Source organism: Psittacula echo (assembly GCF_963264785.1).
Source record: "Psittacula echo genome assembly, chromosome: 9".
Lineage (NCBI taxonomy): Eukaryota > Metazoa > Chordata > Aves > Psittaciformes > Psittacidae > Psittacula > Psittacula echo.
The window spans coordinates 20,342,777-20,454,448 of record NC_137745.1 but is presented as its reverse complement, the minus strand read 5'-3'; the positions used below and the strand labels follow the sequence as shown (position 1 = coordinate 20,454,448).

Sequence of the window (111,672 nt, the reverse complement as noted above, 5' to 3'; positions counted from 1 at the left end):
AGCAGGACCCTGCCCATGGCTGCACCACCGGGCACCCCGCGCCTGGCAGTGAGCCCACTGAGAGGCCCCATAGCACCTGAGCTCCCGTTCAACAGCCCTGTCCCCAGCCCTGCCACCGTGCTGGTGGTGGCCTTGGGGATGATGTTCTGCTCCCTGTGCCTGGCTGGGGAGGCTGCTCTGCCAGGCTGCTTGGCAGGAGACCCTGAATATTAATGGATGCATCCTTAGCCACAGCTTCAAGCATGTGTTAGAAGCTTCCGTGCAGAAAATCTTCAGCCCTCCCCAGATCCTCCCCTCTGAAAGGGCAGGGATGTGCTACCTGAATGCTGTACAGCTGCCTGCACCACATGAAATTCTCAGGGTTTCCAGATGCTCCAGGCAAAAAACCCAAACACTGTGGGCAAGAGCCCACAAACTCAAAGCCAGCAACAAAGAGAAACAAACACAAGCACTGATCAGAGTGGGCTTGACCCTCCTAAGAGACCCATGGTGGGGAACAGGTTTTAGGGGAGCACAGGAATATCCTGGACCTCAGCCTATGTGTCTGTGAAGTGGCAAGTTACTGAAACTGCTCATGTGGAAGGAAACGGACCAAAGCACAACAGGAGCTGCTCCAGGCTCCCGGGTGAGGGCTCACAGAGGGACCTCCTGCAGCATTCACCAGCAGAGCATCAGTGGGAAAGGAAGTGAGTCAGGGCTGAGGCATGCTAATGGAGAAGCAAAACCAGCACCTTAAAAGCCACAATCTGACTTTGGGCTGCAGGGATGGCCACAAGCAGCGGAAACAGGAAGTGTGGCAGGGAACAACAGCCAGGTTCTGCTCTCCTCTGTCCCTGCTCCCTGCCCAAAGCCCGCACAGATGGAGTGAGACACTGGGTTGGGGCCCAGCACCAAACCTCCAACCTCTGGGAGCAAATCTGGGCCTCATCCAGCGGAGCCTCGTGTGCTGCCACCAGTAGGGCGGGCAGTGAGCCCTGGGCTGGCCACCAGGACTTCCCTGGTCCTCAGCCACTGCCTTGAGCCTGGTGCCGCAGGGGGAGGCGCTTGAGGCACCAAGTGCTGTGTCCCCACTCCCCCACTGGACCCATGAGCTGCTGGCAGCTGATGCAGCACTCGGGGCCTCAACAGGGCTGTCAGCATCCTGGCTACACGGGGGCACCTGGATGGACCTGCTCCTGCCCCATCCCCAGTCTTGTCAAACAAGGGAGTCACCTCAGCAAGGGAGACCCCAGAGTGAAGCCTTCTGGCTTGGGTGGTGCAGCCGGGAGGAGATCTCCATGCTCCTGGCGGGCCTTGCCTGTCCCTGGACTCAAGACTTTTCGGATGCTGCTGTCCCAGAGGGGAAAGAGCAGCCTCCCACCAGCGGAGCCTCACAGCAGCTGCCCCAGGCACATGCTCAAGGGGAAGTCTTAAAACCAGAAAGCAGCAGATGCTCTGCCGGGTGCCACAGTGAAACCAGTGTGGGCCTGAGCCAGGCCAGTGATGCAAGCTGGAGTGTCAGGGGTCCTGCAGCACCGAGCCTGGGCTGCTGGCACTGGCAAGCCCTGCGCCAGCACTGCAGGAATCCAGAGGCAGAGGAAGCAAATTGAGCGTGATCAAATAAAGGCCCTTTGTAACACAGATAGCAGCAATCTATCTGCTCTGCTGCCATTATCACTCCTGCTCACTGCTATGTCTGTGTGTAAAACAAGTTTAGGTTAGCCTAGCAAGAGCTATTATCTCAAGCTACAAACTGTGCTTTGCCAGTGTTTCTGTATCAGACGTGGAGACTGGGCAAGTCCATCTTCGCCTCTCCTCTTCATACACGTGGTGCTTATCAGCCAGCACAGCAGAGAGGAAAAGCAGATGCTCCCTGTGTATCAGCACTTTGCAGCAGCTGGCTCCAGGCTTCACAAGAGGCTGTGCCAGCATCAAGTCCTGTCACAAGCCATCATCCCCAGAGCAACTGTCTCAGCCCCGGGCTCAAGCCTCTGCTCATAGCCTTTCCAGGCAACATCCTGTGGGGCTGAGCTTTCCTCATGGAGCCCCACAGAAGGACCTTAGTCTTTTGGGGGTCAGATGGGACATCCCAGCTTACTTACTTGTTGAGTCATTGAATTCCTGTGTGGGTCCATGAGCTGCTCCTGCCACTGTCCATGTGCCAGAGCAAAACAAAAACCTGCCTGGGGCAGCAGAGCCGCAGATTTCCTTACGCTGACAGAGAGAAGGGAAGGATTTTTAGCAGCCCAATTAAAAGACAGCTCCCGGTCAGAGCCCTTCTTGTACCAGCTCCCAGCCGTGCTGTTTCTCCACCACGAGCAGCCCTCACTCTGTGTCTCCACCCTGCCCCCAGGTAACTGCCTGCACTATTAGCACTTGGCAGGAGGTGGGAGCTGTGAGCAGCACCTGGGAGGGGGACAGGGCAGAGAGACGATGGGCATTTTGCTAGCAGGAAAGAGCAGCTTCAGCTGGAACCTCTGCAGGCCCCTCTCGCCCCGCGGGAGCAGGCAGCTCGTCCCTGCCCGCATCGATCTGAGAGCCATCAACTTGTGCCATGAGCTATGCCCTAGAGCAGCTTCCTCCAGAGCCGCGGCGCGGAGCCGCACGGTCCCGTTCGGCGCAGACACGAGACCTGACGCTGTGCTGGCACGATGTGTGCAGCGCCCGGAGAGCAGCTGCGAGCCTGAGCGGGAGAGGCCTCTGCTCGTCCGGGCCAGTCTCGGGGGCTGCAGTCGAGCTTGGACCTGCGGATCCGGAGGGATGGGAACGGGGAAGGGAGGCGGTGGCGCCAGGCGGCCGCCAGGGGTCGCCAGACACTGCGGGAGGGGCGGGCAGGGGCGCTCAGTCCTGGGTGACGCCACCAGGTGGCACCAGAGACCGGAGGAGGCCCTCGGCCTCGGGGTGGGGCCGGGCGCGGGGAGCGCGGGGTGACGGCCGGGTCAGCTCGGCCCCTCGGCAGAAGGGCGCGGAGGGCCCCGGCGCTGCCGGCTCTACGGGAGGGCTGCGGGAAGGGCTTTTGCTGGGAAAGGGCCGGTGTTCTTTAGACGGGGGTAAATTAGATCAGAACCATTAAACAGCCCCGTTCACCACAGGGATTAAACCGATTTGGATGAGGATGATTCCGAGCAGACCCCGTGGGAGGCCCCGGGAAGCGCCGCGGCCCGACCCGGCTGCCCGGTCTCTGGGGCTCTGCCGCCCCTTGGGGGTCGGGGAACCCGCGGTCCAGCGATAAGGTGCATGTGCGGGCTGGAAAGGGGGGGACGCGGCAGGCGACCGCCACTGATGGTTGTCACAGTCTATTTGCAAAGCGGGGGAAATGCAGCTGTGACCAATGCAGGCGCGGAGCTGGTCCCAAACAAGCGACGGAGCTCGCAAAGGTTTTCGGAAGGAGCAGAGCCGAAGTTCCCGGGCACTCTGGCAGAGCGCGGTTGTACCCATGGCGCGGATCACAACCGCCTCAGGATGGATGAGACAGCCCCGGGAGGATCAGAGGGATGCTATTTCCTTGAAGATGTTTTCTGTTGGGGAGCGCTCCGCCAGAAACGTGACCTGCTGGGATCGCGCGGGCCCTGCTCTCAGCCTTAATTCACGTCCTGCGCTGCGGATCCCTGTGAGCAGGATGTTAACTTCCCAAATACCCACCTGGCTCCCAGGGCGTGCCCGAGGCCAGGATGAACCGAGGCCCCTCACCGCAAAACGAGCAGCTCCCGCCCTCAGTCCGCTCACCCGGGTCTGTGCCTCCCTCCAGTGACATTTTCAGCCAGGCCAAGGGTGAATGGGAGTTGTCTTGACCCAGGGCCTGTGTTCCCATTACAGGGCTGGAGAAACACACGAGGCTTGCGCGGGCAGCAATGCCTGAACCAGCTCTGAGGAACTGCTGACGAGATGGAGCAGCCCCGTGTCACACTCACAGCGTGCTGTCACACTCACAGCGTGCTGTCACACTCACAGCGTGCTGTCACACTCACAGCGTGCTGTCACACTCATAGCCCGGTGTCACACTCACAGTGTGCTGTCACACTCATAGCCCGGTGTCACACAGTGTGCTGTCACACTCACAGCCTGGTATCACACTCACAGTGTGCTGTCACACTCATAGCCCGGTGTCACACAGTGTGCTGTCACACTCACAGCCTGGTATCACACTCACAGTGTGCTGTCACACTCATAGCCCAGTGTCACAGTCACAGCGTGCTGTCACACTCATAGCCCGGTGTCACACTCACAGTGTGCTGTCACACTCACAGCCTGGTATCACACTCACAGTGTGCTGTCACACTCACAGCCTGGTATCACACTCACAGTGTGCTGTCACACTCACAGCCTGGTATCACACTCACAGCGTGCTGTCACACTCATAGCCCGGTGTCACAGTCACAGCGTGCTGTCACACTCATAGCCCGGTGTCACAGTCACAGCGTGCTGTCACACTCATAGCCCGGTGTCACAGTCACAGCATGCTGTCACACTAACCCACCTCACTCTGCTGGCCACAAGCTCATGGGCCACTTCTTAGGGCTCCCACTCCCTGTGCATCACAGCCAGTGCTAGGCAAAAAAGTTCTCTTCAGACCATGGAACGAGATTACGGATGTCCTGAGGGCTGTCATGGCTGAGATCTAGCACTCGACCTCTGTTGGAAGTTGGTGCTTTTGTGTGTGCAGTGGAGGAAGTTTCACACTCCTTCAGGCCTTTTTATTGCAAGGGAAGCTGGGTGTCAGCTGCGCACAGGCAGGGCTACAGGCAAACCTGCACTGGGGAGGTAGGCTGGAAACACCACAGCTTCCCACCCTGTTCTTACTGTTCTCTTCAGGCAGCGTTTTCTCTGTTTCATCAGCATTCCCTGTTGTGTCCCTTTGGGACAGGGCTGGCACAAGGCTGGAACAAAGGCCGCACCTTGGTGACTCTTATTCTTAAGTCCAGGGGCATCTGGGTAGGGAATGAACAACCCAGCAGAGCTGGTTTGCCCTGGGATATTTTGCTTCATGCTAACTCAGGCAGTAGAGAACCCACTTCCCATTTCTGCTGACTCCAGTCACAGGGAGAGGCTCCACTGAGGCCAACAAACCACTAACCAACACTGTCTTTTACAGGAGACAGTGGATTTGGCACTTGCTAGAAACCAGCTTGAAGACAGAAGTGTGGTAGGGAGCTGTCTGGTTGCCCGTTTCCACCACCAACACATCAATGTGTTCTGATCTGACCCATCAGAACAACTGCTCCAGTGGGAAAGATCAGCCAATTCCTCATCTCCACCGTGTCAGCCTAGCATAGCTGTACCCTTGCCACATTCCTGTTTGTCCTCCTGGGCCTGGGTGGAGCTATCACACCACTTCCCACAGGATAACAAAAACTGAGTAAGGACTCCTAATCCTCTGAATTATGGGATTAGAATGCTGGCGTGGGAGGTGGCTGCTGCTTTCACCCTCAGTCATCATGTCCTGTTGATCCTGAGCCACGTTCAACAACCACACCAAGTCAAACCAGCACCGACCAGGTGATTACCCCAAAAGCATGCAGAAGCATCACACTTCACACGCAGCACCATGTCCTGTCTAGAGGCAGACTGCTCTAGCAAAAGCAGCACCATGCACTTGCCTCATCCATAACTTGCTGGAATTAGCATTCTGGTTGTGGGGAGACGCTGGGGTCTGCTGCTGCAAGCAGCTGCTTTGGCTTTTTGAGCTCTTGCTGGGTTTACAGCACTTCCATCTTTCTGTGCGAACAGAGAAAATGACGTGGTCCATTTCCCTTTAACAAAGTTGTTGCCAACTTGGCATCTGTGGGGATGGGAATGGTGGTGACCCTGTGGAGAGGCTCCCAGACTCCAGGTGGACTGGAAGGAAATGATGAGGAAGAATGCAGTGCTGCTCTTCCTCCTCCTCTGCCCGCAAAGACCAAACAACGCAGCCAATGGTGGTGCATGGCTGATTATAGGATGGAGTTGGATGACCGGATCTATGGAGAACTTGCTCAAATTTTAGGCTTTGAGGGCTCAGCACAGCTTTAACACTCCCCACTTCCTTCTTGACCACCCTCTCTCCTCCCCATCCCTTTGGAAATATCCAGATTAGGCCAGTATTAATAGCTGAGGTCTTTATTTAAAGTTTTTTATATACAGTAAAAGTGTCACAGATAAATCTGTGACAATTGGACAAGACAAATGTAAATCTCTCTCAACAATTAGCAGCTTAAGATCTATAACTACAGTGTTACGTTCACAAGTGTCATTTCTGTACTTTTCAACCCGTGCAAGTGAGTTTTCTGTTTATTTTTTTACACTTTTAAACCACACTTACAGCTAAGTCAATTGCCTACTACTATACCACCTGGCATACACAACACAGACACACAGGAGGTTTAACTCTTCAGCCACATTCAGAATTCACTTAAAAACTGGCAAAATGATCCAATCTTGAACCCCTTTGTAGCTTGGCTTCTTCTGCTATAATGCTGCTTTTTTAATAATAATAATAATAATAATAATAAAACCCCCCTATTTTCAAAGCTGAGAGACAGTGTTTTTCTGTCCCAGTGCAACACGTACAGAAGTCAACATTGAATCTGATCAGACCCTAAGAACTCATGGGATTGGAACAGACCAATTCAGTACTTGCTGTGAGCATGCTGAATAACATTAAACTAAACTAATGAGCCTGAGAGAAAACTTCATAAAATTTAAAATGGTAATTTTTTTTTTTATTAAGATTTTCTTTGTTCTTTACATTGAGAGAAATGGACGAAATTTATCTGAACCCCAATTTTGATGAAGAGCTGCTGCTTTTTGAACTCTTTTCTTCTTCCCTTTTTATAAGCCAAGTTGTTATGTGCTAAAAGTATCTAAGCAACTTCAGAATAGTTTCAACTCTGAATACAAAATGTTTTGGGAAACATTCTGCAACTCAGAGATGGTCACTAAAAAGTCTACATCCATAAGGAAGGCTAATGAAAGGTACTCACACGCACACTCACACACCCGTAGCGGAACTGTCTTCTACGCATCATCCAGAAACGCTTCATCAAGAAAGCAAACACAACCACTTACAAAGAAAGGGAGCTTTAAAGCTAGAATCACATTTCCAACAATATAATCATTGTTAAGCTATCAGAAATCATCACAGACCTTCAAATTGAAGAGGGAAAAAAACCCCAAAACATTCTGCTAATGCAAAAGGCGAAACACATGGCAGTTGTGTTGGGATATGAGAAGTGGATGCAGCATCATAATGGCATTACTGCAGACAACTTTCTGGAATGGAAGAAACTGTCGAGAGAGAAAGGGACAGACAGACAGACAGACATTGTCCAGAACCATATGTACATAGCCTTCACCAAACAGTTTTGAGGTGATACGTTTCTATTAAGCCTGTGCCTTCTGGCAGAATAGCAAGTGGTATTTACTGAAGACTACAGAGTTCAGACACTAAATTAAATTAGGATATAAACAAAAGGAGGGACAAACATTCCTTCAAATACTACAGATGAGTGGCACTGCATGTCCAGATCCATTGGCTCTCAACTTCTTTCTGCTTGAGCAATTCTAGCATGATCAAAACTGAGAAAAATGGGTGCAAAGGCAGGGTTTCAGAAATAAAGGCAACAAATCAGTGCCAAACCAGTTCTTAGAGTTATTCATAACTTTGTTTCTGACAAAAACTACATAACGGGAAGATGATAGTTACCTGTATCATTTGAATCAGCCCAAGAAGGGTACTAAACAGAATAGAATCTCTCTGGAGCTAGAAGCATGGCCGAAGGAGGGAATGTTTATGCAATCTTTGTTCTATCTACAACTCTGTAGAAAGTTGATTATTTTTAGCTTGAGTCAGTTGCAAGTGCCAATTTGTGTTTTAAGTAGGACAAGAGCAGATAGTCCACATAGTGACAGGGGTGTGCTGGGGTCCCCAGTGAGGGGGTACCTGAGTTTCCTGTGATTATAGACAAAACACAGCATCTCTGAAGGGAGAAGGACAGTGAGATGGTGGAGGGCTTGTCCCTGCTCGCAATCAGAGACCCTCAAAGTTGTTTACCTCCTTTGAGGGAATTTCTCAGAACCCAGAATTTGCATCACAGCACAAAACCCCAGGCTTCTGCGTGCGTACACGTGGTGTGCATATTCCATATATGTATATGTATGACTTCAACTGGTTTAGGTCACTTGGGCAATATTTGGTTCCTTTTAGGAACTTAAACCTGGAAGGAAGGAAAAGTAAGACCTAATTTAAAGATAAGATCTAACTTTGAAAGAGAATCCTGGAGTCTTTTTGGATTCCATGGGGACAAAGTTGAACCTTGGCTTGGTGAAAGGGACACCAGTTAAAAAACCAGCACAGAGTGAACACAGATTCCCTGCACACAAAGCGTGGCTGCCAGTACCAGCAGATCACCATCACCAGCACCAGCACATGGTGGTGACCTGCTAGGATGTGAGAGTTATAGTTGAAGCTGACATTTCCTTTAGAGCCTCAGAAAGGAATCTATACCCAGTACCTGCCCCCATGGCTGAGAAAGAGGATGCTCTCTATGGCACACCACATAAATACAGTGTACAAAGACCTTGACGCAGACACACAAATAATCTTACCAGAGCCTGACAGGAGGAAAACTTTGGTTTCACTTTTTAGGGGTTTATTTAAAAATTAAATAAGATACTTCTGAGACAACCATTCTTTGAAGTGGGCTGTCAACTTAGTATTTCTTTCCTTAAAAGAACCTGTCTTTTCCTCAGGAAGGGATTAACAAAAATTCCTTATTCTTATCCTGAGGCCAGGATAGACTGATGACAAGCAATTGAGAAATATAAACACACTCTCCTTCACATCTGGAAAAGGGAGGAAGAAAAAAAGCCCTGCATGACAACAATGGGTGGAGACAGATGTTTCTCATGATGCTGCATCTGTACACTCAGGAGGCAGATAAATGGCATATGAACAGCGCTGCGCTCCAGCTAGGCTGGCACTAGAAACTACCCTCTGCCATCCTCAAAACTGTTTCAGGACAAGACGGCTCACAATTATTCACGCATTTCTTCATTTAAAAACATCACTTCTTTATTTAAAAGGAAAAAAAAAAAAGAAAAAAAAAGTAATGACCCTCCCAACCCCCTAAAAAAAAAACAAAAACAAAAAACCAAACAACCAAACCCCAATAATAATAATAATAATAATTATAATAAAAAACCCTATTAGAAACAATAAGGAAGCACTGAGAGTTGGAGTATTACACTCTTCAAGTATGCTGTTCGGATTTTTTTTTAATCTGTGAATATACACATATAAAAAAAACCTTAAAAGTGCGACCAAGGGCTTCTGTTTAAAGGTAAGTATTTCAAGGACTACTTCAAAATACTGTAGCACAACTGTGCAGTTACTGTGTATGGCATGAGGCTTCCACTTCATTTGCTTAGCCAAGTTAGGCAGCCTTACAGAAAGTTACTGTAAGTCAGGTTAGCACAAACGGCGAACCCAGGCGCTGAGCTGGGATGGAGATCCACAGGTCGTCGTTTTTCTCTTGTTAAGGAAAGAAACCACTCTGAACGCATACATTTGGACATGGAATGTGAGCAGACTTCACAGTAAAGGTTTAGTGTTACAGGTTTGCTGTGGTACCATCATTCAAGGCTGTGCACTAGATTTAGCTTTGCGCACCTTAAGCTAACCACGTTCTCTTCTTCCTGACAGGTTTAGTACAGTAGTTCAAGCCACAATTTAAATTGCCCATTGGTATGCTCCAAATTTCTGTATTTTATTTATTTCTTTTGTACACTTCGAAGAATCTTAAGATTTGCATCCAAAGAGAACCATGCTACATAAAAATTATCCAGGATTCTCGCCAAAAAGTTCTTGAATAAAATCTAAAAAATACTATTGCAATGCATCTTGCAGAGAAAAAACGTTATTCTAAATGTAAACAAATTCACTCGGACACTTTAAAACTTCAGCGCAGTAGCTGCTGATTAATCTTTGCCACATGAGCTCACCGAGAGCGCTGGGGACGCAATGCAGCCGATTCCTGCCGCCATCATCTGGGGGGAGAGAAGAACCGTTCCAAGTAGCCGGTGATGGCATCCCAGTGCTTCCACAAAAAGGCAATGAAAACCACTATAAATAAAGTGCTGAACGTCCTATTGCGAGTCTTCATGAGGGGCACGACACAGTTGGCCACAGTGGAGACGAAGACGAGGAGGACAGCCATGACGGCCAGGAGGATGTTGATGAACTTCCCCAGCAGATTCCTGGCCGTGGCATTCTCCAGCCCCTCCAGCTGCACCACTTGCTGCTGCTGCTGCTGCAGCTCCATCTTGGAGATACGGGTCTGGCATGCTTCCAGTGCCTCCTGCCAGCAAGAACACATCGCTGGGTTGCCAGTGCCTCACAGGCCATCCCATGGTGGCCAGCCCATGGCTGTGACCTTACCAACAAGGCCAGACCAGGGCCACCCTTCTTAAGCAGGACATGAGTCACTGCACTGATTTCGTATCCTGCAGCAGGAGGGCAGGAAGCTGTGCCAAGGAGGGTGAGGAGCCCCTCGTTAACTAGGTGCTGCAGTCTGCAATGCACCATCTCATTTACACCAGAGAGGCTGGACAAGGGTGACAGGCTGGGTATAAGTCAGGCTTCCTTAAAAGCTTCAGCTGCCACTTTGCACTGTCAGCTGCCTGTCCCCGCATGTGTGGTGCAGTGGTCACCTGAGACCTTACCATCCTTCCTGCCTTACCATGGGAGCCAGAGGGAGCAGGATGCTGACAGCCCTCAGCAATCAGCTTTTGTCCAGAAAGTGGGGTGTTACTCGGTGAGCTGCTCACTTCTGCTTTGGTTTCAAGGGACCACCGAGGAGACAAAGGTGCTGCGTCTGGCAAGCACTCTTCCTCCTCTTCTGGGATGCACATTCCCAGAGCATCCCATTTTCATCACTTTCCTTGCTTGTGCTTATCCAACCCTTCCATAAGCCCATTCAATTCTCTAGTCAACCTGGCAGAAAACTAAGTCAACAGAAACAACTAACCAATAAGGCTTGGCCACATTCTGCTTGCTTAGTGAGCATAAACTCAGGGAAAGGTTTGAGGAGTACTAAGGCTGGGGCTGCACAGCAGCATGGTGTGGCATTGCCATAACTCTGGGTGACACTGCAAGGTCTGGAAAAAGGAGCTGTTTAGGAGATGGGTAAGAGGCATGAGATTTATGAAACTGCCTCTAGGAAGAGGCAAACCAAAACTATGTGGAAGGAGGAGACTACCCTGGACAAAACATCTCTAAACTTTTGACTTGGTGATGACTTATGAACATTTCACCATGCTGAACTTCAAGAGGACCAACCCAATCCACAATACAATGCTGATGACATGCAGTGGGTGGGCTAGGGAGAAGAGAAGTTTTCAGGCAATTAATGCAGTGACACATTTCTGCTCTTGGAGATACCAAGTTACAACTTTTCCATTAACGCTCCCTCAGTGTTACCTTTCTCAGACATAAAGGCCACCATCAGGTAACATCTATAAAACTGTAGCAAGTAGCAGTCTCTCTCAGACTGATCACTGCAAAAGGAACCAGGACTCTGCTCCTCTGCAACATCAGCCCATGCTCTTAACTAGTTTTTTCACGCAAGAAAACACTTAAACTTTCCCCCAGCAATGCTGAGGAATAGTCTGACCCCGGTTGCAAGTTCATGCTTTACGATTCAGCGCTTTTAGTGAAGATTAAAAAAAACTATTGAGAAATCCCCACTTCAGTTTAAGTTTTGAACCTTACTTCTTCCTGCTGTGTTAAATTGGAGAGGAGAACAAAACCTGAGTATTGTAATATTCCCCCAAGGGAAAGGTTCCTGTTTACTCTATCAGAGGCCATGGCACCAATGTCCACAGACATAGATTTATTTTAACCTCACCTTAAAGGTCATTGTCACCTGTTACATTTCTCTGTCATTGCATCATGTCAGTGGAGGTCAATGAAACATGAGGGCTTCTCTTCAGTAACAGCCCATGAAAGCACAGGGCAAAACTGCTCAGCCTGTTCTAACCATGGGCAGTCTGGAAGGACATGGACCCCACTGGACTTGCAGCTGGATCTACAAGCGTGCCAAAAGCACAGCCTGCTCTGTCTGCAGAGGACATCACCTGGCTGCAGCACCTCAAGGGGTTGGAAAGAGGGAGAACTCTGGCACACAATGCTCTTCTCACACTTATAAATATATCACATCAGCTATCAGAACAGAGATGCCTGCTAAAACCAGCACAACAAGCACTTAAAATGGATGATAGATCCATTTCTGAATAGGCCTTTCTTTTTAAGATTTAGCATCTGCCCAGATAATTTCCCATGTCTTTTGCTCTGTGGAAAACCCTACAAGTTCATTATCTCTGTTTCCATAGCTTTGGTCTTGTGTGTACTGAAAGAAATTTCTCTTTTAAAAACTCCTCCTTGTTTGGGCAAAACCAGTAGAAAGAATTGTTTTTTCTGACTCAATGCAGTGGATATCCAAAGCCATTTTCCCTTAGCTATATGTGACCACTGCTGTAAAATTAGTGACACAGGAACACACTGTAGGGTCTCTGCTTAGTGGAAACACTACTGTAAAAAAAGGGCTTAGGTCATGGCCCATCACTTTCAAATAAGGCCTTACAATACCTGTGCAAAACACGGCTGCAGGCTTCCACTTTGCTACACCTGAATTAAAACCGCTGCTCTGGAGGGAGGGGAAGGCTGCCCCGCAGGTGAGCCCGCTGCACAGGCACAGCCATCACAAGAGAAGTTCCTTGGAGAGATACTCGAGGGTCAGAGATAGAATAAAGGACCTTACAGAACTCTCCGTATGCAGTTTAGCAATAAAGCTAAGAGGATTAAAACCAAATACTGAACCACAGAAGTCTTTCATAAGTGAATGAGCTACAGAAAGGGCAGGCTGAAGGCAGGACTTGAGTCTTCCTTGCTTCTGTCACCCACCTGGATGTCCCGGGCTCGCTCATAAGACTGATAGGCAATTTTCTCCTCCATGCTGGCCAGCTCCTGTTTTAAATTGAGGATCTCATTCTGATGGAGCTCAGTCAGGTCATTTAGCTGCTCTTCGAGTCTTTCGCATCTAGAAATGACATACATGATACAGTAGCTTTAATGAGAGGAGGATGACAAAATTACACCAGTAACAATCAAACAATGATCATCATAGACTTTTTACTGCCAGCTTTGTGGCACCTCAGTCATTACACACGTGTGCATTACAGTGTAAGGCCCTCTCACTGGGAATTAAGGAAATCCTTTCTACCAGGTAAGGCAGTGTTAATCTTGTTTCTGTCCTGGGGAAAAACGGAGTGGTTAAATACCAACTGTCAAGTGATGCAAGAAATCAAGGACAGAAATAGAATAGAGCAAGTTATTCCTCAAACTTCAGTGTAAAGCCAATAGTTCCCTTCTAATACCATAAGCTCTTAAGCATTTCCATCTACACTTGAAACAGTAACAGGCATAGAAATGACAGACAGGAAATGTGATGATGCCTCAGAGAACATGACAGCCCTGACTGATCTCTGCATGTGAGGTCACATGGATATCTGACTTATTTTTTATCTCCCACAAATGATGCAACTCAACTATCAAAGACCATCACATTGTTCACAAGGAGGGCACATGAATCATTAACCTGCAGGCTTATTTTTCAGTTTGCTCCTATGAGTGGCCTGGGAGCAGTCCTGAGGACAAGGGCTGCCCAAAAAACTTGAGTTACAACAATTCCGAGAGATGCCATGTTGTTCCTCATTGAGGGAGTTCTAAATTGACTTCAATGATAGCTCCATCCTGTTGTTTTAGCACTTTCAAAGTATATTAGGGATACTTCGGCATTTGAATGCAGTGCTTCATTTTTTAAATTCAAAGTCCATATTTACTAGTAACTCCTGCTTCAATACCCTTTTAGAATCAGGCAATTATTGCTATTACTTCCAAAAGGTAACACACACACAGAGCGAGGCTGCAGCCAGAGGTTGGGAGCCATGAGCAGGGCACCATCCACACCACCCCTTCCACCATGCTTCTCATCTGCTTCTCACTCCTGCTTCGTTACGAGTGCTGGCAACTAAGGAATGGGTACAGCTATTGTGGCTGTGGGGTTTTCCCACTGTTCGTTGTAACAGCATGGAAAAGGCTTACCATACAGCTCTTATCATCTGACCCTTGATACTAATTGAGAAATGTCTAAGGAATTCAACAAAGAGATAATTCCTCATTTTAATTTCAGTTCACCTCTGACTCCATCTGAATTTAATTCATACACACACATATATGAAATGAATAAACAATATTTATCTAGAATGATGAATTTAATTACAAGTTCTCAAACCAAGACAAAAATCCTGCTTCTGGGTTTTGGGGGCTTTTTTAATCGTTTTTTTTTGGTGCTCCACAAGCTAAATATTCAGGTTGTGTAGGCAAAAGCTTGCCTTTAAAAGCAGTCTTGGGTTTTGTTTTTAATTGAAAAGTTTGAAGAGAATTTCCATTTACATTCCCAATGCAATACTGCTTCAAACTAAGGAGGAGTCAGATATAGCACGACCATTTCCAGCAATGAAACACACGCGGTCAACCAGCAGTGAGGCTGAGACAACTGCCAGCTGACCTGGCTCAGCCAGGAGATGCCACAAGAGCTGTGCAATGAGACAGGACACACGAGAGAACTGGCCTCTCAGGAACAACAAGCTGCAAACAAGGGAATAGCCATGGAAAGACTGGCTAAAGGAGGTAATTAATACTGCCATTTGTTCCCACCCAAATTAAAACAAACCAGCTTGCCAAACACCAAGAAATCACAAGTAAACCCACTCTAAGTCACAAAAGCAGCATCAATTACTTGAAATATATTCACTTTGTTAATATATTACAAAAATCTCAAGGGGGTTTATTACACACAAAGGGACCTAAGCATTTCTGAAAATATCATAATGATTATGCCTTTTAACCTCCTCCCACATAGACACCCTTCATGAAGCAGCTGTTCCCAGGCAGCTTAAATCCTGTTCTCCAGCAAGAAACAATTGTACTTTTGTAACTTCAAAACTACCTCAATCTACAGGAAACATAAGGAAACCCTGCAAATCCATATAGTTAAGAGTTTAAGTATAGCGTTGTTTGCAAGAAGCCTGGCTCCATGCCCTGCCTGCAGCACTACAGGCTTGCTCCTGAACCACACACTTCACCTCCCTGCTCAGCCCCAGACCTGCTGCAGTTTACACTCAAGAACCACTCCCACTTTCAAGAATTGGTGGTAGGGAGCTGCTGGAATTGGGTTATTTAGAAAACAAAACACCCCCATCACACCCCCTTCTCACACTTGGTTTTGAAATTACTCTTCCTCCATTTACCTCCTTTTCACTTCTTGTCCCATTATCTACAATTCAGAAAATGTTTTCCCTGCTGTTTTCTACTGGTGCTCAAATTTGAAAAGCTAAGAGGGGTTCATGTGACTTACAGAGCCCAAAGTCAGGGTTTTCCTGCTGAAGGATGGTTCGCATTTAATTCAGAGGTATTACAGAAATATCACTTGTCAAGAGGGTTAAGATTATACTCACACTTCCCTCTCTAACATGAGTGCCAGTCTATGCAACAGACTCTAAACTTGTCTGTGAATACTGCAGTGCCTTGAATGATGAATCCCACTTTATGTCCAGTAAATTCCTCATTGGAGTCCAAGAATTACTTTTTCACTAGCTAACATGTGAAATTTCTCCTCAAGTATTACTAGCCTCTAGATTGCCACGTTCCTGCATGGAAACTTTGCTGCGTAAAAGCCTAGTGCCAACTGTCACGAGTACCTCGGAGATCATCAGAGATGGGTGCTCGGCTGAAGTGTGGGATATGGAAACATTCCATTCAAAAAAGCCATGTCAGACTTCCACATGTTTTCTGAGGCTCACTGCTTAGGAACCAGGGATCTGATCTGGGAAAGGCTAAACACAGTAATGGCCACCACATTTTTTTAAGGGCTTTATGGCATTTTAAAGTAATAGCTGTAAAATACAGGACTAATACAGCATATGTAAGAAATAGACGAGATGAAAAAGACATTTTATCTGCACTCAGTAAGCATTCTGGTGAGTAAAGAAACTCACAGCTGGGTGAGCACCTCCCTGACCCAACACGCTGCCCTCACTGCCGGCCACGCTCCAGAATGGTCTCTTCAACCCCCCTAGACCTCAGAGGCTTGATCTGGTTTACGTGAGAACAGACTGAAGTCCAACAATTAGACTTCAGCAACAATCAGGTAAATGACTGCACCAGCATCTAGCATTACAGCTGATGGATTTCTGTGGACAGGAACATGCGAGACCTAACTACCCTTTCCAAGGATACCAGGCTTGGGAAGAAACCCAAACCCTCAGACTGGCCATGCTCCAACTACATGAGCTCATGATTTCACTGTGTACAAACAGGTTCCTGAAGGGACACACAAGATGAAAATACTCAGCAGGAACTTTATTTCTGTCTCAATAGCACAGAAAGTCCCTGCTCCTATCAGTAAACAACCGGCACCTTCTCACTGATGAGATAAGCAACAGGCAACCCAGCGCCTGCTCCTGGTGCACAAGAAACACAATGAGGGCCAAGGCACCTCCAGAATCTTCCTTCCTCTGTGACTCAGCCCCTGTGCAGTGCTCTGGGGCTGGCACATGCTGCCAGCAGGCAGGCAGGGCAGCACGGCCCCACACCGCAGCAGCAGGGCAGCAGAACTGGAGCAACTGCACCAGCAAGTCCCTGCCTGGAGCCAGCTCACAAACCAGCAGCTATGTGGATTGATATGTAAGGTCTGGAAGCAGGGAGAGGGAGGAGACTGAGGCCGCCACGGAAAATGTGCAAAGTGAGCCATGGTTGATAAACAGAAACTGCACAAACACAAGGGAAAAAGATCAGGACCTGCAAGAAAAAACATCTAAGAAAGAGGAAATGGACAAAGACCAGGTCAGAAAATGTCATGGCACCTGCTTTGTTCCAGCTTCCAGGTACAACACACTCAGTGTTGCCCTATGAGTAAAGGCTTCTCCAAAATACTTATTTTAAGCTCTAACTGAACTCAGTGCTTGTTTCTGAAAGCTTCCCAGAAGTAGAGCAAAGTTATAACTGGTTTTTAAAGCCAGGTAAGATTAATTTGAATCCCCAGCTCCAAACCACAACCTCCATTCCCATCTTCTCATTTTTTCTGAAGAGAGCTGTGGAACCAAAGGGGTTCCTGCTCAGAGGAACAGCAGCCAGCCCCCTCCACCAAGGCAGAATCCTCCTCTGCCCTCAGACATATCAGCTAACCTTCCAGGTCTCAGGGTGATGTTGGCTTTTATCTTAATGATGGTTTAAAGTACAGAAGGTATCAAACAAGAAACTAGATTTGTACAATAATGTGTTAATCTCACTGTGATTAACCCATGAGCTCCTCAGACCATGCAGTTACCTGCTCACCTCTGAGCCTGCAGGGACAAGGGCACTTTGTGTGCCCTTAACTGGTCTTCTTTAAAGGTCATACCTTTAATTAATTCACAGCAACATTCCAAATGGCAGGTCTAAATTACTATCTTTTTAAACATTTATAAACCAAATACAGATTCTCCTAGAAGCTTTTCACTCCAAGCTGTCTTGGTGAGTGGTTAGGCTCTAGGCTCACCTCAGTAAAGGTTAACGGCACACAACAGATAGGACTTCATACTGCACAAGCATGAGGACCTACATGAACCCTGCTATGTGGTGTCAGGGAATAACTAACCAGTTTAGCTGACAACATACGTCAGTCCCCAAGGTCTTCTATTATACTTTCAGACCACTCCTTCAGCTGTACAGTGCTTGCATATAGTGTTCCACCATGAATGCCTGCTGCTGTATGTGGGAAACAACAACCTACACACAACAGACAACAGGACCCCTCTGCTGGGGAAAAGAAGATCAAACTCCACACGACACTGTTATGTGACCTGGTGACAATGAGGCACTAGGAACCAAAGTTGCTGTGCTGGGCGCCGCTCTCAGCCAAATCGCTGATTGTTGCAAAGCAGGATTAGGAAGTGGTGTTGGGCTGGCTTTGTCTATCCAAGCTTTGCAAAGCACACAGAAAGCTTGCTGTCTCTACAAGATCCTATCAGGCTAAGCCTTTCCAAATGTTTTCCCAATGATCTGGCACCAGTTTGTCTAAAGAGCTGCAGGGCAGCTTCATGTTGTGCTGTGCAAACCAATGCAGCAAGTGGCACATGGTACCTGTCCCCACACCCAGCGGCCCTGCTGAGCCTCACAGGTTGTGCTTCACAGCCTGGTCAAAGTGACAAAGGCCATAAGCAACCTCATTACAAAAGCCAGCTGCCCTCCATCAGAGCGAGGACTTGGGCCCCTTGCAGCTGTTTGAAGTTTAAGAAGCGCAGTTTAAGAATCCCACTGATTTAGACTGCAGTGTCCTGAATGGCTACAGAAGGGCAGCTGGTAACTCTTCCCTCTGGAGCTTGGGGACAAGCCCTTGCTCCCGGTGTGTGATGAGGAGGACACAAGATGTGGACAGCACAGAGCAGCCTGCTGAAAGCCCTCTCCCACCCAACAAGGAAGGGAAAGGGAAAATGCTCCCTGGAACCTCTCCACCGGTTGCCTTCCTTGGCAGAAAGGTGGGAGTAGCCTGGGGGTGGTAGGAGGAACTGGCTGCCACACCACACTCTCCCTTCACCTCTCCTCTGTGACCTGATCAGGGACAGCAGTACTGCAGCAACTCCCCAGCCCTTCCATTCCTTTCAGCAAGGGGAAGGCTGACAGAAACACAGATTACCCACTTCCAGAGCCAAGTGACCTCTAGGACAAGAGCACTGCCAATACTTGCATTTAATTTCATTCGATTTCACTGAACACTGCCTCTATGGGGCTGAGTGGAGAAGGGAAGAGGATAATCTAGTTTCGGGAAGACCATGTCTTTTTTTGAGAACCCTAAGAAAGCTGGATCTTTCTTTCTCTGGTAGATATGGATCTGAGCATTGGAGGAGGCAGGTCAGGATACTGCCCACACATAGTTCCCTGCCTCTCGCCTTGACCCACACCTCTGCAAGGTTTTTGCCTTTGTCTGGATAACAGTAACTGAATCAATATATTCCTGATCTTTTGGGATGCTGTTCTACACCTCTTAGGTTTAACTTTGTATCTTGAAAACACTACAAAGTAACCCTTTTTCCTCACCATTTCTTTCTGATACAGAAAGGGAGATGAGCAGCAAGACAATATTTACAAAAGACAAAGCTGGAAGAGCGAAATCCTAAGAACACAGAGCTTCCCATCTGAATCAGACTGCTGGGAACAGCCCACTGAGCAGTCCTGTCCAGGACTGGTGCTCTGCAACTTCCAGTATTTAATTCAAACCACAGTACCAAAGCACCTACCTGTACCGCTCCTCCTGCAGCGTCTGCATTATTAGCGAGTAGTCCCTCTGATAGCGAACCTTAAGGTCCTCAAATGATTCTTCCAGTCTTGCCTGTGTCTCTCGAATTTCTTGAATCTCATGCAGTATTGCATCAAACCCTGAGCTCTGCATATCCAGAGTGTTTGTTTTGGAGCTAGAAGCTCCCACAGGGCCCCCTGTTGTGCTGTTGGCTCCCACCGAACCCGATGTGGCACTGGAGCAATCCTCCTCACTGCCATATTTTGGACTTGACTGAAAGTTCTGAATAACACCTAAAGCCTTGCCTCCTGTCCCATCTTCTTGGCCTTCTTCTAAGGAGTCTTTCAGATTAGCAATGTTGTCTGCACTCCCAAACTTGTTCCTTATGAGGGAGGCAATCTCCCGGGGTTTGGAAACCACAGCTCCTGCTGCTGAATGAGTGGCTTGGGAGAAACTGGAAAGCCCACCTTTCACACTGTCTACTACTCCCTCGCTGAAGCCAGTGACTTTTGCTCCAACATCTTTCAAACCCTGATGCATATCCCTGAAGACATCCTTCGGCTGCCGAGGGATCCCATTCTGCTCAATCTCTCGCAACTTTCGATGGTAATGTTCTAGTTTCTTCTGCAGCTGCAAGATGGTCTGGGCTGACTTTTGATTTTTCTTCTCAAACACCTGCTTAATGCGGGCGCTTTGTTGCTTGTCTGCGTTATTGGCCAGTTTCAGGTACTCTGCCACATTGTCATCACGGGCCGTTTGTTCAATTTTGATCTGCTCGGTCAACTTCAGTATCTTCTGCTGCAGGTGTGTAATAGCCACTTTTGTACGCTGAGGATCTGGGGTCCCATCAACAGAGTCTGCGTTGATGCTCCCATCAGTGCTCGAGGCCACGGCACTGGAGGTCTGTGCTAAGCTGCTCACGTCCAACCGCTCAATCTAGGCGAGGAGAGAGAGACATGTAAGTGCTAATCACTTTACATTAGCTTCACTAATATAAACCCCTTCCTTCATTGTTCGAACACACTTGACAAGTAGATGCAATTCTGCAGAAATGCACCCTTTTTCAGCTGCCCAGGGCATGGTACCAACCAACCGAGCTTCATGTGCTTTACAGACATCTAGTAAAAGCTGAGAAAAAAAATAAAACCTCTCACACTTAAGCCAGCTTAATGGCCTCAAACCACCAGAAACTCAAGCACAGGTAAAGAGATGGCACCCACTTTTGGCAGGCTGAGTTCTCTGAAGCGTTGGTACGAGGCCATCAGCTCTGTCAGCCGGTGAGTAAAGACAGAGAAGGTAACTGTGGAAGAGCAAAACCCGCACACATCAGTGTACGTCAAACCCACGTTATTACCGGGGCTTCACCTGCTGCACGAAAGCAACGACAAGACTTAGAGAAACCAGAGGGTTTACTAAGGACAGAGCTTAAAGCAGAGACAGAGCCCCCCGGAGCCCGCCGCTGAGCGGCGAGCCTGCGCGCAGGGGCCTCGGCGGGTGGCACTTTCCAGGGGACAAACCCCTCTGCGAGCTCACGAGCGCTGTTCCAGCGCGCAGGAACCGCACGCGTTGACCGAGCCCCGACGTCTCTCCCGCCCCGCTCCGCTCCCGGTACCTTGCTGCTGCGGCGGAGCAGCAGCGCACGCTCCCAGTGCATGGCTCCCGCCCCGCGCCCGCATGGCTGCACCGCCACACCTGAGCCCGGCCCCAACCCAAAAGGCGCCGCGCAGCTCGGCCCCGCCCCCGGCCCCGAGAAGGGCGCCCCTGCCCGGCGACTCCGGCCCGGGCAGACGTGGACGCAGAGCCCAGCGGCCGCCAGCCCCACCCCGCGGCGGCCCGGAGCTGGCACCCGGAGGGAAATCTGCTCCCGCTGTATTTAGACCAAACGCAGGTTCCGGCCGCGGCAACGGCCCTGGGACCCGTGGGATGAACTCGCTGTGATTCGCACCCCACACGCCCAGCAAACAAGCAGTAATGGTGCGTGCTTCTGCTCCCCCTGGACACAGCAGCTCCTCTTAAACACGGGGCAGCATCCCGGATTATTTTATTTACACAACTACCAGCGAACTCATGTCTTACTCCTAAAACAACTACCAGCTAACTCATAGCTCACTCCCTAAATGTAGAACTTATTTCCATATTTCCCTTGTCAATATATACTGTACAAAGCAAAAATGCTACTGGAGTTAACTGCACCCTCTCCCTATTCCCAATAGTCTCCATCTAAAGCAACAGCCACAAGGCCCCGCAGCAGCTGGCAGCACTGAGCAGGTTAGCAAGGCCCCTTCCCAGCAGCAAGGTTCTCCAACTGATGCATTTTCTAGAGAACTTCACTTGCTGGAAATCACAGAGTATCAGCCATCAGTCTGCAGTGACTGCAGAAATATCAACTGCTCTCTGAAGCAGGTTTAGCTGTAGAAACCCCAGCTCCCTGGATTAATGGAAAACTAATGCTGAGAATTCACATTAATCAGTGAGACCAACTATGCATGACATTAGCACTGCACAGAGGACATGCTGTCTCTGGGATCTAGGCACAAGTATATTTCACAGCAGTACACACTCAGTAAGACACTTCTCCTTGGGATCTGTAATTTCATTAAGATTTTCCCAGGACTGTCACTTATCTGATCTCTTCATATTGTCTAGAAGGAAGCACAGACCCTGCGTGCACACAGCATGTACAGTGCCAACCCATGCATCACTGCTAGCTTGTGCTCCTCAGGTCCTCCACGTGCAATAGTGCACAGCCCCACTTGCTGCTTCGCCAGCCTGCCCTAATGCATATGGCCACGTGTAGGCTTTTCCATTCAGCACATTGATACAATCTTATTACTCCTCTTAATTGCCTTACAAAACAAGCTGCCTTCTCAGAAAGACCCTATCAATCCCTCTGTAACAACCTGTGTCTGCTCCGGAGGAAGGAAATCTTAGTATTAACGGCAGATGGGAAAAAAAATCCACAAATGTGATGCAAAAGTTTTCAGAAATAAATTTGAAATATTCCCCACCCTCCCCCCCGTATTTGCCCTGGGCACTGGTACAGGTCAGTGAGAGTGGGGCTGACCAGTGCCACAGACCATGTTGGGATGTCAGCTCTGCCACAGCACAGATCTGCCCCAAGATGAAATCTGCACATTTCAGTGTTGTAGAACTAATGGGACTTTAAGATCACTTTGCAATAAAGAGTTTCTATCAGCATAACTTACTCCCAGTTGGGTGTGATTAGCGTGTGTGTACGACTACTGTATGCTACACTAATACAACACTCTTCCTCTCAGACATCTCATTCTGAGAAAAATTTTGTACAGACTTTCGCTTCCCCCCTTTTTAAAGTCAATTGACTTCAGCGCATCTCCTCGGGTCATCTTCCCATACCTGTGACACAAAATAAACCAGAACAGCCATAGCAGAATAAACCATGTTGGGATAATTACTTTAATTACCAGCTGTGTGGATATTATCCTGGAATAGCAAGACGGGTTTTTTCCAATTAAAAAGCAAAGGGCTGGACAAAGTGCTGTTCTGGAACAGAACTGAGATAATTTAAGTACTTTCTCTGTATTGACAAGGCTTTAGAAAGGGAAGACTCAGCATGAACTGGGTCCCTGGGAAATGCTGGTGACATATTATTGATTTAAGATGACTGGCAATCTGTCCTGAAAAGATGCTGGTAAATTAAATACTGCATTAATGCTCAATGTTTGTCTAAAAATATGGATTACAATTCAATTAGTCTATCTCACTTGCAGTACAGTTTTCCAGCACATTGACTCAGCCCAGCTGGAGTGGACTGGCCTGACCTGCCAGGAGGGACACCGAAAGCTGCCCAGTGCCATGCTGGCAAGTGAGCCAAGTGGCACCGTGTCAGGCCCTTATGCTTCTTCCCCCTCAAGATCTTACCAAGCTACCAGAATTTCAACTGTGTCAGGGCTTCCCTCCTGCTGAAGCTTTTTGATGTACCTATTCTGCAATACGCAACCCAAAAAGAACCCAGGATCTGCCTTTTGGCTTTGCTGAAGATTAAAAGCAACAGTTCCTTTAAAGGTGTTTCATTCTTCTTTGAAAACTACTTCAGCAAAGGCACATACCACAGGGCCAGTCACCAACAGGATGGATTGGTTTTTAAACAAGCAAGGCAGCTGGCTTGGGCAAACAGCAGAGCTCGGAGCAAGCCTACTGGAAGGAGATGGCTCAGCTCCTGCCTCTCTTCCCCTATGTGGAGCTTTAAAAATCTGGCTGAAAAGCATCATGTTACTTGGAATAAAAATATCTAGGGCAAGGTGAGAGAAGGGAGCCAGGAATGACAATTGTGAGAGCAGCCCCGGGAGGGAGCTCACAGTGCACAAGCTGCCTGGATGAACCACGCTTCCCAAGCAGCAGCCAGCACTAATCACAAAGGAACTCAGAAGCTGTGTTGTTTCCTTTTCCCACTGCTGAAGGCAGGACAGTGATACAAGTAGAAAAATCTGGGAGACTCATTAGAAAGTCCTAGGTTTGGAGCACCATTGCCAGCAGCCTCCCTGGTGGGACAATGCGACGCAGAGGCACGGTAGCCACCATGGTTACGCGACAGTCCATTCATCAGTAAATAACATCTCTAAGTAACATCTTCTGGAGAATAAAAATTAGAGGGGAGGAAAATAAAATAGAGCATCCTTTGCATCTGATCATGTCTGTGGGTACACCCTCCACCTTGCACCTTCCCTCAGCAAGTGCCCAGTGCACATACATGCTCCTGCACTATGTGAAATGTGCCCTGGCTTTCCTGCCAAGAATACAGAAGAAAGACAAAGAACAGGTCCAGTGCGATTCCTCATGACACACCACGCAGTTACCCTGCAACACTTCATTGGCCTACTGAATCTCCAGAAACTATAGCAGCTTTGCATTTTAACAGGCTTCCATCTACTTACCCACAGAAACTGCTGGTCATCACTGCTAGCAACTGCTTTGCGTTGTCCCTATTACACTCCCAAATCCAAAAGAAAACGAGAACTGGCTAATGAAAGCTCACAGACAGATGGGCAGCTCAAGGAGGTCTTGCTGTGTATCTTTCATAGTAGGGCTCACTGGTTAGATTGTAACTGGGGTTTCTAAAAGAGGTAAACAGCCTTTGCCTGCTGGCAATTAACCCTTAAAATGGTGGGAAGATCCTCCTGGTTATGGGGAAAAAGCACTTTGAGAAAACAAAAATGAAAAATGACCCTGAAAAAAGACAAGAAAAAATTCCAATACAATCTCTCTGCCTGCCCTGGAGGGCAGCTAGAGCTGGTAAGACCGGAAGGAAATGGCTTTATACCTTACTCATGGTAGTTAAATGATCATGAGTGATGATCACTCTGACACGTGTATGCTCCCGCACACCACACAGAGCCAGGTGTGTGCTCCCACATGGCCTCGCTTTGCACAGACAGGAGGAACTGGCAGGTACCTGACACTGGCAGGAGGGCAACAGAGCTCTGGAGACTCAAGGGCTGTTTAGCATTCCCAGTCTTTGGTGGGGGTGTCAAGGGAACCACCCCGTGACAAGGAACTCATTGATGTTTCTGTTTTTAGTAAGTTCCCAAACATGGTTCATTGTGAGGCTGCACATATCAACAGGACTGCAGGAACACTGCTGGAGGGAAAAGTGACCTGGGACTGATTCAGTTGGCATCAGTGCCCGAAGAAACACACATAGAGCCATGGCTGAGGCACATGTACAAACCCTCACCCACAACTTGGTATCTGGTAAAGCCAGCTTCAGTGTGACTCTCCCCTGGCCTTGTCACCTAGTTCGATATGGAGATGGGAGGGACTCTTCATTAGGAACTGTAGTGATAGGACAAGGGATAACGGGTTAAAACTTAAACAGGGGAAGTTTAGATAGGATATAAGGAAGAAATTCTTTACTGTAAGGGTGGTGAGGCACTGGAATGGGTTGCCCAGGGAGGTTGTGAATGCTCCATCCCTGGCGGTGTTCAAGGCCAGGTTGGAAGGAGTCTTGGGTGCCATGGTTTAGTGTGAGGTGTCCCTGCCCATGGCAGGGGGGTTGGAACTGGATGATCTTAAGGTCCTTTCCAACCCTAACTATTCTATGATTCCGTGTGACTTCATCTGCTGTTTCAAGCGTCAGAAACAAAGTTCAGCCATAAAGCAACCAAACTCCTATCTCTCAGCAGCAGAAATCTCCAAAGGAGACCAATATCTCAACGTCAGCAGTCACTAGGGGTGAGGGAACAGTAAAAGACACTGTTGCCACGTGACGCTGTACCTGCTGTAGCAGAAAGAATTGCACACAGCATCCGTCACAGCCTACATAACCTATTCCACAGGGAAGCCGCTGTCAGTGCAGTACAAGGGCTGGTCAGGCCATTCCCTGCAGCATCATGAGGGCTCGGAGGGCTCCACATATTCCCCTTGTGTGAATCAACCTGCCTGGGGCACTGTGTGAATGCTGTCACTAACTGGTTAAGAAGTAACTGAAGCTAACTTACACCTTTCCCACCTGCAGTTCACAAACACACATCCCTGTCTACAGTGTGCTGAGGAGAAGAGCATCACACAAGCTGTGTCCTTGGAAGGACGGCGACATGCAGGACCAGGCACCAGCTCTGCTCGCAAGTGTTTATTTATACCCCCGAGACAGAAGGGGACTGACACAGCACAGTGTACCAGCTCCCTGAAGATCACGTCTATGGCCCCTTCGATTGTTTTTAAAAATCCAACTGCTGCCCAAGACCTTACCTTCTTTACCTTAAACTTCTGAAATCTTGAGAAAAGGTATTTCTGAATGCAGAAGAGTAAGCAAGGCTGGGTGCTCCGATTCAGTAGCGCTTTTGCAAAGGTACAGACCAGCCAGGAAGAAACCCAGTGGTGCCGGGTGAATAAACAGGGCAGTAACATTGACATTACAGGTAAGTCAGTCATTATGGGTAAGCAAGTCCAAGGGAACAAGTACATAGTCTGAATGGAAAAATAGGGAAGAACTGAATTATACACAAGGGCTTGCAGGAACTTGATTTTTGAGGTGAAAAAGGATGACACAGCAAAAGATGTAGCCAAAATAACATTCATGGATGTTTATTTTAGCAGCTGCAGATTTTAAAGCAAGGAGGGGCAGCCAATCAGGCCAGAAGTTATAATAATAAGGATAGGAAATGAGGTAAAGCTGAACAAAATTAAGTATAGGAACTGGGAGGAAAGGGTGGAATTGGAAACAAGTTTATGCAAGGTTTTATCAGAAAGTAACTATGTCAAATGTCAGGGGCTTTTGCCTTTTTTTTAAACTGGTTGTTTTCCCCAGCATGTCCAAATCACATCTCATTACCTTAGAAACAACCTTAATTGCTAACACTTCCCAGAAAGTAGCTTGCTGGGGGTTTTTTATGCTTCCAGCCGCTATCTGATAAATACAGATTATTATTGCATCTTACACATTCATCTGTAAAGAACAGAATTTAATTTTTAGATTGCAAGTTAAATTTGACTTGCAAAGGCATGGAGCAAACTGGGTCTGGAGTCTGGGAGACCCCAATGTCTGCGTGATCACTGTACAGAACATCTTCATGGCAGAACAAGGATTGCTGCCTCTTTTTCAGGAGAGGTTTCTCTATTGAACATGCAAGTCATCCCCAAATATTTAGTCTAAAGGACTCCTATACCTGAGCACAGCAACTGCACTTCGACATTTACTTCTCTTTATTTATTTTTAGCTGAAGGTACAACACACAGCATGACTGTAACCAAAATTCATCCTGGAAGCAGTTCATCCAGTCAACAGTTTATACGTAAAATGTAAGTATTTCAAACCAGCAGATTCATTTTCCTGTGAACACAGGTTGTTTGTCATTCCTGTATAGCCTTTCTTGACATATTGTTCTCTTATTTAAAGCCCTTCTACTGTAACATACACATAGCACATCAGCTAACATGCCACTTCCCAGAAAGTTACACAACAGAACTGGCTTTAGAGGTTCCTTTCCTGTTCAAAGGTAGCGTGTGGTTTAGCTTTCAGTGCTGTAGGTGCTCCAACATTAGCACCAGATAAATCCGTAAGATTGCTCCAAGTGGCAAATGAATCTTGTCAAGGGCAAGGAGAGGCAATGTAGGCAAAGGGCAGTCCTACAGCACAAGAACGTGCACGCTCCCAGGGCTGCAGACACGCTGCTTTCAGAAACCTAAGAAGAAAACACTAAGCAATGAGGCATCAGAGGGAAAGATGTGTTCAAGGAATGCCAAGCACCTGGCAGAAAAGGCCACAGGGCACTTGTCCAGAAATCTATAGAATTAACCAAATACTGAAATCACTATGTTGCTTTCAGTACTCTTGTAAAAACCAAGAAGCCTCATCCAGAGCCCCATCTAGAAACAAACCCTACTGCAGCACCTCCACAGCACAAGGTGAAAAGTTGCTCAGGTCCATATCTGGTTTGGAGAGCACAGAACAGGGTGTCCTGTGCTCAGTGCCTTCCTCCCCAGCTCTCAAGAGGTGATGTATTAGCCTGATGTTACACATGCTGAGATGCCAATATACAGATCCATCAGCCTGGAATGTGGAATGTCAACAAACCCTCTGCTCTCAGGGCCCTACCCCAGCGCTCTGCACTGCTTCAACACCGCATTTCCAACAGAGCCATTCCCAAGAGCCACCTATGTGTCACTTTTGTTGTGAAGATCAATAAATGCAGTGAGAAAAAGTACGTGTCCCAGCATGGGAGACCTGGATCTTCCCAAAGGAAAATAAGGAGTCTATTAAATAAATGTGTTTAGACATACATGCTTCAAACACATTAACAGAATGCAACTTCTCAGCCACATTTCCTGCAGATGATAAAAAACCCCAGGCAAACATTCAGCTAAGGCAAAGGCAAATGGCAAAAAGAAGTCCGGATCCTGTATTTCTTGCTTCTTCAAACACCAGAGCCACAATGCACTGGACAGCTAACTGCAGCAGCTTGCAGAGAAGTATCTTCTGTTTTGCATTGGAGAGCAGAGTGTCAAAGCCCTTACTGTCTCTCTTCAATATTTAACAAATGTGGGGGGAAAATACAGCTTACTGTTAATTCAGGCTGTGAAAGGGCAATGCCAAGCTAGACAGCTAAAGCAAAGCAAAGTACTTATTCATTTCTGAAGGTCACTGACTCCACGGGAAGCAGTACGCACTTACTCTATTTTTACCTGGAGGAAAAATATGATTCTGCAGTTTGTTTACTACTTCCCGAAAATACATTTTGCACAGCTAAAACACCAAACCAAGAAGTCACATTTAGAAAGCCACCAATCCAAACACCTCTCTCTGACATAGGGTTGTGTTTCCTAGCCCCTTCTTCCATCATTCATTATATCACACAAGCCAAATCCCAAAACAACCAAACCAGAAAGCCCAAAAAAAGCAGCACCACGTTAGATCTTGTTTATAGATTGCAACACTCACTCAGGCAGGAGCCGTTTTCAGACTTCCCACGCTCCGAACTGAAGAAAAGCTATGTAAAAAAACCCACCACAGAGACTCCACAGCAGTGCTTGGAGTTAAAAACAGCGTTTCCATGGCTGATGCCACAGAAGGAGGTCAAGTTCTCCTGGGGATTTAAATAAAACAGCCCAATAAGACAACTAATGCTGTTCCAGTGGTGCTCCCCCATCTTCTCACCTTTGCAGGCTCGCACAAGTCCCTCTCACAGCACATGCAGGCACAGCAGCACCACATAAGCATCACCCCAGTGCCAGGTGCTGCTCGAGCCGCTGGCCCGGCCCCATCCGCCACCAGCCCCAGCGGGCTCCGGGCCCCCGCTGAGCCGCCACGGTGGCTCTGCCCAGCCCAGCATCGTGTGCAGGGCTCCGGTGCTGCTGGAGCACACCCACAGCCAGCCCGCGCCCGCTCCCTCAGCTGCCAGCATCTCCTTCAGAGGCACAGAAGGGCCAGGGCTGACAGATTTAAAGCTACAGGGCTTTGGCTTTCCACCCGTGTTCAACGCATGGCACTATTTATAAAAGTGCGCCTTTGAGCCAGAAAGACTGTACAGGGAACAGAGAGCCCCATCGGGAGCAAACTGACGGCATCAAGGCAACACACGAGTTCCTCAGCACACATGCAACAACGACTTGGTGGCAAGATTCAAGCAGAATTTAAAATGGAGATTCAAAGAGGCCCAGCAGGAGAAAAATCCACCCACAAATAGAGGTCTGCTCTATTTATAGCACCACTGAAACACTGCTATTTGATAATGGCGAAATAAAATTTCAGAAAATTAATGTGATCTCCTGAAAGGCTGAAACTCTAATTAGGAAGTAATTGTCACAGAAGGACTCAAGTACAGAGCCAGCAACAGCATTTTAACTACAGCTGTCACTGGTGCATGAAGAAATCTCACTGCCTCTTAACCAATGCCCTCGACCTCCCTGTCAAAGGAAAGGTGTTGTGCTGTCTTATTTAGAAGATGTAAAGCAAAGGCTCCTCACCCTGTTTGTGACAACTCTGACCCACAGCACCTTATGCCATCAAGCCCTAATCCTTCAGACAGGTCCTTAAAAAGCAACCCTCACCTCATGGCTGCTTCTCCCCTTGCTTTTCCCTGTCTCACTGATAGTTCCTGTCTGCAGCAAATATCATTACTCACCTAGGACAGAGGCAGACGATCACAAAGCCAAGCCGTATGTAATCGAAGTTTGACATCTTCAGAACCATTAACTCACGGTATGCAAGGTGCTCCCAAGGCTAAATACCAGGAACTGCTAAATCGACAGACTGGAAGTGGGCATTCAGAGGCCTCCTGCAGCGTTAGCCATGCAGCCTGGCTGCAGCCAGCAGAATTCAAGGACGTAGCTCTCCTTTTTGCCTATCTGTTTGAGCCAGATGGGCTCAAATATCTGTTAGAGGCTCTATCAGACATTGCAGTGCTTGGCTTTGGTAGGGTTGGGTTGTTTTGGTTTGATTTTTTTTTTAGATCGTTCCCTTAACTCACAGTAATGCACAGGCAACGTGAAGAAACTGTGCACTGAAATGTTCATTCAGCATATATTTAATAAAATATACATAATGGGAGAAAACTGATGGACTCAAAGCATGGGCAATGTGGAAGGAAAAATTACTAAGAACAAAATTCAGTTTTCATTAGAAAAGAAATAGAGAAAAAAGAGGAATTAAAACCTGAAAATGTGTTCTGTAGGGGCCCAAAAAACCCCCCTGCCTTCAATTAACGTAGTATGTCAGACGGCATTTCTAGAAAAGCACTAGGATAAAGTATATTGTAAGGGGCATTTAGAACAGGAATTGAGAATGAAAACACTACATAGAACGAGCAGTAACGTCTGACAAGCCATCTTGGTATGGACATATTAAAAGATACATCCACAAAAGCATTTTTGTGAGCATTTCTGTAGTGTTAGAGAATAGGATACAAAGGGCAAAGGATGAAGGAACAGGAAAAAAGGAGGGTAGCAATCAACGCAGCATGCGGTGCAATCCCGCAACTGGGTTGCATGCAGCCACCAAAGGGGAACGTACTGTACTGCTCTGGTACAGACTGGGTTCTGCAGTGGAGTTCACTGACATTTTGCTCAGCACGAACATGCAGCAACAAGAACCAGCGGAGCTGTGTTCCCTGACACCCTGTACAACGTCAGCTGCTCAGAGCCATTCCCTGTTCAGCAGGTCTGTGGTTAGGGAGAGATCCCAGAACACACGGCGGCAGTAACTGAGCAGAAACGTGCACAGAACAGGAACGAAAATGAAAATGACACAACTGACCATATCACCACATATTTAATACTTCAATGCAGTGCCATGAAAATGAGTGCAAGACCTAGAAATCACAGGAAATCTAACTCAACTGACATTTTCATTACCATTTCTCTGTGGAGATTCTCAGGGTTAAATGGTAAGAGGGTTTCTAAAAAAGTTACTACCTCATGGGAATATTAGATATTGAGATTCTTCAGCCATGGAGCGCTGCTCTAGCAAGAGGCAGACAACATTCAGTCTAGTGAAGCTACGGTAAAGAAGGCTTTTGCAAAGGAATGTTGATATTCCTCACTGACCAAGGTGAGTATACTGAGAAGCCATCAGATTTCTATTGATGATAGCAGATCCTGCCTAACAGAGGTGAGAGGGAAGGGAGGTGAAATTTCTGTTGCAGAAAGAACAGCAGTAGCCACCTTTGGGAAGCAGTTTATGTTGGGTTCAACCCAGCTTGACTCACAGGAATTTCACTATTATTCAGGTAGATCATTTCACTGTATAAAGCAACAAACAGATCTATGAAAATACATGAAAATACGCTCATTAGTCTACTTCATATAATCATAGTCTTCACAAGCTTTACAGAGCAATAAAACCAAAACCAACCTACCAGGCTGAGTACTACCTCCATTAAGAGAAACCAGGCTCACCCCTCAGCGAAGAGGAATGCGTGTTTTCTTCAGTGTGTTCTGTTACCTCCCTCAAGGGCAGCAACAGCACGCTGATGTTTGGTGCTGCTACAAGCAGGCTGCTATACCCAGGAAGAAACAGAAACATCCTAAAATGAGCACCGACAGTTACTCCTCTGTGAAAAGAGAACTCAAACAACTCTGGCAGGTCACCACTGCAGCAGGCCGGTGGAGCTGGCCTCGCTCAGGAGACGGTGGCTGCTGCAGCAGGACCACATGATGGGACCAATCCTCGGGACTGTGGGGGACACCGACAGTTCCTGGTGTCCAGCCGAGAGCAGAAAAAGCCTCATAAACCAAGAGAGCTCCAAGAAGGGCACTGAGCACCCTGGCTTGCCTGCAGGCCCCACCACAGCGCAGCGACCATCACCCGTTTGCATTCTACAGCATCTGTGTCCTGAAGTTACTTGAGGAGAGAGGAGGGGTGGTGGAGGAGGCAAATGAGCTTTGATGCAGCTTAAAAACTCATGGAGATTAGATGCTCACATGACCCCTGTAACATGATGAGAACTCTTTCTAAAACCCCTTAAAACCAAAACACTTTGGAAAAAATAAAACAGGGGCTAGATCCAGACATTTGGGGAAACAGGAATGCTGCCAAGTATTAAGGAATGTGAAATAAGAAGCCAGAGAGTGAGAAACTGGTGGAAGATTCAAGAACTGAGTTGTGAACCCGCCTTCACTGTGCTGTTCCCCAAAGTGGTGCTTGGACTGTAGAGAAAAGGTGACCTCAGACGTGTCACACTGCACACCTTAGTCTCTTCTGCATCAGACACTGACACAACCAGTCACAGACGTCAGACCAGGCTGGAGGGTCCTCACCATCCCCCTATACAGCGACAAATGCAGGGCAAACTCACTGAAGCAAAACTGCATGTGTAAGACAGGTCTTACTGAAAATAGGGTTAGACCAAGACAAACTCATCAACTTCCAGGTACAGAAGGGTTCTGCAATACACCTTCTGTCTCTTTACACATCTGGAAATGTCGCGCACTTCCGAGTGTAGTTATAAAGAAGGACAACTTTAAGTTAGTTACATCAGGAAAAAATTTCTACCCAACTGTCCTCAAAGGAGGCCCATAGCAGGCATACAGCTCACAAATTCCCCATGTTAGTGATAAAAAGCCAGCTGAGGAACCTGCTTCTGTCACTGTGTCACTCTCAACAGCTTCAACACTAATACTTCAAATATAGAATCTCTTCTAAATGTAAGCACTGATCAGACATTTACATATGATGTGGCAGCTTCAGTCCTCCCACCTAAGGAAAGTGGAATGCAGAGCTGCACAGGGTAAAGGAGCTGATGCAGCAGAAGGTGGAAAGCTGGCCACGGGAGGAAGCACAATCCATGGGGAAATGCCACACACAACTGCCCCATGCACAGCGAGTTCCAGTCTATGCACTAGTGGTCAGGCAGGCAGGGTTGTAAGGAGATGAGCAAGCGGAAAGCAGGGGGTGCATGTACATATGTATATAGGCAGAGTAATGAAGGAATGGAAGTGTGCACACAGGCAGCATTCAAGACCAAGCTGGACAGAGCCTTGGAGCAACCTGGTCTAGCGTGGAGTCCCTGCACATGGCAGGGGGGCTGGAACTGGATGACCTTAATGTCCTTTCCAACCCAAACCGTTCCATGATTCTATGAAGGAGGAAGAGGAGAAGGAAATATATATATATATATATATATATATATATATATACATGAGGAGAAGGAAAGAAGAGGAGAAGCAAAGGAACAATTGCTTATTAAAACCTTAAGACAGGAGGACTTGCCTGGCAGCCAACACATTTTAAATAAGTATTATATCCAGCTATTGCATGGATATGTATTTAGCTTTTTGTTTTCATAACACTCGATACAGCAGTGACAGCTTTTTAACTTCAGTCACTTCCTTCATCGTGTACTTTTTGTGCCTGATTACATCTGTGGTTGTACATTATAAATACTTTTGCATAACCAAACTAAATGTAATACTAGCATCTCTCAGAATACACATGGACTGTACAGTGCATACATCACTCTTATCCACTTGGGAATTGTAAAATAGCAACATCATTGCAAAAGTTGTTGTAATTTTCAAATTAGTAATCTATATTATCTAGTGTGGGTTTTCTGCCAGTTCAGCTACAGAGCTATGCGTCAGCAGCTAAAAGCATGGAGCCCACGGACTAAAACCACTGGAGTTCAGCTGGGACTGCATGCTCAACAGCAGTCAACTCATTCTGGGGACTTCAGAAAGAAAACATTCTTCCTAAAGTCCAAAGAATTCATAATTCTCTTGATCTGCTTGAAACGTAACAGGCTCAGCTTTCTTCTAAACTAGGAAATCCCCCCCTAGATAAAGCCAAAATAAGTGGGTTTATAAAGAACAAACCACCTGCTTTACATGTACTTAATGCTCACTTCAGCTCCAAAGGACTCTGTTCAGACAGACAGCAGCCAGGAAGATGCTCAAGCATTTTATTTAACTCCTTAAGCAAACCACGGACTCCCTAGAAACATGGATCTGCAGAAACCACTTACTAACACTGCAAACCTTATTCCTGATACAGCACTTGAATCCATCAACGAGAAATGTCATCCTCCTCCCTTTCCATCAGCTCCCTCCTGAAGAGCAGTTTACTTCTGCAGCTTTTTCTGAGTCAGGGTAAATGGGATCCTCGATGCTGGAGCTGTAACAGACACGACTCATCTCCTGAAAACGTTTCCCCTCGGTTTGGGAAGTGCTGCATGACACACAATGAGGAACAGCAACGTTTCCCTGTCTCACAGCCTCTACGATGGCCATGTCAACATCACGGATCCTAGCTTTGAGTACAACTTTCCTTGTACTTAGCCACACTGAAAATACCAGCTTGATAAAATATGAAAACGGAAAGAAAAATAGGAAAGAAAGGGACCTCATTTGTTGTGTTCAACAAAACTTCTGGTCCCACAAACAGGGATTCTCTCTCAGGAAACAAAACCTTTCTCCCTAACTTTTTTAAAAGCTACTGCTGGGGTTTTCAGGGCAAGGAGGATCCCTCTTCAAAACCACTGACCTCGAAATCTTATTTGTCAGGCAAATCAAGGATATCTTTGGTATGAAATAACACAACAATAGTTTGCAGTGAAGTTTTAAAACAGGCCATATTACCTACCATTTTTCTTCACAGCTGGCAAAGTACTACGCCTTCAGTTAAAGATCTTGGAAAGCCAACTACTGACAATGCTGAAAACACCATTTGATGAACCATTCCCACAGGTTTTGTGACCATTTTGCAGCTGCTGAGGAGGACAAGGACATCTCTCTCTCCTGGAAGGAGGCATTGACTTGATGTCTTCCACTATCTCCAGGCAGATGGAGAACCATGAAATCAGACTTTGGCAAGTAGTGGGAAGAACTAATGGAGTTTCAAAATAATCTTATTTAAATACTTAGTTGGATATTTGTATGTTTCTGCAATATGTGACATTAAATATTTAAGAGCTCTCAAAGAACTGGATGTTCACTTCTAAGTTTTGTCCAGATACAGAAATTCGCTACAGATAAATCACTAAATTTCCACAGAACTACTAGAAAAGGCAACATTTAGTAGTGAGATTTAAATTCTCTAAACTTACCAGTGCAATACTAACAGGATGTCAGAGTATCTACACAGTTAATTAATTTACAACATTTTGCTTAAGGAAACAGATGGAAAAGTTAAACAACTGCTACCTTAAGGTAGCCTTAAAATGCACACAGATTACTGAAAATTCAAAGCCACAAGATTTGCCTTTATTGACTGAAACTTTATTTAGCCAGTGAAGTTACTGATCTAACATTACTCCTGAATCAGTAACCTCAGTGCTAGGAGGCATCTTGATGAAGGCTTTCTGGTTAATTACACGGTGATTAGGAAGTTTCTGCACAGCCGCACTCCCTACTCACAAGTATCTGGGCTTGATCCATATTAGCCCCCAAACTGAAAGCCAACAGCCTGTTCCCATGCTTACTGCCCAGGGATGAGGGCTAAATCCACCTCCTTGCTGGCACACACAAATTACAACCCCCTGTGTGATTATAAATGCCGCAATAATCTAACGGTATAAAGTACCATTTTGATCAGAAGCACTTTAAGCTAATGCATTATTTAACATTTGCCTTCTAATTTAGGCTCCTAGACTTCAAAGCCACTGCACAGAACTGGAGCTCCCTCCTCTGTACCGAGCTACTGGGATAAAGTCAGGATTGACTCTAATTGTCTTTTTTCAGATTTCATTCCCAGGATGTCTTCCACAGGACTTGCGTTCCCTGGTCACAGTTTGCTGCCCTGGCTTTAATCCCTGTAAGAAAACCAGTCCTTCCTTTCCCAACACACACGTTTTCAGAAGTATTCAAAATGCTTCTACAAGTACTTTAATAATGAGAGAAAGATCAATCCCTAGATGTTGCATCCTGTAGCCCTGAAGTGCAGCTGTACTGATGGTGCTATTTGTAACCAGTTTAGCACAAATGATGCCAACACCCTGAATGTCAAAGGAGAGGCCAGGCAGGCCCTGAGGATGCGCTGAGAATGAAGTGCCACCAGGTATTCATCCACAGCCCAGTGTTATTAGCCAGCAGATGGCTCCAGGACCTAGGCTGGAGAGGGAACCTGCTGTAAACAGGCCTGGAGAGGTCCTGCAGGTCCATTCTCCGAGGGCACCCTCCCCATTACTGCTGCATCACAGGGACTTTCCCACAGCAGTGAGGAGAACTCTGGGTGCTGCCTGCCAAATTGCTAGAAGACCAGATCTGCATACATGGTTAAAACAATGTCTATTTAGAAAATGACTTCTCAATATGTATAACCTAGTGAGGAGAAACTTCAGAAAGTATTTGCTGAGCTTGTCTACTCCTACATCTATCCATGTGATTATCTAAAACCTCACTTTACACTAATTTTTTAGCACTGATTAAGCTCCACTTCCAAATGCAAAATGGAACTTTAAGGACTTCCATCCAAAGGACATGCAAAACTGTATTATATCCCACTAAAGCAGAGTGGAGAAGAAAATTCTAGCTTGGTGGCAGAACATCAAGTCAGAAATTTTCTGGTCTGGAACGGAAGTGGATAACTCACTTTCTTCTTCCTCATGAGAAATCAACTGTCCATCCCTCCCGGTGTGTCTGTGCTGCAGTGGAGCCCAATCCTGCTAGCTACAGGCTCTGTGTTCTCTCTGGCCTACACTTACATGCTGGCTGCTGCATTCCTGAGGAGGCCAAGCGGTTCCTCCAAGAGAAACATCTGAAGATCAGGAGTCACATTAGCCAAGGTCTGCTCTGGCCAGCCACTGCCCAGGTCAGGCCTCTGACACTGCCGGTCTCATGCTCACAGTCCCTCACATCACCTCCCAGGGCACCCCGGAGGGCTCTCAGCACAGTGTCTGAGAAGGCTCATGAACAGCCAGGGCCGGGGTAGCCCCAGCACCATGCCGCATGCGGCTGATCGCTCCCGGGGACGGCAGCCTGTAGCTGAGCCAACTCGCTTGTGCTTGGACCCTGGCATGGATCAGTGTCCATGGACCGCCAGGGCTGCAGCGCTCCACACACAGGTGGTGTGAGGCAGCCCTGGGCACTCCTTGGGAAGGGAGGAAGATCACCTGTCCCCAGGCTCCATTCCTATCCTTTTTTCCAGGTACAGGAAAAGCTCACAATCCAGGATGTTTTAGTGATTATTTTTTTTAAATAAGAATTGGTTAACCTGTCAGAAATCTGCACATATAAAACTATCTTCCTTCTTCCTGACATGGTAAAATACGAAATAAAGACTTCTAGCATGCTCTGCAACATTGCTCTGGCTCAGCAGAAAGCTCAATCAAGGCACAATGCCCAGTCTGCACAAAGGATTAAGTTTACCAATAAAGCTGCAACATAAAACTGCACAGTGATAAAATGAGATTTTCCAACTAGGCTTGGTGTGTAATTTCTCAACACTGCTGGCACAAACACCATTAGTGTCTAACTGATACAGAATACACCTACCCCAAAAAACCATTTCTTTCATTGTTAACACTGTTTTCACCAATAACATAAAGGCAAACAGCTGTAGTTGAAATCGCTTTTATTTCTACTGAACAAAATTTCACTCATCAGCTTTCAGTTTTATTGGATTATCTACGTATCAAATTTATTATTTCTGGTTATCACACTGTTAAAGATTTTTGAACTACCAAACTCTACCCTCTCACTTTTTTTCTTATTAAAACATAAGGAGAAGGAAAGAAACCAACCAAAACCACAAAAAAGAAAACAAAAAAACCCCAAACCCACAAAAAGCATCTTTTCACCCTTCAACAACTGTCTTGGTGGTTTGGTTACTGCCACTCAGTGACTGAAATGAATCATAGAACAGTTAGGGTTGGAAAGGACCTTAAGATCATCCAGTTCCAACCCCCCTGCCATGGGCAGGGACACCTCACACTAAACCATGGCACTCAAGACTCCTTCCAACCTGGCCTTGAACACCGCCAGGGATGGAGCATTCACAACCTCCCTGGGCAACCCATTCCAGTGCCTCACCACCCTTAAAGTAAAGAACTTCTTCCTTATATCCTATCTAAACTTACCCTGTTCAAGTTTTAACCCATTACCCCTTGTCCTAGCACTACAGTCCCTAGTGAAGAGCTCCTCCCCAGCATCCTTGTAGGCCCCCTTTCAGATACTGGAAGGCTGCTATGAGGTCTCCATGGAGCCTTCTCTTCTCCAGGCTGAACAGCCCCAACTTTCTCAGCCTGTCTTCATATGGGAGGTGCTCCAGCCCCTGATCATCCTCATGGCCCTCCTCTGGACTTGTTCCAACAGTTCCATGTCCTTTTTATGTTGAGGACACCAGAACTGCACACAATGCTCCAAGTGAGGTCTCATGAGAGCAGAGTAGAGGGGCAGGATCACCTCCTTTGACCTGCTGGTCATGCGCCTCTTGATGCAGCCCAGGATACGGTTGCTTTCTGGGCTGTGAGCACACACTGAACCTGGCTCATGTTCATTTTCTCATCGACCAACACACCCAAGTCCTTCTCCGCAGGGCTGCTCTGAATCTCTTCTCTGCCCAACCTGTAGCTCTGCTGGGATTGCTCTGACCCAGGTGTAGGACCTTGCACTTGGCATGGTTAAACTTCATCAGGTTGGCATCAGCCCACCTCACAAGCGTGTCAAGGTCCCTCTGGATGGCATCCCTTCCCTCCAGCGTATCAACCGAACCACACAGCTTGGTGTCATCGGCAAACTTGCTGAGGGCGCACTCAATCCCACTGTCCATGTCACTGACAAAGATGTTGAACAAGACCGGTCCCAACACCAATCCCTGAGGGACACCACTCGTTACTGGTCTCCAGCCGGACATTGAGCCACTGACCACAACCCTTTATGTGCAGCCATCCAGCCAGTTCTTTATCCACCGAGTGGTCCACCCATCAAATTGATGTCTCTCCAATTCAGAGACAAAGATGTCATGTGGGACAGTGTCAAAGGCTTTGCACAAGTCCAGGTAGATGACGTCAGCTGCTCTGCCCCTGTCCATCAGTTCCGCAGCCCCATCATAGAAGGCCACCAAATTGGTCAGGCAGGATTTCCCCTTAGTGAAGCCATGCTGGCTGTCACCAACCACCTCCTTGTTTTTCATGTGCCTTAACATGCCTTCCAGGAGAATCTGCTCCAAGATTTTGCCAGGCACAGAGGTGAGACTGACTGGTCTGTAATTCCCCGGCTCATCCATTTTCCCGTTGTTGAAAATAGGGGTTATATTTCCCTTTTTCCAGTTGTCAGGAATTTCACCTGACTGCCATGATTTTTCAAATACGATGGACAGTGGCTTAGCAACTTCATTTGTGAGCTCCTTCCGGACCCACAGATGGATTTCGTCAGGTCCCATGGACTTGTGCACGTTCAGGTTCTTAAAAAGGTCTTGAACCAGATCCTCTCCTACAGCGGGCCTAGGGTCTTCATTCTCACAGTCCCTGCCTTTAACTTCCTGAAAGTGTCCACAGAGACCACTGACACACTGAGCTGCTGTGTGCCAATCACAGTATCAGAAGATGTGAGCTGTCTTGGCCACTGCGAGGCAGCTGCATTGTAGAGAGATTCAAGATGTTGTTCCTACCTTGCAACAAGCTCAGAGTGTGCAATAAGCACACGACACAATGGGTCACTACAGCTTAGCTGACACAGGCTAATTTGTGAACTCAGTAATATATCTGAAGTCTTACATTCGTTAAAATGGCTTGGATACATTGAATTTGATAGCTCTCCTCTCAGCTCAAAAGTGAAAGGTAATCTCAGAACATGCTTCTTGATCACTAAAGGAGCTTCATGTCCACTGTCATTTACAGATGTACTTGCTCTGGAAAGCACTATGTTTTTGTTTGCTCCTGAATGCTTTTCTGCCATGAAAGGAAGTCACAGCATAACTGAAAATTTTAAGCTGTATTTGAAACTGACCAAACTTCTACAAAAATCCTAAAACCAGAAAAGCTGATGGAACTCGCTGATTGCAGCAAGTAAAATTCAGCAAGCCCATCCATCAGATTTGCATAATATGATTTCTGAAGTAAGCTAACACAGCTAGAACTAATAATGTCACAACAGACTGGGGGTGGAAGAAAGCAGATTCTCCCTGAGCCATAAATAAGATGTGAATACGTTCTACAACACAAAACCAAGACATGAATGGAAACTATGAAGAGGGCCACTGATTACATGGATGACTTCAGACAAAAGAAAATATTGTTGCTCTTGCAGGTTTCAGAGCATGTTCTGAACAAAATAAGTATCCCATCTCTGTGTGTGCACTGGGTTCACCATGCACAGGAGGCTGGCGAAGTCAGTGGCTGGCAAAAACCATCTTGGGTGACTTCACTGACTGATCAATCCAAGAGTCACGAGCTCTGATAACCTTTGCTCACTGTGATCCTATCCAGAAACTTAAGAAATTACATCATATCAAACCATCATATGTTGGCAGAGCAGCATAATGATAAAATTTCTCAAGATGTGTTCAAGCTCAACCCACTGCCAGCAGGAAATTCTGTCCCTCCCCATAGCCTCAAGAGGCAGTTGGCTGTTGCAGAAACTAGCACTTGTGTTTGAGTATTTTCAGGTTATATTTGTCTTCTCCATCAATCTTTCCCAAATTAGCATCCTGTTCCTTTCCAAATACTAGTCTACGGGTTATAGCATGTGTGACCTTAAATCCAAACTGATGCATTATTGGTGGTGAAGAAATGGCTAAATTGATGTTGTCTTTGGAATCGAGTTCTTGATAAAGCAGGAAGCATTTGCTTTTGCATTTCTCTTAAAGTAATTTGATTAAAAAATCTTTTAATACTACAGACTGCTCAGGAAGATGCTCCTGGCTCTGACCTTTTCCCATTGGTTTGTCTCCCACATTGCATGCGTTGCAGAACTGACTCCTGGTGTTGCTTTGTGCATTTGGACACCCATGAATGTGTTGTTTCTACATCTGTCCTTTCACAGTTCGGGGAACTGTGACCAGCAATTAAATTGTTCAGGATATGACCCTAGTTCTGTAAACAAATGAACCACCAAATGCTTATCCTGGCTATGTTAACAGCCATCTTCTCTGGGTTACTGGTAACAAAAAAGATTGCAATTGATAACATCCTGCAAATTTAATAGCTTGGTTAAGGTGAGGAGAGTGTGCCATCCTGAAGAGCAATAACAAATCATCCTGAACAGTAAGTCAAGTCACTGTCCTGGGTTGGTACTTCTTGAGGCCTTGGTGAAAGCGGTATGTCAAAACAGTATTTAAAAAACCCAAAAAAACCCCAAATGAAAACCACAGGAAAAGAACAGCCCCAAAACCCCCAAACACCCACTGCTGTCGTTTACAAAAAAAGAAACCCCACAACTCAAAGCTGTTTTCAACAACAAATACATAATTCTTCCTTGCAGATGACCTACAAAAACGTTTTTGTTTGTTTTTTTTAAAGTACGCAGCACTGTGCTATTTTTTTCCATTGACAGCTTATAAAAGACCACACAGACCATGTCCTTCCCACTACAAAACTTCTTCCCTTTAAACCACATTTCCTTAAACTATAGGAATATGAATAGCAGAAAACCTGATCTTTCCTGGCTTTGTTGGCAAGGTACCGAAGACCCAGATACTTGGTGCTACGCAGATGACACAAGAAACCTGAACTGTTAAAACCCAAAGTATTAGTCATTGAAATGGATTACGTACCACAGAAAAAGCTGAAAACAGAGAGACTAAAATATATATTCTCCTTTTAAATAGTTCAGTCATCACTTATCTTTTGCACTAGTTCTCCAGGCATCTCAGCCTTGCTTTGGTTATCTCCCACCTGAAAATATAAACCGCTTCCTTGTAAGCTGCATACGAGCAAAACCCACCCAAGCCAGGGTTTCCTTTCTACTCTCAGCTCACCTCTAAATTCTGTCAGTAGCTCTACATGCTGCTCTGGCCGCCCAGCAGAGCTCCACAAAACAAAAAGGCTCCTCGAATGAAAAGAAAAGAGTTTGAATGCTTTTAGTATTTTCACGTTTCTTTATCCCAACAATGCAGCTCTGTCCCGCGGGAATGAGCGCATGTGGCCCGGCACAGTGAGGCATTCTCCAGCTCTCGTCCCCGCAAGCGCTGCTTGTGGCTGCTCCCGGGAGCCGTGCTCCGGGCTGACCTGCTGTGACCCTGGGGGCCGGTCCCGCGCCCCACGACCCACCGACCCCACAGCCAAGGAGATCCTGCTTCCAGCACCGCCCACATCCGCCAGGGTGGGCACAGGCAGGAGGATCGCTGGGCACAGCACCACAGCGCCGACAGGGAGAGAAATCAGTGCTGATGTCTCCAGCAATGCCAGGACCGATGGGATTTGCTCTAGATGGAGGGACGGGAACTGCTGTGCGGTTCACTGTTGTTTTCTTCACGAAGCATCCAATTTTAAAGCCAACCAAATATGACAGTGAAACTGGGATATGCACGCAGGCTTTCAAAAACAAGCACGTTTCTCCCTTAAGAAGAAGGAGTTCCCTAAAACTGCCTTAGTGTCCGATAAACACAACTATTAAATGCTAAAGAGATTCTAAACATTACTGAAAGCTGATCTCAGCAGGTTTCCTCCACTGCTCTCTCCATCTGTACACAGCACCTCCTGAACTTGTCCAGGTTCTGTGTTGTTTGGGACAAATTCCAGAACACTTTGTGGAGGACTATCAGGAGGAAGCCTGATCTCAAAGCTCCCTGGAAGGAATCACTTACCAAAACTGGAGAAGCTCTAACTGTAAGCCCAAAAGTCATAGAGTTCTGGTATTAGAACCTTTTCTAATCACTAAAACATTCAAACCGCAGATTCTCTGCATGCATGGAGAGTCTCCCAACACAAAATCTTTACCCCCAAAGCAAGAACAGATCAAATACTTTAAAGACAAACAGCACCACAGTAGTGCAAGCAGCTTTCCCTGGTTTAATACTGAGCCCAAGCTCGCCACAAACATTGCTTACTACAGAACCACAACAGAGGAAAGAAGTCTAACTCAGTCTCATGAGAGGACAGACAGAAGACGCTCGAATTCAACCCTCTGGTGTCGCAATAGGCAGCAGCTTGCAGGCTGATTTTTAAAGAGCAAACTCCAGCAGCAAACACAAGTGCTGAGCCTGGGAATCCGCTGGAAACCCAGGTCCCTGCAGAGCAAAGCGGCCATACGCACAACCCTAACACCAAGAAAGGAGAAAGCTCAAGACGTACGGTTTGGGAGGCAGGCAGCGAGCCCTCCATGCTGGGTGCACGGCGAGCGAAGCACACAGTCTCACCCTGCACCCCGCCGCCGGACGGACATGCCGTACCGCGGAGTTATGTTTGCAGAGACCAGCTCCAGCCCTGCCAGGCTGAGTTCTGCCCTGACAAAGCAGGACCTTGTAATACGAAGCAGCAGTACCCTGGGTGTCTTGGCAGAAGCCCCGAACGCATGGTTGAGAAAGCAACTGCAGCTCTGAACAAGTGAGGCATGAACGCGCTGCACAAGAGTTACCGAGTCTGCTAAAAATACTTTGTCACTGACCCCGTCAGGAACACAACTGAAGGGAGAGTCTTGTTTTCTGCAGAATAATAAAACCAAAAAGCAAAATACATCTGCTGGCAATGGTCTTAAAGTTTATTTAAAACAAACAAAAGCCCAACATAGTCTTGAACAGGAAAACACATCCCATTTTCTTCCAGCAGGAAGACTGCTGGTTGAATGGCACGCTTCAGACCTCTTCTGGAGCTCTGGGCAACCTGCAACCTCAGAATCTCTTCCTCTGTACCCTGACAGCAGAGGTTGCTCAGGCTCCCTTGACAAGTTCAGGAGCTAACTAACTGCATACAAATTCAAAGCCTGCCCTGCCACAGACAGCATGGGAGCATCCTGCTCTGTACAAGCCTCAGTGCCTGGCCAGTGGCCCCTGCACAGCTTTGGGGTGCCCTATTGCAGTCAGGATGCCTGAAGAGCAAAGGAAGCTGTCGGACCAGAAGCATGGCTGAAAGACACAAAGCATCTGAACTGTGCCTCCCAGGGGGGACAGAGGTTCTTCCAGAAGCAGATAGGGAGCCTTCCTCCTGCCCTCCTCTGCCAAGAGGAGTGTACAAGGCACGATGGGCAGAACAGATCCCAGGCAGGATCTGGGATGTGAAGAAGCCCTCTGGGGAAAACACACCAAGAGGAGTCTTTTATTTTACGCCTTGAGTAAGCATAGCAAGTACATTTTGGGCAACTGTTGGGTGGTGAGACAGTTTATTCTTCTGAGGAAGGAGAAGTGAGAGAATTTCCCTCCTAGCTTACTGCTCTGCAGTCAGACAACTGTGTTCACCATCTATTCATAACAGATCTATCCTTAAAAATAAAGTTATTTTTAAGAGATGTTAATTTATTCACCAGGCATGTTTTCACATGGAGTGTGTTCTGTTAATTGCTAATCAGCTTGGTTGTCTGCACCACACTCATTTAGTAAAGTAGAGGTGATGCTAAGTCTAAGAGACACCACACTGTGCACTTCCCTCAGAGTTTTCCAGGTCACAAACAGGGATAATCTACATTAGCATATTCTCTGGGTTTGTAAACAACCACCTACATAGCAGCAGTCTGGCAAGTTTATGAGGATCCTGTTCCAGGGGCAGTCTGCTCTGTTACAGGCTGTTCCAAGGGGGCCCACCAGGATTCAGCCCCCAGCTCCCAGCCTGCCAACTACTCCCACCCACAGTCACTGCCCACTGGCACTGCGCTTCCCAAACCCCACTCAAGCTCCATGTGCGCACAAACACCTCGGCACATGCTGCTCCCTCCAAAAGGTTTTCCGGCTGCACAGCAGTGCCTCAAGCAGCACACAAACAAATATACAAGCCTTGAACTGGCACTGAAGTAAAACTTGTTTCTATGGGAATTAGCTCATAGACAAAGTCTTAAACTTCTGTTCCTTTTAATCAACAGCTTGGAAAACCAAATGGCAAAGGCAGCGTCTTCCCCACCTGAAGGACACACGCTCCCTCCAGGCAGACTGTGCCATCCCCAGTTCCAAACACTGCCCTGCACAGTATTTTCCATTAACCCAGCTTATCTGGACTGTTTGGCAGTTAGAAGAGGGTAGTTGAAGTTACATAGCAAATCCCACCAAAAGCCCTATCCCTGAATTTCAGCCATGTAACCTTCAGCACCAATCTCATGACATGGAGCCATGTACAAACTGAGCAGTGATGTACTGAGAACAGTCCTGCCTCCTTCTTGTAGCAACTCTTAACTGCTTAATGACTCTCTTCATTTAGAAACCTGACCTCAAAGGAGGCAATAAAAGTTTCATAAAAAGTAGCTGGTTGTTTTCTGCTTCCTGACTGGAGGTTTTCCACACATTTCTAAAGAAAATGGTCACTGATCAGCAGAAGACAGCTCTGCTTTGTTGTAACACAACAAAGAGTATACACAGAAGATCACATACAAACCTCACCCAGGAGACAGTCATAAGTAACACATGAAAATACCCTCTAAGAAGCAATTCTGCTGAATAATTGCAGAAGAGCAGGGGGGTTGGAACTAGATGATCTTAAGGTGCTTTCCAACCCTAACTATTCTATGATTCTAAGAGTGTCGCACCTTGTTGAAAATAGAACTAATTCCTGCATTGGCAGATGGGAGTTTTGGTCAAAACATCCACTGAGCCACTTCAATTATTAAGTGTCGCTTCTCCATGGCTTAACAAAGTATCTTACGCAATTTATTGCCCTTTCTATAAAATGTGATATAAATCTGATTGTTCATTTTTCAGCAATGAAATTAACAGAAATAAGGTTTATAGTACTGCACACAGTGAGTCTCCAGCTGAAACACGACCACGGCTGCCAAGATATCAGCACTGCTCGCTACATGCAAACTATTTAATCTTTCAGGTAATTACCTCCTGGAACAGATAAGTTATTTCATCCAGAAATCAGGTTTACTCAGAAGCAAGCAGAAGAAACTCTAGACTGGTAATGCTCCGTAACCTGAAACGTGGCTTCACAAAGTGACAGACAGTGGCTGGTGCATGGGGAGATTTCTTTTTTAAAGTATACATATGGTTTTAAAAGAGTGACGCATAAAATGCAGCCTTCACAGTAACACAGACCCTGCATGTTGTGCAAACTGCCTGTATTTCACAGTCGAGTCGAGTCTTTCCCAATCTTCCCAGCATTTCATTTCTATTTAGAGAAACTTCAGAAAACTGCCTTCTTTCCCATGCGTGAAGAGCTGAACGGTATTTCCTGACTCCAGGCCTCCTGGAGAACAGTGATATAGGGATGTGCTGTCTAACTGGGAATACTTGCTCCTACTCCTCTGCTATCTCAGTAACCATTTTCAGTCTATGAGGGCACTAAGGGCTCTTACCACCCATGGTACCATCAAAATCCTCAGTCTCAATCCAACAGGATTCCTGGGTTACAGCATTAAATCAACTGCAATTTTCAAAGAAAGTTTAAGTCTTGAAAGGAGAGTAAATATCAGCAAAGATTTGCCTGTACTGCAGCTGCGCACAGGGAAGTTCTGAAGGATGGGAAGGAGCACTTTCAACATTAGAAACCAACCAACAAACACACATGCAAAAAAACACCACCAACAAAAAACCTGAAACACAGAAGACCCCAACAACAGCAAACCATGCAATGTTCTACTGCAAATGATGAAACTGCAGTAGCTCCCTAGAGTCCATCCCTGGAGTCAGCCAAAACCCGGGCCATGGTTCTGGGCTTGGACTAGACAAATCTCCAGAAGCCCCTTCCAACTTCAGTGATTTCCAACTCTGGAATGCATTCTAAAGTCCTCAGTGTATGTAATTTTGGACCTACTGGCACATGAATCCAGCCACCAGACCATCATTTACATATCTTTACATGCCATTTAAATATCTTGATACACATTTACATATCATTTAAATATCTTGAAACAAACACTGTCAATGAAACCTGATCATGAAGGACCAGGGCATGAGCAGGATGATCCTTGAGAAATATACAAGTGTATCAGAAGTTGCCCATTACATGAATAGTGACCAGAATTCAGGGATGATCTCTAGACAGTACAAAACACTCTGAACAAATCAGGCGTAACACACGCAGGCTATATACAAAGATTTCACTACTGGTTCACCATAGGCCAGGCTGGTCAGAGCTCCATGGCTCCTGCACCCAGGCTGTATGTGACGGGATGAGCCGGTCCTTTGGTCTCTTCCCTGCCCAGTTTTCCCCAGCTCACTAACCAGTCCCGTGTTACCTAACCCATACCGACATGGCTCACATTTTCCTGTCACGTCCATCCCTGCAACCAGGGCCTGCCCTGCCCAGTGGGAAAGCCAAGCTTCCGGTTCTGCCCAGGTCTGGAAAGCCAATCCTGCAAGGCTGATGAGCCCAACCCCAGCCCCACCGCATCGACACAGCACTGCAGAGAGCACACTCAGTAAATAGCACAGACAGCAACAATTGGCATCAGACAAAAAGGACCCACTAACTCAGTGCAAGAGCTTCTTTAGTTATAAGCAGAGAGCAGCATTACGATTTAGGCCTTCCATTACCCTATTTTCACCAACAGATACATTTAACCCAGCTTATACAGAAGGTTAAAAATAAATCCATCCCATTCCAGCTAGCAACCCAGCCACCAATGTGATCAACTGTCCTCAGGAGAGTTCACAGAGGGCAAAATGTGCTCTTCAGGCGCAAACTGAGGTCACGTCTCAAGACAGCAAAGAGAACCAAACACCATAGAAAATTATTTGTAGCATGAAGCTGTAACAGCAGGAGAAAGGCAAAGCTGAGTGTAACACTGGAACTCCTCAAAGGACGGAAAGGGGGAGGGGAGCAGTTTTCAGAATAGCAGGAACCTGCACCACAGCAGTATCTGTTGTTCTGTGCTACCTCCTGCCTGCCCATTTATCAGCTATCTCTGTTATAAGCTAGACTACTTCAAATCCTATCTTCTTCTTGGTGGGCAGAAAAGCTCAGGGAATTTCAATAGAAATATTTGTTACTTCCAAATTACAGTAAGTTATCTCAGGGTCCCATGATTTCATACTGTTTCCAACAGTCAAGGAGTTAGAATACCAAAATGCAGAGAGGACACTCCTTGACATTTACGTCCTCCTATTCCAAGTGACAAGATTCATTTAAAAATGGGCTCAAGCATGCATTTGGTTACATTAAAAATCAACATGATTTAAACCTTTAAGCCCGTTGTTATTTCTCCCCTTCCAACTACCTTTCTCGTTTTGTTTTTAACCAGCCACAATTCACTTGCAGCAGAGAGAAGGAGGGATAGAGAGGGAAAAACAGAAAGATGTATTGCAAAGCAGAAAATCACTGCCTTACTTAGCAGTAAGACATACTAATGGTGCAAGGCATTTTCTAGAAGCTATAATAGCAAGTGTAGCTATCAATGCATAGGTGAGTGCTGTGGCCTCGTTCCTCCCTGCTAAAAAAATAATTTTATAGGTTAAAAGGAAGAAAAGAAAAAGTCCTGTATCTGAATGTCACTGCACTCCCACAATGCAGATAGGGATCACCTGCTAAGACCTTTCCCATTTCAAAGTTCTGGGCTCCTTCAGTTGGCTGCATTAATGCAAACAGCAGCACTGGAGTGGATTTGCCTGATTGTGGATTGCAGCAGTAATTGAAAAGTCACTTAGCATAATATATCTCCTTCAAAGAGAAGGCTGTTTTAGAAGTAAAGTGGCAAATAAGATATAAAGGGCACTGGAGAATGCATGTTTAACAGTCAAGGTACGGCTGCACAAAAGCAGTTTAACACCAAGTGTCAGGTAATTTTTTTTCTTTACCCTTGGAAATGGCTGGGGGATAGATACTCATCTAAATGTTATGAATACAAAGCCTTACTGCGACTATGCCTGAGCTATAGTCACAATAGCTTGCAGTTCCAGGAGTGTGTGAAAACAAGTGCAGCCAATACGGAGCTTCTCATCTGGATATGGTGGAGGAAAGAGAAGCTGCAGGAGGGGAAAATGCATCTCCCACCCTGGGATCAGTTGGTCTCAAAGGTGGCAAAATGAAGCACAGCAATTTAAAGCCATCTGCTCAATGTCATTATGACAGAGGTACAAAACCTACGAAGCTGCAGTTCCACAGTTCATAGCTTCAGTCAGATCTGTGACTTCCCAAAGACTCCAACCACTGACCTGCTCCAACATCCCTGTGGCAGTTCCAGTGTGCTGAGGAGATTTTAGTAAGCTAATTTCTGATGTCAGACTTATACGTGACTATGTGTCTGTTCACGTCTTATTTCTGCTAGATGACTACTGACTTCTTTATCAAGCCATTTCTTTTGCTTTCCCTCCTCAGGTGCAGTTGCACCCGGTTTCAGTGCTGGCCATAACATAAGTTGCCCACTGTCCCCAGAGGAAGCCAGGGTGGTTTTCATCTGTGGACTACAGGGCTCCTGATCATTACAAACACCCACAGAACTCTTTCTTGAAATGGAGACTACCAAAAGTATCACCAAGAAAAACAAAGAGAAAAGCCTCTGTCAGCTTCTGAATCAAAATAGAAAAGAAATATACACACAGCAAATTACCATGCACAAAGAGTGTTAGCCACTCTGCATCTTCCTTAGATGCATCTGATTAAAATATGCTTAATGTATTTAATTTTCCATTTCCATGTAATCCAAATCAGTTTACGGTGCTGGACAGCCTCTCTGCTTTCTAAACCTTTTCATACTTCTTTTTTGTACACGTCTAAGCAGTGCTCAGGTTGCAGCAGACTTCCAGCCCCTTGTGAACTGAGGCTGAGTTGAGTAAGTGACTAGAAAGGTAAAAAGCTCTAGGATTTTTCAGCAACTGCTTCAACGATGAGATCCAGTCAGGATGTTTAATACAGCACAAAATAAGACTCTCAATACAATATTGCCTCCTAAGGATTATAAACTGTCCAAAACATATAGGAAGCTTTCTTTCTAGCTTTAAAGCAAGACTTCAAGTTATTTCTTAAGGAAAACTCTGTGGATCTGAAGGATCACTCTATTCTACATACCTCTGATAATAACTGGTATCTGTCAGTAAGAAAGTGGGTTAAGGCTTCTAAAGCTGCTGAAGAGCACAGCACTTCATTTCCCCTGTCTGACTGAAGCAGAGTACTCAATAATTCATAGCTTGCTCTGATCAGGCTCCAGCACAGGTGCTGCACAGTCAAACCTCAGGCAAGCTACCTGCAACGTGCCTGATCATCACAGGTGAAACATGCATAAAAGATGTGCAATGCCTGCCTCCACAAGGTTTTTTATTGGTGATAATGCTAAATTGTAAAAGGAGCCCTGCTTTGAAAAGTTCTTTGCACTAGGAATCCAACAGCTTCAAAGAATGTGTAAGGAGAGGAAGAGGCAGGGTGTTAAGAGGAAAAGTGACAGACTGACCTATGAAAACTGTGATAGACTCACACTCCCTCTTAGCAAAAGGTAATTCATTAAGCAGAGCACCCCAGAAGTTTGCTATGGCCACTCCTACTGCTAGTAAAAAATAGCAATTATTTCAAGAACAGATGCTTTTTCATGGAATCCTAAACTGGTTTGGGTTGAAGGGACCTTAAAGCTCATCCAGTTCCAACCCCCTGCCACAGGCAGGGACATCTTCCACTAGAGCAGCTTGCTCCAAGTCCCATCCAGCCTGGCCTTGAACACTGCCAGGGATGGGGCATCCTCTGGGAACCAGTTCTCTGAGCATCCCAGATATAAGAAAGAGTGGCAAAACTCACTCCTGACCACCAAGCATACTTACCAGGCCTTAATCTATTTCACAACACTAAAGAAGCAAAGGCACCTGGGCATGCGTTCACCCTCAGGTAATCAGCAGCTCACCAGAACATGATAATTGCAAAATCCCAGTGAAAACTACTTGGCTTTTCAGTAGGACAGGACAGAGCAACAGTGAGCAGCAGCAGGCAAGGGCAGAAGCTGTTCTGCAGTTCGGGATGGGGCACACAGAGCCCCTGAGCTCAGAGCCTGCCTGGCAGAGCTGAGAAGTGCCGGGTTAATGCTCGAAAAGCAATGGCAGCCAATTAATTCACAGACAAAGCATGACACCAAGTCTCCTCTATTCATCATTTGATCTCTAAGACACAACGTACCCTACTGTTATTTCTTTATCAAATGCTTATATAAAGAACTGTACATTTAAAAACAATTCAGTGGTTTTTTAAGCATTCCCAGAAATGGTTTTTATACTCCTCCTCTGAACCCTGCTATTGGAGAACTACTGTTAGTGAGCCTGAAACCCAAGTGGTTTTAATTTATGGTGGCAGTTATATGGCAGTTTTAACCTTCTCCCCCTTGAAGAACAGGTACACCATGACTAAGCTGGGATGATGTCTGCACACTGAGTGGTCAGAAACATGGCATCACTCACCAGGCCCAAGAGAGCGCTGCTGCAAAGACAATTTAGTCCAATTCATCTTGAATACTGCTCCCTGACTGTGGATATTTGAACTTTGGATTTGCCATTTGCTAATGACACCAACAGCCTCCTTTTTGATTTCAAAGATGTGAGAAATCAGATACAGAAGGGCTGCTTTGTTAACTAAAAGCAACAGTGTGGCTGTAGCTGTCCAGAAAAGGAACAGCTCAGAGGAACTGTGTTTACGCAACAGTCTTCTACCCACTGCCACCTGCACTGAGCCCCTGGAGGTGCCTGTGCAAACAAGGACCTCACAACACAGAGCCAAACAAAAGCAGGACACCTGGCAGCTCCTCGCTGCGGGATGGGGACATATGAGCGGCAGCTCCATCCCAAGCCATGGTGCCGCTGCCTGGCATCAAGCATCTCAGCAGCGCACACACCGCTCGCACTCCTGCACGGCAACACATGGAGCTGCACTCGTTTGAGGGACTCAAAGCAAGTTTGCCGATGACACCAAGCTGTGTGGTTCAGTTGATACACCGGAGGGAAGGGATGCCATCCAGAGGGACCTTGACATACTTGTGAGGTGGGCTGATGCCAACCTGATGAAGTTTAACCATGCCAAGTGCAAGGTCCTACACCTGGGTCGGAGCAATCCCAGCACAGCTACAGGTTGGGCAGAGAAGAGATTCAGAGCCACCCTGCAGAGAAGGACTTGGGGGTGTTGGTTGATGAGAAAATGAACATGAGCCGGCAGTGTGCGCTCACAGCCCAGAAAGCAACCGTATCCTGGGCTGCATCAAGAGGAGCGTGACCAGCAGGTCGAAGGAGATGATCCTGCCCCTCTACTCTGCTCTCGTGAGACCTCACTTGGAGTATTGTGTGCAGTTCTGGTGCCCTCAACATAAAAAGGACATGGAACTGTTGGAACAAGTCCAGAGGAGGGCCATGAGGATGATCAGGGACTGGAGCACCTCCCGTACGAAGACAGGCTGAGAAAGTTGGGGCTGTTCAGCCTGGAGAAGAGAAGGCTCCATGGAGACCTCAGAGCAGCCTTCCAGTATCTGAAAGGGGCCTACAGGGATGCTGGGGAGGGGCTATTCACTAGAGACTGCAGTGACAGAACAAGGGGTAACGGGTTAAAACTTGAACAGGGTAAGTTTAGATTGGATATAAGGAAGAAATTCTTTACTTTAAGGGTGGTGAGGCACTGGAATGGGTTGCCCAGGGAGGTTGTGAATGCTCCATCCTTGGCAGTGTTCAAGGCCAGGTTGGATGAGGCCTTGGGTGCCATGGTTTAGTGTGGGGTGTCCCTGCCCATGGCAGGGGGGTTGGAACTGGATGATCTTAAGGTCCTTTCCAACCCTAACTATTCTATGATTCTACGACTCCAACATTTTTCAACAGTGATGTTCAGTAATAGAAATGTTCCTGATCCTCCTGGAGATCCCACCTTTAGGCAAGGGGCCAAGGTGACGTTACAAGGCCTCTCACTGCCAAGAGACTAGCTCCTTTCAAGTTTCTGCCTGGCAAACAAGAACCACCTGCAGCAAGTTTTCTGCACAATGACAAAAGCAGAAAACGAAGTTAATGTGTCATGGATTACAAATCTGTAGCTTTGAGTGAATTAACTTAAGCTTTCTGTCTCCAAATCCTGTCACCAGATGGTTACGTTATACTCTGAAAGTGCTCCACTTCTGGATGTAACAAATTGCTGACATGAGCCTTTTATGGAAAAAAATAAGGTTTATAAGAAGTTGTTCACCCTCCATTTATATGTGAAAAACGTATCTTCTTGTGGGGACTCCATTCTGTATAGTACCTCAATTTGAGGGAAATGAGTGGAATTCCTGTAAATAACTATTACATTCAGTATTGCAAGTTTTCACAGTTTTTCCAAACCCCACACTAATCTGATCTTGGTAAACAATGCCTAAATGAATGCTAGAGCTTTAGTTAGACTGCTAGAGGCTGTGTATGGTTGCAACATACTGTGATAGTATGGTTTAAGTGTATGACACAGGTCAAAATGCCAATCTAAATGACAAGCTGCCTTTGAAATCTGCAAGATACCACAAACCCCAAAATGATTAAGAAACCTTGGAATTCCTTCCACGTCTGGTTTTATAGTGAGCTTTAGCTACCCAAGGTTCAGCTCTGGAATGCACTCATCATCTCTTTGAGCAATGAGTTAGGGGTTGTAACTGCACCTTAGATAGGGGAAGTTCTCCACTGATGGTCGTACAGACCCACGTCCCCCACACTGTGCCCCCGTCCCTTCACAGCACCAGAGCCATCAGCACACATAACATCAGTGCTCCAGAGCCAGCACTTCAGACCCAGGCACACGTGAATTGCTTGTCTGCTGCTGACTCCTGACACTCAGGAACAGTTTTCAGTTTACAGACACTGAAGCTTGCAGGGAGAGCACCAATTCACCAGGCAACTATTTACACATCCACTTATGAAAGATACCAGAAAAGCAAAGTTGATCAATAGTACATGCACTTCTGAGTGTCAAGAAAGCATTCAAAGCATCAACATTTCAGGCCCAAAACCAAAACAATTACAACAATCTTTCAAATGTCTTTTGCTTACTATTAAAATGCTTGAAGGAAATGGCTTGAATGATACTACAGAATCAGAAGGTCTTTGTCAACCAGCTTATTGTTATTTTTTAATTCTTTAATTATGCATAAAAGGTTCAAACATCTTTGCTCTTTGGAGGCAGTTTGGGTAGTCAGCTAAGGATGGCCAGATGAAAGCTACAAAGAGAATGAAAACCAGTATTCAATGAGCAATGTGAAGTTGCTCAAACTTATGACATACATAAAGAATATCTATCTGCTGGTTACAGATGGTGCCTGGGGTATGTCTGATTAGCTCAAGACATGACAGTAGGAAATGGCTGGAACACAGCCTCCTCTCTTGAAGAATGAAACGTACCCCAGAGTAGAGCCGGAATCAGGAGATTTTCACTGCAGCACCAGTGACGCTCTGGGCTGGAGCATTTCCCTCACTCCAAAAGCAAGACATAGGTAACAGAACAGCATAAAGACTTTCAGTTGTCCAGTGAGAAGTTCTTTCCTCACTACTGATTAGCTCAGTTGTCTGGACAATCCACAACCTTTTTGGCCTGTTCAGTGGACTAACTTTTTAATGCCTCATTTTGAGTGTCTAACATCCCACACCTTACGCAACCATTAATTTCTGGCAGTCTATATACAAACACTGTTCTCCAGCTCCATTACGGTACAAAAAGGGTAATTTTACACAATGTATGGAGGCTACAGCACCCTCCGCACTTTAGCTGTCATTAAAAGGCATTTTATTAAAAAAACCCCATAATTCAAAATTAGATGAACTCCTATGTAAACTAATGAACAGACAAAAGGATGGAACACATCAAGGTATCAGAGTATTGCCAATACATTACCTTAATTAAGCAACTATTTTATTCAGAACATTAATATTGAAAGCAGTAAACAAGTGTGAGAATAGCTCCAAATCTTACAAGTATTTTAAATGTACAGCACTTTATCCTACCACATAGTAATGGTGACTAAGACATAATTCCCCTAGTCTGTTCAGGACTCAAAGTCTCCACGCCTCTGCAATACACTATTACTTTTGAGATTAATGGGCCTTATGCCAAGATATGCCCAACTCCTACTGAAATTAATGCTTTGTGCATAAAAAGCAGGGGAATGCCTCTCCTCTCCCCCTTTTTTCTCTTGTTTTGGATGTGTGTGGGGTGGCTGCTTTCTAGCGTAAAGAGAAAGGCAACCTACATTTCACTGACAGAAAGGACACACACCAACTAAGAGCTTATTTAAACAGAAAAAATTGCTAGCAATTTTAGTCCCATTCCCAAGCAGTAGTTCCAAACACTGAAGACTTGTGGGCAACAGTTCTGCACTAATACTTCACATGCTTTGCAATCCAGCCTCCAGTGAAACACCTCCTCCACACCAATTCGAAGCTCCTCATTTCCTCTCCTCTTATTGTCCTGTTGCCAATGGCATCAAGCTGAAATAATTTGTTTCAGTAGAAATATTTCTTTCCCCTGTAAGCTTTGGTTCACCACAACAGGGTCCTGGGACCTTCCACATGGATGGTGTAGGCAGAGGGTTTCCGTGCACCCCCAGTGCAGACACGCTTCAGCAAGCAAAGCAAGCTCTGCCTGCACAAAGGCCATCCCTGCTGATTTAAGCATCCCTTCACACTACATGTTCCCTGGGAGCTGTCAGGATTCTCCAATTGAAACTTTGACTAGTTGTGGATATTTCAAACATGACATCAGTGCTCATGGGCTCCTGAGAGCACAGCAAGACCACAAGGTATGCACACAACATAGAGAAAATATTTCTCTGTGGTTGAGTGTTTACCAACAGCATTTGAGAGAAAAAAACCAACAAAACCTCCTTGTAGGAAAACTTTGCAGCTTGCATTCCCGTGACCTTGGACTCCATTCTTGCCAATACGTGCCCTCTGAATGCCCTACCAAAACAGTGAAATGCTAGCACTTACAATGTGTTGCTGCAATGTTACCCTGACTCAAATCTAAATACTATTTTATTTTTTCTATGCACACTAAAATGTTCAGAGCAATTCCCTGAAGGATTAGAACCTTGCTTCATTTCCTTAGCAATCTTTCCTGTCTGCTTTAAATAGTCCCAAAGCTCACAACTCACAAAAGGAATGTTTTCTAAGCTGAATTCCCTATTCAAATTCCAGTTGATGTAAGTGGTATCCAAACTGTGCCTTAAGTTAGGAAAAAAAAACCCAAAACAAACCCTTACTCCTCTGGTTTTCATGTCAGCGTCCAAAGTGTCCTGGAACTGAGACTACATTTTCAAATGAATTAATTTCTGTGTTCAGAAGATGGGCTACTCAAACACACCGTCTCTGAAGTGAGTTGTCTGAACTGCACATACAACTTCATTTATTGTATTGTAAATTCACTCATCATCAGTCTGGACTGAGTTATTTGATAGAATTGGCCCAATTTTCTCTTGTCATGAATTTTGCAGGGAGACTGGTTTTAAAACCTGGAAGACCTGCTTAAGGATGGGACAGAAAGAATCACTTCAAACACAAGTGCAAGCATGCAGCACTAGGACTAATATTTTAGATACTGTAACATCTAAATCAGGGGTTGAAAAAACAAATATTTTCCAAGATGAAAAAGATATGTACCCACATTCAAAAGTAACAAAAAGCAGGTGAGAAACATCACTTGCAAGGTTCTGCTAATTTGTAGCTACCATGGAACATGCTCTTCCTCTTTAATTTACCCCAAACACACTGCAGGCCTGTGAACTTTCACATCAAGTAACAGGCCATCCATGGAAAAAGATGACCTGTGTTCTTACGAACCCCGGAGGGCCCAGGAGATAAAAGTGACATCTATGGCAGCTCCAGCAGCCAGGGAAAGGGCCTGTCCTGTCAACCCTTCCCATTCCAGCAAACCAAGTTTAAAGCCATCAAAGTACCCCAGGACCAGCTCGGTCCAGGGAGGCTGCAGCCCGCGGTGGTACATGCGGCAGGGCTGACACAGAGCTGACTGTTTGCCTTTCCCACACATGTTCATTTAGTAAGGGGTCTGTGAAGAGACAGAGAGGCTGCTAGTGAGAAGAATTTCATTTTTAAGCCAAACTCCCATGGAGGCAGATGCTACGATAGAGATTTACAGAGCCCGCCAGTCCTGGAGCAACACTGCTGCATTCTCAGCATGCCCAGTGCAACTGGGGCAGAGAAACATCCCCAAACTCTTACTAACACCAGGCTTACAGAAGGGTTACAGCAGCATCCTGGACTCCCTTTTGACTGTCAAAACCAGCAGAAGCTCTGCCGTATCATCTACTCTGAGCTGCAAACCTGCTCAGGACTGCCAGCATCCTTCTCACACAGACCTGGCGGTCATAACATTATAACCCTGAGGCACCAGGCACACGATGCCAAGGAAAGGGAAAAAAACCCCAAAGTCTACAGTCAAAACTACATCACACTGAGCATCATCCTCTTCCTGAAACAAAGACTGTGTTTATTTTGAGGGAAGTTGGAATAACAGGCCAGTTTAATAATGGAAAGATAACTCATGGAAGAGCCCTATTAACCTGTCAGTTTACCTTAAACCATAGAATCATAGAATAGTTAGGGTTGGAAAGGACCTTGAGATCATCTAGTTCCAACACCCCTGCCATGGGCAGGGACACCTCACACTAAACCATGGCACCCAAGGCCTCATCCAACCTGGCCTTGAACACCTCCAAGGATGGAGCATTCACCCCAAATATGAAAATCCTGGTGTGAAAGATACTCTAGAACTTCTATTATGCAAGTCAGGTGCTTACATGCCCCTCATGAAGTGCATTACAATGCAGTTACAGCCTGGCAGAACAGGACTGCAATAGTCCATCCACCTTACAGAAGACACAGCTGCCTCCGGGGGATGCTTTGGGGAAAACTGAGCACATCTGACCAACAGAACAGGCAAATCCCATCTTTGAACAATCAAAATCCTCTGACTAAACCTCTACCACCCTTTTCTCTGCTCAAACACAAGCGTTTACAATTAATCTTTGACAAGAATTATTTTGGAGGCCACTACTGCATCCTTTGCCAAGACAGAAAGACCCAAACTGGATGTCATGCAAATCTAATTCCAGTTCTCTTGCTCACATTATTTCATTTCCCCATAACTTCTGAGGCCTTCCTCCAGTGTAAAAGCTTTTCTAGCCTTTCTGAAAAGGACCCAGTTTACATTTGGATTTTTATCACTAATGCTGACATCCGGAATGGAAAGACTTGCAAAATAAGAGCAAACTCCTCTCTGCCTCTGAAGAAACACTGGCTGAGGAAGAAACCAGCTGGTTTATCATGGGGAATTGAGAGGAGAGGCGCAAGTATTACACAAAGCAAAATCTCTGCAAAGGACCCCTAAAGGTAGCTAATTCAGAGTAAAGATGGCAACACTAGTAATGCTTCCTTTGATTGCTGCTGGTAGGAAATTCCAATTGTTATTGCTATCCAGCCCCATGTAAGCACAATTACAGAGTATGATGATATTCTGCAGAGAAAACTGCCATGAACTGTGGAATTCCATTATTAAAAGGAAAGATGCATTTAAAAAGCCAAATTCCACTTGTAGTCTGTGTTTACATCCTTTAACATGGGAAGGATGTATCTGGCAATAAACCCATCACATGCAGTTCACCAGGCCCCCAGCATGTATATGGTAATTAATTTGCATGTATACAGGCAACCCTTTGGACTATTAGTGAAGTCTTGCCATGAAGAGAAGTCCTTAGCCCTACCTCTAACATCTCTGCAGGAGTAGGCTCACACGCCCTGATAATCACCGGTGTGGGAAGACGCTTCAAGTCTATTTTACTTCTTCAGTGTTGTTGCATTCATGAGGCTTACACTGAGACAGGACAAACTTTTCATGAAACCTGTTACTCCTGCTTCTGAAAACTGAGTGCCAGAAGCTCGTTTTGCCTTTGTAAGACGAATGTGGTATCTCTGCAACATTTTTCCACATGTTCCTCGAAGCAAGATGATGCAGTGGAAGTTTATTCCCTTCCAGGGGGACCCAGCTTGCCTAGAAAAGTGCAAGGTATTTTTTCTAATCACTTGCTCAACACCAGCATAGCCGGCAATGCTTGGAGACCTATTTACATCCCACCATCTCTCAGCTTTGCTTAGACAAGCCTTTTGCCTAGAAAACCTTATATCCGTAGAGGAAAACATTCAAAAGTAAATGATGCACCTTGCCTTTAAGTCTTAACAATAACTTATGACTCAAATTTTTATGTTACAGTCATTTAAGTTGCAAAACTAACACAGAAGCCAAGCCGTAATCCCCAAATACTAAACGCTGATTTGGCACATGTGAAATGAGAAGTAATACTTGAAGAGAAGTCTGTGTAAACCTTTCTGAAATTCCCAATACAAATGGGTTATCAAACGCAAACATTCCATACATTAGTATAGGCTAAAGTGCTCACACATGTCTGCCGAACAGTACTTCAGAGTTTGACAGCCATTCTGTAAATAAGAAAAAGGCATTAACCCCATTCGTAGAAGGACGACAGAGACCAGGAGGGCTTTAAAGGATGTGAGCAAGACATACACAGGGCACACAGCCAGGTTGGGAAGGGAAAGCAGCTATTTGAGGCTAAGCCCTGCATCACAAAGCCATGGTTTTTGTTCCTGCACAAAGTCCCACATTTTCTCTGCTCAAGTTTGATACATTTTGGTGGCAGCGTTTTTCCGTTTGAAACTTTCAAATCTGCACAGTCACATTCTATTTGAAGCCTCCACCATTAGGTACGGTTAAAATGTGATTTTGACCTTGCAGCTGTGTAACCCAAGCACTCCATGTAATAGTGTCCTTTTTCACCTGAGAAATTAATCCATCCTTGGAGCATTCAGGTCCTACACAGATGTTTACCAACTTCTAAGTCTAAGTCAACAAATAAAGAACCAAGATTTTTTGCACCAAAGACATTAATAAAGTACTGCTTTATTTTGTATAGCCTGGCAGTCATTGCCCTTTGGCTGATACATGTATTAGCAATATTCTATGTTTGTTCCAGCAGACGACAGGGTGCTTTTAACACCGTTTGCTACCCCTTCTTTCCCACTCCCCAAAGACTCAAAGGGACTTCCCAGTCCCATTCTAAACAGTGCTGAGGAGACAGGGAGATGAAGTTCCCATCCTACATCTAAACCTAGACCACCACAATCCATTCTGATGAATCCTTTGCACAATTATACTTTTCATTTTGTAGAAATACCCAGCTCTCACTACTTCCTTCAATTCATTATACTGTAAAAGTTGTGCACCTTGTACAATTGAAACAAAGAACTAAGAAGCTGTCAAGGCTCAACAACTGTCACAGTAGGCTTGACACAACCAGAGCTGATTCAGTGCAAGACACAACCCTGTCAGACAACAAAAAAACAGAGTGCTAGAAAAACGAAACTGGAACAGTTCTGCTGTAGCAAAAAAAAATCAGCGTAACCACTTTTCCAAATCACCCTGCCCACCCTGACAAGCAAGAATCAAAATGGAGTTATTCAAAGGAGTACAGTAAAAGCTGTTTTGGCTGCCCCATACAAACAGAGCTTAGATACAGAGTTCATTACTAACTACATCGAGTCTCTTTTGAGGGGAAGATTAAACTTCACAGTGCCTGCGGAGGCATCTTCTGCTTGCAAGGCACTGACACAGGACAAGGTAAACCCTCAAAAGATTCAAGTTTCACTTTTTCAAACCCCCTTCAAGCAACCACATCAGTTTGTTTCAGATGAGGAGACACTCAAAAATATCATAGATAAATAAGATAGATACCAACCTCCTGCAAAGCCACAACTTTCCCCAAGACAGTCTGCAGGATGTGGGTTCTGACCTATTTTAAATGCTGATAATGGCATTTTTAAATTCTGGTGAATGCATTTTAAAACCTTTACAACCACACACAGAGGGGAGAGAAGAGCTTAAACGTGAAGTGAAAATTCAGCTTGCCATTTAAGTGTCCAATTAATACAATAATTCCTGTGCGCAGAGCCAAGCCTCCTCAATGGGAATGGTCCAATGGAAGACTGGGGCTGTGCTGGCGGCTCTGGAGACTGCTCTCACCTGCACTGCACTACCCAGCCTCGCTCTTATGCATGGGCTGATTTTCTCCAGATGTTTTTCAAAGTACGTACATTGGGTTGATTCAGCAATGAAACTGCCAACACAGGTTTTCTCTCCATTCTCTCCTCTGAAGCAGCTTCTTGAAAAAAAGTCACAATACTTGTCATTATTAAACGGCAAAACCTGTTCACAGCAACTCCTTTGTTCTTAAACAGGGTATGAGCAGCAAGCGCCGCCAAGCACTTCAAAGCGAGCAGGACAAGCGTTCCTCCCGGCTCTGCAGGTGTATCGATGGGACAACTCCTATTCCCAACTGAGGACATTCTAGCCAGGACAAAGCACACGTTTAAATAACCGTCATGGGCAGCGATCTTGTACACCGCCTATGGGCACAACTGCTAGATCTACTCCCCTTTCACATCCCTCCCTTCTTTCAGTCCCGAGATTAAACTGAATAAGGAAGCCGCAAACTCCCCAAAAAACCCCACACGACAGTTGCAATGCTAAAGGAACAAAGCCTGCACCTATTGACAGGCAGCCTGCCCCGGAGCACAGACCCCACGGCAAACAGAACCCCTTTGTGTCTCTAGGAGGCAAGAACAAAGACAGGCTGCCTCCTCCGCAGGGACTCGCCCACCTCGGGCGAACAGAGCCTCTGCCGACAGCAGCAGCGGGCGGGCGGCGCGACCCACCTTGGAGAGCTGCCTCCTCAGGCTGAAGCGCTGGACCATGGTCTGCCTCGGTGCCCGCACGAAGCGGTGCGCGGCGGGGGCATGGGGGGAGGGCGGCAGCCGGCCGCGGTCAGCTCCGGCGGCGCATCCCGGGAGGCCGGCGGGGGTCCCGGACAGCCCCGGGGCTGCTGCGGCTGCAGGGGCGCGCCGGGGATCGGAGCGGAACGGAACGCGAGGCCGGCGCTCCCCGCCTGCCGCTGCCGGGCACCGGACACACCCGCCTGGCCCCGCCCCGCGCACCGGGCCCCGCCCGCCGCGGATCGGATCGGGTCGGCTCGGGCAGCGGCGGGGCCGAGCGCCGCGCCGGAGCCCAGGGTCCCGTCCCCGGCTTGCCCCGGGCCGGCGAGGCGGGACCCGCAGGAAGGGGCGGGCGGGGCCGCAGCGGAAACAGCTCCAGCGCTGGGGCAGCACCGCGCTGGGACAATGGCACGGCTGGGCCAGGCTCCCGCCGCCTGCACGCACTGCAGCACATGAGGCTTAACTCTGCGCTGGGCTCCTTCTCAGAACACTTTTGGTGTTAATACAGACCGCTCGGTCCCCTCCTACCGGGCCTCAGTGTCCCAATGACCACACAGAGCCAACAGCACAGAAAACCGAGCTAAACCTCCCACTGCCGGCAGAGCACAAACCAGATGCTCAGGGCGTGCTGCATCGATCTCCTCTCTGAACTGGGTCAAGTACCTCATTCTGCAGTTTGACTGTATCCAGAAGCCTGGTGCACAGCACTGCATTCCTGCTGCAGGAACTCCATACCATCTTGAACAGGCTCCACGTCAGGAAAACTGCCACACTTACTGCAGTGAGACCACCAAGCCCATCAGCATTCCCGTGATAACATCCTCCCAGTGTGGAAAACAGCTTCTTCAACAAACTCTCTCCATCATCTCCTGGGTTTGTGCGTGTTTGTGTGTGTGTACAAAAATGCACCCAGGATTTCTGCTCTCCATTTGGGAACCCAGTGACCAGTTCGCAGCTTGTGAAGGAAGTGCAGCATGGGAGACAAACACCCTGCACAACTGCATTAGAATGAGGGCAGCCAGGGAAGGCTTTATCTTCTGCATCTAACCTTTGGTGTTTCCTTGCTGTCTGACAGCAGGTATGGGCTAGATGTGGCAGCTCTGGGTAATCGCCCTCCCACCCTCAGGGCTTGGTGCCAGAAGTTGCAGGGGGACCACCTGGTCCCTCCTCTGCCCATCACTTGGCACACCGAGTGCCTCGGCTCATCCATGGACACCCAGATCTCTCTTCCCCATCAGCTTGGAGTCTGGGCGAGACAGAGACAAGGGAAAGGAGCCAGCTGGCTCAACTGTAACGCACAGCAGACTGAGATGGAACTGGTAGATTAGCACAACTGATGACAGTCACATTCTCCTTTGCCTCTGTAGCAGAGGCCTCACAGTCAGCATTTCCAAACTGATTTTGATGATCTGCAGAGTTAAGGAATGGCTCCTACTCTTATTGCAGACACAAAAGCATCTTCTTCCTCAGTCTCCTTTCACTGGGCTATCATTACTTTTTTCCTTAATATTTTCCTCATACAGCGATTCATTCCTGTGAAATAGAGTAATCAGCAAATTCTTCTCTCTCTGTGTTCACGAACATAAAACACTTTAACCATTCCAAATAGCTTCTGATCACACTAACACTTCCGAAGCTGCCTATAATATACAGCACCCCTAAAAGCACAGACTAAAGAAGCAATGTGTGAGACATACTACACTTCTGAAAAGACAAACACCTTACTGCATCCAAATTCCTAGAAGTAATGGCATTAAATTATATACAGATGTATAAGTACACAAAAATGTGTCATATATAGGCAATCGAGTACATCTGAGTATTTAGCAAATATTGGAACAATCAGGTAGTAAAGTAAAAGAAAGCTTTCTGTATGCAAAGCTGTATAAACTGTAGTTGTAAACAACCAACAGGATGTTGTGTAATCTAAAGTGAAGAAATAGTGGAAAAATGAGGAAATACTTTATATTTATGTTAAGTGTGCAGAGACTCCAGCATCATTTATCAACATGATATTCACACGTGAGAATCCCAGAGTTTTAACCTACTTCCACTCGAGGTGCTGTCTTCATGGCTTTAAAACTTCAAGAAGTCTCCTGAAGAAATCAAAATTTCCTCCATGACTTTTTTTCGGGAGGGGAGGGTGTGCAATCATCTGCTCAGTTTACTGCTGAAACAGGACGGTTTTAGCAGCAGCACTTTTATGGTAAACAGAGATGATGCAATTAAGGTTTGTGCAAGAGGCTCTACCCTCTTCTCCCACTTCATACAAATCCAAAATACTTGCAGCAGAATTTAGGGCCTTATTAAGAGCTTTGCCAACAAGTTCGGCCAAAAGGAGCATAAAGGCAGCATGTGCTGCACAGTCACCACAGCAGATACAAGGCAGGGACCCTGCTGGCAGCTCTGCCTCCACTGAACGGTGGCTCCCTCAAATCATGCCCGTGTGGGAAGTTGTCCGCACACAGGCAAGGCTTGGAGCGAATGATGGCACATTCCACAGACAACAGGAGAAACTGCTGCCAGCTACTGCTTCACCACCACACTGCCTTTGTGTGAATCGATCTGCATGAAGTGCAGCCACCTCTGCAGTGAAATGCTGTTCTAGGCAGAGCAGCACCCCACATAGACGAAACCTCAATTTCCTCCTCTTGCAAAAGAAATACTGCAAGTAAAACCTAGGTAAGGAGTCTGAGAAAAAAGGCCTTGGCCAGGAACTCAAGATAAGATTAGGTATTCAGAGCAAGCATGTAATCCTCAAATGACAAATTGCACACTTGCTCACATGGAGGGTAGGAAAATCTCCCTGTACCAGGAGTGTCTGTGGGCCTTTCGAAAAGGAACTGTCAGAACAATCATGCCTGCAACTCTCAGCTGAAAAAGAAATAATCTGAAATCAGGCACAGAGACTTGTGCAAAATGTGTGACACTGTCCCACACCACATCCTTGTCTCTAAACTGGGGGACATCAATTTAATGGATGGACCACTCGGTGGATAAAGAACTGGCTGGCTGGCCGCACGCAAAGAGTTGTGGTCAATGGCTCAATGCCCGGCTGGAGACCGGTAACGAGTGGTGTCCCTCAGGGATCGGTGTTGGGACTGACCTTATTCAACATCTTTGTCAGCGACATGGACAGTGGGATCAATGCACCATCAGCAAGTTTGCTGATTACACTAAGTTACATGGTTCAGTTGATAAGCTGGAGGGAAGGGATGCCATCCAGAGGGACCTCGACACACTCAAGAGGTGGCCAATGCCAACCTTATGAAGTTCAACCAAGCCAAGTGCAAGGTCCTACACCTGGGTCAGAGCAATCCCAGGCACAGCTACAGGTTGGGCAGAGAAGAGACTCAGAGCAGCCCTGCGGAGAAGGACTTGGTTGCAGCCCAGAAAGCCAACCGTATCCTGGGCTGCATCAAGAGCAGCATGACCAGCAGGTCCAAGGAGGTGATCCTGCCCCTCTACTCTGCTCTCGTGAAACCTCACTTGGAGCATTGTGTGCAGTTCTGGTGTCCTCAACATAAAAAGGACATGGAACTGCTGGAACAAGTGCAGAGGAGGCCACGAGGATGATCAGGGGACTGGAGCACCTCCCACATGAAGACAGGCTGAGAAAGTTGGGGCTGCTCAGCCTGGAGAAGCTGTGTGGAGACATCATAGCAGCTTCCAGTATCTGAAGAGGGCCTACTAGGATGCTGGAGGACTCTTCATTAGGGACTGGAGCAAAAGGACAAGGGGCAGTGGATTCAAACAGGGGAAGTTCAGGTTAGATATAAGGAAGAAGTTCTTTACTGTGAGGGTGGTGAGGCACTGGAATGGGTTGCCCAAAGAGTTTGTGAATGCTCCATCCCTGCAGTGTTCAAGGCCAGGTTGGAAGGAGTCTTGGGTGACATGGGTTAGTGTGAGGTGTCCCTGCCCATAGCAGGGGGTTGGAACTGGATGATCTTAAGGTCCTTTCCAACCCAAACTATTCTGTTTCTAAAAGAAAGTTACATTGGAAAACCAAGTTAAAAGCATGCTCAGCAAAAACATTTAAAAAAAACCCCAAACAACAACAAAACCTAGGTTTGAAAAGAATCTTTAAAATTCTCAGCTTAGCAAGTGTTCTCCTCCATAGAACTGAATTCTGGAAGAGAAAAAAAAAACAACCCCGAACTAGAAGTATGTGCCACTTTCCAAAATTAAAGACATAAAGTCATAGATGACACTCATACACTTGCAGATGGACAAACATTTCAACAGATTTCTAGAAGTTTTGGTTCTTCCAGATGAAATTTAGATGATGTGACAACCCAAAGAATAGCACATTGTCTGAGGGGAGAGAAGGCAAAGGAACAGAAAGTGATCTACAGAAAAGGCACCAAACATCACAGATTTGGATGCAAATGGAGCTGCAGGCCAACAAAAGAAAGACAAAGATCTCTGTGGTTGCAAACACATAAAAAATACCTCAAGTACACCCTAGGGTGAGGAAGAAGAAACCATGAACCTGAACACTGAATTCCTGAAATGAAGGACTCCAGATGCTGACAACCTGCTCCACCCTGACCCAAACGGAAGCACCCACTGTAGGAACCAGCTGAGCAGTGGCAGGAGGAGCGTAACCCAGAGAAAGGGGTTATAAACTAGGGAGTGTGTGCATAACCATTTTAACAGCATTATTCTTATTTTTATACGTTTCCGTAACAATTAGATCCAGACCAATAGCGATCAGACCCCTAAGATTTCAATTACACTAAACTTAAATTCTTGTCTCCTTATATGTAATTTGGTTCCCCTCTGCCCATAAACAAGACTTTGAGCCTGAGGCCACGTGTGTGCTTCACAAAGGTTACTGTTACCAGCCAGGGCAAACCAGTGCCTGGTACAGCATGGTCTGTCAGTGCAATTAAGCAATTGAAGATTAGTTTCTGAGCTTATGAAATGATCTAGTCCTGACCTATCTCAACCTGCAATTAAGCCATTACAGTGACCTGCCAGTATCTTGTGGCAAGATACAAGCAGTGCAAGCCTAGTCCCCTACGAAGCATCAACACCCAGTTGTGCTCTTCTGCTGAGGGAGGAGGACAGCCTCCTCCACCACAAGGGCTGGAGCTGTGTCCTCCACACTCTCAGGCAGCAGAGCTGTCCATTCAGACCTGCTGGAAGCCCAGGTCTGCAGCTCCAGGTTCTGGCAGCACCAGTTTTAAGACAGAAAATAAGTTACTGTTGTCCTGAAATGCTCCTCATACACCAGTCCATCTGGGTACTTGCACACCTTGCTGTCAGGCTACAGGTAACTCCTGCATCACCTTCCCAGCCCTCCCTTGACAGTAACTCTTCAAGATCAGTGCTGTTTTAACATGACTCAGCTGCAGGTATATAACCTAAAATCGTAGGTACAATTTCCAACAGGGGCTGTGACTAACCCGATCTGTTTATGACATACTATTTCCAATACGAAACCAGTCCTTTATAGCCAAAGCTACAAAATGTTTTACTCAGGATCAATTCTAAAAATGTTTACTACCTACATTAGCTGAATGGGAGAGCAAACCTTACAGCAGGATGTTGAGATGACTGCTTGTTCTTTAAGGAAATGGGTTAAAGCCTAAGTGATCTTCTAGGCATCTGAAACATATTGTTTATAGCCACAGTAGACTTTCCAGTCTCTCCCAGATGGGTGTCCCACGTGCGCTGCATGGTGTTTAGAACAAAAGGATTTGTGGAAAATCTTCCTGGCAAATAAATTACTTCTTTAAAAGACTATTTACAATTGGAGGGAAACTGCTCATTCCTCCACAGTACTGAAAAGGTGGCACAGTTGAACATGCTTCCTTCTTTGTGTTAATATGTAGTTTGCAGACCAAGGTGCCTGCTTGGAAACAGTCATTAGAAGCAACTAAGAAAAGCAAGCTCACTGTTAGTATGTTTTTGAGACAGAGTCAACATTATCACTGGAAAATGTTGAGTCTGCAAATAAAGACCAGAAACTTATTCCTGAAGTACATGTGGTCATTTTTTAAAATGTGGACAGTAACAGAATATAGATTTAAGCTGTTAAACAAAATCCAAAGATATCTGGAATATTTACGAAAACTGATCACCAAATCTGAAGAGGATGAGGCCACACAAGCCCTATCAGGGCACTGCAGCAGGGAATCAAGCAGTGCCTCGGAAAGCTGCCCTACAAGGATCTCGCTGCACAACAGCAAATCCCTTTTCCTATCATTCCTGTAGCCCTGGGCAAGCAAACGGCAACTTGGAAATGTTTGAGGCTATGGAGGCAAAAGGCTGCAAATTCCCTAAGGAACTGGACACATTCGGGCTGCGCTGCCTTCTCAGGGACACCAGAAGGTGTCAGCCGAGGGCTGACAACGATTCCCTGCACAGCCACCCGCGATGAACAACCTGACCTCACCGTCACCACCACCTTGTTCTGACACCAACACGCAGCACGTCCAGATGACAACAACCACGTAAGACTCTCGGTAGTAAAATGAACAAGGTGCTGCACAGCTAACGATTTCTATTTCAACAAGATTGATTTTGTATTTTTTCCATAAAACCCTAACAGTATCAGAAGACTTCATGATTCCAGCACGGACGCCTATGAAAATGCCAGTCCTCCCAGCAGAGCAGAGAGAGGGTTTTTACTCTTTTTTGAATTTTCCTCCATTTGTTCATTCTGTTATTTTAATGCTCTTAATGGTTTTGTTCCTTTGAGGTAATCTTGACTTTATTCCTCTCATATCCCATTATTAACCTATTTGATCACCACTGGCTGCTCACCACACTTCTGCTTCGCACATTGCTGATCCAATCTAAAGAAAATGACTGGTTGCAATGTATTAATTATCCAGATGTAGTGTGCCAATAACGCTTCAAATGTCAATCAAGAGGCTCACCAAGGGCCGGGGGGCAGCACAAATAGAATACTCCTCCCCTGTCCCAAGGGACAGGCCTGCCCTGGTCGTTGCACAGTCATTGCCTGAAAAAACACAAAGCATTTTTGTTCCTACTAAAGTGATGGTAAGACTTAAGGGTAAGACATGGTTTTGGGCAGGAATGAACAACCACCAACATTGTCCTGACAGCAGAGAAGGGAACAGGACATCATTCAGGAATTCCCTATCTCCATGATATTCCATGCCTCTATGACAGCAAACATCAGCCTTCAGGTAGCCACCACCAGAACTAATGTGAGGCACTGGCTGCAGCATAATGCAATGCAGAGGTTGGCACTGTCATCACTTTCATGGCACTGATAAAAGCCCACATGGACACAATTCCTCACAAAGTGCTGCTGCTTTTGTATCTCTGGAACCTGAACATGGCTCTGTTTGTCCACATCTTAACATGTAACCCATTACTCCACAAAAAGCTCTGACAGTATAGGAAACCAAACTGAGACCAGTGGAGGCTCCATCATTTCCATACTGTCACAATCCTCATTTCCCAGCTCAGTGGGCTGCCCCTATGAGAAAAGATATATGCAAAAGTATTTGAATTTAGACTGCCTGAAATACAAGAACAAGTGAAATATCTCAGTAAAACTTTAATTATTGCATTATTTTCCATGCTATGACAATCTCGTTTCTCAATTTCTATGCAAAGCCTGACAATATGCAGCAGAATTATTACACATGCAAATGTATGTAAATGAGATGCTAGAACAAATCCAATCTGTGGTTTTGGGATAACATTTTGCCCTTCTATTCCAACAACAAATTGAGAGAACAGAACAATACTGTGAACTAAAAATATTTTGTGTGCAGAGGATTATTAAGAATTTACTTTCCCTTATGCCAGAAAGTACTCAGTGTCCTTAATTCCTACTAGGAGCAGAGGATCTCGGCACCACACAGAATCAGGCTCATTGGAGAACCATACAGACAGGAGTGAACCCTCACAACATCAACCTTTACAAGCCAAGTTACAATAGCAAAACAGTATGACGTTTACCTGGAAGGGACTATCCCACCCCATGGTAAACTGACAGCTGCCCCTGACCTATCCCTGCATTTCACATAAACCAGTGCTGTAAAGATACAGAAGAGATTTTATTATGCTTTTGTTCGTATGATATATATCATATAACATACATAACAACTCCAAGTTACATCAACACACTAAGCAGCAGTTCCACTGCCTTTGCAAGCTGCAGTCACAACGCACCCAACACTTCGGTCTAACCCGATTACCTGAGGAAGGCGTTGCCTTGCTGAGCCCCGACCCTGGGCCACGGTCTTTAGATAGCACACACAGACTTTTGTCTCCAAAAGTTTGCAGCATACACACGTAAAACATAGGGAAGGGAAAAAGAAATAATACAACTCAAAACACTTTGGGTTAACAATACAGTATTTCGGGGAGATTAACCTCCTAAGCTTCCCAGCAGTGAGCAAGTGGAGAACGCAGGTTCCAGGATCTGCTCCAGGTCTTTCACACTCTGAGGGATCCTGGCTATTCACAGTATACAAGGGAAATGAATTACAACATTTCCTTTTCACTTTTGCCAGTTACCTCATTGACACGGCCATGCTGATACAGATAAGAGATTTTTTTCCTTCTCCACACTGTATCTCAGACATAGCACCTAGTGTTAAGAAGCAAGTGTAACAGTTTCCAGCATGACCAACTGAGCAGCAAATGAATCCCAAACATTAATTAAGCTCAGAACAGCATTTACGTAGGCAAAGTTGAGCATAAACTTAAATCACCAGCCTCAGCTCATACAGACGGATGTGGCTTGACTCCACAAAAATGGAAGGTATGGAAATAGTCTGGATGTGTTTAACTGGTCTTAAGCTTCAGTAGTAAACTCCAGACAGAAGCACATGGGATCCTGTTCATCCATGCTTCACAAATACATTTGCAACAGGTAAAACTCCTGCTGTTCCAGTAAGAAGCATGGACAACTCCTCAGCAGCCTGCAATGCTTTTACAAGCCTCTAATCTCAGTAATCCAAGTCTGGTGACCGCCTACATCTATCTACATGTAGCAAAGTCTTCTACGGTCACAGGCAAACCTTAGACTTATTAACTGCAGACACTGCCAGCATTATGTAGTGACTACAGGATGCTGTCTTACCAACAGAACACACCGCCACCGTTTTCAACACACCACAATGTAACAAGTCATTAAACGAGAACAAAATGTCCGTTACTTTTTCCAAATGACAGAAAGTTGAACACTGGGGAAAACAAAGAAAGAAGGGGAAGCAAAGCTAGGATTTCTGCTACAAGAGCAGCACCAACCCCAGGCGTAGAGATGGATGAGAGGGCAATGATGGAGCACTGAGGCACCAGGCACAGCCTTGACACTGAGTGTGTGGTGGGAGCAGAGAAGCTCCAGAACACAGGCAGACAGCTACTGTGAGCAGAAACAGGCAGCGCCACAACAGCATAGGGACCAGCAGATCAGCTGGTGACAGAAGACATGAATCAGAAAAATGAGAATTAGACCACTTGACTACAATTATGCTGGTTTTGTCATTATTAAATCACAACTTTTCCATTACGTGTGTTGTGGGGTTTTGTCTTTGTAGCTTGCATAGCCCATATGTTCACAACAGATGGATCAGTGCTGCAGCTCAGTGATATTTTTCTAATTATAGTTGGGATTTATGAAATTCTTAAAGAATTTGCAAGGAAATACTCCCTGCTGAGGCCAGGTGAGTCTGAGCATCTTCACTGTCATCAGCAAACACCAAAATCAATGACGTGAAATTGATGAAGGCAAACTTATTTAAAAGATAAGATCACAAGGAGCTGAAGGAGACAAATGTACGAAGTCTTGAGAAAGTGAATATGAAACAAATGAAAAGAAATCAAGTGAAGGTTTGCTCATCTAATTGCATCTTCTATTTAATGCTTTTAAACAACGGGCCATCTTTATCCTGTAATTTCACATGCGTAAATAAGTGTACAGCCAGAACCAGTACTGTCTCCACTTAAGTGCACACTTAAACATGTCAAATCTCTGAAGTAAAACATACCTTACACAATGTGAGATTTTTGCCTTTAGCTTACTTAGAAAAGGCTGATGTGTCCGAGGGCACTCTAGGTTTCTGAGCCCACTTACAACTATGCACAATCCAGGAAAAACAGAGTCAGGTTTTTCTTTTTAGGGAGTGATCTAAAAGAAAACTAAGTGAGATTTTAAGAAATACACCAAACGAGAATGGAAATATTCATACAACAGAACTCCAAGCCCTACCAACAAATGCTGTGGCATTCCCAAAGTGTTTATTTGGGTTCTACCTGCAAGTGTACTCATAGCTTTCAGAACATGCATCAGGAAACAATTCCCAGCTAGAGCAAAGGAACGGGAGGGCTCAGGTTAAGGAAGGTGAGGTATGACATGACATCCCAAAGCAGCACACGTGCTCTGGGTCATGCAAGAGAAGAGGTGTGTTATTCCCTAGCTCCCCTCAGCCGTGTGCTCCCACACCGCATGCACACCACAGAGACACAAGTACCAAGAGGAGAACGTGACCACTGCTGGAACTGCTGCTTGCTTCCCTCTTGCTCACATGCTATGAGGACGCTGCTGCTGCCACTTTCTGTAACAGCAGCTTGTGAGCAAGCACGCTACATTTTATACCACCAGCATACAGATTTTCCATTCTCATGTTCCAAAGATTTGAGAGATCCATTTCTCTACACGTACCTCAGGAACTTTAGCTGCTCTAGATCCTTACCCTGCCAAAAGCCTATGTTACAGTGCAGGGTCATGCTCCAGATGCAATCCAGAGATGGCTGGTCCAGCAGTTTTACTGCTTGGCCCCTTCCCACTGCATCCATCAATTCAATATCACAAAGGAAAACCCTCTTGGGCAAAACCTAAATTTGGGGTCAGCTTGAGCACACTGTAAATGCTGTACAAAGCTTCTCCACCAGGCTGAAATGCCCAAATTAGACAAAGGTGTATTTTCCTGAACTGTGGGAGAAAGAAAAAAAGCAAGGGAGCATTTCCTTGGCTATGTCACTTTAGACCCATAGTATACAACTGTATTTTCTGCCGGAAGCATGGTGCAATATGCAAATACTAAAAAGCAGCTGGAATTTCACTGAACTCTACGGAGACAACTGGTCACAGAGCTTCTTGAATGGTTTAGCCCCCAAAGAAGGCCTTTCTTTACATGCATTTCATTTGCTTCTTTTAGACTCCAGTCCCTTCCCTTCTCTCTTAAATAGAGGGGAGCAAGACTGAGCATTCCCTTTTCCTCCAGTCACAGAGCACAGCACCTGAGGACACAGCAGAAAGCAACCAGAACCGCTGCCACATCCACCTCAATGGTGACAACTTGGTCAAGTAGCAGATCCAGAGAAAACACATCTCAATAGGAAGTACAGCTGCTGCTTCTCAATAATCAAAGCCCTTTATCAACCAAAAATTGACTCCTAAATTTGTTACCACACATAGCAGATGTTGTAGCCGAATGCAGTTATAGCAGCTTAATGGTTCTCATTTTCCAGTCTCTCCTGCCAAGTGATCCAATTCATCCAGGCTAGCAGCACACCCCTACCCAGAAACAAATTTTGAGCATGGACCGCCAATACATTTGTATTTATTTATAAGCTGCATAACGTCCTACTGAATACATTATGTACATTATAAAACAAACAAAAATGGAAATTAGAAAGGAAAAGATAAAAATACTATTTCAAAAAATATTTTACTTATTAATGGTACAAAAAATACTTCCTTCCCACACTCCAGTGGATTGTCTTTGGCTACCTCACTCTGAAGACCCTGATCCAGCTGAAGATGGATATGAAGCTTGCTTCATAAACTTCGGTTGCTGGATTTTGGTACAAACTCTGAAAACTACAAACATTCTCCAAAATTCTCCCAAAACACAGATCACGAGTTCACTCGTGATTTATTATTTATTGCAAGCAAATAAGCCCGGAGCTATTAAGAGGCCTCCTAATGGCTCGATCAGCATGTCTCAATTGCGAAGTTAACCCATCTGAGGGGAGCCCATGCTTTTCCTGACAACTTTATTACTATTTCTGTTCTTTTAACTGTTGGCAGAAACAAAAGCCTCAGATGCAGCTGCAGGCAGACTCCTCCAGTGCTTCTCCCAAGAGAAAACTTCACTCACTGCCTTAGAATGCTAGTGCAATGTATGCTAACACTTTGTAATTACCATGTGTGAATGCAAGATATGCTAATTTCCAGATGACTATCAGGAAAATACATTGAGAGCATATTATACCACCAAAACTCTGAAAAGGTTTTCCCTTAAGAGTATCTCAAAGTAGGTTTCAAGGGGAGGAAAACAACGTACAAGAGAATAACCTTGGCGCAGAGGCAAGGTGAGACAACCTCCAGATGACTAAGGAGATCTTATTCATCCCCAATCCATCATTATCAAGACAACATCAAAGAAACTGTATTATATGAGTGCAAATTTTCATAATGAAAAATCTACACAAACTTCAGGACCATGCTATCTTAACAGCATCAAACACTAGCAGGATTGTTTCTCTTGGTCCAAGAGTCATGGTCAGAGACTCTATAATTAAGAGCACACAAACCAGAAACCAATTTCACAATGCTCCCTATCTTTATCAAAGGGTTCATCCTCCAGTAACAAACAACTATTGAACAAGGCTGCAAAGAATTTTAGGAAAATATATATTATATCTAAAGTTGAATCACAAACCTAGGTTGGGTTGGGCTGTTGGGTGGTTTTGTTTTTTTTTAAAAAGGTGTCCTTCAACTGAATTGGTAAGATGGTAAGACAGGGACTACTTCTTGATACCATCAACAAGCAGATACACGTAGCTTTGCAAGAACATGTCCCAGAACAGACAGTGTAATCTCAGTGAAGGCTTTTTCCACAGAGGCCTGACAAACCAGGACAAACAGCCGTGATCCCGTATCAGCACAGTAGCCAGGCTGATCTAGATCAGTTTCAGCCAACCTGGCATTGCAGTTCAGTCACAGGCTGCAGCCAGTGTTACCAGAGGCTCTCCGCAGCCTAGAAGACCAACAGCACCATTTGCTCAAACAGGAATTCCTCAAGTTTATAAAATACACAGTAAAACAAGAGGGGAAGAAAAAAGCCGTCTACATAAATGCAAGGTTTTGTTGCAGGAGCTAGATAACAGCTGCTGAGAACTACTCTGGCTGCTGCTCTTCCCATCACTTCTTGTTTGACTGTAGTGTGCCATCCAACCAACCTAATGTGCTTCAAAAGTAGCTCTCATTTCACTGATCAAATACATAAGCCAGCTGCCATGTGAGAAAATGACTAATGTTTGCATCTTTTAAGCTCTTCGCTTCACCACTAAAGAAACTTTTGAACACAGTAGTATTAGTGTTTGCTGAAAGAAACTTGTTTTTAAAAACAGGATTTAAAAGCCTTAAGAAAACACACAAAGAGATGATAAAGACCAAAGTAACTTACTGCTGAGTAGCTTACTGCTGCTGCGGCCTCATCTCCACCTACATAGATAGAAGAAGCAATCTCCATCACGGACAAGTTCGTGGGAGCATCAGTAGTAGATGACGATCTGGGCCGACCTGATTGAGTATCTTGGGCAGACCTCCTGTTGATCTGTGGGCTTCCTTTCGGGGCATCTGCCTTGCCCCACCTGCTGTGCAGGCTTGTCCCTCTCTTCATTTTAGGTGGCACTCTGATCTGCTGGAGCACGCGGTTCAGAGCTGTGGGGTGGGTGGAGACACCATCAATTTCAGCACAGACGCTTTGGCTTTCCAAATCCATGTCAGGCTCCAGATCAGCCTGAGCTTGCTGAATATCATGTGGAGAAACTGAGGACCTCCTGCGCTGATGCTGGAAAAGGTGCTTCAAGCCTTGACCAATCACATTAATGTTCTCCAAAGCATTATGTGTTATTTTTGATAATTTTTGCTCTGATTCATGTTGCCTTTTGGTCTCTTGATCTTGGGATTTGCCTCCAGGATCAGGGTCATCACACAACTGTTCAGTGCTAGAGGGCTCCATTGATGACACCCAACAGGTTTATTTCACTATTCATATATAATTATGTCCCCTGTCTTTGAAAGGCGTGTGTTTTTAAAATGCCAAGATTGTCAGCCAATTAGGTGTGCAATTGCTTCAAGACTGATTACACATGCAGCTGTGCCACGGTGATCTCATGCTTATCTAATGTTAAACAAAAGAGTCATTATTATACATCCATGCAGAAAGTAGTGGGTTAAAAGATCCAAAGCGCAAAACATGCCATTAACTAAACAATACATATCAGTTTTCCAAGCATCCCTCCATGTGGTATTAGTTGCATCTAGGCTGTATGCAGAAGCCAAAGCTTGTATGAGACAAGTCATTCATCATCTGGGGGAAGAAGCCCAGCACAAAGGGTACAGGAAAGCAAGAAGGTAAAAAAAGCTGTTCAAAAGGGGGAGAAGCAAGGAGAAACCAGTGGGGTTTTGTTCTTTAAGAACAAGCCCACAAAAATATTTAACAGAGCATGAAGTTAAACTTCTGAAGGGCATGCTAGTCTCTTTGGTAGAACTTATTTTGTTCCTTGACAAAGATCTGGTATTTCGTGCTTCAAATGTAACAACTGCTCAGCCTACCTGATTTTCCTGTAGAATGCTCAACTTCGCAGTATTTAGCATATGCAAGAAAACAGAACACTTCCAAATCAGTTATGCATTTCCAAATAGTAAGAAATGGCTTATTACTGCCAACATCCGCTGATGGCACTGGAGACTAGATGTGAAAATCTGTCTTCAAGCAGGAACAGGCAAGAGAAATGGTTTCAACTGGCACAGTCTTGTCCATAGTTCTCAGAGAAAACAAAAATGTCTTTTTAAAAGTAGATTAAGCAACCAATCTGAACAGGAGCAGCACCGTGTATGTATAGCTCAGTCTCTAGCAGAGAGGAAACACGCAGCTTTTCTCCAAGACAGCTCAACCTTCCTGTCATCCAAGCTCAGGCAAGAGCTGGTTATAAGACGCTGCAGCTGAGTACTCAGATAGCAACTCACTATGGGAGAAGTACAGCAAAGGAATGAGGAAGGAAGGAAGGAAAGAAGGACACATTATCTGAAAGAGTTTCACATCAGCACCATGAGATCACATGCTCGGAAGCTGATCATTGTTTTCTTGCAGGAGAAAGCTTTAATTAGGCTTCTCTAAATACAGAAACCAGACCACAGAGTTCTACTTCAATTTTGGCAGAAAGCTGCCTGGGGTTTAAATAAAAAATAAATAAAAACAGCAACAAAATTTCATTTGAAATGCAACATATGTTTGGGATTTGAAAGCATTCTTTCTTAAAACAGCTGCAGAAGCACAATGCATTGAGGTTACCATTAGAGCACTCAATTTTTGCATCTGAAACCTGACAGAATGGGTTAAACAGATATTCCAAAATGCTTTCCAAATTGGCATCCAAAAATATCAGAAGAGCTGCTTCACGCTCTTTTTCAAATGTCATTGCTATCAGCTGGAGGCAAGATGCAATTCTGTACTTACAGAAAGCAAAACGCTGGAGTCATACGGGATTTTCTCTCAGTACTTTGAACATGCTACAACCACTGAGTGTAAATACATTGGCCAGTTTGACATTGAATGCAAAGTAATAAACTACATACCGGAAAATACAATGTATTTACCAATTCATGCAGAAATTGTGTGGCAGAATCAACTATGTAAAAATAAAAGACTGGCTGCGCATTTTTTAACAGTTTCTTAAATGGCTTCAAGTGCCTTCATGAGCAGTGCCATGCTTTGACTTTTGAGCTCAATTTGTCTTTTCTTTTTTCTTGTGCAATAGGTTTTCCAGAAAGTTGAATTGCAGGCTTCCAGCCAATTTAATTTGGTGGGGAAAAGAGACAAAACTAGAGGTTGCCCTTTCATCCAACAATGGTTCAGTGAACAAACCTCACTGTCCCCATATTATTAGACATGCAAAACACAAATCTGACAGTTGACCCATAACTGCCTTTTTCACTTCAGCCAATTCCCTCAGTATTAATTTTTCAGTCAGGACTCATGAAGAACTGTAGTTCATATCAAAGATGCCCAATACACCTTCTAAGCAGTATATTTGTGATGTCCTGCATGCTTCCTATCCAGATTATCACTGGTAATACTGCTGATCTGAAAGAACACCACTTCAGTCTAACTAGAGTTCCATGCATTACCTTCTGGAAAGCATTATCCTTCTTAAATTAGCTCTGTGTCAATTTATAGACCTGAAACAAGTCAGCCAACAGTGAGCTCACAAACGTGTCACTACTACCCCTGAAACTATACTGAGCCCTCTCTCCAAGGCCTTGTGGTCTTCTGACTACTTGTGTTTCCATGTGATGAGTCTGTTGTGAGCCTGAAATGAGCTTTTCAAATTGCACATCTGGTATGAAGATTCTTAAAAGTACTTATTTGTCCTAGTATCTACTTTTGGGGGAAAAGCTACTCATAAATGTGAAGAATTGTCAATCAGCAGAATTAATCAGCATTAGGATTCAAGTTTTGTACTTCCCTCCCCCCCAAAACAAAAACACCATTATATTCTGTTTGAGAATAGGAAATAAAGTACTTTATAGCATGAAGTTCAGAAACATGTTTCTTAGTCATACAAGAGTACAACACACCGGGGACAAAATGCACAATTTCATATACAGTCACACCGAGCAGATGTTATAATATTATTACACCCCAGAATATTGCCCTTCATTGTGCAGTTATTTCACATCAGCACACAGAAACAAAACAGTTCAAAAGGAGAAACTGGCAAAAACAATATTAGAGAACTGTGAATATATAAACTAGTACTTGCCTCCATCACTTGCCCTTTAGCATGGCTGACATACAGCAGTCCCTCCACTGAACAAAACTGCAAAAGAAATGGGTATGAGATGCAGTTCTTGGACATAGGAAGAAAGTTGTACATAAACAAAGTCAGCAGGTTCCATCCTCATCCTCCTCCCCCCTCCTCCTCCCAACATTTAAATGCAGGTGCCTCTGGAAGCTGGGCTATTTTAGACTTTTTCAAATAACTGGAGAGATACAAATATAATTGAAGTTATAACTATATCTTACAGAGTTAATCAAGAAGCTCTTATTGAAGGAACTCTTTCTTTTGGGGTTTACAGCCACCAATATATGATGAAAGCCCAGGTAGGTTTCAGGGTCCCAGCCTACAAGGTCACACTGGCCCATGCAGTTTTCATTTTCTCCTCCTACTCAGTCATCCCAGTGTTCAGGGCACAGGTCAAACAGCTTGCTCGTGTTTACCTGGAGCTCAGCTACCAGGACACAAGAACTGAGAGCACTTGAGACATGAGCATCTTCCAGTCCATTCATCAGAGAAGCCTCTAGCACCTTTGGCTGAGCTGCCCCTGCACTAACAGCACCTTCTGCCTGAGGGCAAATGAAACCAACCCCTGTGCAGAGCAGCACCCCCATAATGGCAGACCCCGCACACTGCACCAGCCATGCAGGGACATGGCCGTGGACCCACTCAGGGCCCCCACACTGAACGAGTGTGAAGGACTCAGAGACCCGAGCTCAACCGAGGCAAAGCACCCGGCCGAGGACGCCATCCCAGCTTCGCTCTCCTTCCCTAGAAGGGGAACAGAGAATTTCAGGGGCACGTGAATGATCTGTTCAACGTTTCTGCAAAAAGCCCAAAGCAAGGCCAGATGCTGGCTAGAAGAACACAGCAGAGGACGACAAAGAGGACAGCAGAGAGCAGATACAACAACTGCATTTCTCGGGATCAACAGCCAGACTCTTACACTATTCTGAAATACAAAGGTGAGCAGTAACTCAACTAGTTCTTGAAAACAGGGACACAAGCTTTGTGTGACAGCACTCAGAACACTACAAGCCTCTGCACAGCTGGGCAATTTTACCATTTTATTACATGCCAGCTTCCCACCTCCAAGATAGCAGAGATAAAGAGAACGTTACTCAGAACCACTGGAGTGGGATGCTAGGATATGGAGAACGGGACAGCAGATATGAAGAACTTAGAAAAATGAATGAAGACTTTTTTTTCAAAGATCTCAACATAGAAGAAGCCACACTTCTGCAACAGTGTAAGTGGAGAGCGAGGCCCAGAGCCAGAGGTATTGTGAGCATACGAGGTGCCACCAACATCACTTCAGAGCCTTTCTACTTCTTCCTGAGCTTTGCAAAGCTACTGCACTGGGCTAATCAAAATTCCTGCCCTTTCCTGTACTTATGAAGAGTAGACACAGCCTTCTTTTTTTGCATATATAATGGCCCTATTGCAGAGCCATTTACTTAGCACAACTGCATCAGCTTAATGAATTCCCCTTCAAAACCACAGTTCTCTGTAAGTAATCTCTGAAGTTACCACTGAAACCCAGCTCAGAGCTGACTTAACTTCAACTGCAGTACTTGTTACAACAGTACAGAACTGTAGAAATGGGGAAGAAAAAGATAATTTTCAACAAAAGAAAAAGATCCTGCCTTTCTGTAGAATGTTTCAAATACCTATTATCTATGCTGTATCTGAACATCTTCAAATATTAATGTTCATGTTGAAGTACTATTACTTAAGGAACCCTCACATTCCATAAACACACATTCCAGTTTAATAGCTTATCATGGAGCTGTAGTCCACAGTTAGCAGGGATTTTACATAGGAGATGCTCGCCATTCCTCCTGTTTGGCAAAAGAAAACCATTTTTTAGTTGCTTCAGGTTACAAATCATTTCCATTAAGAAATAGCCCAGCTTAGTCTGAGAAATCCCATATTATTTTCAGAAATTCATCCCAAAATGGATTCTGTATCTAGGCAAAGAGTTTAGTAAGAAAAAAACTACAAGGGCAACAGTCACACACTGGAAAACCATGGGAAAATTATGGGAACTGGGAACCCTAGAAATGATTTATATTTGCAGGAGGATTACGATATTTTAAAAGCATCATTGTTCAGCAGCAGGAAGCAGCAGAGCAACTAAGGAGACAAAGCTTCGGGTGTGCGCAGCTAAGCCTGTCAGAGAGAAGAACTCAAAAGAAACCGGAATGGATGTAAGACTCAAGAGGACTGCAGCTTGGAAAACATTCAAGGAGGAAGGCAACAATGAGAGTAAGCAATTTGATCCAAAAAAAGCAATTGGATAGTGGCACAACTACCCAATACCTGGAGAAACAGGTACATTTAGCCATTATAACAGATATTTTCAGCTATTGTAACAATTTTTTAAAAGTCAGAGTGGAGAACTGGTCAAGAAGAGAAGAAAAAGGCCTACAAGAAATAATTAATGCAAATAACATAAGAAAGATTGCACAACATGGGGGGGAACTAACAGAAAACAGTACTACTGTTAATGGAAAGGATGAGTGTAGTTTTCAAGACATAATTCTTCTTCCTTCTTCTCCAAAATTCACCCAAGAAAATATTTACTGGAATTTTAGTGAAGTCCAAAAGAAAAAACAGGGATAAGAGGTAGACAGCAGACAAAGGCCCCCACCTGGCGACAACCCTGACACTGACAATACTCTTATGAAAGAACAGAAATGGAGTACGACTGAAAACAGCAAACAGAGGCAAAACCAGAAAGACTCAGCATATTAAATAGTGCAGCTGGGAGATGGGGGCGTGTGTGTGAAACATCTTCAGGTATGTGTAAAACAAGTCAAACTTCTGCTGAAGTTCTGCATCTAAGATTTTAGAAAAGGGGAATAGCCTGAAGCCAGCTACTTCTGATGAAACTGGAAGGAATGGCAGGAGGCATGTGCAGGAATTCACTGAATTAATCCACAAGGCTCTGCAAAAGAAGCCCACACCATTCAGTACACTGAGAAAGGGTGCACCAGATGGACAGAAACTGCCACTTTAACAGGAACAAGGGTCACAGGGCAAAGAAAGAGACCTACAGCTTGGTCTTTAAGCCAGCTGTAGTGTGTTACACAGCAAACCCAACATTGTAGAACAGGTTTTACCAATTTCTGCCTAATAATTTCCCTAAACGCTCCAACCTACTCCCAACTTACCAAGAAGTCAAGAAGGAAATCAGCTGAACGATGCCATCTCTGCTACCCTTGCTGTCTCTTCTCACACCACAGATTCAGCAGGAACAGAATCTGGTAGATAAAGAACAAGCTGAGAGAATGGAAATCCTGGGCTAAACCAGCTTTGTCACTCTTGTCAGAAGACCTTGAGCAAGTCAGCCTCTGTGCCTAATGTTTGCCCATACGCAATGTATGAACAACCCAGCTAGCTGAAAAATGGAGTAACACTGAGGGTAATACCGGCGAAGATGCTCTACTGAAACACTTGATAATGAAGCAAAACACCTGTATTCCTTTGAAGGCAAGGTGTACAGATGTCCATTAAGAATAACTCAAGCTCAGAGGGCCAAGCTGATGAATTTTAGAAAGGTAGCCGACTGTATTCTTTTGGTAAAAGGATTAAGTCAACTGACACATGCACTGTAAATGAATTCTTCATTTATTAATGCCATAATTTACACAATGAACCAGTTGTATGAACACCAAAGAACACAAAAACTCACACCAGCACATTGTTAATAAAATAAGAGGCTGGTAGAGAACTTATGTATGAATTACACAATCATCACCAAGGAGCAACTTAAGATTTTAAGATATTCAAGGACAAAAGCAGCACTAAGTCTAAGCCCATGCAAAACCCGAGACATACAATCTCTCTCCTAGAATCCTCACAAGCCTAAAATACACCTACACAGTCTATCCACTTGTTTATTAGGGGTGTGCTGCACATGACACATCAACAAATGGTCATTTCAAGGGGCTCGTCAGCAGAAGATTCATGCTTTGGCACACCAAAACGTATTCACCATTTCTACCACTGCATCCATTACTGCTTCACATGCTTGTATGTGCAAGGATAGCATGTTCAGAGATACCAGAAGGTGATTTTTCAACATTAGCCTCTTCTCAGATCCATATCCTATAGAAACAGGTCCTCACTGCTGCTGCCTTCTGATGTACTTGCAGCAGTGTACACTACCATACCTGGAACCTACCAAAACCACTTTAAAACTACCCTTTCCTGGAAAAGGCTACTCGCAGGCTATTTCACATCAAATGAGCAAAACCAGTGCTTCAAGAAAGATAAATAAAGATTAAAGAAAGGTTTAACTGAAGCCTTCCAGTTTGCCAACATTTGCAATTATATTCTTCCTATGCGTTTTCTAGGAAAATTTTTGTGCACGTATTTAAGTTCAGTGACAACACAAAGTGCAGCCCGCAGGCATTTTAGAAGAAAACCAAATTTGACGGAGCTGGGTATACACAAAGAATTCTTATAAAGACCATCTGTTTTACCAGACAGAAGAGGGAACTTGCCCATTAGCAAGTCTTTCTTTCTAACCAGATGGATTAAAAAGTAGTAGTTTTACACTGCATCCACCACAAGCATGTGTCCTGTGGAAGAAGTTACACAAGGCTGCAATTTACAACTGCACAATTTGCCACCAGCTGACTTCCACTTGATTCAGTGATCGGTTTCAGAAGAGCCACATCCTCACCGACCCATCTTCAAAAGCAAATTCAAAAATAGCCAAACTGCAGCATTTCCTCATGAACATCTCTGCTTTCTGCTAACAGCAAAAAAGCTTTAACCATATTCACATGCCCTACACCAAGCAAGTGCACTGCATATCCTGGATCCAGTGCTCCACTGGAGGAGGATATCTGAAGGGCCCATCTCCAGGTTCAAGCAGGGAACCAAGGCTGGCCTTCCACAATGCGAGGAGTACATCAGAAACAGCAATTCAAAGACTTTCCAACCTCTCTTGCCCCCTGTGGCTCATTTTCAGCCCCACAGCATGGCACCCACATGTGAGCTGCTGCAGGCACAGCTGCTTGTGGGGCCGTGATGAGAGCCAAAACAAAAAATAACTCAGCCTGGAAGGAAAATGGGCCTGGGGGAAGAATCTGATCACACTGCTGGTTAGAACAGCTTTGGTATAAGGCTCAAGAAGGGAATCAGTAAAGAGACAGGCCACATGACTCCAAAATGGTGTTATCAAAAGCCTCATATCTGAAGCTATGGCCACAATAGCCAGAAAACCAGGAACTCACATGGGATTCAGCAAGGATTCGTCAAAACAAGAATAACTGCACACTTACAGTTCAAATCCCACATTTTATAAACAGAAAAACTACCTTCCCTGAGAGAAAAGAGTGAGGATGTAGCAAGCAAATATGCAAAATACTGTGTCTTCCACAAAGAGCTCTTTATGTATGTAAATAAGGAACAAATAGACCAGGATTACAGGCCAGCGGTACAGACTAACATCATCATTAGCAACAAGTCATTTTTCACTAGATGCCTGCATATAGATGTCTCATTTAAAGTGCAGCTTTAAGCATTGAGTCCTGTTGTCAAATCAAGCCATAGTTTGTTGTTTGAAGACACTCTTACACTGCTTTATCAATTTTCACCATTGCAGGGATATTCAGCAGAAGTACATTCCAATTTTACCACAGCACATACAACTTTCATTAGCGTGGGTAAGACCAGCTATGGTACACCTTCGCTGGCGGGAACCCATATTTAGCCTGTTCAGAGCAGTACACAAACAGGAAAGCCTACCTTCAAATATAAAATGAATTCTATACATGCAAACGTGAAAAGCAGTAATTCAACTTCTTTTTGCTTCCCCCTCTTTAAAGAAATTTCACCAGAACAGATTTAATTCCTTGAAGCATCTCAGATGTTTCTGTGGTCAGCTGCACTCCTACTATCCACTTTTCCTACTAACATTTGCTTTATCTGCATGAGATTCTCCAGCATCTGGAAAAACCCAACATTACTATGGTATGCCAAACATTTTGGCAGGACCTTTCCAGGAGAGGAAGGGGCAGCAGGGGAGAGATCAAAAGTGCTCTTATCCTCATTGCCTGTCTGCCAGGAGATGCTGCCACTTTCATTGTGTTAAAGCTGATTCAAATGTCAGGAACAAGTGAATCGCAAAGTGGAAATACAGATATTTTCATTCTACTCCCAAGGAATGACAAAAGGTTATGCTGCAGCTATTTCAGGCATTACAGAGACTTTTAAGCATGCTAGTCACAAAAACAAGAGATGGCCTCTCATTTTAACTCCTAGCAGATTCAGCTGTGACAAGGCCAGCACAGAAGCTGGCAAGATTTAGCAATTCTAGTTCTCAAAGAAAGGCTTATTCCAGGCTTGGAGTTGTAAGAGGGTTAACGCAAGTTAAATTAGCAGGCTTGTAAAGAAAGATACCATCTACCACCAACCCACGCTATGTGCAATTTTAACATGTGCTTTTAGCCCTGAATTTTGGAAAGTATCACATTTACAATGACTTGTGAAAGAAGAAAGTAGAACTAACCTGGCACAGAGTGGTAAAATACTCCCCCTGATGACTCAAACCCAGTATTAATTCTCTGATCTTTCAGAAGTGTTGACTCAACTTACTGAGACTAAAACACAAATCAAAAGAAGTTTTAATTCAGCTCAGCAAAATCACAATGCCTTTCCCATTGATTCAGGTGGGTTTGGTATTAGGTACATGAAAGATGAAAGCCTTTCACTGATGTTTAGCATTAAACGAGTTACAAAGTAGAAGTCTGACTTAAAACAGTTTACAAAGACTCACTCAAACCATACTCAGTCCCAAAATGGGGAAAAGTCTACTAATCCAAACACTGATAACATCCCCACACTGCAACCCAGACCCTCAACACATCTGCCCTAAACAGGGCGCCTTAACCATTCCACACAGACATAGAACTTGGACTCAAAAGCAGCAATATGCATCTCGTGTGCTAGTTCCCTCTCTACTGTTGAAAAGGGTACCTGAAAAGCTCTGGAGACTGCTGTCACTGGAGAAACCTGCTTGCAGGCTGCAAAACCTGACAGCTCATTGCGTTAGCATTGCTTAAAACATGACACAAAACAGGCAAGATAACTTCTAATCTGAATTTGTCTAACAGGACTCACTAGCAAACCCATGGCTTACATCACTCTACCACTTCCAAGCTGCCTTTCATATTCATGATACAGTAGATTCATCCTGCTCTTTAGAAGAAAATTGTCCTTCCTGATCCTTCAAGTGAGCTGGTCCAGGGAGCTCTTAATTAAGTGCAACTCTGAAAAACTTATATTAGTATAACACTAATCTGGAGCTGATTTGTTTAAATAGATTTTTCTAATTAAGCATTAGCAAGTCCCTCCCTGCAGGGCTACAAACAAGATGTTGTTTGCCCATTAAACACTGCCAACATTTGACAGAGGCTGGGAGGACCTACCAGAAAAACTACTCTATCCACACCTCCTCACCTACACTCATTCCTAAGAATCTGCTACCAGCTGCCAACAGAAACAGGATACAGGCATGACGTGTTTTTAACTTGACTCCCTATAGCCACTTCTCCAAATCTTCTCCATTGCTTGTGCACTTATGTGGGACCTTTTTAGTGCAAGTTTTGTTATACCAGAAGTATGATCACTGTTCCATATTTACTTTGAGTCACCTTTTTTACATGGACATCATGAATATTTTACTGGAAGGTGAGATCTATTCAACTTCAGCTGACTAGTCTTGAGAAGGCTTTTAAAAGGAGTGAAGGCCTACACTTTTCAGACTCAAGAACAAAAATGCTGATGCCAATCTATTGTCCTTTCCTAATAGTTATGCCTTCTTAGAGAGAACACGCGCTAACTGCACAAACATAGCACAGCTAAAGCAGCCACACACACAAATATGGTCTTCAATATCCACCTCCACATCCAACTGCACAAAGGCAGTAAACTCGGTGATTCTGCTATAAAGAAACTGGGCTTGACAACTTGCTTGCCAATGGGAATCAAGCAGTCATACATTTAAAGCCTCAGCCAAAATCAGAATGTTTCCTCCTACATTCATGGCAGAGTCCACATGAAAAAAATATCTACAAAATCTTTACCCAAAGCAGCATAAAAGGGAGCAGATTGGTTTGAAATAAGGCTTAAGTTTACATACCACTGAGGAGATGCAGGCTTATAACCAGAGCCAAAACCAAGACCCATGTTAATGGCTCCTTACATAATTCTCGTTCATCTTACGTGTCCACCATAACTCCTGGGTCACCTTCTACAGGCATCTTTCCAGCCAGTCAGGCCCAAAGCTTGTATTCAGGTATACAGGGTAGCCATTCAGTCATACAAACATCTGATGTTTACTTAAGTGAATGTTTAAGTGAGTATTTGAACATGAAGACAAAATAAAGTAACATTAGGTTAGGTTCATGGTTCACTTTCAAATTTTCCCCCAACCTACATTTTTATTGCAAGCTGCCCATATTCCCAATCATATTAAGCATATCCCAAGCCAAAGTTTAACAATTTCCCTCTACCATTCAGTTATCAATTAATTTCTTAGAGCTCGCAGAAAATTGAGACTGTTTGAGCAGCAAGTCTCCAGAAGCTTTCCTCCATCACTTTTTCCAGGTGGACTTTAATTAACATTAATAACAACAAATATTTGAACACTTTTACAGGCGACCATCTCACACATGGATTAAAAAAAGCTAAAACCAAAAAGAGGAAAAAAAGAAGATACTGAAGATTTAAACAAATTACCTCCCATACACTGGGGCCAGAGAATTCCTAAACCTGAAATCCCCAACCTGCTCACCAGTCTCAACTGCTCTCTAAAGCACAGGCAGTCACAGATTTTGGAATGTCTGCCTTCCTTTAGGTGTGGCTTTAAACTTTGCTTTCATTGCCACCTGTGCCTCTTCCAGAGTCTCTGGAGATGTTAGATGAAAGTTCTGCAGCTAAGTGATGTGATCTCAGGGTGGCTTTTCCTTAGCAATTGCCATTGTAAGAGAGCCAGACCCACACCAGAATTGTAAAGGTGCCACACTGCTGGCAAACAAACGTTTCTTTAGTGACACCCCCAGCAAAAAAAGTTGAAGAACAAACATAAGCTGAGCATCACAGATGCAGTTACACAATGGGTACTGAAGGTCCACAACAGCAGCTGTTAACAGGAAAGTCAACTTAAAATAATCAGTAACTCCAATTCCAAAACCCCAAGAAATGAGCTTTCATCCATCAGAGTAATAAATGCACATCTTTTTGACACCAACATTGCAGCTGGTCACAAGACAAATTAGCAATCTTTGCCTTTATTGCACAATAGGTTTCTTTCTGACAGCATTTCTGCTTTGAAAGAAGTTGTTTTGAAACTGTAGGTCAAACCCACTTAAGATCAAATTGTTCAGGAAGTCCCAGTTTCAGTAGACACCATTTTTTCACACCAAATTGTTGGTTAATAGCTATCAATTACTCCTCAGTGCCACCAAAGGACATGCATAAGATCAGCTGCAATTTATTACAATCCTCACTACAGAACTTTTGACAGCTTTTAGAGTGCTACTTAAGGCATTTAAAGAATGAGCCAGACCTGCTGGTGCATCGTGGCATTAACTGCCAAAGGCACAGAGTAGGGAACTTGGTTCCATGAAACAGCCACATCAACAGCTATTTTAAAGTGCAGCCTCACTGAACCCTGCAGATATCCACTCCTGAGATCATCCAGTCCATCACGTTATCCAGGGGTAACAGGACTAACAGATATACTTGATCACAATCTTGACGCAAAGCATAGACAGAACATCTCGGTCAGTGAATTAACATGAACACACAGGGGTTGGGGGGGGAGTGAATACAAGGATGCCTCAAAATCATGAGTTTTCTTATGCCATCTCATGAGAAACACAGTTCCTTATCTGGGGAACTACTCCAAACAGAAACATCAACCAACTATTCCCTTTTCTCTAACAGGACAAAAACACTCTTCTCAGGCTGTAAGCCAGTACTGAGTTCAGGGGTGCAGCAGAGTTTAATAGTTAGAACTGGCATCTTTTGGGCACTAGCCCAAAATCTGATAACTCCTTTAAATCTGAGCTGATCCTAAAAACCACTCCATGTCTTCAAGTGACTCTAGGACTGTCATCCGTGAGACACACAAATTTTTCTTTAAAAAAAAAAAAAATATTAAAAAAAGATTAAAAAAATGCTTTCTTAGACAGTTTCAAGTCAAGCAGACTCCTTAAGGAGGACACTCTCACCAAGATGTTAAACCAACACTAAACCAAAACTCACTGGATTCTTTTCTTCCACAAACTGGAAATGCACCTGAAGGATTTAAAGGGTTTTTGTAAACAGGAACCAAAACTTAACTTTTCAGCACAATAAACCACCTGAAAACCAACACCCACAGCAAAAAGCATGACCAGCATTGAAGCTGCTCTGCAGACAGCAAGCAGCAGCTGTGACAGCCTTCCCATCCCCACCATTTGCAACAAGCCCTCACTTCTGTACAGCAGGACACTCTGCAGACCAAACAGTCAAACTTCCCACAGGTATTCAACGCAAACTAAGATGTTCTGGTTAAGGCTAAATGTCCAAGTTCATGCTCCTTCCCAGCAAAGAACTGAATGTTAATCAACGGCCAAGTCACATCAGCCTGCACTTTCCCCTAGCAAGGACAAAGGCAAATCCCACTTCTGAGACCTGCTTCTGGAAAAGTATGAGAAGATGGACATGCAGAGGGTTTGCAGCAAGCTGCGGCTCCCACGTCACAGCACTGGCACAAGCAGGTTCAGCCAGGACCACATCTCACTGCCCCGTCTTTAAGTGGATGAAAACAAACAGTGGTGCAGCACAAACAGCATCCCAGATCCAACAGGAATGCTGAAGACCAGAGCTAGAGGTTATCCCAGCTGAAAGCCAACATGGCAAAGGATCATAGTACCACACACCTTGAAGGGGCTGCTTTTCAACAGCACTTTCACCTTCCTAATCAGTCAGCCATTACTAAGCTGAAACAGGTAAGTTCAGTCATAAGTCGCTCTTTTCTCATTTCCAGTTTTAACCATTATTCAGCCTCAGACTCATGGTAACACACTCACTGCTCCTTACAGACAACTGATACAAGTCCTTAACTACTACAACTCACTATAGCACAAGGTGCTTGTTCAGCTCTTTCCCACAGGCACTGATTTGCAAACACTATGGTGTTTATGGTGTCTATGGGTGCAGTACTTCAGCCGATCCCAGAAAAGGCTAGTCTTTTTGCTCCAAGCTAGTATATGTTGGAATCATGAAACGCACATTTATTTGCTAACAGAATAATCACCGTGGCAACTCGCTTCCAGGAAAATAACAGCCACCAACTCCAGAACAAAGACAGGCCCCCGAGGAATTCTTTAAGGGAGACCAACCAGCTCACACAAATCTGAAAAACACTCAAATTTGCCAAATTTATTTCTGAAGAAGCCGTAATTAGGCATCTGCAAACTTAGCACAATCCATCACACAAGTTGAATCAATGGCACTACCACCCGTCTCAACATCTGGGTGCCCTTGCATGTTCTCTGACAATCAAAACACCCTGTAAGGCAGGTTAGGGCAATGGTCCCCAATGTACACAATTTCACCTTACAGGCCATTTCCTTAAATCAAAAGAAAACTTTACCTTATACTCCAATTCTTTGCCACTCCACACATTAGTTTTGACTTTTGGTCACGTGAATTTGAATCATGAAAATGCAGTTATTGTAAACAACACTTAAATCATGCTTTTCATGAAGTGGAATGTTTTACAAAGGTAACTTAACCTCACCTAAAAGATAAGGAAATAAAGAGTAATACTTTGATTAGGGACACAGTCAAGGACATACAGAACCTGTATTCTTACAGGTTTTCAGAGCTACTGAAGGAGTTGCTGAATTTTCACAGGGCAGCAGTTTTTTGGGGAAATGCACACATGGAAAGTTTGCTGAGCTAACAATTCTAACAGAGAAATTCCCTAAACTACCACCCCTTGGTTCTCACTCTGCTTGTAGGGAAAGGACAGGAGGAGTAACCACTACACAGGTAAGGATCCCATTCTCAACCACAGCACCTCACAAAATCACAGTTTACACTAGTATTGCAGATACGGTCCATTTTGCTTTCCTGCTGTTAAACATCATTGTCACGTTACTAAGCTAGCCAGGTAGGTAGGTTAGATCTGGTTCCCTGCAGTATTGTTTCAGCCTGAGTCACTGGAGCTCATGAATAAAAACTTTTAAGAGAAGTATGCCTGCTCAACACACTCTGTGGAGCAGTGGAGCACACCGAGGGTGCAGTCAGGAGCTACTTTCAGGCATTAGTTTTCCTTTCAAAAACAAAACAAAACAAACAAACAAACAAACAAAAAACCCAAAAAACCCAACAAAGACAGACTCATGTTTGGCTCCCTCCCACTATAACCCACAGTTAACTGTAAGACTGCCACTGCCTTGGAGTGCCAGCATGAACACCTGTATCACAGGAAAGATAACCATGTCCAAGTAGTTTACAAAAGGAGAGCCAACAGATGTTATCAGTGGACACTGGCCTCTTCTAAGCCCATGCAGAGGAAGTTAGCAGACTTCCTCATTCCAGGTTTAGAATTCAATAGGAAAGTACAGCTAGAAGCCTTATGGTAAAATACAGCTGTGCAAGCTGGTGAATTTCTGTACTGCTTAAATAGCTACAGTTCTATCTTCCGCTACCTGGGTGGGACAAGGCTGCACAGTCACAAAGCAAAGCACATCCAGCTCTGCAGAACTGCACGTTGCAGGCAGACTGCCCTGTAAGACTGACACTTTCTAGAGCAAAAGGACTACCATGCTATGACCTGTGCACAGAAAGGCAAGCAAGACCTACTTCTTTTCCAGCCTTCACTGAAGATGCTTTCCAGTTCAAGGCAGGTTTCTCCTAATTTCATCTGAATGTTTTAGCTAACCAAATAGAGAAACCACCATTACCCCCCAGGTACATTTCAGTGACTACTTAAAGTCTGTCAAATGCTTTGAAGAAGAAAATCTCTACAGACCTTGGTGGCACTTATGATCTGACTGGGTTAGCAGTGAAGGCTCACGCAACACAGCAGAAGCCCTTCTGAAAGAAATCTTCTGAATATTCCCACAGCAGATCCAAACACGGTCACCCTCCATACAATGCCAGCTGGATATTCTGGTGCTCACACAGTCCCACTGAACATACTATATCTCATTGCTTGAGCTATGAATAATGGTGCAGATCAATCTGAATCTAGAAAATGTACACCTAGAGCTCCCATCACCCTCATCAGACAGCCCCCTCTTCCCATTTGTTATAAGGGATAGTAGGCAGACCTACCTTGCAATTGCTCAGGCTAGCTTGTCTCTTTGCATAGATATGCTCACAGTATTAATTGAAATGTCTTCAACAGAGGTCTGATTTTCAAAATACTTCGAAGTATAAATTCCACAGGAAGCAGGAAAGTCAGGGGAGGGAAGGAGACACAAATTAACTTCTACATTTGCAGACATCTGCAGTCAGTAGCATAGGTCACTTCCAGAGTTAACCTTGGCAACAAAGCTTCTTTGTAGAGGAGAAAGACCTGCCAAAAGTAACAATGATAGTAAAATACCCCATTAACATCTAATAAGCAACAAAACAGCACCACAGATTCAGACTCTCCTTCAGAGAAAATAATTAACTTTTATTTGAAATACTGAGTTTCTGCTAGCTTTGACATACTTAAAATCAGCAGCAGCCTCTGAAGCTACCTCATTCTGAGTACTTTAATCCAACAAATTATCTCAAGGAGGAAAAGCCTCCAAGAATTCAGATAATGTTTGATCATAGCAGAGCATACAACACTATGCCACATCACAGAATGCCTTGTTTCAGACAAAACTTCCCAGCTTATTAGATGCCTTGGTGTGCTCTGCATACCTTCACACAGGAATGCTTGTGTGACCAGTGTCACACCAAAGAATTAAGCTCCTGTCCAAAATAAGGAACACAGAGAGCAATAAAAGTCGAACACAGCACAAATAAAAAGTACATGCAAGGAGACTTCCTGTGCAACCTAAGTGATCAGGAGTGTTAGTATACTTCTGAACTTATCCAATTTGGATTTAAGCTAATAAAACATAAACCCCTTGGGGCTCTTCTGTGTCTGCGTTTCACATAGTATGGCAGATCAAGGTTCCAAACCAAAGCTTTTGAATGCTACTGTGATACAAGCTTTTGTACTTCGGGTACAACAGTAGGATTCTTCTTTATAAATAAAAGAGGTCAGTTAGTTTTGCATTATTCTAAAATGCTTTGAAAGTATGAATGGGCTCCATTTTGCAAAAAAGACATTTAACTTCATACAACCACTTGTTTCCTCCTCTTTTCCTTCTGTGCCCACCTTAACACGCTCACCCGTTTTCAAAATGGCAAAATTCAAGCTCACTCACCCATCGGCACAATAATTACTACCGACATTAGCTCTGAAAAGGCAGCGAGAGCCGGCAAGGAGCGCTGAAGCACACACCGAGCCTCAGCAGTCATCGAGGTCAGACGCAGCCGACACTGCCAGCACAAAGGGCCCGCACACCGGCGGAGCCGGTTCATACGTTTCCTCCCAACTGTGACGGGCTCCGCTCCTCCCGGGAGAAGCCGGCGGCCGCGGGGGCTTCACACCTTCTGCTGGGCACGGCAGCGCCTCCGCACAGTCGGGGCCGGTGCCAGCCCCGGCACTGCTGACAAGGCCGCGCTCCACTCTCGCCCCCAGCCCCGGCCCGCCGGCCCCACTAGCCCTAGCAACGAGACCCGCGAGCGCCGCCAGGACGGAACGGTGACCGAAGCGGGCAACCCCGAGGCGCAGTAACCGAGTCTGGGCCACGGCCCACTGCCGGGGGCTCCGCACTGGCTGCAGGAAAAGCGGGGGCGGTGGGGCGGGAAAGCGCGGCCGAGCCACAGGCGGGTGAAAGCCGCCGCGCCTGGCACCTGCCTGGCCGGGCCCGCGGGGATCCCTCTCCCCGTCACTCACCGTCGGAGCGGACGCGCCCCGCGCTCGCCGCCAGCGGCTGCTCCATCCCGCGCGCGCCTCCACAGCACTCGGCCCAGCTGCGCACGACGTCACTGCGCAACCTCAAAAGGGAGGGGGCCTGGCGCGCATGATGGCGTCACTGGCGGTGGGCGGGCAGAGGCGAGAGACCACGCCCACTCGCGCCCTGCTTCGTGCGTCGGAGGCACGCCCCCAGCGGGAGGGGTAGCGGGCGGTGGCTGCTGGTGGTCACGTGGGCCGTGGGCCGAGCTGTTGAGGGGTGCCCGGCGGTTGCCCGCGGTCCGGTGTGAGGCGTGCGCGGGGCCCGGTGAAGAAGGGGCCGCGTCCGCGCTGTGCTGCGGGACAGCGGCGTCACCTCTGTGGCTTTGGGCAGCAACAGGGAGGGCGGCTCCGAGGAAAGCCAGCCTGGGCCGCAGCTCCGCCGGATGAGGTTCGCTTCTCGGTAGCGCGGGCGGCCGCAGAGCCGGGTACAGGCCGCGTCGGTGACTGCCACGCTGCGAGCAGATAGTGAGCGCCTTCCGGCACCCAGCCCTGGGGAACGGGGCGCGCCCCGCCGCTTCCAGCACCCTGTGCTCGCTCCCGCAGGTCGCACCGGGCCCCGGTGCTGGGAGAGGCCACGAGCGCAGCCGCTGGCCACGTTGAGCCCGCTCTGCGCTGTCAGCCTTGCGAGGTAACAGTTGCTGCCCAAACACCTCGGTGCCGGCCTTTGCTGTGCCCTCAGCCCTGCCGTGGTAGATAGCTCCCGTTTGAGTCTGTGCTGGGTGGCAGTCACGGGTTCTCCATGTACTCGAGGAAGGATCAGTAGACGGTATTGCTCCTCAATCTGGTTTGTGAAGTCCATTTACCCTATGGAATAGTGCTTAGTGTTGTGATGACCATACAGAAACTTTTCGAATAGTCGAACTATTGTTCACATTTCAGAAGGGCTCCTTGATCAGCAACTTCTGATTTTCCACTATTTTCACCTAACAGTGAGTTAGATGAAGTGCTCTGAGAAGTCACTGAAGACCATGATATTAAAAGACTCTGCCTCAGTGGATATGACCATCTCTCCTCATCTGCACAACAGTGTCATCTAGGGTGACTCTGCTTGTGCATTTTTAGAAGGCTGCACCCTTTCTTGAAGCTGATTCAATGAAAAATTTGCCTTGATCTGTATTTGTCTGCAGCAATTTATGTATTTAGCCACAAGGAAGTTAGAATTTATACAACTTGACTTTTATTTCAAATCAGTGCTCATTGCTACTTACAGTTTTTCACATGAAGTTCAAGAATATATAAGCACCAGCCAGTATCTTTCGCACTCAAATCCTCTCTTCGCCCCCTCCCCCCCAGCTATCTTTCTTTCCCCTGTAGCTCCCCCAGGTCATACTAGTATGCCTGAAGCTAAAGCTGAGCCTGGCTGTGACATGCTGGGGTATACTTGGAAGGCAAGAGCTGGACGCTGAATTCAAGCACTGACACTTGAGGTTACAGTCACAGGGTGTGCAGAGAGGACGTGGATCCTGATATGCCAAGAAGACCTGAAGGCAGGAAATAAAACGTGGTGAACCTTTGCAACTAAAGCAAATACGCACCCCTGGCATAGTTGGCTCCACTGAGGAGTGAGGAGTGTGATGTATCCCTCCTTACTGCCTTCTTCTTTGATGCATCAGTAGTCAAACAAAGTCTTATACTTTCCAGAAACAGTTGGTCACTGTGGTCTCACTGGGCGTTGTGTGATTTGCAGCATCTAGGAAATGAGGACAGTTTATTTGAAGCCAATGGGAACTTTGTTCCTTCCCTTGTCTCCTAAAAACACCCAACAAATGTATTGCAGAACTAGTAAGAGATCTTTTAATTTCTGTTTAAACCATTTTTTCACTTCTCCTCCCTTTCAAAGCTGAATTACCAAGCATTGAGATCTTGTGTCAGCATAGGAGAACTGAAAGTGAGACTGACCAAAAGCAGCAAGTGAACCCAAGTGGCTGACTTGCACTGGCTAACTTCAGAGCAGGTACAGCATAACAACCAGCATACATGGTGGCATTTCTATATAAGATGTTTATTCATGCTATTTTTCTTATTTATTAATTACAAATATCCAAGTAAGTAACAAATTGTTAGTGTTAGATCTCCAGCTGACATTAAATTTGGCTTTAAACATGTAAGTTTAGTAACTGCGACATGATTAGGGTTAGATTAAATTATTAGATTCAAACTATTCAACTATTAGATTCAAAAGTTCACAGGAAATCTGTGGTTGTAGTCAACACACAGAAGTGATGAGCTGGGTAGCCAAGGAATTAATTAGAGTACAATCATCTCTCACTGCAGGTACTGGCTATTGAAGTTTTGGTTTATTAATTATATTCTGTCTGTATATACTTTCTCATACGACTTTCTGCAATATACGTCTACGTATTTGATCTTGTACTGTGTAGGTGATCAATGTGCCAACTTAAAATCAGTTCACTCCTTGCACAGGAGAAAACCATTTGGGCCTCACTGGTCTCTGTCCAATGCAGAGGCTTGTGCCAGCACAGAGTGAATACAAAATAAGCACAGTGGTTATTTTCCTGGGCTGGTGGCATTCAGCACAGCTCTTAATGCTCATTTGCACAGGGAAGTCCTGAGACAGGCTGTGGCTCTAAATAGAATGCAGGGAGATGAAAGCTGGGCTAAAACACCAGCACAAATAGCCTGCATGGGGCTGAAACTGGGGAGGGTCTTGTCTGCTGTCAATTGATGTTGATTTCTGTGGGAAGAAAACCCATCTTGTGGACTGTTTACATTTATCTTTCTGTGCCTTCCTCAAAACATCCCTTACACTGCCCTAGTCAGATCCTATGATGCCACCCTTGGTTTGTCAGGCAGGCCCTTCAGTATCATGAGAGTCCCCAGTCTTGTAGATATGAACCACTGTGCCTCCATACGTTTGTGGGTGGTTTTGGTCCTGTTCTTGTATAAATTTTGCTCTTTCAGTAAGGAGTTGCTGGGAAGAAACCAAGTACCTTATTGAAGACAGACATGAAATACCCAGGTGAATTGAATTGAATGTAATGGACTGATAAATTACATTCAGATTAAAGCTTAGTTCTTTAATCTCCAGTCACTATAGAAACTAACCCTGCCTGACTGCTGGGATACTATTTCAGAAGCACCAGCAGGCATCAGCTATACTTCCAGAAATGGTGAATAAAGGACATGAGCTACCCTGGGGGTTTGTTACAGACAGAAATACAAGCTCAGGAGGGCAGTTCTGGTTAGAATGGAGAAAAATCTTTGCTGATATGACTTGAAAAAATATGTCTTTTAATTCAGCATCAGCTCTCAGAGAAGCCTTATAGCAATAACCACAAGTGTTTTGTGACTCCTAAAATCTAATTGCCCTTACATTCCTTCTTGCAGAGCATCAGAAGACATAGCTACCTTACAGATGTTTCCTAGTGTCCATGTGACATAGTTCAGTTTTGTGGTGCTCTTGCAATGAGAGAATTACTACTTTGACGTGTACCAACAGATGTCTGGGGATAGGGTTCAGAATTATACTGGGCAAAAATAAGAGAAAAAGGATTTTTTAATGGATTACAAACAATTTACAATGTTTTGCAAGAGGTTTGGATGCCAGGCAGTTCAAGCAGGCTGAGTATGGCCTGTTTGGCCACCACTTCCAGTGAGCCTTCTGGATTAAGTGTTAGACAAGGACATTTCCAAGGTGTTTAACTCCCAGGGTTGTAGTGACTGACCCCAGCATCTCACCACTTAGCCCACATCCCTTGTAGCATGGGTGAGTATGCCCCATTTAGTCTGCTACCATCTGTGCTTGCAGGCTCCAGTGGCTCACAGACAAGTTGGACAAGGGCCCAGAGCAGATCCTGATGCCACACACCCCATGGGTGATTGAGCTGTGAGACAGCTGCCCTTCAGCTGCCTAAGCCTTGTGTGGGTGCACCCAAGCTCCCAGCATCTTCATTCTGGCAGTGTGTGCTCATATGCCACCTGCAGCCCTCCTCTTCCCAGAGTCACCAGCCAGGAGGACTGGATGTGTCAGCAATGGCACTCCCATGGGTGCTCTGCAGCACTAGAGCTGAGGCACTGAAGGGCTGCCCCTGCTCACACAGGGTGGCTGCAGGGAATGGTGTGTAGGGAAAACTCTTTTATTTTTCTAGAAATGGTAAAAGAAGCTTTTTCCTCTGAGGGTAGTGAGACCTCTTTTCTGCATGCAGTGAGTGTAGTTTCATGCCTAATATTGCATGCATAAAGAATAATTCCAGTTACTCATGCTTGCAATTTTGCAAGAACAAAATTGGGCATGTACATATGAAATATGCAATGAGATAATGTACGCTGAAAGACAGGAGAATAAATTTAAAGCTGTTTAAGTTAAATTACTGCTCTCTGACAAATTCCAGCCACACCAGCAATTGCTCAAGAGCAGGAAGAAACTGTGTCCATTCTTTGAAAATAAGAAATAAAGCAGAACATTGAGCCTTGATTGCAAACACAGCAGCAGCAGTCACAACAACACTGCTTGTGCTATCCCGGCAGGAATAAAAAATGCTGAGCTGCAAAGCTTACCATTAAAAAAAGGGGAAGGGGAAGAAAGAGCTGTCAGGGCTTAACTGAAAACAGGCCATCAACTTGGAAGTGCAGAAAGCAGGACAGGGGTCAGGAGTTTGCTAAGAGGATTTTTACAAACACGCATGTGATGTCAGTGCTCTCATGCAAAATGACACCTGTTAATCGGGTAAATCTGGAAAGATGGGATAATGTAGGACAGAATATTCTCTGAGACTGTTCCACTGGAAGCTATGAGACAGCAAGACCCAAATACCAATTCAGACAGAGACTGAGTCCTCTCAGATCAGGGTTTGGGGCAGGACTGAACCCTAGGAAAGACCGCCAGGAAGTCAGGACTCTTAAGTCATCTGTGGACTCTGAACCCACAGAATGAACTTGTCTGACATGTCAGGTACCAGATGCTATGGGCAAACTGGGTTAAAACTAACTGGGATTGAATTTTGCAGCTAGTATTTATACCTCTAATTCATACCTGTGCAACTCAGGTTTCAGGGAAGGGAGCTGTGTTGTTTTCAAGAATGCAATGTCAGATACACGGCAACAAAGATCCTGTTAGTCCCTGTGTTTATCTGGATTCTTCGTGACTTACAATGTCAAATGCTATTAGGGGTTCTGGACGGCTCTATTTGGGGGTTTGCAGTATACGAACAGCCTTCAGCAGCTTGGTTTACAGAATTTTCTAACTGAAAGGCTTGTTATGGCACAATGGATTAAGTGACCAAAACTACTACATCACTTTGAAAATGCAGGACCAGCTCAGTAATGCAAGTGGCTTGTTTCACTAATGAGTTAAAGCCAAGCTCCAAGTATAACGCTGCTTGGTTTCCAGCCGAGCTGAGCATTGCTTCCCGTACCCATTAGTGCACACAAGTCATCCACAAACCATGGAGTGCAATGTGCCCAGCTACAAAGCAAAGAGGAGTGCTGCAAACTGTGGAGTGTTCACTGTAGAGCAATGAGACTCTTTCACTGTGTTGTAAGCAAACAGATTTCCCATAAACTCTGCCAGCAAGGGGCTTCCTTAGGCCCTGAAATCAGCACCTACCTTCAGTGGTAGAAAACATTTTCTCTTCTTCACTTTTGTGCCTCATGGCTCACAAGTAGAGAAAAGCCCCCAAGGAGCAGGAAGAAACATACCTTTCATTGGCAAACAGGCTCTTGGCTCCCACCTCTATGTCAAAGGAGCAGGAAAGGACAGTGATGCCAAGGTTGGCTCTGAATGGTTACAATGGCTTGAAATGTCCCTAAAAGGTACAATCCATCCAGTTTCAGTGTATCAGAAACACTTGATCAAACCTGGGGCATATCAGAGCAATAGCATATTGCTATTGGGTACTGAAGGGTTTGTAATTTGATTTTCTGCCTTCTGTGACTAAACTGCTGCATCTTTGCTCTTATGGTCCAGAAATCCTAGGGAGCCTTCAATGAAATTACAGCTTGTTATAACTTGAAGGGTGCACTTTACTGTCTAGATATTGGTGTAATGCAATAATATGATGAAAAATATTGTACTTTCATTTGCAAAGTGCTCAGTCTCTTGTAAGTGCTGCAATCCAGCCAACGAAGCTAATAAAAATAATTAATGCAAACAGTAACAAAAATGTAGCATTTTCTATGTGGCATTTCCAAGCAAGTCAGGCTCATATCATTGCCCTTGAGCTAGATAAATATGATCAACCCCCTCTGCCGATGGAGATTCTGTATTAACACACGTGGTGTTGAGCTGAAGGAAAGTTTGAGCCTCTCACAAACACCGATGCCTTTGGCTTGTGGCTATGCCAGGTATCATCCACGTGCCATTCTCTAAAGCAGCAGAGAGGATAGCAACCAACCAGCTGAGCACTTGAGAAAACTTGAAGAATTTTCCAAGGAAGTTATTCTGTGTCCTTGCCATTAGAGGATCTTGACAGAGCAATGAGTTAGAGGGCTACTCTCTCTGCTTGTGCGGTTCTCTGGCTTTAACAGAATTACAGCAACAAACCAACCAATGGATTATTAGGCTCAAGTCGCTCTTGGCCCCACATCTCACCCCTCTGGACGGCAGCACAAGCCCCTGGCATACCAACCATTCCACACAGTTTTGTGTCACCTGCAGACTTGCTGTTCGCCTCCCTGAGCAGCCGGACCGTGCTGACCAGCTGGGTTTCTGCCTACAACACGCAGCAAAACTCATGCGTTTCTCCCTGTGTTTCAGGATGACCTCATCTTCCCATCCAGTCAAGTCCAAACTCGGCAAAATCAGCGCGGAGTACTCAGGATGACACAGCACTTCCCACGCTGTTACCTGAGCTGCATTACGCCTGACTAGGTAGCGCAGTGTCTCCCGGGTTTCCAAGGCGGGGACTGTGAGGCCCAGAGGACGGCCCCAGTTCAGCGCAACGCTCAGCACCCCGCTGCCAGCGCGGATCCCGCCATGGCCCCGCAGCTCGTCCGATGGGCAGCTGGCGGTGCCCGCCTGCGCGCCGCGGGACTGCACCGCCGGTGGCAACCGGCGGCCTTCGGGGGGCTGGAACGAAAATCCCCCCTTGGTGGGGCGGAGCTTCTGCAGCAAGGGGAGTGCGAGCACCGCAACTGACCGTGTGCCGTCTCCTTTTCTTACCCAGCAGTGCCACCTCCTGCCGCTGTCCCATCGCTGCAGCCGGGCTGACAGGCCCAGCCCCACGCTGCTCTAGGGCCGAAAGCTGCCGAGTGCCAGCTCCCCGCGGCCCGCCGGGCCTGCAGGCTTCTTGCCCGCTGCCCTGTGAAGGAGACTGCGAGAGCCCACCGCCGGGACCGCGGCCATCCCCACGCCGCAGCCGCGGGCCGAGGAGCCCTCCGTGCCGGTGGTGAGGCTGCAGCACCAGCGAGCGTGTGCCTGGGGAAAGCCAAGCCCTGGAGCCAACGGGCAGATGCCGTGCTGTGTGTGTCCTGCGCGCTGCTGGTGTTCAGGCAGAATAAATTCACAGAAGCACAGAGTGTTTTGTGTTGGAGAGACCTTAAAGCTATGGGGCCACCACAAAGTTGGACTGAACCCATCTGAACGTAGACACACAGAATCCCAGACTGGTTTGTGCTGGAAAAGACCTTAAAGCTCCTCCAGCTCCAGCCCCCTGCCACGGGCAGGGACCCCTTCCACTAGAGCAGGGTGCTCCAAGCCCCTGTGTCCAACCTGGCCTTGAACACTGCCAGGGATGGGGCAGCCACAGCTTCTCTGGGCACCCTGTGCCAGCGCCTCAGCACCCTCACAGGGAAAAGCTTCTGCCTAAGAGCTCATCTCAGTCTACTTCCAGTATAAAACCATTCCTTCCCTTGTCCTGTCCCTACATTCCTTGTCCAAAGCCCCTCTCCAGGTTTCTTGTCACCCCTTCAGGCTCTGGAGCTTCTCTAAGGTCTCAAACCCTGCGGACACTCCGGTATTTCAATCTCAGCGGCTCACACTGACAACGACCGGTGACACCGATGCGGCCGGTCGGTGGGTCCCCACACCCGTAGGGGGCGCTCTCGCTGCGCTCCACAGAGACCGCAGCACGTGCGTGGGGGCGCGGCCGCTCCCGTTCCCGCGGAGCCGCAACCCGATAGCGCGGCGTGCCCGGCACGCGCGCTGGCCCCCGGCCGCGCGGAGCCCCGCGGGAGGGAGCAGCGGGATCCGCCCGTCCGGATGCGCAACCCCAACCCCCCCCGCGGATGAAACATCAAAGGAAGCATCAAAGAGAGAAACCCGCCTCGTTCTCGTGGCCGCGGACCGTGACGGCGGCTCTGCGCCGCGGGCAGCTCGCGAGCGGGCTGTGCTGGAAATCCTCCTGCAGCAGGCACCAAGCTAACAAATCACGCGTGGGGGACAGGCCCCTTCTGCTGTGAGCAGCCCGCACAGCGCAGAAATCAACAAACCTGACTTACCGACTCGCAGACACCGCAAGAGCTGGTACAGGGAACAGACTGAAGTACACACTTGTATATTCTCTTTGAGAGACTGCTGGGTGTAGGCTCTGCTTTGGCTGTACTGAGGAAGCTGAATATTCATAATCTGCCTATAAGCACAAATCAGGTTGGGAAAAAAAGAAATGCAAGAACGCAGGAAGCCCTTGTTTTCTGCTTTTTTCCCCCATCTTCTATTTTAACTGTTCGCATGAGAGAGGACAAGGGAGTTAGACTGGCTTGAGAACAGCGTTGTACACACTGTGTGCCCTGAAGTGTAGAGTATCTGAAAGACACTGAACTGAAAGATGGTCTGAGGCGAGCTGGACTTTGTGATGAATGCAGATTATAGAGTACAGATCTTGGTGGAAACATCTGAATTCATGGTATTTTAAGCCAGAATTAAAATTACATCCTGCAGATATGACCAGCTCAGGGCACCCTGCTGCAACTCTGTGTCTGCAAGCAGCAGTAACAAAATTTCCTTTTGTAAAAGACAAGGTCCTCATATAAAGGCTTTAGGGAACCACCAGTGGCTGTTTCAACAGCGTTTCTAGGCTAACTAAAGATGTGCTCAGAACCCTCTTTTCCCTCTTTTCAGAACCATTTTCAGCCTCACTCAGTTTTCAGCACCAAGTTTTAGGGATGCACCAAGTTTTAGAACACTTAACAGGGTCCTATTATCTTTGACATACTCCAATTCAGTAACCAGTGCTGTAACTGATAAAGTAACATCGAAAGAACAGAGGATGGGATCAGTGTGCTGGATCAAGCACAATTCTTGACTCACAGGTAGGTCATGTAATACAAATCTACGTGCAATTTTTTTAAAGTATACCTTAAAATGTTGCTCCTGTGCTGGCAAAGGAATTTGCCAACACGGGAAACTGCTCATTCATAATACAGCAAAGAGAACTCCTTGCAGTTTTGTTTAAACTTATTCCAGGGCCCACAGCAGATGTGGCTGACACTTTGGAAAAGATAAAGTATTCAAGTATTTTTGTGTCAACATTAGAAAGACAAAAATGCCTCCTGGGTGAGATATGAAATATATCCTGTAGAGACCAACATCATTATGGAGCTGTTAAAGAACACAGTTTGCCTTTACTTAATTCAAGGGAAAACACTCAGAAAGCAGCAGTAGGAAAGGGGTTGGGGGATTGTGTCATTTAGGGAGCACCCGACCAAAACCTGACATACCCAAGTTCTATGTTAATCTCCCCCCCTTCAAGGGAAAGCAAGAGACATCTGCAGACGCTGTCTGTGGTTTTAAGGAAGGCTTTGTAAGTCTTCCATAGTTTGCTGACTCCTACCTAGTCTTGTCACTGTTCCTGGGAAGAGCTGCATGCACCAAATAGACATGATCTCTAGCAGGATGATCACAGAGCAACAGGAGATTGCCAGCCTGGAGAAGAGAAGGCTGCATGGAGACCTCATAGCAGCCTTCCAGTATCTGAAGGTGGGCTATAGGGATGCTGTGGAGGGACTCTTCATTAGGGACTGTAGTGACAGGACAAGGGGTAATGGGTTAAAACTTAAACAGGGGAAGTTTAGATTGGATATAAGGAAGAAATTCTTTACTGTTAGGGTGGTGAGGCACTGGAATGGGTTGCCCAGGGAGGTTGTGAATGCTTCATCCCTGGCGGTGTTCAAGGCCAGGTTGGATAGAGCCTTGGGTGCCATGGTTTAGTGTGAGGTGTCCCTGCCCATGGCAGGGGGGTTGGAACTGGATGATCTTAAGGTCCTTTCCAACCCTAACTATTCTATGATTCTATTCTATAATGGTTCATTTTGCAGGCAGAGAAACAAAGACTTCCGCCCTTGCTGTTTTATTTCAGAGAAATGGGTCAGAGCTAAATGAGTGTGCTGCAGTTCCAAGTGCTAGCTCTTTGCAGGCAGGATTATCATGCAAGAGACCTGTTCCCTGAAGTCCACTCTTGAGTACCTGGGCAGACTGGAGAGCAGGCAGGAAACTGCCTATAATGAGGTGCTGCTGACACCTTGTCTGCCACAGCTTTAATAAGAAAACTGATGAATGCCATCAGAAATACGTACATATGGAGGAGAAATATATTTAGAACAACAGCTCTTTGGGTATCAGTTGACACCCAGATTCTAATTACAGATGCTGTACATCCAAAGCTTCACCTTGTGGCCTGGCTGAGACCTTAATGAGTGTGAAGTGGCTGATGGCATTCCCACCATCACAGCAAATTATTCCATTGGTCTCCTGATGAACAGCAGGTGATGCGGAGGTGCCAAGGCATGACAGGAACACATGGCAGGAGGCCATGGAAGACATTATTGATCCAGTCACTGGAATAAGATGTTCCAGAATAATTATGATCAACCACAGGGTTTACTTACTCAGGAACAAGGGATCAATACTCAGGCAGCCAGCTTGGGAGGAATGATTCAGTGGCATAATGAGTTTCTCTCTTTGTGGCAATGAGTGCCAAACTCCCAGTTCTCATACACTGGGAGAGAAAAAACATGTTTCCATTTTTCAATATAAGTAAAACTGGCAGGGTTTGCCATCATTCTGAGGATACATGCAGAAAATCAAGTCTGTGGAGGAGACAAAATGGTTTCAAGCAGGTGAGCACAGTGTACTCCGTTGTGTTTCTCAAAGAGTCAGTGCTTCCAGGATTCACAGGGAAGTACAAAGCCCATGTATACTTCTCCAGCTCTATTTACTGCTAAGAACCTTTATGAGATCATTTTGAATGTTCTCACAAGAAGCAGCCCACTGTACATGGAGCACTTCAGGTGAAATGCTGGAAGAAAGGGCAACAATAATGACAAGGTTGTAAATTTTAAAGACTAAATTGAGTAGTGTAAGATTACCTATTTCATGGGACATATTGAGAAACTTAAGTTCGTCAGACCTTTTGTTCTAGATCAGTGTATGTAATAACAAATGAGGAAATGCAAACACAGATACAAGCCAAAAGCAGCAATAAAATCTGTAATTTCTGCTTGTGCTGGGGGTGTGTGTGAAGTGTCATTAAATAAAATAACTCTTCTTCCATTTAAGAATGTTTCCTTCTATCAGCTCAGTACGTAAGTAGCAAAGAGGGGTTCCAACTGAAAGGAAGTGCTGTTTGACATTAATCCACTCTGTCAATGAGCTCCTACAGGATCTTGAGCAAGGCCTGCGAGACATTTGCACGTGCAAGTGTACACTGCAGAGTATATTCAAAGCCTGATAAAGCGGCACGCATGCTGGGCTGTTTCAGGCAAAGCAGTCAGGAACTAACATATGCATGGCACAGTCAGAACTGCTTGTCACTCCTCCAAACCCAGCTCCTACCACTGCTCATTCTGGGCAGCTTTAAGTCCTACTAGGCTAGATGCTGATCTCAACTACACCAGTACAGGCTCTGAGAAACAACAATCTGACTGCAAGACCTACTGGCTGGATGTGTTGTTCAGTCCTGAAGTTCATCTAATTAAAGAGACCTAATAAAATCCCTCAAGTCAATAGAACCAGCTCCAGTTATCCCATGGGGAGAGTTGGGTAAAGGGACAGAAGATCAACACATGGGTGACACAGGCTCATGTTCCATGGCAGGCTCTTGAGGGAACTGCTGAAAACAGAATTAGTGTATTGGCCAATACTCAAACTATTCCCTTGGCAGTGGAACTAACATGACAGTTAGGGTTGGCCATAGATCAGGGTTACTTTTGGAAAGGGTAAGGATGCATTTTTTTTCACTTAGACAAGGGTCCGGAGACCAGAGCAGTGGGTTGAGGCTGACTCAACTTGAAAGTGCTGAACGATGCGAGTGAGCACGCATTAGCAACTATGATGTTACACAATGGTTCTGCATCTTGAAAAACGTAGTTCTTCTGTTGCAATTTACAACTAGTAAAAATAACTAGGAGACAATTTGTGTGAACGATCAGAATCCAACCCTGCCTGTCCTCATCAGCCTGCAGTTCTAGTCATGAATGCTCAGAGGACAGACACAAAAATGTTTTATTTGGGGATACATCATTTCATCAGGTTTCTTCAAGCTCTTTCACCTCCACAAAACAAAGAGTGCAGTAAATATGCCTCAAGCTTCACGATGCTGCAGCTTTGCTCAGCAAGCATGTCATTTTCTGTAACGGAGTACATATATATACATACACACCTACTTGGAGTCCCAGATTAAAACTATCCTTTAGTCCAAGTGCTATGTAGTGCAGGCACCTTCTTCACATAATTGAAGATGCTTTATGAAATCAAAGCAGCAAGTACACAAAGAAATAGTTAACACAGAACATAAATGATCGGTATAGCCCAAGCCATTCTGTTTATTGCTTTGTTTTACAAAGATAGCTAAAATTTTTCATGCCTCATACAACCAGCTTTTTTCCTCACTGACTTGGTCAAACATTAAGAAGATGACACAAAAGATTTTTCTGATCTCATTAAGCAAGACTTGCCAGCAGAGAAGTTTGTTCTGCATGAGGTACTGCTGTACCAATAGGTAAAAGGCTGAAAGGAAATGTAACCTATCAAGGAATAAATACGCATTTTGCAGGAACAATGTGTTGTCATTAGGTATAATTGGGCAAATGGTGGTGTGATCCTAAAAGCCTCAGTTGATCATATTCCCTTGAGTGCATTAACCAATTAGGAAAAGGTGCATTGGATACGCCTTGCTTCACTGCGCTGCTGAAGTGGAGAGCAGGTGTGAGAAAACAAACAAGTTTGTAATCCTTGCTTTGCAAATCAATTCTTAATCACTTGGGCTCTTATTTCCATACCAGATTTAAGTTTTCGATATTTATGATAGCAATTTGGCAGCAACTTTTTTGTGGCTCAAATGAGTAAGAGGTCCAAGAGATTTTTTTTTTTTTAAGGCTTTTAATTACTACTACTAGTGCATATGGTTTATTTCAGTTCAGAACCAGTAGCTGTAATGAGACACCCAAGAAAAAAAGACTGGATGAAGCCCTGCTGAAAATGTGAGCCACACAATGTAAGTGGATAACTTAGAGTTTCACCATTTCCTCTCTCACTGCATGAGTATCTAAGTATTACAACAGTAAGACTTTGGTATATAAAGCCCAACTTATATCTTCCATTCCTGTTAAGAAGTCACTTCTCCCCCTGCATTATTTCACTACAACTACCATCACTATCAGGATAGAAGTGGAAGAAAGAAGCCTACTGCCAGGATATTCACATGTTCACCTTTTAATTATGCTCAGTCTTTGGGACCACAGTCCACGTATCTGGCTGGTTACTGTCCAGGAGACATCTGTTTCAACACATGTTCAAAGGAAGCCGAAGGGTAGGAGGACAGGCATTGGGATGAAGAGAAGTTTTTACTAAGTCTGTTGACTAGAGAATTCCATTTGAGTGGGAGAGAAATAGACGTTGTCATGTATTGCCACTATGGCTGTTTTAATTTCTCTCTAATAAGACATTTTTGTTGAAGAGTGTTAATGGTTTTGAGCAGAGTAAAGTACACCACACATCTCGTGCAATGCTAGAGGCAAGGGATTGGATTTGATGGACCACTGGTCTAAGACAGTACTGTATGGCAAACTGTGTTGTGAGCTCCTGAGATTGCCAGTGGCATCCCTACAAATTGTTTTGTAATCTCCCTACACACAAGTGAATTTCTATGCCTGCCATCCTCTGCTCAACAATTATCAACAACACAACACAGTAACAGCTTGATTAACAAAGGAACTTTTAATTAAACCCTAAAAGAAACAGGCATTTGACCCACCAGAGAAGAAAGTGGAAAGTACTGGTTTATTCCCTAGGGGTGGATTTCACATAACAAAGTCACTGCAAAGCTGACATTTTCATTTCTGTTTCCATGATTCTGTCAGATTTGTGACAATCTCTGCTCTCTGAAATTCATTGTTCGAACCACCCTACAATTGCAAATGGGATATTGTTATCAAAGCAGAAAAAGCAGTGCATGAAGAGAACTTAGAGTTTCTTCTGATAAAGCAAAGATTGCTAAATAAAACAGCACTTGGCAATTGGTGTGATGTTTTCAGATGCCTGATACAACAGCTTCAAGAGGGAGTTTATCAGCTCGGAAAAGGCAGCTCCCAGACTGAACTAAGTATAGAAAAAGCAAAGGCACAGTTTGAAAGGTAACTGTCTCCTTCCAATACAGAGTTCTGGCTCAACAGTCACTGGCCTTGCTTGGTCATCACTTTGTCTGTGGATGAGGAACAAGAGAGAGCATGCAGAAGTCTGGCTACAAACTGCCCACAGGTGCTGTGACCGACGCCAAAGAGAGAATCAGAAAAGATACTTCCTGCTGCCAACAAACACCTGAAGGCTGGCTGAGATGTGCTCCCAATGCATCTGTTTCATTCTGCCTTCCCCCCCGCCTCAGGGACTGAGCACTCTGCAGGGCTCACCCACACAGTCGGTGTCTGGCGTGGGGTACAGTTATTCCATGGGGTGGTGCTATCGTTAACAAGTGCAACAGTTTCTCATTTGTGCAGAAATTCCTATCTAAATTAAATGCAGAGCTGTTAATGAAACAATAATATTTACTACACACTCCACTACCTTGTCATAGTTAAACCTAATTGAGTTGTGTTCCAGTTCTACCTGGAAGGATCCTGTGAAGAGCAATGTCACAGGGTGGCCCCAGAGGCCTGGAATTCTCTCTGGCAAGTGGTAATTAAGTAAGTATTTGGGATCTTTCTTTTCTAAATAACCAGGTTACAGTAGTCCCGACCCTTGACAACATAAGCAAAGATCAACAGCACAGTTTGTTGCAATCCTAGAATTAATGGCACTACAAAGCAGGTCTTACCACATCAGGATGAAGTCAGAGTAAATATTTCAGTCTTTGTCCTAGGAATGTCTAACCCTGTGCCAAGAAATTCTGACACTTCTTGATCTATCTGATCAGTATGCCGAGTTAGATCCACTGGGGCAATCCCTACAGTTTATGCAAGCAAGAATATGGCATGGGTAGGAAAAAAGAGGAATGAGACTGTATTTTTCTGCGATTACTTGCAATTAGATCTGACTGTGCTTAATAGTGACCCAGTTAATGCTGGTCTAAAACCAGGCTGCCCCAATTCTACCCTCCCTATGCCTCCAGCGGTGTGACTCTGCTCTGCCCCTTGCACCAGCAATTAGTTGTAAAACTAATGAGTTCCTTGAACCAAGATAGTAATCTGAGAATTATCATTAACTGCTGCTTAATTACAAGGTCATAAATTGAGTATTTTCATTTTCTCCTCAGTCCCTATGCTCCCTAAAGGTAGCTTGTTCACCGTGACAGATACCCTAAGGAAAGACACTTCCCTAATAAAGAACCCTGGTGAAAGTACACCTGGCCAAACAACCCAATAAAACTTCCTTCTTTGCTGTTTAGTGGCTAAATTAGGAAGTCAGAGTGTTCTTATTTTCAAGTCTTGTATGAGAAGTAGCAAGACTTAATTTAAAGACATCTTGTTCAGGCAGAAACCTAAATAGTCATTGATTGTTTTTCCTTAGTTGGATGTGTGAGTCTCTGAATTTAAAAGCAGAAAGTGCTTGTTATTTTTGCTCTGTCCCTGCTGCTAGACAGGCTGCAGGGCTTGTGTCAACATTGCTGGAATAAAAAATAAGAGTTGGAAGAAGTCAAGCCTAAAATTGCTCCTGAGAACCAGGAGGATTGCCACTGAATTGAGTTGAAGAAGTGCAGGCCCAGTCACTTTCTTAGTTAGAAGCATCTGCAAAGACCCTGGAGAATAATCACCTTAGAGAATATCCTCATGTATGGACATTTTACAATAGCTCCATAGATTAGCTGCAGAGACCTGTAAAAGCCCCTTCCATCTTTATGGGCAGAAAACCATTGTTATGCCAACATTTGGGAAGGTTGAAACCCAAGTGTCTCTGGAAGGTGACTTTAGAAATGCTGCTCCCATCACTGGAATCTAAAAGCAAATTAAATCCTCAAATGCATATATTATGCAGAAGTAATTAGGTCCTGAAAGGAGTGAACATTAAGATGGTCATAGTGTGCTATCCATTAGAACAGGACAGAAGTGTTAAGAGCTGTTTTCCACTCACAGCAAGCACTTGTATAAACACACTTCTATGCTGCTCACATCCCCCATTCCTTGAGACAGGCAGCACAGGAATAAGGCTGATGTTTTCATGCACCTGTGCTGATCCCCCTGACTGGAGGCTGGTGTACAGCATATAGATGGGCTGTCCATGCAGACTCCTACTCCTGGATGTTTGTCTAAGTACCACTGCAGAGCAGAAACTGCAAGGCTGTTCTACAGTAACGCAGGTAAAAGGGACATTTACTCTTGAGGGAATGAATCAAATATTAATCTTTAGCTTCCATGTATGGTGACATATTTGGCAAATATTTTGATAATTTGAACTTATAAACTGTAAATTATAGCAAATTGTCTTAGTATTCTCCAAACCATGCTAAGTACATTTATTTTGGTAGTTCTTTTTAAGTGGTAGCTGTGATAAATGCTGTCCTGGTTTAGCAGTAGCAGTCATTTTTTCTACCGGTGCAGTGCTGTGTTTTGACTTTCGACCTGAGAATAATATGATAAAGCTGATGTTTTCAGTTGTGGGTCAGAATGTTTACCCTGACCAAGGACTTTGTGAGTCTCCTGCTCTGCCAGGGAGGAGGAGAAGCTGGGAGGAAGCAGGGACAGGACACCTGACCCAAACTAGCCAAAGAGGTATTCCATACCACAGCACGTCATGCCCAGGAGGTAGAATTGAGAGGGCCCGGAAGGGCTGGATCATGGCAGGGTGGGGGTGAGGTACCGGTCGGTGAGCGGTTGTATTCTCTTGCTTGTTATTTCCTTTATCATTATTACTATTAGTGATAGCAGTAGTGATTTGTGTTATACCTTAGTTATTAAACTGTTCTTATCTCAACCCGTGGGAGCTGCATTCTTTTGATTCTCCTCCCCATCCCTCCAGGAGCAGAGGGAAGAAAGGTGGGGGGGGAAGTGGACTTCGTGGTTCTGATTTACGGCCTGGGCTTAAACCACGACAATGCTCAATGATTAAATATTAAATACATATTCACAAATCACAGGTTGAGCCTGTGTGAAAGGAGATGCAATTTATCTGCCCTGCCAGGCAAGAGCTGTGCTACAGTGAAATGTCCAGGGCTGCTGAATCCCTTTGCTTGGAAAGAAGATCTGTGTGACACTGCACACACTCATGAAGAGTGTCCTTTAAGCAGTAATCTGTAAAACATGTTTTAAGTGGTAAGATTGGTTAAATTCACATTTGACTGCCATTTTATTTTGCATCTTATTAATTTCTCACAGTTTTATTCAAATTGAATTATTACTATTTGGATGAACCTAATAATCGGTTTTTAACGCCTTCTTAATGG

General features: G+C 45.5%; 1 protein-coding gene across 8 annotated transcripts; it reads right to left on the bottom strand.

Moving 5' to 3' along the window:
- Positions 1-6,059: 6,059 nt before the first annotated feature.
- TMCC1 (transmembrane and coiled-coil domain family 1) lies at positions 6,060-93,943 on the bottom strand. Of its 8 annotated transcripts, none has more exons than XM_080625722.1 (8): positions 93,848-93,943; positions 92,179-92,422; positions 82,002-82,091; positions 78,807-78,867; positions 75,447-77,009; positions 19,351-20,285; positions 12,917-13,052; positions 6,060-10,313 (listed from the first exon to the last, which is right to left on the bottom strand). In XM_080625722.1, the coding sequence occupies exons 5-8, from the start codon at positions 76,002-76,004 to the stop codon at positions 9,999-10,001; spliced, it is 1,944 nt and encodes a 647-aa protein (XP_080481848.1). In that variant the 5' UTR covers positions 76,005-77,009; positions 78,807-78,867; positions 82,002-82,091; positions 92,179-92,422; positions 93,848-93,943; the 3' UTR covers positions 6,060-9,998. The 8 variants fall into 8 exon arrangements, with proteins under 8 accessions (XP_080481848.1, XP_080481847.1, XP_080481850.1 ...); XM_080625721.1 differs by having other exon boundaries at positions 75,447-76,166; positions 78,811-78,867; XM_080625724.1 differs by lacking the exon at positions 82,002-82,091 and having other exon boundaries at positions 75,447-76,166; positions 78,811-78,867.
- Positions 93,944-111,672: the final 17,729 nt, after the last annotated feature.

What these genes read in the sequence shown, in the direction of transcription:
- TMCC1 (XM_080625722.1), bottom strand. Translation starts at nt 76,004, where the DNA reads ATGGAGCCCTCTAGCACTGAACAGTTGTGTGATGACCCTGATCCTGGA. An exon ending in CAGCAGTAAGCTACTCAGCA is followed by an intron (nt 20,286 to 75,446) that starts GTAAGTTACTTT and finishes CTCCTCGCCTAG; the next exon opens with ATTGAGCGGTTGGACGTGAG. An exon ending in AGCGAGCCCGGGACATCCAG is followed by an intron (nt 10,314 to 12,916) that starts GTGGGTGACAGA and finishes TCTTGCTGGCAG; the next exon opens with GAGGCACTGGAAGCATGCCA.